Consider the following 122,552-nt stretch of genomic DNA (forward strand, 5'->3'; position numbering starts at 1 on the left):
GTTCTGACTAGTTATGTCTGCCTGAGAAAGTGCCTTTGCCCCGTAGAACTACTCAATCAAGAGTTGTAATGTCTATGGACATTACAAGGAACCAAAATGTTGGAGGGCTGGAGAAACACATTTGGCAAGATAAAGGAAAATATCTCAGTATGTAAGGAGTAGCTGACCCATAATTTTAATCATGTTCCATTATGTACAGATGGTATTATTTGTAGTGAATGTTAACCGTTAACATTTGCTTGAAAATGGATATTAATCTGCTATTAGTTTCTTGTTTCTGCTCTAGGTCTCCTTTGTAGAAAAGTTTTACTTAACTGTATTATGAAGGGAGAACAGGGTAATGGAGAGATAATAAGCTTTTCAGATTGGCAGATCTACCACTTAAAAAGTGGCCGTGGGCAGGACACTTAAACTCTTTGGAACTCAACTAGGTTCACTCACATTTAAAAATGAGAATAATAATATATACCTTGAAGTGTTTCAGAGAAAGATCTAACGTAATGCCTGGGTATAAACTTCAGTAAAGACTCTTTTATTTCATTTTTCTCCCTTTCTGAGTGAGCTCATCTTGGTCATAAAGATACTATGAGGAGCACTGAAAAGACCACTGGACCAGGAGTCAAGAGTTGTGTGCTGGTAACAGCTTTGCTATTAATCGTGTGATTTTAGGAAAGTCACTTTCTGGGCCTTAGTTTGCTTATCTGTTAAATATAAATGTTGAACTCCAATTCTGTTCTATGACTCTGTTATTCTAAATATATTTTAATGGACTAGAATCTCAATGTTGGAAATGGTTGTATAATAACTGTACTAAGACTAAATAAATCATTGTGAAAACAAATCGGTTGATTTCCAAATCCTAGAGTTAATAGTTACATCGTTCACTGTAGTGAGCTCATAGATAGATAGATAGATAGACAGATAGACAGATAAATAAATAATGCACATTTTGAGGACTGAAGTTCTCCTAACAAATCTTCTACCTGTTTATTAATTAAAATCTATGATCATGCAGAACACATACAACTTTCAAAAGAAACATTACAACAAGAGTCTAGGCTGCTACAAGTTTTAAAGTATGAGCTTAAGCCAACCTACTCAAAGAAATTCAGAGCGAAAATGGACTTTCGCCTTTAATCATCACTCTGTGAGGTGTTGTGTTTGATATAATTTTATAAGTAGGGACTTCAGAGTGAAGAATTATCTCATTTTCCATATTTGGAATACTTCCATATTTGTGTAGAAAGAAAAGTTTGCTCTCCACTCCAGTATCCCCAGTGTTAAACTGATGTGCACCTTGGATTTATTTTGTTTCCATTGTATAAACTCAATACTTGACTTCAAAGAAAAGTAAGATACAAAGTCCCTCTTTTCTAAGGGGCAGAAATCCTTTGTGTCAACTGGTTGACCCTTGCTCTGTCAGGTCCCATTGGAAGTCTTTTGTAACACAATGCAGGGGACTCTTCCATGTGTTGATGTTGTTGACATAGTCGGGTGGACCTGGCTAGATATAAAAATCACATAAACTCATGAAAGATTATGGTCCCGTTTCCTGACCACAAGGATGGTGATTGATATATCCAAGGAACCTCTGTTACTCAGAAAAATTGTTAAATGTTCTACCATGAGGGGCACTTTGAAACACTGAGGGAAAGAAAGAAAGAAGAAAGCCGAATCTAGACTTCTGTAGGTTTGTGGCAGGGGAAGAGGATCTGTTTGAATCCGACAAGGGATTTGCTTCGGGGAATTTCCTGTCCAGCCCATTATTACCGGGGTCTTTGTAGATTGCGCAATGACGTTGGGTTCCCCATTGGGCAGCTCCCGGGGAAAGCAGTGGGGAATTCTTAACACTCTCCCTCTAGGTCTCAGAAGGATCTCGTTTTCTCAGTGTCTCTTTCAGGTTGGCAGAAGCCAGGAGCCTGACACTTCCCTCAGATGGGACAGGCAGGCTCGCTGGCCGCGTAAACACGCTGTAACCAAGTTCTTTGCTGATTTTACAGAGTTTCATTTGCTCCCAAGAAGAACTGACGGTACTCAATTGTCTAGTGCTGGCCTGCCCCACAGGAGCCTGGGGGCTCCTTTCCCCCTAACCCAGAACTAGCAGCACGGGGGGCGGGGAAGCGGGGGTGGGGAGGGGTGGGAAGGCAGTGGTTTCCTTGCGCACAGCGCGATGTTACTTAGTGAGTCGCTGAATGGGGAGCGCTGCTGTCCCCAAGCCGATTGGTACTTCTTGTCAGGAAGAAACGCCGAGAGGTGGGAGTGCCTGGGGAGGGAGGCAGGCGGTCCCTACCGCAAGCGCGGGGAGCTGCCTTTCCGCTCCTTTGCCTGCTTTCCAAGCCTGGGCTGTTAGGAGTGGCTGCAGCTGCGGAGCGCTCGAGGAGCCTGTGAATGAACCCTCCTCCTCTTCCTCCTCCTCCTCCTCGCTGAGTCTCCTCCTCGGTGCTGACGGTACTGTGATATAATGATGATGGGTGTCACAACCCGCATTTGAACTTGCAGGCGAGCTGCCCCGAGCCTTTCTGGGGAGGAACTCCAGGCGGGCGGGCGCAACAGCCGCGAACATTAGGTGCTGTGGACAGGCGCTGGGACCGGGCTCTGCGGTCAGCCCCGCATCCTCCCGCATCCTCCAGCACCATCCCGCACCCTTCCCCAGGCCACCGCGCTTCCTATGTGACCCGCCCCGGCAACGCCGAGCCCATTCGCGCAGCGCTGAGGTCAATTTTTCCCCTCAACTGCAGTAAAGCCGCCTTTCAAGGTAATCACGTTTCTTTTGTTCCCCCTTAAAAAAAAGAAAAGAAAAGAAAAGAAAAAGAAAAACTTATAGGAAAAAAAAAAATCGAGTTTAGAAAAAAAAGAAGTACGTTGTAATTGGTAGAAGGCTTTAATTAAGGCTAAGAGAACTAGCTCTGAGAAATTAAGAAAATATGTGCACTGTAAAAAATGCAGGTAACTTTCAGAAGGATGTTTGGAGAGAAGAATACAGAGGGACCTTGGTGCTGAAAAAGATCCAGACAAAAGAAGCCCGGGGTGGGGTGGGAGTAGAAGGACAAATGGAATTGGGGGAAGGGAGGGAATGGAATGCAGAGAACCCCTAGAAACGTCGTGGGGTCTTGAGCTGGAGAGGAGGGACCCGGGGCACCTTGATCCTTTTTTTTTTTTTTTTTTTTTTTAACCTGCTCGAGGCAAAAGTTTGAATGGGGACCACCGAGACTTGCCCACATGCAAGTCCCCGAAGCCGCCCTGGTGCAGGCCACCTGGTTCCCGGCCCCTGATGTGTGGTCAGTGCCCGGCGTTCCTGGAAAGCTGCTCCCAAGCAGCTTCTGACAGGGCGATCCGGGACCTGCGCGGACGTGACCCCCTCAGCCCGCGGGCGCTCTGGGAGGAGGTCCGGTCGGGGAGGTGCGGGGTCCCCGGTCCGCGTCTCTTCGGCGACGCGGGGGCTGTCAAGGCTCTCTCCGGTGCCCCTGGGTTCTTTTGTCCTACGCGCGGTGCGCCGGAGCCGGCCGGGAGGGGGCAGGGGATGGGGGTGGGGTGCTTGGAGCGCCGCGGAGGTCTGCGAGGCGCCAGGGCGGGAAAAGCTTGCCCCGAACCAGTAGGGATGTGCAAGAATTTTATCTCGCCCTGCGGAGCGAAGTGGAGGCTTTTGCTCTCAACGAGCAAACCAGCGCTCAGATCGCTCTTCAGACAAAGGTGGCGCGGGGACCCGAATCTGGGGCCTCTAGGACCAGCCCTCTCGCCCGGACTACTGCAGTCCTCCTTTTCCTTCCATTTCCCCACCCCCTCCCAGCCCGCGGCCCTAGTTGAGCAACTTTACTGGCGGGTCGTGCGGCGGCGGAGAGCGAGTGGCGGCAGCTCCGGGGGACGCCCTCGGCTGGAGCGCCCCACTGCCCTGCGGAGGCGTGGGCGCCGCCGGTCTACATCCCTGGTGCGTGAGGGCTGGGGGGCATCAGGTTTGTCCAGGCTCACTGTCTGTGTCACTGGGCGTGGAGCAGTCAGTGGGTTAGGCAGCGGAGAGCGAGGTAGAAAACTAGTGTCATAGCTTAAACTATTTGCTCTCGGATCCAGCTGCGCCGTAGCAAGTCCTGCAAGTCCCCGGGAGATGCTACGGGAGGGAGGAGAAATCTACGCGGCGCCTGGAGAGCTGTCCCGCGGTGCGCACACCCACAGGCGGAAAGACAGTCTCGCTATCTGTGTCCCGTTTCTCATCTTTGTCTCTCCCTCTCTGTCTCCATCTTCTCTGCCTCTCTTCCCCTCTTCCAGCCTCTGCTCGGTCTCTTTCGCTCCTGCGTCCCCTCCCCCCACGGCTGACAAATGAATGGCTAGTGTGAAATCCCTGCCTCCCCTGTCCGCGGAGGCTGGCAAGGAGGGAGGAGCGAGGGAGGCGGTGCGCTCCTTCGGATCTACCCCCACTTGCAGTGCTTCGAGCTTGCAGAACCCAGATGTCTAGGAATAGGGAGTTTCTTGGTGGGTGTGGGCGCCCCCTGATGGAGAAATGCAGCACATGTGGAGGACAACGAGCCCCCCGCCACCCCAAACCAAATGAGCCGCTTTCACAGCCATGTATTCAAGGATGGAGCACCCTAGCTTCCCCTTTAGTTGTTAGTTTTCTACTTCGGAATCTGCGACGTAAATCTAGGGGTTTGGAGGGCCCAGGAAGGAGACTTGTCTTTAAGGGCCGAAGCGCCTTCTCCCCAGTCAGCTGAGACATGCGCGGCACTCCGGACCAAGCCTGCAGTTTGGTGGACTAACGCACGTGGCCAAGGGAGGATCCAGGTTTCGGGGGGCTTGGCGCTCAATCTTTCTTGGGCGTCACTTTAAGAAAGATCATACAGAATGCCGTACTTTTGGAAATTTTACTATGGCCCACGACCACTCGAACCCAAAGCTAGGGCCCCGCCCCAGACCATTGCCTAATAAGGGACCCTAATCCAACGTTTAAATTTTCTCAATTTCACAACACTCGCCGAACGTGGAAATTTGGGAGGAGGGCGCCGGGAGGAAAAAGGAGAGAAGGGAAGGAAAGGGACGGTGGGGAGAAAGGGAAGAAGAAAGGAACAGAGACGGGGCACATGCACGCAAACAGCCGGGAGCGGACCGGCCGGGTTCCTTTCAAGGTTTTGGACTAAATTTCGCGTCTCCTTTTAAGCCATTGTTTAAATCCCCAAAGCGATAACAAACCCTACTGAAGCGGCGTGCTGGGAGGGATGGCGGAGGAACTAGCCCCTTAGAGAGGCTGGGGCTGGGGGCATCTCTCCACTCCCCAGCCCGCGCTAAGGGAAGAACCGCACCGGGCGCTTCCCGCAGCGCCGGGGCTCACCAGCCGCCGCCACGTGGGCTGGGGCTTCAGCTCCCGGCCCGAGACGGGTGTGACTTCTTGGGCTCGCAGACAGCTGCACTGCGGGACCGGCAGTCGCTCAGCGCAGAGGCTGGCGGGGCGCCGCCTGGGTCCCCGCCCAGAGGCCAGTGGGGGCGCGGCCTTAGTCCTTCCGCGGGACAGGGGCGGGGCGGGGAGAGCTGAGCCGCTGGGCGGGGAGAGCGCAGCGGCGGCGCACCCAGCGCTTAGGCTCCGGGACGGTGCTGGAGCCGACCAGACTTCTATCCTGACGGCGCTAAACACTCTTATTAAATAAAAAACCATTTGAATTTTTTTTTGCCTTGCTTCTTGGGAGTGGTAGGAGGAGTTTTCCCCTTGCGACAGAAAAGAAGTAGATTTACTCCAAACAAACATTTTTGGCAGAAATATGAGACGAGTTTATTCTGTGATCCATACATTGACTTTAAAGATCACTTTTAGTCAATTACAGGATAATCACATTCCATACGTCCTAAAGAGTTCGTCTAGCATGGCAAACAATTGCCATTGACAGGACTGATAGATTCCATGAGCGCAAACCTTAGGGGCTGTGAGTGTAACCCTGGTCCCTTCCCATCAGGAGCTTTAGCCCGGCCCATAGTGGGAGCTCAGCTCATATTTATGAAATCACTGAGCGAGTGACTAGGGGGAATGCGGCTCAGAGTTGATGCTGCCACTTAGTGCTACATTTTAGACTCTCCTACTTCTTCGCTTTATCTTGGAAGAACAGAGCTTTAATGATCTATTCCATCTCCAATTCTGACATCTAATTGATCCCCTTTCCCTTCCTTTTTGACTCCTAAAAGCTGTGACCTAAATTCTTTTAAACACTGCTTGGCAATTGTGCCAACCCTAGAGTGAAAATATTCCTCTAAAGACCTAAAATGGGATGTTTTGAGTCTAATATAAAAATAGGAAGGCGTCAATGGAAGCAACAACTAGTTTTCTGAGATAAGATCTGTTCCAGTTTGGGGAATATGTAACTTGGGATGTGAGGGCATATCAAGCAGAAGGTCTCGGAGGCTGACTTCTGGTTCTGAGTTCTATGTAAAAAAAAGGAAGATTTTACAATTGTATGTGCCTGTCCCAACCAAACTGCAAAAGGCATGGATTCCAAAGTGGCTGAACAATTACTTGCTCCAGCAGGAAGTCCACGGTCCTTCGTCTTGTGGGTGGTGGGAAGAAGGAGGAGATTCAAGACAGTCGCTGAAGATTTGTGTAAGAATTCAAAGTTTCGCTTTGTTTTCCTTAGTAGATAAAAAAAAAAGAAATATAAAGTTAGCCCTAAATTGTATTTCCTGCTTTTAATTTAAAGTTTAAAAAGAATTTAAATTTAATTTTAACTTTAATTCAAATTTAAAGTTTGAAAAGAATCCCCCTAGATTTATATATGTTTACAGACATAGGTTTCTTCTTTTTCTCTGTGCCTACAAACTGGAAGGAAATACCTGTGCTGTCCTAAGATACCTATGTCTGCACCCTTGTGAATTGTTTGGAAAGGCCCTAAAAAGTTAATTTAAGGCTGAATATGATTAATGTTAAAGATATGGTCATTGTTCTTTCTTTCCTCACATTAGTACTCTTAAATACTTTGTGGTTAATGATTGGTCAGTAATTGAACATCAGAGCCTTTGAGAGCACAAAGATCAACCAACACTGTCACCCAACAGCCATATAAATAAGCTCTTTTTGCCTAGTGGGATTCAAACATTTTTGTTAACTTTATTCATGGACAAACATCACTAGATACTGTATTTAAAATGAGATATTGCCCTGTGACTGAACAGAACTTCTCCAGACCCATAGTTCTTTTGAGGAAGAGAATGAATGACTGTAGTAGGCTATTATTCCACCACCCACCTAGAGAAACCAGTTAGGACTCACAAATACTCATTGTTGGGGGTTACTGGCTCTGGTATGAGAAAACATGCTGATTGTTGCATAGGTCTGTACTTTACCAGAAAACACAAGGCCCGTACTCTCTCTGATTTGGAATCAGAACAAGGAGAAGTAGAGATAAATGTCTTGGCCAAGCTCCACTTCAGTTAGTGAACGTTTGCCAGTTTCCTCTGGTAGCCTAAATGTGGTTAATTACATATATATACATTTATATGTTTATATTATGTATATGTTCTCCAGGGTATTTGACTGCCGTGTTCTTATCACTGAATGTGCCAGGGGTGGCTCTATTTCAGTGGTCAGTGCAAAGCATCCTTATGTAATGTGTTTGTTTGTTGTGTTTCCCTGAAATGCCTCTGGATAGATCTATCATCTTTAAAAGGGTGTAAATGCAGATCTACATTTAAATTTACCTTTTTCTCTGTATACATCCTTCTTTTTTCTGTGTACGTCCTACTTCATTCTTCTTAAGAATTTTAAGAGGTGTTTATGTCTATAAACATGAGATTACATAGTTTATGATAAACACATATATAATATGTAAGTTATAATGTTTTTATTATTAAATTACTGAGTTGGTATTACCTGTGGTGTAGTGGAGGGAGCATTAGGCTTAGAATCAGAAAGCTTGAGCTGCATTTCCTAGTTGAGAAAACCAGGTTAGACACAACTTTTAGACATTTGGTGTCAAAAATCCATTAAATGGATATGCAGTTATAAACATCAAAAGGGTGAATACCTGTGAAAGGGCTTTGATAAATGAGAACTCCACAAATAAATGGTGTTAAGATATATCCCTGGGGCTCATATAGATCTAATTCTATGATCTTAATAATAACAGCATTGCCCAAATCATGTATTTCCTACTAAACCTACAAAATGTATTAGAGAGGTACATACTGTTTTAAGAATTGTCTAGTTTCACACTTGTATGTGGAATCTAAAAAAAAACAATACAAATGAACTTATTTACAAAACAGAAATAGACTCACAGACATAGAAAACAAATTTAGGGTCACCAGAGGGGAAAAGGGGAAAGGGATAAATTAAGAGTTTGGGATTAACAGATACACACAACAGTATATAAAATAGATGAACAACAAGGACCTACTGTATAGCACAGGGAACTATATTCAATATCTTGTAATACCTGTAATGGAAAAGAATCTGAAAGAAGAATATATATATGTGTATATCTATATCTATATATCTGAATCACTGCTGTGCACCTGAAACTAACACAACATTTTAAATCCACTATACTTCAATTTAAATAGAAAAAGAATTGTCTAGTTTCATTGAACAGAAGACAGAGTCCAGAAATAGGCTCAAACGAACACGGAAATTCAGTGGAAATGAAGAATTATTCAATAAATGGATTGGGCACAGTGGATTGGTTCACTCAAAATACAAGTCAATCTTTACCTCATTTCTTATCCCAAAATTAAGTTAAGTTGGATCTAATATGAAATGTAGGGAATGACATTTAAAAAAATAGCTAGAGGAAATTATAAGATTTTTAAAATAATAATCTAGGAGTAAGGAAACCCGGGCTAAGGAAAAGGTGAAACCCGTGCTAAGGAAAAGGTGAAACCCGTGCTAAGGAAAAGGTGAAACCCGTGCTAAGGAAAATGTAAAACCCAGAAGCCATACTAGAAAAGATTAATAAATCTGACTAATAACAATTAAGTTATTTACATGAAAACAAATAACATCTGGAAAATGTTAGCAAAATATGAGAGACAAAGAGCTAACAACTATTTTGATATGCCAGGACCTTTTACAAAGACTAAACCACAATCTATCCAAAAGAAAAATTGGCAAATGTTTTATGCAGGCTGCTGGCAGAAAGAGAAAAATAAATGTTTAAAAATCATCTGAAAAATTGCTCAGTTTCATTCATAGTTAAAGAAATAGTAATTAAAACAACAATGATATTCTGCACCATTTTTTCATCAATCAGAGCCGTAGAGATAAAAAAGGTTCAATGAAAGTTTGTGTTGGTCAAGTTGTGGGGAAACTGGATCTCTCATATATGTAAATAGGTTCATCTTTTTTAGAAAGTGATTTGGTAATAGCTATCAAAAATTTTTTTAAATGCATATACCTTTTGACCCAGCAATTCCTCTTCTAGATATTGTCATATAGACATTGGTATGAATGTCACCCAAAACAAATGGCCAAGGATGCCCTTTGCAGCATTATTTCATAGCAAAAATTTGGAAACACCTTAAAGGCTCATCACAGGAACTGGTAAAATAAAAGATGCTACATTTATCTAGGGGAAAACTATGCAGCTGTTAAAAATGACACAGACACACTGTATTAGCTGATTCAGAATATTCTCTGAGATAAACTGTGTTTTAAGTGAAGAAAGTAATGTACCAAATAGTGTAAAATATGCACCCAATTATGTACAAAATGGGCATATTCATTCATTCAACAAATATTTACTGCGTGTCCTAGGCATTGTGGATACAGCAGTGAACAAAACATCAAAGGCTACGTTCCTGGAGCTTATATTATGGAGGGTAGAGAAAAGCAATTCCCAAATATTCATATACAATGGGGAGATGTGCTATGATGTAAATAGAGCATGAGAATGGGAATGGAGAGTGCAGTGTGTTTTAGATCAAGGAGGAACAGGTTCACCAGGCAGAGAACAGAGCAATACTAAGGAGCAATGACATGAAAAAGCTTAGCCAAGTCCAGGTGCAGGAATCCAGTCACATGTTAGTGGTATATTCACGTGGTGCCATTATTCCTGTGAAGCAGATTCATGACACTTCATGTTTAAACCATGATATCTCTCTCTGCATTACAGCGTTTCCTCCTTTGAGAAAGCACTCCGTAGCAACATGATAGACAATGCTCTTTACATCTACTTTGTGGCTGAGGTATCCTGCACAATTGGTTGTCTAGGGTAACTAATTCAAAAACTAGAACACAAACCACTGTGTCTGCATCCTTAAGTCACCCTTTGCTCAGTGGAGCTTCCCCAAGATCAAGGGAGAATACTAAATATCTGTTTACTAGAACCTTGGATCTCTCTTTCTCTGAGGTAGCCCATCACCGGCCTGACCGTTATCCCCTCTGCAGACATCTCTTATGGATGGGAATCCTGTTGACCTTGTCTCTTGTGTCTCCCAGGCAATTAAACAGCTTCAGTCAGCTGTGACTTGATTGTTCAATGACTTTTTCCTCTTCTCATTGACTTCACTGGAATAGAAGACTAAATATAGGCACTGGCTGTCATATCTCCCAGGTCTTTCTGTGCAGACAGACTCGTTATCACTAACAAATAATGCTTACAAGACCCACACAGAAGAGCAGAAGAATAGAGATGGGGGTCGGAGTGGTGCTAAAAACAAAGAAGCTCCAGAAAGTTTCTCATTTAGTAAAATCAAAGAAGGCAAACGGTGTGCTTTAACAACCATGACCATGAACACAGTCTTATAAAAATTAGAGAAATGGAATGACATCCCTGGACTCTAAGGAAGAGGCAATGGAAATACAGTTCTGAGGTCAGAACTGTGGGCATTTGAGTTGCAAACTCTGGTGACTACAGGGAACAGGCATGGAGTGGAAATGGATGAGAGGCCAAGTGGGGCCAGTGATAAGCTTGGATGCACGGAGCCAAGGCCAGAGGCTGCTGCTTGCTTAGTGCTAATGATTGGCCAGCTAGAATATGGACCTTGAGCTGCTAGGTCTGATTTTCCAAAAGAAGGCAGAGATCTGGGACTTAGTGTGAACTCTCCAATTTTTAAATGTTGGCAACTTATTTAAACATAGTTTTGCAAATGTATTTAAAACATGACTGGGCTTCCCTGGTGACGCAGTGGTTGAGAATCTGCCTGCCAATGCAGGGGACACGGGTTCGAGCCCTGGTCTGGGAAGATCCCACATGCTGTGGAGCAACTGGGCCCGTGAGCCACAACTACTGAGCCTGTGTGTCTGGAGCCTGTGCTCCGCAACAAGAGAGGCCGCAACAGTGAGAGGCCCGCGCACCGCGATGAAGAGTGGCCCCCGCTCGCCGCAACTAGAGGAAGCTCTTGCACAGAAACGAAGACCCAACACAGCCAAAAAAATTTAAAAAAATTAAATTAAAAAAAAATAAAAGTGCAGTTCCATCACATTTAAAAAAAAAAAAAAAGAGTTAAAAACATGACTGATCTCTCCCTTGCACTTTTAATGCACTGGCTCCTTCCCTAGCCTTGTCTTAGTGACAGTCTTACTTGAGCAAATGATGAGTATACTTGTTATATAGATGAAGAACTGTTTCCTCCCCTCCCTCAAAAAAAAGCCACTTTTATAAGGATGAAGTATGGCACAAAGAGTTAGACTTTTGAGTATCTGCCTTGGACAGGAGATCAGGAGGCAGAAGACCCATTCCTGGTCAGGATTACATCTTCCCCTCTGGTTTTGTTATAAGGTCCAACACTCTAGATATTGACAAACATCAGATATTTTTGAGTCACAGTAAATATTAAATGTATTTCGGGTGTTAATTGGCCCACTCACCCATGTTTAAAGAGAGTGCTGACACTTCTCTTCAAAGTGTATTTCTGAATAGGAAATAGGGGCATTGGTCACACATTTGGTCAACAAACCTACCTCAAGGGTCTACTCTGAAGCTGGCACTGTGGGTGAAATATTGTGGGAATTAGTAAGCTGAATGTGATACCGGCTCTGCCTTCCAGAAGCCTACTGTTCTACATAGGAGATAAAACATGTTTCTAAATAATGATTCAGAACACATAGAAATAAGTTATAGGACAATTTACTGTGAGCATGAAGTTGTACACAGCTATAGTAGTAACCCAGGTTATAATTTTCAAATCTAAGAGCTTTAAATACTTTTCTTTTTACTACTAGTGATATGAAACCAGGAAGAGAACACTGGTAGAAAGCTTGAATTAGAAATTTTAATAATAAATATTGAGTACTGAATATGCTGTGTATCACTGAGCTATATTTTATATGCATTCTTTTATCAATTCTCATTGTACTGCTTTTCACTATTAAATAGCTACTGGAAATGAGAGAGTTAGTAACTTACCCAAAACCACAGAGTATAAGCAGAAGATTTGGAACTTGAATTCAGGGCTATTTGACAATGGAAATAGACTTTTAACATTAAGCTTATAAAAGTTTCCTGAAAAAAAAAAAAAGAAAAAAATTAAGAAAAATTTTTCTTGAAGGACAATAGGAGATTATTGTTTGTAAGCACAATTAAAGAAAAGTTTCTTATTTGGATTCAGTTAGTACTCATGGAATACACTGTCTTTAATAGCATTGTATGATACAATCTAAAATTTCATTTTGTTGAAAACTGAGGGTATGTGAAATTGATATCTTAATTTTTCCCTGAAATATTGTTATAGTATTGAGATACAGGTATATACTTCCTGCTTGCTGTGGTATCTTATTAAAAAAAAAGAAATGTAGAAACCTAATTTCCCAGTTAGTGTGTAACAACATCTATTAGCATATCTCAGTAATTATATGATAAATAAACTTAATTATCAAGGTTACTTTAGGATTATCAACTGTATACTCTTCATTGTAAGTTGTCAAATGGCCTATTGATGGAAAATATGAGACATATAATGTATTAGGTAAAAAAATGGTCTTCAGGACATATCTAGAATTTTATAATTTTTTTTAGAAAGGTTCTAACCCTTATTTCAATATATATAAAATAAAGCAATCAGGTAGAGAAGAATATCAAGAGTAAAGGTATAGCTGTCATAAATTATGAGATTGAATTTGAGCCCAAATTGGACTTGGATTCATTCTTACAGCACTTACTTCTTTTTAATCTAGGTTTTCTAAATCATACACAATTTAGATATTTTCTAAGGCAGTTATGCAGGGCACCAACTCAAATATGTGTCAGTTAGGATGCCTTCAGCAACAAGCAACAAAAATCCTTGATTTTATTGGTTTAAATAATAAAGGAATTTATTATCTACTATAAAGAAAGTTCAAGGTTATGGTTGGCTATAGGTCTAATGCCTGAGCACTTCAGCCCTGCCTCTCCTGATTCTTTCTCAGCTTCATCCGAGAGGGTATCTTATATACCCATGGGTGCAAGATAGATACAACAGTTTCACGAGGTATATCCTATCCTGATAATGTCCAGTGAAGAAAAGCAACCATCGCTTCCTTTTTTCTCTTCTTAAAATGAATATACCTTTCCCAGGAGCAACCCCTCCACGCAAGATCCTCTCACATCTCATTGGCCAAAATTGCATCATATACTCATTCCAAAACCAGTCATTGGCAAAAGAAATGGGACCAATGTAATTGACATAGAATAATCAGGATCATCCCCTTGGGCTGGGGTTTGACCCAGGTTCCACTAAAGTATATGGCTGTGTGAAGGAGGGTAGATACTAGAATGGAATTAGAGTTTTGTTAGAAAAGAGAAAGAGGAATGGCTACAGGATAGCCAACCAACAATGGCTGTTATAGAACAGTCCTAAATGTAACTGAGAAGGGAATAACTGTGGAGATCAAATAGCCTTCTGCAGTTCTTCTGAGCTTAGCTCTTTGATTTCTAGATGGTCCCCAACAATGGTACTTATCCTCCTCATAATGATAGCTTCATAGATACTTGAGCTGCAAGGGAACCATGCTGAGACCCAGATTTGTTAAATGTCTTCACACAATAAATTAATGGCAAAGCCAGGGCAGGGTTTCTTGACTCTCAGTACAGGGTGCTTTCTTTCATTCTTTACCCTTCAGACAGTTGGAACTGCTTTAAAACTCATGGCAAGCACTGGCTCTTTCTGTAATTAACAGCTTCTTATAATATATTTATTTTGTTTGTTCAGCCTCCTAGAAACTAAATTGAGTTTGTGCTTTAAAAAGCCTGCTGAGATCCTTGTTCTCTGTTCTGATACCATGTGCATGAACCACCAACGGGTTTCCTCCTATCTCACATTTGATGTGAATCCCTTTCTTTCAACATCTCTCTCAGTTGCTTCCCCATCTTCTCTTGCTCCATCTATGACCAACTTCCTGTTTCTAAATAGATTTTGTGGTCGCCCCTCCCTCCTTGTGCCAGCTCCTAGCCACTAGTTACTTGGGCTGTGGTCTATATTGTTCTTCCAACAGCCTACCCTGTTGTGGTTGCCCCACACATCCACATTGTTATGTGTCCCCAGTTTGGGTTCTGGGATTATTTTGGTAACTACCACATTGGGTGAGAGTCAAACTAATAATTTAAATGTTGGGACAACTTCTCCTATTGCAAGTCTCCTCCTGTTTTTACAATCCAAGAGGAGCTGCTTCTTGTACTCTTATTCCCTATAATGCACAAATAGAATGTGATGTATGGCCTCCCACAAACCTGAATGCTTATGATTTACTTTGTGTTTTTCTTCATTTCTAGGACAAGATGTTGATAAATATAAAGAGCATCTTATGGATGTGCTCTACCTTAATAGCAGCCCATGCACTACAGAAAGGTGAGTGTGGTAACAATTTTTTTAGGACTAATTGTAATAAAAATTGAAGTACTGGGGCATGGAATGGGATTATGGAATCATTAAAATAAAGGATGAATTTTTGATCTATTCATTGCTGAACACTTTTAGCTAAAATATTATTAGGTTGAAAACAGTGGTTTTAAATAAATCAATCATAACAAAATAGTGAACCAGGTGCTAAAGAAGCAAGTGGGCTTTCAGTAACTTCCCAGGTTACTTTCAGACTGTGCAAAAAGGCTCACATGTGGGCCTGGGCATATTTTTAAGTTCTGCTTTCTTCAACACTGCTCAAAAATTTTCTATATTAAAAAAAAAGACTATTAAACATTCAGAAGGATAGAGTTTGAAAAAAGTAAAGAAGATAGAGAGAGGGCTGATAGCCAAGTTTTTCCCCCACCTCCATTTCTTTTTTCCTTCCCTCCCTTCCCCTTCCCTTCCCTTCCCTTCCCTTCCCTTCCCTTCCCTTCCCTTCCCTTCCCTTCCCTTCCCTTCCCTTCCCTTCCCTTCCCTTCTCTTCTCCCCACCCCCTTTCTAGTAACTGGATAAGTACACATCCACTGTTTTTGTTAGCTGTAAATTATATATCCATCTAATGAGGGTTCTGTGATTCCAAATTTGTGGACTCTGGTCTATGAAAAAAGATACTGTGCTGAGTTTCAGTGATCTGCTCCCATCAAGGGTCTCTCCAGACTCAGCTTCCACTTCTTTCTCATACTCACTCTATGCTTCTGAGTCTCTGCAAGAATTTACAATTCCATTCATAGACCTTCTTATTCCCTTTTTTTTACATGCAGTTCCTTCTGCTTGACAGTCCCTTCTCTTGTTCTCTACAGTTCCACTTCAGTTCATTCTTAAGACTCAGAATTTAAGTATCGTTCCATCTATTCATCCATCCATCCTTCCACCTATCCGTTCATTTTTCCATCCATTGACAGCATTGTTTGAATACATTCTATGTGCTACATGTTAGTCTGGGTCTCCAGGGATATATCAGTGGATGAGTCATACATTGTCTTGGATTTCTTTAAACCTAATCTCCTTAGTTACATGAGGTAAGCGATAAACAAGTAAACAAACAATCCAAGTACTTCCGAATAGATGAATATAAAGCAGAATGACATCATAGGAAATGGCATAGGGTGGGGGGCAGGGGGGTGATAAAGGGTCTTTGAGAAAGTCATACTTAAACTGATGTGGGAATGATGAGGAAAAGCCAGCCAGCTAAGATCTGGCCCAAGTTAGGTAGTGTGTTTGAACAACAGAAAGTTCACTGTAGTTGGAGAGCAGTGATCAAGAAGAAAGTTGGAGATACAGACAGAGAGATAGTCAGAGGTCAGTTCATATAAGTAGTAACAATATCTAATACTTAGAAAAGAGCTTCCTATGAGCCAAGAACAGTTTTAATGCTTAACATTAACTTATTGAAACATTCATTATCTATAGAGGAAACTGAGAACCTAAGAGACTTGCTCAAAGCCACACAACCAGTAAGTAGCAGAACTGGGAGATAAACCAAGGCTGTCCCAGGAGTGTGTGAGCTTTACCTCTGTTACATTTCTCATCTATATAGGGCATTGTAGCTTTAGAAATGACTAGATTTTATTTCCAGGAAGCACTGAAGGAAGCGCTGAAGGGTTACAGCAAGTGAAAGACATGAGTTGATGAATGTTTTCAAAGTTCCATGTTTGCTATTCTATGTAGATTTGATTGTAGGAGAGCAAGAGTGGCAGCAGGGAGATCATTTAGGAGGTTATTGTGGTCACCTGTGTGTGAAATGGGGCGTGGCAGAAGAGCTGGAGAGAAGTGAATTTGATACATGGAGATGGAGGATTCAGACCAACAAATGGATTGGATGTGGTGTGGTGAGGGCAACAGAGGAATCAAGGATGAGCTGACTTCTGAGATGGTTCCCACCTCTCATTCCCCTTTCCAGCCAATTTAAAAGCCCTTTCTCTATGTTCCCATTGTCCCCTGTGCTGTGACATCTATTATAGCCCATAACAGATGGGCTATAATAGCTATGATAAGTTATTCTTCATTTTTCTTCCCAAGGGGTGTGTAGTTTCAAGAGAGCGGTTTTTTATTTTCTAGCAGAGTTCCTGACACACTGCTAGCACTTAATCAATTTATGTGTTGAGTGAATAAGTGAATGAATAAATAAACAATGTGTGAATACCACAGTGAATGACCTGGCTGGCCATCAGAGTCTAGGCTCCACCACTCCAAGAGCCCAGGAGCTGTCCTCTTCAGCATTTTCAGGAAGTAAACGTTGAAGGTCACAGAGAGGAAAGGACAACGGCATCCAGTGAAGAGGGAAGACAGAAAGGAGATAGAGAAAAGGAGTTGGTTTGGGTGGGAAGTAATAGGAGGGAATTATAGAGAAAGTAGTGGGAGAACCTTGAGGAACAGGGCAACTATCCCTCCCCTTAAAACAAAGAAAGAACTCATACAAACAGTAGGGAAACAAACAAACACTTATGGTATAGCTCCTTGATGGTATTTTAAAATAGTAATAATAGCTAACAGTACTGAGTGATTTCTACGTTAGGCCTCGTTCTAAGTATTTTACTTTGTTAACCTTTTTTAATCTTAGCTCTCCGATGAGACAGATGCTTTTATTCTCCCCATTTGGCAAATGAGGAAACTGCAATACCAAAAGATTTAGAGACATAGCTAATGTAGAAGATCATACATCAATTTAGTGATTGAGCCTGGAGGTGAACCCAGGCAATCTGGCCCCACAGTCCATGCTCTCAACCACTGTATTGTACTTTACCCCAAGCATCAAGTTCTTTGCAAATCTGTAATCACTGTTAAAAGATGTCATTAGTTTGGGGCTAATTTCAGAAGAATTTTTACTTTTTCATGTGAGGGGTAAAAATTGAAAATGTAAGATCCATATGAAACAGATTTGCCAAGTTCATAGTGAATCACAGAGCAGTAACTAGTTGAGTCAACACAAGTACTCTTATCTTAAGGTTTTCTCTGTTTATGTCTAGGCACGCAAAAGGTCAATAACTAATGAACACTCTGTCTATTGGTTTCTGGATTTATTTTAATGCATGAAGAGCTCTTTGCTTTAAAAATACCCTTTATATTGATTCTCTAGCATTGACCCAGTTATTTGGATATTCCTCTAATATTAATAAATGGAGCCATGCACAGTTATTAGTGAATGAACAAGAGAGTGACATTAATACGTGAGAGGGTGATAAATTCCACTATACTCACTCTGACATTTATTTGGCCAAGGTCTGTGTGTGTGTTTGATCAAATTGTGTAGATAGAATTTGCATCATCCTTGCTCTGCAGAATTTATTGGCAGAGAATGAAACATAACTGATCATTCATTGTTCAGAGATTTCTCCCTTACTGTATTCATTTAGACCACAAACTATCTGGTGGGAATAGTGAAATTTTTCTTTGAAAGCAATTATTATATTTTTTTTGAATTTTATTTTATTTATTTTTTTATACAGCAGGTTCTTATTAGTCATCAATTTTATACACATCAGTGTATACATGTCAATCCCAATCTCCCAATTAATCACACCACCACCCCCACCCACTGCTGCTTTCCCCCCTTGGTGTCCATACGTTTGTTCTCTACATCTGTGTCTCTATTTCTGCCCTGCAAACCGGTTTATCTGTACCATTTTTCTAGGTTCCACATATATGCGTTAATGTACGGTATTTGTTTTTCTCTTTCTGACTTACTTCACTCTGTATGACAGTCTCTAGATTCATCCATGTCTCTACAAATGACCCAATTTCGTTCCTTTTTATGGCTGAGTAATATTCCATTGCATATATGTACCACATTTTCTTTATCCATTCGTCCATCGATGGGCATTTAGGTTGCTTCCATGACCTGGCTATTGTACATAGAGCAGCAATGAACATTGGGGTGCATGTGTCTTTTTGAATTATGGTTTTCTCTGGGTATATGCCCAGTAGTGGGATTGCTGGGTCATATGGTAATTCTATTTTTAGTTTTTTAAGGAACCTTCATACTGTTCTCCATAGTGGCTCTATCAATTTACATTCCCACCAACGGTGCAACAGGGTTCCCTTTTCTCCACACCCTCTCCAGCATTTGTTGGTTGCAGATATTCTGATGATGCCCATTCTAACCGGCGTGAGGTGATACCTCAATGTAGTTTTGATTTGCATTTCTCTAATAATTAGTGATGTTGAGCAGCTTTTCGTGTGCCTCTTGGCCATCTGTATGTCCTATTTGGAGAAATGTCTATTTAGGTCTTCTGCCCATTTTTTGATTGGGTTGTTTGTCTTTTTAATATTGAGCTGCATGAGCTGTTTATATACTTTGGAGATTAATCCTTTGTCTGTTGATTCATTTGCAAATATTTTCTCCCATTCTGAGGGTTGTCTTTTTGTCTTGTTTGTAGTTTCCTTTGCTTTGCAAAAGCTTTGAAGTTTCATTAGGTCCCATTTGTTTATTTTTGTTTTTATTTCCATTACTCTAGGAGGTGGATCAAAAAAGATCTTGCTGAGATTTATGTCAAAGAGTGTTCTTCCTATGTTTTCCTCTAAGAGTTTTAAAGTGTCCGGTCTTACATTAAGGTCCTTAATCCATTTTGTGTTTATTTTTGTGTATGGTGTTAGGGAGTGTTCTAATTTCATTCTTTTACATGTTGCTGTCCAGTTTTCCCAGCACCACTTATTGAAGAGACTGTCTTTTCTCCATTGTATATCCCTGCCTCCTTTTTCATAGATTAGTTGACCATAGGTGCATGGGTTTCTCTCTGGGCTTTCTATCCTGTTCCATTGATCTATATTTCTGTTGTTGTGCCAGTACCATATTGTCTTGATTACTGTAGCTTTGTGGTATAGCCTGAAGTCAGGGAGCCTGATTCCTCCAGCTCCGTTTTTTTCCCTCAAGACTGCTTTGGCTATTTGGGGTCTTTTGTGTCTCCATACACATTTTAAGATTTTTTTGTTCTAGTTCTGTAAAAAATACCATTGGTAATTTGATAGGGATTGCATTGAATCTGTAGTTTGCTTTGGGTAGTATAGTCATTTTCACAATATTGATTCTTCCTATCCAAGAACATGGAATATCTCTCCATCTGTTGGTATCATCTTTAATTTCTTTCAACAGTGTCTTATAGTTTTCTGCATACAGGTCTTTTGTCTCCCTAGGTAGGTTTATTCCTAGGTATTTTATTCTTTTTGTTGCAGTGGTAAATGGGAGTGTTTCCTTAATTTCTCTTTCAGATTTTTCATCATTAGTGTATAGGAATGCAAGAGATTTCTGTGCATTAATTTTATATCCTGCAACTTTACCAAATTCATTGATTAGCTCTAGTAGTTTTCTGGTGGCATCCTTAGGATTCTCTATGTATAATATCATGTCATCTGCAAACAATGACAATTTTACTTCTTCTTTTCCAATTTGTATTCCATTTATTTCTATTTCTTCTCTGATTGCCGTGGCTAGGACTTCCAAAACTATGTTAAATAATAGTGGCGAGAGTGGACATACTTCTCTTGTTCCTGATCTTAGAGGAAATGCTTTCAGTTTTTCACCATTGAGAATGATGTTTGCTGTGGGTGTGTCATATATGGCCTCTATTATGTTGAGGTAGGTTCCCTCTATGCCCACTTTCTGGAGAGTTTTTGTCATAAATGGGTGTTGAATTTTGTCAGAAGCTTTTTCTGCCTGTATTGAGATGATCATATGGTTTTTCTTCTGCAATTTGTTAATATGGTGTATCACATTGATTGATTTGGTATACTGAAGAATCCTTGCATCCCTGGGATAAATCCCACTTGATCATGGTGTATGATCCTTTTAATGTGTTGTTGGATTCTGTTTGCTAGTATTTTGTTGAGGATTTTTGCATCTATATTCATCAGTGATATTGGTCTGTAATTTTCTTTTTTTCTGGTATCTTTGTCTGCTTTTGGTATCAGGGTGATGGTGGCCTCATAGAATGAGTTTGGGAGTGTTCCCCCCTCTGCAATTTTTTGGAAGAGTTTGAGAAGGATGGGTGTTAGCTCTTCTCTAAATGTTCGATAGTATTCACCTGTGAAGCCATCTGGTCCTGGACTTCGTTTGTTGAAAGATTTTTAATCACAGTTTCAATTTCATTACTTGTGATTGGTCTGTTCATATTTTCTATTTCTTCCTGGTTCAGTCTTGGAAGGTTATACCTTTCTAAGAATTTGTGCCTTTCTTCCAGGTTTTCTATTTTATTGGCATAGAGTTGCTTGTAGTAATCTCTTATAATCCTTTGTATTTCTGCAGTGTCAGTTGTGATTTCTCCTTTTTTATTTCTAATTTTATTGATTTGAGCCCTCTTCCTCTTTTTCTTGATGAGTCTGGCTAATGATTTATCAATGTTGTTTATCTTCTCAAAGAACCAGCTTTTAGTTTTATTGATCTTTGCTATTGTTTTCTTTGTTTCTATTATTTCTGGTACAATCTTTAAGATTTCTTTCCTTCTGCTAACTTTGGGTTTTTTTGTTCTTCTTTCTCTAGTTCCTTTAGGTGTAAGGTTAGATTGTTTATTTGAGATTTTTCTTGTTTCTTGAGGTAGGCTTGTATTGCTGTAAACTTCCCTCTTAGAACTGCTTTTGCTGCATCCCATAGGTTTTGGATCATCGTGTTTTCATTGTCATTTGTCTCTAGGTATTTTTTGATTTCCTCTTTGATTTCTTCAGTGATCTCTTGGTTATTTAGTAACGTATTGTTTAGCCTCAATGTGTTTGTGTTTTTTACGGTTTTTTTCCCCCTGTAATTGATTTCTAATCTCATAGTGTTGTTGTCAGAAAAGATGCTTGATATGATTTCAATTTTCTTAAATTTACTGAGGCTTGATTTGTTACCCCAGATGTGATCTATCCTGGAGAATGTTCCATGCGCACTGGAGAAGAAAGTGTAAACTGCTGTTTTTGGATAGAATGTCCTATAAATATCAGTTAAATCTATCTGGCCTATTGTGCCATTTAAAGCTTGTGTTTCCTGATTAATTTTCTGCTTGGATGATATGTCCATTGGTGTAAGTGAGGTGTTAAAGTCCCCCACTATTATTGTGTTACTGTCGATTTCCTCTTTCTTTTTCTTTTTCTTTTTTTTTAACATCTTTATTGGAGTATAATTGCTTTACAATGGTGTGTTAGTTTCTGCTTTATAACAAAGTGAATGTTATACATATACATATGTTCCCATATCTCTTCCCTCTCACATCTCCCTCCCTCCCACCCTCCCTATCCCACCCCTCTAGGTGGTCACAAAGCACTGAGCTGATCTCCCTGTGCTATGCAGTTGCTTCCCACTAGCTATCTATTTTACATTTGGTAGTGTATATATGTCCATGCCACTCTCTCACTTTGTCACAGCTTACCCTTCCCCCTCCCCATATCCTCAAGTCCATTCTCTAGTGGGTCTCTGTCTTTATTCCCATCTTACCACTAGGTTCTTCATGACCTTTTTTTTTTTTTTCCCCTTAGATTCCATATATATGTGTTAGCATACTGTTTTTGTTTTCCTCTTTCTGACTTACTTCACTCTGTATGACAGACTCTAACTCCATCCACCTCACTATAATAACTCAATTTCATTTCTTTTTATGGCTGAGTAATATTCCATTGTATATATGTGCCACATCTTCTTTATCCATTCATCGGATGATGGACACTTAGATTGCTTCCATGTCTTGGCTATTGTAAATAGAGCTGCAATGAACATTTTGGTACATGACTCTTTTTGAATTCTGGTTTTCTCAGGGTATATGCCCAGTAGTGGGATTGCTGGGTCATATGGTAGTTCTATTTTTAGTTTTTTAAGGAACCTCCATACTGTTCTCCATAGTGGCTGTATCAATTTACATTCCCACCAACAGTGCAAGAGGGTTCCCTTTTCTCCACACCCTCTCCAGCATTTATTGTTTCTAGCTTTTTTGATGATGGCCATTCTGACCTGTGTGAGATGATATCTCATTGTAGTTTTATTTGCCTTTCTCTAATGATTAATGATGTTGAGCATTCTTTCATGTGTCTGTTGGCAATCTGTATATCTTCTTTGGAGAAATGTCTATTTAGGTCTTCTGCCCATTTTTGGATTGGGTTGTTTGTTTTTTTGTTATTGAGCTGCATGAGCTGCTTGTAAATCTTGGAGATTAATCCTTTGTCAGTTGCTTCATTTGTAAATATTTTCTCCCATTCTTAGTGTTGTCTTTTTGTCTTGTTTATGGTTTCCTTTGCTGTGCAAAAGCTTTTAAGTTTCATTAGGTCCCACTTGTTTATTTTTGTTTTTATTTCCATTTCTCTAGGAGCTGGGTCAAAAAGGATCTTGCTGTGTGATTTATGTCATAGAGTGTTCTGCCTATGTTTTCTTCTAAGAGTTTGATAGTGTCTGCCCTTACATTAAGGTCCTTAATCCATTTTGAGTTTATTTTTGTGTATGGTGTTAGGGAGTGTTCTAATTTCATACTTTTACATGTACCTGTCCAGTTTTCCCAGCACCACTTATTGAAGAGGCTGTCTTTTCTCCACTGTATATGCTTGCCTCCTTTATCAAAGATAAGGTGACCATATGTGTGTGGGTTTATCTCTGGGCTTTCTATCCTGTTCCATTGATCTATATTTCTGTTGTTGTGCCAGTACCATACTGTCTTGATTACTGTAGCTTTGTAGTATAGTCTGAAGCCAGGGATCCTGATTCCTCCAGCTCCATTTTTCTTTCTCAAGGTTGCTTTGGCTATTCAGGGTCTTTTGTGTTTCCAGGCAAATTGTGAAATTTTTTGTTCTAGTTCTGTGAAAAATGCCAGTGGTAGTTTGATAGGGATTGCATTGAATCTGTAGATTGCTTTGGGTAGTAGAGTCATTTTCACAATGTTGATTCTTCCAATCCAAGAACATGGTATATCTCTCCATCTGTTTGTATCATCTTTAATTTCTTTCATCAGTGTCTTATAATTTTCTTCATATAGATCTTTTGTCTCCTTAGGTAGGTTTATTCCTAGATATTTTATTCTTTTTGTTGCAATGGTAAATGGGAGTGTTTTCTTAATTTCTCTTTCAGATTTTTCATCATTCGTGTATAGGAATGCAAGAGATTTCTGTGCATTAATTTTGTATCCTGCTACTTTACCAGATTCATTGATTAGCTCTAGTAGTTTTCTGGTAGCATCTTTAGGATTCTCTATGTATAGTATCATGTCATCTGCAAACAGTGACAGCTTTACTTCTTCTTTTCCGATTTGGATTCCTTTTATTTCTATTTCTTCTCTGATTGCTGTGGCTAAAACTTCCAAAACTATGTTGAATAATAGTGGTGAGAATAGGCAACCTTGTCTTCTTCCTGATCTTAGTGGAAATGGTTTCAGTTTTCACCATTGAGGACGATGTTGGCTGTAGGTTTGTCATATATGGCCTTTATTATGTTGAGGAAAGTTTCCTCTATGCCTACTTTCTGCAGGGCTTTTATCATAAATGGGTGTTGAATTTTGTCGAAAGCTTTCTCTGCATCTATTGAGATGATCATATGGTTTTTCTCCTTCAATTTGTTAATATGGTGTATAACGTTGATTGATTTGCGTATATTGAAGAATCCTTGCATTCCTGGAATAAACCCCACTTGATCATGGTGTATGATCCTTTTAATGTGCTGTTGGATTCTGTTTGCTATTATTTTGTTGAGGATTTTTGCATCTATGTTCATCAGTGATATTGGCCTGTAGTTTTCTTTCTTTGTGACGTCTTTGTCTGGTTTTGGTATCAGGGTGATGGTGGCCTCATAGAATGAGTTGTGGAGTGTTCCTCCCTCTGCAATATTTTGGAAGAGTTTGAGAAGGGTAGGTGTTAGCTCTTCTCTAAATGTTTGATAGAATTCGCCTGTGAAGGCATCTGGTCCTGGGCTTTTGTTTGTTGGAAGATTTTTAATCCCAGTTTCAATTTCAGTGCTTGTGATTGGTCTGTTCATATTTTCTATTTCTTCCTGGTTCAGTCTCGGCAGGTTGTGCATTTCTAAGAATTTGTCCATTTCTTCCAAGTTGTCCATTTTATTGGCATAGAGTTGCTTGTAGTAATCTCTCATGATCCTTTATATTTCTGCAGTGTCAGTTGTTACTTCTCCTTTTTCATTTCTAATTCTATTGATTTGAATCTTCTCCCTTTTTTTCTTGATGAGTCTGGCTAATGGTTTGTCAATTTTTTTGTCTTCTCAAAGAATCAGCTTTTAGTTTTATTGATCTTTGCTATTGTTTCCTTCATTTCTTTTTCATTTATTTCTAATCTGATCTTTATGATTTCTTTCCTTCTGCTAACTTTGGGGTTTTTTTGTTCTTCTTTCTCTAAGATTTCCTCTTTTAGAGTTGTTAGCAGTTGCCGTATGTATTGAGGTGCTCCTATGTTGTGTGCATGTATATTTATAATTGTTATAGCTTTTCTTGGCTTGGTCCCTTGGTCATTATGTAGTGTCCTTCCTTGTCTCTTGTAACATTCTTTATTTTAAAGTCTATTTTATCTGATATGAGTATTGCTACTCCAGCTTTCTTTGGATTTCCATTTGCATGGAATATCTTTTTCCATTCCCTCACTTTCAGTCTGAATGTGTCCCTAGGTCTGTAGTGGGTCTCTCATAGACAGCATATATATGGGTCTTGTTTTTGTATCCATTCGGCAAGCCTGTGTCTTTTGGTTGGAGCATTTAATCCATTCATGTTTAAGGTAATTATCGATATGTATGTTCTTATTACCATTTTCTTAATTGTTTTGGGTTTGTTTTTGTAGGTCCTTTTCTTCTCTTGTGTTTCCCACTTAGAGAAGTTCCTTTAGCATTTGTTGTAGAGCTGGTTTGGTAGTGCTGAATTCTCTTAGCTTTTGCTTGTCTGTAAAACTTTTGATTTCTCCATTGAATCTGAATGAGATCCTTGCTGGGTAGAGTAATCTTGGTTGTAGGTGCTTCTCTTTCATTACTTTAAGTATATCATGCCACTCCCTCCTGGCTTGTAGAGTTTCTGCTGAGAAATCGACTGTTAACCTTATGGGAGTTCCCTTGTATGTTGTCATTTTTCCCTTGCTGCTTTCAATAATTTTTCTTTGTCTTTAATTTTTGCCACTTTGATTACTATGTGTCTTGCCGTGTTTCTCCTTGGGTTTATCCTGTATGGGACTCTGCACTTCCTGGACTTGGGTGGCTATTTCCTTTTCCATGTTAGGGAAGTTTTTGACTATAATCTCTTCAGATATTTTCTCAGGTCATTTCTCTCTTCTCCTTCTGGGACCCCTATAATGAGAATGTTGTTGCGTTTAATGTTGTCCCAGAGGTCTCTTAGGCTGTCTTCATTTCTTTTCATTCTTTATTCTTTAATCTGTTCTGCAGCAGTGAATTCCACCATTCTGTCTTCCAGGTCACTTATCCGTTCTGCCTCAGTTATTCTGCTATTGATTCCTTGTAGTGTATTTTTCATTTCAGTTGTGTTGTTCATCTCTGTTCATTTCTTCTTTAATTCTTCAGATCTTTGTTAAACATTTCTTGCATCTTCTCGATCTTTGCCTCCATTCTTTTTCCGAGGTCCTGGATCATCCTCACTATCATTATTCTGAATTCCTTTTCTGGAAGGTTGCCTATCTCCACTTCATTTAGTTGTTTTTCTTGAGTTTTATCTTTTTCCTTCATCCGGTACATAGCCCTCTGCCTTTGCATCTTGTCTATCTTTCTGTGAATGTGGTTTTTGTTCCACAGGCTGCAGGATTGTAGTTCTTCTTGCTTCTGCTGTCTGCCCTCTGGTGGATGAAGCTATTTAAGAGGCTTGTGCAAGTTTCCTGATGGGAGGGACTGGTGGTGGGTAGAGCTGGCTGTTGCTTTGGTGGGCAGAGCTCAGTAAAACTTTAATCCACTCGTCTGCTGATGGGTAGGGCTGGGTTCCCTGCCTGTTGGTTGTTTGGCCTACGGCAACCCAACACTGTATCCTTCCCAGGCTCTTTGGTGGGGCTAATGGCAGACTCTGGGAGGGCTCACGCCAAGGAGTATTTCCCAGAACTTCTGCTGCCAGTGTCCTTGTCCTCATGGTAAGACACAGCCACCCCCCGCCTCTGCAGAAGACCCTCCAACACTAGCAGGTAGGTCTGGTTCAGTCTCCTATGGGGTCACTGCTCCTTCCCCTGGGTCCCAATGAGCACACTACTTTGTGTGTGCCCTCCAAGAGTGGAGTCTCTGTTTCCCCCAGTCCTGTCAAAGTCCTGCAATCAAATCCCACTAGCTTTCAAAGTCAGATTCTCTAGGAATTCCTCCTCCTGTTGCTGGATCCCCAGATTGGGAAGCCTGACGTGGGGCTCAGAACCTTCACTCCAGTGGGTGGACTTCTGTGGTATAAGTATTCTCCAGTTTGTGAGTCACCCACCCAGCAGTTATGGCATTTGATTTTATCGTGATTGCTCCCCTCCTACCATCTCATTGTGTCTTCTCCTTTGTCTTTGGAGTGGGGTATATTTTTTGGTGAGTTCCAGTGTCTTCCTGTTGATGATTGTTCAGCAGTTAGTTGTGATTCTGGTGTTCTTGTAAGAGGGAGTGAGAGCACGTCCTTCTACTCCGCCATCTTGAACCAGTCTCTCCGGGAATAGTGAATTTTTGTTAGCATTCATTTTTATTTCTTGCATTGTCAGAGTTTCAGACAAGTTCTTGCAGGTAGCAGTTTTTTTTGTTTTTTTTGTTTTTTTTAGCTTGCATAGTTGGTAAACATTATCCTGTGAACTAAATTTCTAAATTTCTACTAAATTTCTCTCTTAAAATATTTAGATTTGGTAAACTTAGTTCTTGTTACCCAGTGCATTATGACCCAAGATTTCATACACAAAAGTCTTGGCCACACAGCTTTTTGTTAATCCTGTTGTTAAGATGGGATTCTACATGAACATTTATTTACATCCAACTGAAGCTTTTAATTTTCTTGTTTAATTTTCTTGTATCTGTAAACATCCAGAACAATAAATAACCCTTGGGAAATTGCCTGCTGATGTAAGTTTGTTCTAATATATTTTTTCCTTACAGCACAGTTATTGAGTAATGCTCTAAGTGTCAGAAACCTCCCAATCAGATAGATAGAGGTGGATCTCATATCTGCCCCTATACCTCTAAAATTGTGAAAAGAACTGTAATTTAGTAATAAATATTAAGGAATTGAAAGTCACTTATCTTAAACTCATTTTAAAAGAAATCATAAAGGGTCTCATAATTTATATCATAATTGATGTTGATGGTAAAGATGTTTATTCTCCATTTAAAAAGCAATCTTTTATTTGTGAAGTTAATATTCTATAATTCTTCAGGAAGGAAGATGGGATTTCCTAGAACATATGATGAATATAAATTAGGAGATTTTTAGTTCATAAAATTTTCACCCCTTCATTTCTCAGGACCCCTTTTCTTGGCAAAAAAGTACAAAATATCTTTTTGTTGTCTTCATCTCCCTAATGGGATCTAATCTTTTTGAAGTTAAACTTCATTCCTTAGCATCTGTATCATTTCTAATGCATGTCCATTTTGAGATGTGTGTTACTAATGCCTTTAAGCACTAATACACCAAGTGTTAGATACATATCATTTTGTTGATTAACATTATTTCACTCCACCTAGAGGCTACTATTACTATTCATCATATTTGCATGAACTGGGAGTTCCTTGTGCACTAATGATAATTTCTATTCTTATTACCAACACATTGTCTACCCAACTAGTAGAGACTGGAAGATGGGGGAAAAAGGGAGAGGAGAGGTATAGATTCCTATAAGAGTGAAAGAATGTGGGTTTTTTGCATGTAATGGTATTAAATTGTAGTCAATGTGTTCCTTCTCATTAAAAGTTTAAGGGCTTAAACAGAAAGGCATTCTGTAGATGGATACTTTAGAAGGTTAGGTGAACAGACACTAACTTCCCCCCCACCCCACCCCACCTAGGCCAGGATATAATCTAGAGGTAATGTTTCACTGCAAAGTGATTGCAGCTGGATTTCTCATTACAATGAAAGTCTTTGGTTCAAACACTGAACCAAAGAGCGTTCTTCAAGTGCTGGACTTCCCCCTGTTTTACTGAAGTATGTTTTAAAATTTTAAAGTCTACTGAAGTATGTTTTAAAATTTTCACTTCCCCTTTGAGTTGTTTTCATTTCCTCTAAGGTAATGTGGCAGTTAACTTAATCATTTTTCTTCTTCTGACCTGTAGACTTGAATTTGTTTTTTAACTGTTCTTCCTAACATTGGTCCAGTCTTTTAAATCTGCATTGCTTAAGTCTGGTCTTCTCTTGCCCTTGATTCCTTGTCTTCCTACACTTGCCTTATTTTATCACTTATTTTGTTCATGTTAAACAATAAGTTACAAATACTTTAAAATGAATACCATATTTTTAGCACATAAAAAAATAAGCATTATTAATCCCTGTCTTTGTTATAAAACATTACTGAAATTGTGTACTATTCTCTGTATATAAAATCATTCTAATTATTTCACATATTGAGGATGTAACCAACCCCCTGTAATGGTTCTTATCCATTCACATATTTAACAGACTCAGTTTGTTAATTTAGTATTTTCTCTTTCCTCTAGTCAAAGTGGAAAAAAGCCCACCTGTTAAGGGCTCCCTCTCTGGAAAAGTCAACCTACCTTGTCATTTTTCAACCATGCCTACCTTACCACCCAGTTACAACACCACCAGCGAATTTCTCCGAATCAAATGGTCTAAGATTGAATTGGACAAGAGTGGAAAAGATTTAAAGGAGACTACTGTTCTAGTGGCCCAAAATGGGAATATCAAGATTGGTCAGGGCTACAAAGGGAGAGTGTCGGTGCCTACACATCCCGAGGACGTGGGCGATGCCTCACTCACCATGGTCAAACTGCTGGCCAGTGATGCAGGCCTCTACCGCTGCGACGTCATGTATGGGATTGAAGACACACAGGACACGGTGTCATTGGCTGTGGAGGGTAAGGCTTTGGGAATCTAGAAGAAGGTAGTATAACATGATACCTGGTTCAGAAGTGTGGTGAAACAATATTCAAAAGTAGCCATTGCTCAGGGTTTGGACAAGGGGAAAAACATCAATCAACCCAAAAGTCCATGTCTTTCACCAAAAATGAACTGTTATTTGTTCAGGAATCAAGGAAGGTGACTTTATACTAGATATAATGAATACCTCAAGACATGGTTTATAGCTCAAGAATCATTACTTCATTATTGAGACCTATCAGTGGTTATTTTTTAAGACTGTAAAGACTGTTCTACATTTTGTTTTAATTTTTACATATGTGTATATGTGCATATACATGCATACACATACACATACACACATACAGATATATACATACACACACACAGGAAAAAACCCCTTTCCTCCTTTTTCTCACTCTCCTAGGATGATTAGTAAAATCTTTGAATTTGCTTTTAAGAAATATAAATAATATCTTAACTTACATTGAAGAAATAAGGCACCTAATAAGTACCATGGTCTATATCATAGTGCTTTGAAAAGGCTAGGACTCAATAAACAGTTGAATTGGATCAAAACAAGAACTCAGTGAATTTTTTTTAAGGTCAATGCACTGGTTGTTATCCACTGTCTTGCAATGAGACATTTTAGTTTTAGCCCATGTTCAGTGGTGGTTTGTATGTCATTTGAATTTAAGTTAGGAGACAAAGCAAAGAAAAATTGCTTTAATTGGGTACACACATAATGCCATAGCTCTTGGAAGAAAAATATTTTGGCAAGTTATTAAGCAAAATTCTAATACCCAGACATGATGGAACAGATTTTTCTTCCAACCCTCCACTTCCCTATAAAATATTTACCTTTCAGAAATATATACAAAGGGTTTTATTAAAACTCTTTCTTGTGTAGCCAAAAGGAAATATTTTGAATTTCAGATGTGACAGATTAATTTTCTGAACATCCTTTTCCATTCAGATTCTATCGCTCCCTTCTATAAATCTATTTTTATGTTTTCCAGGCATCCACTAAACACCCTGGGCTCTTTGCTCTTTTAACCTTTTTATCATTTACTTTGGTTTGTCTAGTATTGTTTTTTCTACTGATCTCTCTCTTCCTCTTTTTGTATAATGTAACATACCATATATATATATATATATATATATATGGTGTTAGATACACATTGCATATAAATTTATATATACATATATGTTTTTAAAATCCAACAAGAAGTTTACAACTTCTTACAATTTTCATCATTAAAGAATTAGCAGTGGATTTGCCCCTTGCCCCCTTTGAAACAATGAAAATCCTCCACTTAATCTCCTTAGCCCCATGAGGTCTTCAAATTATCCCAGCAATTGCAGATACTTATACAGCCTGGTATTCCCTGCCTTGGTCATGGAGGCCCCTTTGTGCCCCCTTACTGCCAATCTTCAGTGCACATGGAAGATTTTTAATTACCAAGAAGGCTATTTGAAGCTTTGATCAACATAAGACTAATTTAAAACCATTCAAAGTCTGGCTTAAACCTTAGAGATCATTATAAACTATCTTTCATACTTACTAGATAGTACCATATATACTTCCTGGCAATTTTAGAGTCATTCTACAAAGCTACAGATTTTATGAAAGGCATTTGATCAGTTTTTTCTTAGCAATATCAGAAATGGGAAAATGAATGTTAGTTGTCAGTGCATCTACTTGGTGCCTCTGCAGGTCTTTCTGTATTGACACTGATCAAAGGTGCTTATCTATGACATGGCTAGTCTGTTCCCCGTAGATACTTTATTGGCACATACCTGTTTTGGAAGAGAGAGACAATCTAAGGATAGGCATGTGGGAGACAGTCTTATAGCTAGAAGTCAGGCTGTAAGAGAGAGAGAAAGAGAGAGAGGGAGAAAGAGACTTGTTGTCTACTCCAGGAAATTACTAGGAATAAAAGGAGAGTGGAAGATACCTTGGAAACCAAAATTAATTCCGCCTAACAAAAAAGTGGTCTTAAATGATATGACTTAATAAAATCTCATCCATAAGACCCAGTTACCCCAATTTCTATTTTACAGTGACTTCCTAGGCACATTAGCTTGACTCACTTTGCTCTTTTATGAAAATGAGTCACCATATTTACTCCAGTTAAAAATGGAGATGCTCTTGCTAAAGTAGGAGAAGAGGACCAGAGCTCCACCCCTTCAGCTGCTCTTTCCTCAGGGCTTTGACAATTCTTTGAGCCCTGAAACACAGTTCAAGAACCACTAGTTTATGTAACTCCTAAAATACAACAAAGTGGAATTTGAGGCACATATCTGGATGCCTGGCTTCTGCCCATGGGAGTCTGGAGAATTTTATTTCAGGCCTCCTTTGGGATAAAAATCATACATCTTACCTGTCAAAGTGGAGACCCTAAATTATAAATATGATAAACATTTATCACAGCAGCCTATCTGACATTTTAAAATTCTTTATCTAATTTGACCTTCCTATCAATCAAATAACCTAAGCAATATTAGTTATACTTTATGAAGGGGAAAATTAAGACTTATATATGATTAAGGAGCAAATTAGGGATTGGAACAGGCCTTCTCACTCATACCTAGTCCAGCGTCTTTTCCATTTTAGTATATTGTCTCTGGAAGTAAATATTACAATGTTTCATGTTTGTAGGAAGTGGTGCTGGTGAAGGCTCCATGTGCTTCTATTGAGTTGGCCCTGAGTAAAAACATGAAGTAGGAGAAGTTGATCTTGTGGCCCCCTTAACTCTGTATCTCTTGCAGCACCTACTCCATTTAATTGTCCAAGGTTCCCATAATAGCCTGAATACTACCTGCAATTAGGACAACTAGTCACCATTTGGGATTTAGTGGCTTAAATCTTTTTTTTTTTTAGATTGTTTACATGGGAACAGAAAATTCTTGAAACTCTAATGGAGCAGAGTAGGACACCTAAGGGAACAACATTTCTGGGGCTCCTCAGATCACCATAATTTTGCATAATGCTACATAAAATAAAGTAAAAATAAAGAAGTATCATGAGGTTATTACCGAGTTAGCAAGTAATTTGACGTATTACTCCAACGAGAAACTGCACAGTATGGTGAGAGACTTGAACTTGCCCATAATTGTTTGCTGCTATCTTTGCAGGGGTTGTGTTTCACTACAGGGCAGCGACCAGCAGGTACAGTCTGAATTTTGAGATGGCACGGAAGGCTTGTTTGGATGTTGGGGCTGTCATAGCAACCCCAGAGCAGCTGTATGCCGCCTATGAAGATGGATTTGAGCAATGTGACGCAGGCTGGCTGTCTGATCAGAGTGTTAGGTGAGCGGTCTGGGGGCCACCAGCTTTAATTCATCTATTTGGAGCGAGAATAAAGTGCTACCTACTAGTCCTTTATTTCCCCAGGTATCCCATCCGGACTCCCCGAGAAGGCTGTTATGGAGATATGATGGGGAAGGAAGGAGTCAGGACCTACGGACTCCGTGCTACTCATGAAACTTATGATGTGTATTGTTACGTGGACCATCTGGATGGTAAGATGTTCAAATTTCTATAGCTTCATTTGACCTAAGAAAATTGAGGAAAGACTGGGAGCACGTGGGGATAGAGCAAGTCTTCATGCTTGTTTGGATTCCAAACAGCAACATTTAGTTTAAATAACCGTATGATTCTGTGGTGAAATAAGCTTAAATTAAAGTGGAAAGAGAACGAGGGCTGTGTAAATGGTTATGTAGGTTTGAAATGTCTTTAGTTAATGGCAGGTTTGCTTTCAGTCATGCTGCCATTGGCCTGTTTCCAATACACTTTTAGAGCATTAAGAATAGAAACCTGTAAGGGTGGTACCTATTCTTGTAAGAACTTCAGGTAAAATCCTGTGATGACAAACCACTGTGAATCCAAGTGCTGATAAACACCCCGAAGTGCGGCTGAGTAAGGCAAACTAGCCCAGGAAGGATTTTCATGGTTTGCTTCTCCTTGTGTTCACTTTGCTACACTAATATTTAGAGCAATCATTCATTCATTCAACCAATGAACACATTAAAAGAAAACACCTACTGTGTGATAGTTACTCTGCTCGTGGTTAGGACTATGAAGCCAAGTAAGATATAAGCCTCGCTTTAGAGATGCTTAGAGTTTGATTGATTCTGGCACTACCATTTCTCACTTAGCATGAGTTAGATTCTTAGAGACAAGTTTGAGTTCTCTTGTGGCGATGTTATCTAAGGACACAGTGCAGTTTTATTATAAGAATAGAAATTTCTGTGACTTTTGAAATGGAATTTCATTTGTAGCAACAGGTATCTTAGAAGCCTAAATATATAAATAGAAGTATTGCATTGAGTTATACTTTTAATTTTGGCTGGCTCCACAAGAAAAGAATGATCTCAATTTTCTTATGTGTAAGATAAGGAAGTAGGACTAGATAATTTCCATAGTCCCTTCCAACATTAAAATTCTATTATTCTATGAATTGAAAAAACAACCTCAGAGCCTGAAAGCTAGAAAATAAGCAGCTTATATTTGCCTAATGCCCTAAATTTGAATAGGACGGCCTGCTTCCAAGAAAGCTGCTAAGTGTGGTTCTCTAGCATCTTAACATTCTTATTATAACTATTATTTAAGACTGATAAATGTGTTTTCTAAACCATAACTTTGATTCTAACAGTTTCCATTTTTTACAAGGACAAAGGGAAAAGATATGTAAAATCCATGCTATGAGATATAGATAGATATAGCTTAGCTCCTTCCTTTAAATTTAATTTTATTTTAAATTTAGTTAACTTTTTTCATAGAATAGGAGCTGCTCGGTAGGGGAATCTGGTTCTAGGAAATAAATTTGGTTATTTGGTTATTCCATCTCAGTAAGATGGAAATTTGTATTCAAATTCACTAAGATGGAATATGTTTTATCACTGTGGTTCTCCTTTGGAATAATATCTATTAGAGTGATAGTTATAAAAATTTCTGGAACACTGGTAATGCTGGAACTAAACCAGAGATAGTTTTTGAAAAAGTATACATAACTTCTAATTACCTAAAAGATCTTTACCAAATATAATTGAAATGTGGTTTTCAAGTATAAATCCGTGGCCAATTTGATCCCAGTATGAATAAGCATCACAAGCCAGACTCCTTGATGGAAAGACAGGCTTAAGTATTTACAATGCTACTGGAAGCAGCACCTAGGGGCCCCTCTGCATGTCTCTTCTTCAGTCTTATCCTGATGGAGCTACTGAAACCCCAGTCTCTAAGGCTGCAGAATCCTTAACTTCTTTGAAGGCCAGAGGACTTTCTGCTTCTGCAGAAGTTCCAGAAATTCCACGCCCTGTACAAATTCTGTGTGAGATACTTTTGACAGGTCTTGGTGGTAAAAGCCCTACCAAGGATTCCTAGCCACATTGTACCCATTGAGAGCTGGCTTCCCAAAATCTCTTCAGAGGATCATAACTAGTGTTCAGGGAAAATTGAACTCTGTCAGAAGAGTCATTCTGAGGATGTATGCGTACACCACAATGAGAAGGATTTATTAGTCATACAGGAATTCTTCTCCACCTCCATAAACATCGCCGCTTCTAGGGCAACTGGTATTGTTCAAACCAGTCTCTCCTCCAGTGTAACCCAACTGTATTTCATACAGTTGTATATTTACTTGGGATAAATGTTCCACACATTTGATAACTGAAAACTTGTAATGTGTAATATAGCATAACTTTAGTTGGATTATTTATACCAAAACAACAGAATTTGAACTTTTTTGTCTTATCACATAACAGCTGGAAGAAAAAGATAAAAGAATAAGTATAAATAGGAATTCAAGCACTGGCTGAAATTTGTGTCAGCAGAGTAACAAGACGCCCTGACATGGGCAACCTTGGTAACCTATTGCCTCTCCTTCTCTGGCCTATATTTTCCATGTTAGCCCTACCCTTTGGCTTTTCTTTCACCTGGAACAACTACCACCCTACTATTCCAATTCCCTGACCTTCACACAAGCTTCCCAGCACTTGGATGTGTCTGTACTATGGGCTCTCACACTGATCCCATATCCCCTTCCTAAGTCCTTGTTGGTCTCTCTCACCTTTACCATCTCCAATCTTTGAATGTGTGACTATAATCACCCTCCTGCAAATGTTTGCTTATTCCTCCATCTCTCCTACTAGACCATGGATTCTGGGAGGGAAGGAATCATGTGTATCCCCACTATGTCCTTGGCACATAGTAGGTGCTCCATAGATTGAGTTGAATAAAATGAGTGAATTAATAAATTAACCTCCAAACTAAGTGCCCACTCTACTCACATCGCTTTACACTTGCCCTTTGGATAACTTCACACAACTCCGGGCTTCATCACAATTCTACTTCCCAGTTTTTCATTGCTCCAATGCCCTTACTGGTTCATTTAATTTCACTTTTGCTCTTTTGTATGTAAATAAGTCAAATGCCTTGTGGGATGAACAGGGCACAAAGAGACACCAAGCAAACAAAAAAATTGAAAAATGATAATTTTTAGTTTTGCATGTCTAGCCCTGAACTCTCTTCTGAATTCCATACCCACAGTTCTAGTTTGTGAATCATTTTTTTTTAATAAATTTATTTATTTATTATTATTATTTTTTTTGGCTGCACTGGGTCTTCGTTGCTGCACAAGGGCTTTTCTCTAGTTGGGGCAAGCGGGGCTACTCTTCATTGCGGTGCGCGGGCTTCTCATCGCAGTGGCCTCACTTGTTGCGGAGCACGGGCTCTAGGCGCACGGGCTTCAGTAGTTGTGGCACGCGGGCTCAGTGGTTGTGGCTCTGGGGCTCTAGAGCACAGGCTCAGTAGTTGTGGCGCAAGGGCTTAGTTGCTCCGCGGCATGTGGGATCTTCCCAGACCAGGGCTCGAACCTGTGTCCCCTGCATTGGCATGCAGATTCTTAACCACTGCGCCACCAGGGACGTCCCTGTGAATCATTTGTGTGTCTCATCTCTGGTTTTCTGTTTTATCTCGCAAATAATCCCCAAGCCTTTAACAGTTCTTCAGGGGACCTGTTTTATGACCATCAAAGCACGTAAACACCATGGCCATATCATTCCCCTACTCAGCGTTGTGTAGTGTGAATTTCCTGTTGCCTTCCTCCTCAGACAAACTCTGCCTGACCTGCAAAGCCCCTCCGTCCTTGGCTTGGGAGTAACCTATTCAACTGTGTTTCCCTCTCTTCAATATGATGCTACATATGCGCATCAGTCATCCACAGACCCTCTGCTGCCTCCTGCCAGCAGTTCTGCTTTGATCCTCTCTGAAAACACAAGCCTCTCACCTTTCCAGCATTTTACTCTTCCCTCTGCCTATGAACAGACTGCCTCCAAGAGCCCATCTTTACCTCTTCCAGCTCACACTGACATTTCCTGATTCTGAACTCCCACTTTTCTTAGAGTTAGTTCCACATATCTGGTGCTTAATTCTTCTCTGGTTGCTTTATATTCATCAGACACAAACTATTACTTGTTATTTTTGTTTCGAAAAACTTCTGTAAGCTCCTGATAGAGATAAGGCCATAGTCATCTTCTGTAACTCTCCCAACCACAATGAAGAACCTATTCCAGTAATAGACACATAATAGTTACTCAAGAACTACTTGGTGGTAATTGCAGTATTTCTCCAGACTTTGTCTCTTTCAGAGGCTGTCTCCACCATGCTACCATTTCTACAGTACTTGAAAAAAATGCCAAGCTTTGTCCACCAAACTTACTAAAGATTTTTTTTTTTAATTGGATCACCATGATACTAGTTTTTTTTTCTCTTTGAATTTCTCCTCTCACTCTTTTCTGTGGTGTCTCTTAGAAATAATTCCTTCCTAGAGACACTCTTTTCTCCTTTCCAGCCTCTCACAGTCATTGCCTTTTCTTGCCTTCCCTGCCAATTGTCCTCTCTGGCACTGGTTCCTTTGTCCCTATTCACAAATTACAGGTTTATTTTTCTACTGCTTCCTCATGTCAAAATCCATGATAGCTCTATCACCTCTATGACTTGTCTAATGCCTCCATGTCATGCTTGTGTCTGACCTAGAACCAAAAACAACCTTTCCTTTTTCTCTTAATGAGCCCCTTTAGATATGAAAAGCTAAAAATTTAGGTAAAAGCCTGAATGCCATTAAACATGTCCTAGAGCAAGGCTTAGTTCCAGCTTCTTTAGAGTCTTTGATAGGATCAAAATCAGATATATCAAATCTGGAAACTGTGTGATTTCCTGCCTGTGGATGCTCAGATTGACTTAATTTTAATGGAATTTACAGCATGTAATCTACAGAGTGCTTCACCAATGGGAGTTATTTAAGAATTAGTGATAACTGGGTTTATTCAGTTAAAAAGCCCCATGTCAGCTAGAATAGCTTCCTGTACACTCTGGTTCAGCACACGGGTTCAAATATTGATTTTGGATTATAGAACCTCTCCACATTGGTTGAGGTTGGTGCTAGAAGATGCTGAAACTTTTTAGTTATTATTCTCTGTAGAACTCACAGAATCATAGATCCCAGTTATGGCTGTGGGTTCCCAAATAGACTTTAGATATTAACGCACCTTGCTAAGGGTTTGAAACTGAACTTGGAGTTGTTTTTGTTTAAGTGTTTGAATGGTCTAGCTAAGAGCCACTGAGGAAGGTGACCAGGCATGGCACCCTGCAGCACCTGTGGAAAATGCGTCCTCATTCAGTATGGTGACTTGAATAGATTTACTGTGAGGTAGCTCCATAGGTAGGGTAAGGAAAGAAACTATTTATTGTATGGTTGCCTTGCCATTTAACTTAATTCTCACAAAAACCTTGACAGGCATTTATTTAAAACCTTTATTTTTACACATAAGGAAACTAAGGCACAGAGGTTAAGTGACTGGATATACCCTTTTTCCTGTTCTACTGTAGTAACTTTTCAGGACCACCAAAGATTCCCCAGTAGAGCAACAGGCAGTCTTACAAACCAAGAGGATGTAAAGTGCTCTTAAAGCTCCCCCAAATCTCTGATTTCTCACATAAAAATATCCTAATTCTTATTTGAGTAATGATTGCATTCCTGTTTGGATTGCAGTGATTGGAATTGCTGGGTTAAATGATAACTCTATTTTTCACTTTTTGAGGAACTGTTTTAAAATTCTTACCAGCAGTACATTAGGGTCCTGATTCTTTCATTCTTGCCAACATTTGTTTTCACCTGACTTTTTGATTATAACCATCCTAATGTGTGTACAATGCTATCTCATTCTGGTTTTGATTTGTTTTTCCCTGATAGCTAATTATGTTGAGCAACTTTTCCTTTATGACTATTGGCCGTTTACATATTTTCTTGGAGAAATACCTATTCAGAACCTTTGCCCATTTTAAACTGGGTATTTGTCTTTGTGTTATTGGGTTGTGAGAGTTCTTTGTATACTCTAGATTCAAGAGAGTCTATTCAGATACATGATTTGTAAATATTTTCTCCCATTCACCGATCTGCATTTTTACTTTTTCAATGGGATCCTTTGACACACAAAGTTTTTAATTTTGATGAAGTCCAATATCTACTTTTTCTTTGATAGTTTGTGCCTTTGGTGCCATATCTAAGAACATATTACCAAATCCCGAGTCATGAAGACTTACTTCTGTGTTTGCTTCTAAGAATTGTAGAAGTTTTAAGTTTTACTTTTATTTTTATCTATTTTGAGTTATTTTTTGTATATGGCATAAGGTAAGAGTCCAAATCCATTCTTTGGTATGTGGATATTCAGTTATTCCAGAACTATTTGCTAAAAAGACTATTCTTTCCTCATTTAAGGGCCTTGGCACCCTGTTTAAAATCAGTTGATCATAGATATATGGTTTAATTTCTGGACTCTCATTGATCTATATGTCTATACTTATGTCAGTGCCACATTGTGTGGAATACTATTGCTTTGTAGTAAATTTTGAAATTGGAAAATATGAGACCTCCAACTGTGTTCTTCTTTTTCAAAATTGTTTTACCTCTTCTGGGCCCCTTGAGTTCCCATATGATTTTTAAGATCAGCTTGTCAATGTCTACAAAGAAGCCAGGTGAGAGTGAACTGAATCTCCAGATCAATTTGAGGTGTATTGTCATCTTAACAATATTAAGTCTTCTGATCCATAAACACGTGATTTTTTTCCCATCTTTTTTTTAGATTCTCTTTACTTTCAACAATGTTTTATAGATTTTATAGCTTTCAGGTATAAGTTTTGCTGTACTTTTGTTAAATTTAATCCTAAATATTTTATTCTTTTTGATGCAAATGCAAATGGAATTTTCTTTATTTCTTTTTCTGATTGTTCATTGGAAGTGTATAGAAATACAATTGATTTTTGTATATTGGTCTTATGTATTGTATCCTACAACCTTGCTGAAATTGCTTATTAGTTCTAATAGTTTTTTTAATGGAATCCTTAGGATTTTCTATATACAGTCCCTTTTATTTTATAATGTTACCTTAAATAAGCAGAAAGTAGAAATGTCTTGACATAAAACCCTTGAAACATGTGACAGTCATTTGCTTTAAGGTTTGGATATCAATTTCTGGAATTCTAAGTTGGAAGAGCTTCTTTGGAAATACAGTGGTCATTTAACTCTCAGCTGTGAAAAGTAAAAAAAAACTAGGCTGATTCTCCTGTGTTGACCTGCAGCCATACTGAGCCTGTCAAACCAAATAACACATTCAATCTCATATATTTTGAAGACTCAGACATCCAGAAATGTTTTAGAACCTCCTTCTCACTCTAATTAAAATCTTACTGCTCTGTCATTGGGAAAGAATGAGATCCGACATCCTGCAAACCATAAAAATATGTTTAAATTTTAGTGGGATTTCCTGTGTCTTTAAACCTTTCAAATGACATATATAAGATCTGGTGTAATAACACATTGACAAATATGTGGATTCCCTTTCCCATGAATATGATCTGATTTAGAGAATGTTAACTGACTATCACAGCTGACTGATGACAATTCTCTAAAATTAATTAGAGGTTAAAATTTTCAAAACCCAGTGTCTATGCTTTAAGCCACATTATGCGTCTACTTCAGCCTAAAACAAGTGAGAAATCTGAAATGTGCTGACCTGGCTTTCCAGTCTCATTACCCCTCAAATGAGAAACATTGCCAGCCTAACACTAGAATTGGATGAAGTTACCTTGGCAACCCCAGAAGTTTTCTTGTCACTGTTAACAGAAGGTTTGTTTCTGTACAGGTTAAAGGATCAGATCTTAGAGGGAATTGACATGCTGTTGAATTACCTACAAATATTGGCTGTCAAGAGATTATATAGTAGTGTAGGTTAGCTGTTAACCAGCCATGTACAGCTGATGGATTTCGTGATCCAGGATAATGAGTATTAGTCTTTATTGCTTTGATCTTGTATATATAGACATGGGCAAAAAAGAGAGAGAAAGACAGAGAGAAAAGAGAAAAAGAAGCCTCCTTTGAAAAAAAATAAAAGTCCAAAACTTTAAACCTAGTAATAATTATGTTGAATTGTCTTTATCACCATAATACTTGCCATATACTCTAAGTGGTTTTATCCTATGGGCATTTCATGTGACTGTTTCCAGTTCACACACCATATCTAATTTTGCATACATTTATTACTCATATACCATTTTGACCCAAATAGCAACGAAAGGTAGTAACAATCACAAATCTTGAACTTCCTTACAGTGAACAAAAAATCAGGAAGTTCTGTTCTCAAATGGGCAAAGGGACTCATGATTAGTTTATAAGAATTGATTTTCAGACCAGACAGTTCAGGATAGAAAGATTATGAGCACAAATAAACAGAATAAATATAAACATTGATCACACTACCCAGAAAATAGACGCATCTAGATAACTGTGGTGATATATCAGCTTTGACTACCACAGACAGCGGCCCATCAGCTGCAGTCCAGGAAAGAATTGAATAATTATCTGTGATCTGCTGATGCCAATTCCCCGTTTCACCTTGGTGATCTCAGGGAATTTTCAGTGGAAGAAAAATATCCTATCTTATCTTTGCTCTGGACCCAGGCTCTTTCATAATTTTTCTGAGATACTCCTGAGTGTAAAGTCTAGCTTTTGAACAGTGTAGGTCATCTTAATGTTTTGATTTGTTTTCATCATTGCTTGCCATTTTAGTATGTGTTATTTTAAAGTCTGCTAAGAAATAGCTTTTCCATTTAGCAATCAGAAGTGTGGAAAAATAACATGCATGGTCCACTTTCCAGGGAGTCTTTTAGCAGTTACTTGTCAAATTTAAGTATTTTTTTCTTAATATTTCTGATGATGTTAATTCCTATGATTAAGACGAATTTAGTTTGTAGAATGTCACCACATATTAAAGTCTCACCAGCAATGTCTTCCAGTTTCTTCTAGGAGATCCCTGGAAAGTTGGAATAACAGGAATAATTCAAAGCCAGATCATTTAACTTGAAATTTTGGAAAATTAGAGGTTATATATGTTTTCCACATGAACGTGCAAATTATCCTGTGTGTGAAATCCTCTGTTCTGCATTATAGTTTATGTGTGTACTAATGCAAATATATATGTATACATGTCAGTAAATTCTGACTTACAACAACTTAAGTTAACTTGGCATTTTACCTTAAGTCATGCATCGTTTTGTGTATAAGGATATTTTGTGTATTTCTTTCCTGACATTTTATTTGCTCTCCTTAATCAGAGAAAAATTGATAGATAATTTTTATTATTTAATTATATTATATCATAGATAATTATTTATTATCTATAATAATCTATGAGAGATACAATTATCTCATAGATAGATAACATTTAGAAACATGTTTCAAATCTGTATTCTTGTTACAAATTTGATAATAAATGTCCTATAGATGTACCTGCTTTGATGAGGCAACTTCTGGAACTGAATAGTAGACTCCTTGTTAACTTACAGAAGTGATGCTTGTCTTCCAGGAAGGCATATATCCAGTAAAGCTAAAATACATTCAATTGTTCCATTACAGTATTCAAGAGTAGAGCTAGAACACAGCCTTGTCCGACGCTAATAACAGGCGTTTTCTCCCTCAAGGAAGGCTTTGCTCTCTCCTCTCACTCTTAAGGTGATACTGTGATAAAATTCAGAAGGAACTTTTATTACTTACATCAGAGGTGCCAAAAGGTGCCTTTAAGATACCCTCAGGGTAGGAACTTATACAACCTGACCAGTGAAGTCCTGTTGGAGAGAGAGAGAAGCTAAGCAAATGCACTGAGTTGCTTTGCTTGATTTCCCATGTTTGCTTTCTCTTTCTCTGTTCCTTTGGTTCCTGGTTTGGCTTTGCCTCTGGACTTTAGATTTTATCTCTAATCTTTTGCCTCTTATCTCTTGGTATATCCTCATATGGTCATTCATTTTTGGACCAAGCCTAGGTTTACATTCCTGTTACTAGCCCGAACTTAATTTCTGTCTAATGTCATTAATGCTATGAATGACCGATGTTAGAGTTTTGAACATATAATTTGACCTATAAATAATTCCTGACTATAGATTTTAAAACTGAGAGTAGATCAATAAAATCTTTGAAAATCTTAACATCTTGACTGCTTTTCTCAGTGTAAAAGTAGACAGTGTTTAGCCTAAAGCCTGCATTTTTCTATGGGATATGGGATTGAAAGACTTGCGCCTACAGTTAGTGACTAAGAAGAAAGACTGCTACTTTTGTCTGCTCTACCTTGCTTGACTTTTTGCAAAAGCTTCTTTTTAAGAAATGAGACACTTCTGTGTTCAGCTTAAATATGGTCTTGGACACTTTATCAGGGTCCCTGCTCTGCGCCAGATTCCTTTGCTCCCTTGCAGTCTCTGATACACCCCTGGGAGGCAATGGACTTCATATGCCCTTTGCTTTGTTTTTTGGCTCCTGCTTTGATTCTGTCTGATTACCTGGTCTACGCAGTCTGCTTCTATCTCGAGCAGGTTAACTCATAGGCTACCAGAAACTTAATACTAAGTTGTCTTTGTTATGGCTCAATTGAGATTCCTTTTCCTGATTGAAACATACATGTCTCTAGAGCAGTGTTTTCCAAACTATCTCATGAAACAGATCCATGGACTGTTAATTAGTCTTCGATGAGAAAAGGAGATTACTCTGGTCAAATGGCTTAAAAATCCTAACTTCTTTGTGGGGACTCCCAAATAAATACTATAATATTAACTACTCTGAGAAGTCTTACAGAAACGAAGACCTGTCAGATGACTTGTATTTGTTTCCTGAATGCCAATGTCCACGAAACCTCTTTTCTTCGGAATACCTACTCATGTCTCAGGGATCACCAGTTTTCTGTAGAAGACATTTTTGGAAATTATATTCTTAAGACTTGGACCATAAGTTAATAACCTTCCCAATCCACATCTTCAACAGTAAGCTTTTAACAGGTTAATTCTGATTTAAACAGCAGATCTCCTTACATTTGTATTATGTTAGATAAAAAATATATAATGTCAAAGGATTATCTATTTAAAACCAGGCAACTAATGAATCAAAAAGTACTTGACAGGTGGTTATTTTAGTTTTGTCAATAAAATGTAAAAATAGATGTCTTAGAAATCAAGGCCACAGTAATATGAATTAGTTCAGTTATTGCTATCTGTGTATTACCTATTAATTCACTTTTTATTTTTTCTTTCTGGTTTTGGTTTTAGTATGAAACTGATGCCAGGATATTCTGGCATATTTGAGAAAAGTAGGAGATGTCTGGCCTTAATAATTTGAGGTTGAAACATAGGAAGGGCAAAGTTTAGACATTCAACGTATTGCTTTTGGTAGAGATTGAGTGTCAATTCTAAAAGCTTTAAGACTCAGTAAGAGAATTCCATAGTATGGATGCTTCACTATATCATTAGATTTTTGAAGTGGACAAGGTAATGTTTATGTTAAACAGTTATGATTTAGGAGGGCTTAGACTTTTTTGGGGGGGAACAGAGTTAAAGTAAATGTTTTTCTTTTCCTTTTCTCATTATTTTGAAATGAAACAACAATTATGACATATATGATGACAGGCCACACATTATCTTTAGAGATGAATTGGTTTGATTCTCACCTTAGGGTAAACTCAATTAATGCCAGTTAAATCTTCCTTTTTTCATCTGAGTTACATGAAACCCAATGGTGATAACTCTTTCAATAAGCTTTTAAAATTTTATTTGCAATGTTTGATAAAATTTTACATATAAGTGAAAAGGAAAATAGGTGGCCTTGGGGATGACAGAATTTAGTTAAACAAGTAAAATCATTATTTTTTGGTGATTGGATAGATGGAAATTGTATCCTCCAAACAAGTGAATTAAATCACTGTTTTGATATAAAGTCAGATTTAACAAGAGTTTTTATATGAAAAGTTCTATAAGTAGTTCTTTATTGATTTAATAATAATAAGGGTGCTCTCTTTTTAACCTGCCAGCACCTACTGAAGCCTTTCTTTCCTTTAATACCCCAAACATGTTTGCTATTTAAAACAGGGAAACCAGTTACCCGGAAAATCATGCCGTCATTTTTCTTCGTTAGCCCTTTGGTATGGCTGTGTTTGGAGAAGTTGATTTCTTCCATCATATGGACTAAAATTGCTGTTCGGAGAAGCAGAGTTTTACTCAGTTAATTATATTTATTTCTCTGCCCTGCTCTGGTTGGCTGGTCACTCTTGTTACTGAAAAGGAACAGTACTCTTGCCTCATTGTAGAAGTACCTCACAATGCAGAAAACGAAGGCAACAAAACTGATATTGCAGCTGTAATAACAAATCCAAGTGTTCCACCTTGGAAGGAAGCGTGCTGGTCTGCTGCCTTCTTTCACACTTACATTCCTTTCAGGCCAAATGCAAGTGTAATGTTGAGGTGAACGGGGCTGCTGAGGCTGCTTGGGGTGACGCAGTCTCTCTGTCTGCCTTTCCCCAGGTTGCTTTGAGCCAAATCCATAGGTGAGTGAATCGCCTGTCTCAGACAGCAGCTACCCAAAGCTCTGCAGCAGAGTTAGTCCTCTTTAATGTGCTGCTTGGGAAGGATGGAAGAAAAAGGGCCTCTTGTTTCTGAACAAGAACTTGAAATGCCATTCATTTAACAAATTATTAAGTACATACTATGCAACTGGTCCTGTGACCCTTAAGCTTTTAAAACTTAGCGGGAAGGGAGACATTCGAGGAATGGGGAGGGGGAATCTTTGTTCTTATAGTATATTTTTGGATTTGAGATTACTGTCCTTTGCCAGCCTAGATAATTAAGGACAAAAACCCATTCTCACCTCTACCTTGCTTTTTTCAGTCAGGTGAAAGTCATTTTTCTTTCTCTTCTTCAAATAGCTCTTATTGGGATTTGGCCTAGTTTCGTTGGTAGCATTTTTAGATTTGCAGTGAGAAGAGCTGATATGGGTGGTTTGGCCTTTTTCCCCTGACTGATTTTTCTTGTGTTATAAAGCTAGGACACACGCACAGAGAGTAATGGCTCTACTCATTTTAAACAATCCCTTGTTACATATGGATTTAGTTAGGTGAAGATACAAATCATGAGAGCTCTGCATCCCAGCTGTCTAATGTCTCATAGAATCAGACAGTGGCCTCAGTGAGATAGAAACAGGACCCACAGCTGCTGTAATAATGGGCTATCAATATTTTAGCTTCATCTCTACCTCATTTTATACTCCTCCTCCTGCCTGCTATATTTGCTTAGGTATTCTCTAATTCTGTCTCCTTTAGCCACTTATGTGCTCATGTGTAAAAAGCATCGTTTAATTCACATTGCATTTATTTCAGCAAGTTGTTATGTTAGTTACCCAAGTAAAATTCCAATTTAACAAACTCTCTGGCATTTCCAGAATACTTTATTGTGACATGTTAAGTGATCATGAACATACTAATTGGGTCTAATTGAGCCTGGCGATGAACAAAGTAAATGTTCTGACTTTCTTTGTTCATCAGTAAGCAAATGTAAGAGTCTCTCCAACCTAGTTAGAGCCCCTGCTAGCACATACAGTAACTTTGTGAGAACCGCAAAGGGCGCCCCTTCTGGGCAGACAGATTGCAAAAGGTATCCACCCTGGGCAGAGCAAGCAGAAAAAGGGTACCCCTTCCTCCAGGGAGGCTTTGGTACCTTTGGCTGGTTGAATGGGATACTGGCCCCCATACACTCTCAGCCCTGCCCAAGTGCAGGCCATGACCTGCATAACTATCAAGGCAGCCCTGTGCCTAGAACAGGAAGGCAGGAAACATTCCTGCCTCTTTCCCTTCCCCCCTCTTCAAACCCTGGAGGTCTTCTTGTTTTGTTGTTTGCTTTGATGGGAGTTAATCCATTTTGATGGTAGAGATAGATGAGAGAGTCAGATAATTACTATTTGATTTTAGGGTAGACGAAGAAAAATAACCTCAGTGACATTTCAATGCAACTTTCTCTTTCCAGCATGCAATGTTAATAAGTATATCACAGCCTTTTTCATTCAAGAGAAAACCCGTTTCCTGGCTGGTAAACCAAAGAAACAGTTGGAAAAGTTTGTTCATTTTTAAGAATTGATTGTAACTTTATTATCAAATGACTGCTTCTACGGCCTATGGGTATATATTTACATAAAATGAAACTTTCCTGGAGTGTGTTCTCTTTTTTTATTGTGTTATTTCTTATCATACACTAATAATAACAAAATGAGGTAACACTGAGTTTTCTGCTTTAAAGTATAGAAGCTGCTACCTTGCCATGAAAAAAAGAATTACGTGCTTTTCCCCATCTCCCATAAACAGAAAGGGACTGAATAGTAAAATTTAGACCCTTTTTCCTCTTCTTATTGCAGGTGATGTGTTCCACATCACTGCTCCCAATAAATTCACCTTTGAGGAAGCTGGAGAAGAGTGTGAAAACCGAGATGCCCGCCTGGCGACAGTGGGGGAGATCCAAGCGGCGTGGAGGAGCGGCTTCGACCAGTGTGATTACGGGTGGCTGTCGGACGCCAGCGTTCGCCACCCTGTGACTGTGGCCAGGGCGCAGTGTGGAGGTGGTTTGCTTGGGGTGAGAACCCTGTATCGTTTTGAGAACCAGACAGGCTTCCCTCTCCCTGATAGCAGATTTGATGCCTACTGCTTTAAACGTAAGTGTTTGGTACCTTTTTAAACATTACAGATTTTTAAAAAAATACTTCGAAGCCATGCAATTGATGTTCAACGAGCCATTGGAATGATTCCATGTCTTGCAGTGTGTGCACGGAATGCAAACAGTTCAGTGACTTTCAAAAACAAGGAAATGCAACAGCAGTGTTACGGTTAAAACAAGAAGTTTGACAAATGGTGTTTTTAGAGAGGATGAGGAAATGTCAGGTGAAGGCCTTAACCGTGATGCATTGCACTTAGAACCATAGAACATGTTTCTGCGTACTTATTTTACATTAATTGCAGTCCTTCAGTGCAATTAGATTGTTGACGCTATAATGCTGGGACCAGCTGTGGCCGAGTTGAATCCTTGAATTCTGTTTATTTCGTCTTTGTTTGCTGTCACCCTTTCTTTTAAATGGCGGAGGATTTAAATTTCAGTAATTGCAGGTGAGTACTTGGAGCTGACGTGGGTAATACCTAAAAATGAACCATGCTATAAATAAAAATCGTATTTTATCTCATTTTATTTCAAATAATGGAAATATGTGCCTTCTAATGCTTAATTCTCTAGTATCACTTTGAAGTACAGTATATGTTTTTTGCAAGCTCTAACATAAATAGGCTATCTTCAGTCAGGTTTACTACTTAAAATGGATTTTAAGTAACATTTCTCAACATTCATGATATAATTATTTTAATTCTTCAGATGTCCTTAAATTATTTTAGCACTAGTAGTCACATGCTATAGTGCTTGTAGAATGCTTAATTAAACAAGCAAGTAATCCAGAGTCTCACTGTGATATTTAGTAGGATCTATATTGTGCCAGCAAAACAAATATCTCCTAGAATTTTTGGTGACCTTGAGTATGTTCAAGATAGAGCCACGTTATATTGAAATACAGTGAGAACTTTTTACTAAGTTTCCAATATATATTTTAATAGCGATACATACAGTCATCCCTTGGTATCCATGGGAGATTGGTTCCAGGACCTTGGGAATACCAAAATCCGCAGATGCTCAAGTCCCTTATATACAGTAATAATTGCATATAACCTACACACACCCTCCTGTATACTTTAAATCATCTCTAGATTACTTATAATACCTATACTATGTAATAGTATATAATACCAACTATGCTGGCACATAACAATTTCATGTCTTGCTTTTTGGAACTTTCTGGAGTTTTTGGAACTTTTTATTTTTTTTAATCAGAAGTTGGTTGAATCCTCGGATGTGGAACCCATGGATATGGAGGGTCAACTGTAACTGAAATGAGTAGAAAATACACTAACTTATTTTGTAATTGGTTTCTGAAGTGAAATATACAGACATTCTTCATCAACCAAAAAGACACAGAACTGGGATGTCTGAGTAGTCAGGAGAATAGATGTTTGTGCAACAGAAAGGTATGATTTCACATACTGCTATTTCCCAGCTAAGATACTTCTGTTTGGATCTCTTCCTGTAAACTCAACTTTCTGAGTGTTAAAGCCATGTGTCGTGTATCAGTGTGATACAAGCTGGTCATGAAAAGCCATTGAAAATATTAGTTTTTGTTCCTAGGCCCTGAAACTACAGAAAAAGTCTTAATCATTTTTAGGAAAACAAACAAACATCAACAATAATAACAAAACCTTATCCCTAGAAGTAGAAAGAAGTAGAAAGATATCATTCCTTTAAGCCATATACCCATAATGGGTTATAGGTATATTTTCAAGTAGTTCAAGCTTTAAAATCAATTTTACACTAAGTGACTGATGTGATTAAGGAAGAAAATCAAATCTGTGTGTGTGTGTTGGAGAGGGGATGGGGACACGTGGGTTAGAGAGGTTAAATTAAGGAAGGAGTTGAATTATCCAGCATGACTACCTTGTTTGATTTTATTTTCTTGTGCTTTACAAACCTGGCACTAGAAAACTTTTAAACATTTTTGTTCTCCTTGAGAACAAATTTAAACCAAAGCCTGTCTGTAGCCGCAAAGAATTCATCCTGATGGGTTTTAAATGATTTATTTAAATAAGGAATTCACATGAATGTACAAAACAACAATGTAGTTAGATTCAAATAAAATAACCACCTACTAAAAATCTATACAAAATATGAATAAAATTTGAAAGTTTAGGTCCATTTTTTTCCTCCCTAATTCATTTGAATCTATATAACTTAGAAATGCATAACTGGCAAATATAATGGATTCAAATTTTCATTTTTCTCCCCACCTAAGCTAAAGGCTAGATTCTTATTTAGTTCTTCTGTAAGACTCTACCATACTCAAAATTTATTCAGCATATAAAAGTTTAAGAAAGTTTAGTCATACATAAAAGCCTTCCTTAAACCACACACAATGCCAACAGCCTCCCCAAATTTACAATTCACTTTTCAAAGATTCTTTTAAAATATACATTTTTTTACTTTGAAAAATATTCTCAAAATGACTTGCCTGCTGTCCAGTTTCCCACATAGTTGAGTAGTGACTAAATTTATGGAGTTTAAGTTGGTAAGAGTTATGGCCTTAAGGACAATTCCAAAAGTGATTTCAGAGATGTACCGCTGGCTGGTTAAGTAGAAGAATTTAGAAATATAACCATATTTTTCTTGTTTGCTTTTACCAAATGTAGAAAGTGTTTTTAAGGCCACTTCATGGTGAATAAACAGTACCAAATCTCACTTTGCTATATAATTCCCTTTTCCTTCTAAAATCACTGAATAGAACATTAACAATGGCTGATGATAAATATAATTAGAATCTGTTCTTGTCAAATAGATTTGAAAAACAAGTAAATTAATGTCCTTGTGAAATAAAGTTTTCCTGTACCTTTCCCTTTGATGATTAAATGGTGCACTTTTCATTTTTCTTTGACCTCAGAGTTAAGCAAGTTCTATGAAATAGAGTTATGCAGGGCTTTGAAGGATCATCCATACTTCCCAAATTTAAGTGAATCAAAAAGACTCATAATAACCTCTCATTTAATATTATTAAAGATCTCCAGGAGAGGGAGATAGGGAATGTTTCCTAGAAAAGCCATTCCAATATCCTATTACTATCACTTTCAGTTTTTCCAATTATCTAAATCCTTCGCATTAGAATTTGAGTCCATCTTTCCTTCTTAAGTTGGAGACCAAAATCTAAATAACAGCGTTTCTACTATTGAAAACAACTGTTCGGTTGTCCCTCAGTGCCTCTCTCAGTTGAAACAATTTCCTTGTTCTGAAATTTTAATTTCGAGGCCTCTATTCACCTATGCCATCTTGCTTTGAACCCTCACTGTTTTTCACATCCCTCTGTTGGATTAAACTTGGAGCTAGAGATAGTGGTATAGAGAAGGCTAAATAAGTACCCACCACTTCCTATGCTATCTTTCTTATATATCTGTTCATTTTTACAATTCACCTGCCCTTCTAACCTATGGTCAATATGTTATATTTTTTGTGCCCTAGATCATAATCTGACCATAGGTGTCAAAACTTATCCTTCCCAAATTGGTATTTTTTAAATGTCTCTGTTTATTGAATTTGAATTGGTTAGCATTCAATCACTCGTAAAACTTTAAAAATTAATTTGAATTCTAATCTCAGTGTTCCAAACTTTACTCTTTCCGCAACCATGAACCTGGAATCAACTTATTGAATATCCAGTGATTTCCCTATAATGTAGGCAGTATGGGTATAAGTTAAATCGACCATCATGCTGCTAATAGGGTTTTTATCTTTTATTAGGAAAATCTGCCTCATGTCTCACAACAGAAGCACTGGAGAAGATAGTCCATAGGATATAAAATACCATAAAGTACAGTGATGTGAAACATCTGTGTGGCAGACAGCTGCAAATGTTGGAAGGGAGCTTTTGTGGGAAAAGAATCCTGCTGCTTTCTGTTGGCTTCCTCGATAATGAAGTTGAAGGGACACTGGTAGTTTTCCAGGGCAAAAATTTCTCCATGTGAATCCTCCTTCTGGAGAGACACTTTTAGAATAATCTGGAGTTGTGCTTTCACCTTTGTAATAGTCATCATTAATACACTGGCATTTATTCTTAAGATATTTCTTTGTAGATATTTGTGTTTTTTAAAGTTAGTTCCTTTGTTTTGGAACGGTTGAAGCAAATGGCGCAGATGCTCAGATATACTGAGTTGTGATGGAAATCAGCTGTTAAGTTGATGAAAAAGCAACCCAACCCCAAAAGGAAGTCTGAGGTTTTCCATTCCAAATAGTAGAATTAATCAGCTTAATTATAAGCAGGCTTTTAAACAGGGCTCTCAAATTATTGAAAACCCTTGTTTTTGAAAACAAAGTCACATAGATCCTAGCTTTGTAAAGGAGATTCTCTGAGACATACTACTGTCATATTACTGTGTTCCAGGCCTAGAGGAAGGCAACACCAAACAGTTCAGTAATAATTGATAATGACAGACAGTTACGTAGTTTTTGAAATCTGAGTCCTTCATCTTTAAAACGCTATAAAAGTATTTTCATAGCACTGTGGAAAGTTGCTAACGTAGAACTTGGGTTGGAGCATAGGAAGACCTGATTCACAGGCCCTCTTTTGGCCCTATTGCAGTTATCACCTCCTTTTAAGTGAATTTCATCAGCTATGGAACTACTCAGAGGGAAAAAGCAAAATTAGCTTTTTTGTTGCTGCTAATAATAATATGATTAAATTTTCTCTAATGTGCAGTGTGCTAAGTGTTTATATTATGTTTCCATGGGAACTTTCTCTGTATGTACATTTTACTGTTTCCCCAAAGAATGCAGTTATAAAACAAACATGATATTTGGCAGTTAAATGAGGTAACAGTTATGGAATTTCGGAGGATAGAGAATTGAATGAAAAGAAAAATAGTCAACCTCACTTAGGTTCCTTAAGTTGTTCATGTCAATCAAAATAACAAAAGCTTCTTCCAGGAAATGAATGCAGAAAAAGCTTTCTTAAAAAAAAGTTATTTAACATGTTTTTGAAGAGTCCGATTCTTTTTTGTTCTGTTGTTTAGTTTTGTTTTAATACAGAGGGATAAAAAGTGGCAGACTAAAGAATTTTTAACTACATCATAATGAAATGGCCACCAAGTTTTTGTTATAAAATTGATGAATCTGGGCTTTAAAATGGTCTGGGGAATGACCACAGCTAATAACAGCTCATACCAGACAAAAAATAGGAATCTGTTACAGCTCAAGTCTGATCTACAGCAAAATCACATCATTTTATCATTAAATTTTTAAAATAGACTTTATTTATTAGAGCAGTTTTAGGTTCACAGTAAAATTGAGGAGAAGATGCAGAGATTTCCCATATATTCCCTGCCCCCATTCACGCGCAGCCGCCCCCATTATCAACATCCCGCATCAGAGTGGTACGTTTGTTACAACTGAGGAACCCACGTGGACACAACATAATCACTCGAAGTCCATAGTTCACACTAGGGTTCACTCTTCGTGTTGTACATTCTGAGTTCGGACAAATATATAATGACATGTATTTGCCATTCTAGTATCATACAGAGCAGTTTCAGTGCCCTAATATCATTAAGTTTTGATGGAGTAGCTGGAGCTCAAAAGTATCCAGTTTTGTTTTCCAACGACTCTGGTTTGGGGATTATTAAGAGTAAGCCACAAGATATTACAGATACTACAGATATTACAACTTTTATCAGGGGAACAGGCATTACCCATACAACTAGTTTTAAATCATATAGGATGTAGCAAAACAATGACTACAGATTTCCTCAGATCAGTTCCTTCTGAGTCTAGTGGCAATCAGTTTTTGATTTTTGAAAATCTGAACTTTAAAAAAAGAACAACAAAATCTTTATGTGCTAAGCTGCTGCATTTTCTTTATGTTGAGATGGAATCTTATCTACAACACTGTCACTTTTATACACAACTTAAATTTCTTTAAACAGGCCAGGCCATTCTCTGTAAATCTGGAGGCATTATAATGTAGCATTTTATGATGACATGTTACTTTTTATTGCCTGAGCCCATTCTTTCTGATGCTCAGGGTTGTTTCCAGTGATTTGTAATTACAGAGCTAAAATACATCATGTGGGTACTTTACTTCCTGTTCTATGTTTGCATTTCCTGCTAAAAGTAAGGCTGGTACCAAGACCCTTAAGAGTTACAAACATAATAGGTAGAACATAGAACAAGAGGTAGAACTACAACAAATGCCAAGCAGCCTCGGCCAGAGGCATTTTATTATTTATTATAAACAAGGCTACTCTGCAGACTTGAAAGGAATATGAAGACAAATGTCCAACACCTGGGATCAAGTGAATAGTGGTGTTAATATCCTGTTTTTATGAAAGCCTCCACATTATGGACAATGTAATCATTGATATGTAACTCGGGTACATTTGATGTGGCTTTTTTGTTGTTTTGCAATCTGAGGCACTCCCTCTCCCCAGAGACATTATGTAGCTAGAGACAGAAGCCTCCAGAATAGTAGCACTAAGTCCTCCTACTAGACTTCAAGTTGCTGCGGTAGTTTCTGATAAATAACATACCTACTGTTTCCAAACTCTGCATTTATTTATTTATTTATGTTTAACTTCTCCTTATCTTAAAACTACATAGTATTCACTTCCCTTAGCCAAGAACAGTCATTCATACCTATGGGTAAAGCCCTTTCAGTATAAAACAAGTGATCAATTTGTGATGATTAAATGTTCAATTGTCTGTCTTCGGATTAATTTAAGTATAGTTTTTAGACTCCTCTCCATCAGAAAACACTTTGGGGTCACCCCAAAGTACACAGCAGCACTTAACAAACACACTGGACGTACAACTTTTTATTAGTGACTTGTCTAATCAACTCTTTGAAATTATTTTTCTAGCTAAACAGAATATATCAGAGGCTACAACCATCGAACTGAATATGCTTGCAGAAACTGCCTCACTCACTTTATCGGAAGAACTACAAACGGGACCCGACAGAACTACACCAATCGTCCCTTTAATCACCGAATTACCTGTCATTACAACAAAGTTCCCTCCTGTGGGAAATATAGCCAATTTTGAACAGAAAGCCACAGTTCAACCTCTAACTATCACACACAGAATAGCCACGGAATCACCCGCGCCTGATGGGAGTACTAAGAAGCCTTGGGATATGGACTATTACTCACCTTCTGCTTCAGGACCTCTTGGAAAGCCAGACATATCTGAAATTAAGGAGGAAATGCCACAAAGTACAACTGTCATCTTCCATCATGCTACTGATTCATGGGATGGTGTCAAGGAAGATATACAAATAAGAGAGTCAGTTACACAAATTGAACAAATAGAAGTGGGTCCCTTGGTAACATCAATGGAAATCTCAAAGCACATTCCTTCCAAGAAATTCACTGTACCTGAAACGCCATTTGTATCTACAACAATGACCCCGGAATCCAAAACTAAAAAGAGAGCAGTAAGCACAGTCTCTGAATCAGTGACCACAAGCCACTATGGGTTCACCTTGGGAGAAGATGATGATGAAGACAGAATATCTACAGTTAGATCTGGTCAGAGTACCTCGGTCTTTAGCCAAATACCTGAGGTCATTACAGTGTCAAAGACTTCAGAAGACACCACCCGCACTCAACTAGAGGAGGTGGAGTCAGTCTCAGCATCGACGATTTTTTCACCTGTAACTATGCCCGACCGTGATGGGTCATCCATGGACCACTGGGAAGAGAAACAAACTAATGGTAGGATAACTGAAGATTTTCTTGACCAGTATATGTCCACCACACCTTTCCCATCACAGCATCATACTGAAGTAGAATTGTTTCCTTATTCTGGTGATAAAAGATTAGTTGAGGGAACATCCACAGTTATTTATCCCTCTCCACAAACAGGAAGAGAAAGAACAGAAACATTAAGACCAGAGATGAGAACAGTTTCTTATACAGATGATGAAATACAGGAAAAGATCACCGAGGATTCATTTATAGGAAAAATAGAGGAAGAAGGCTTCTCTGGAATGAAGTTCCCTACAGCTTCTTCAGAGCAAATTCATCATACAGAGTATTCAGTGGGAATGACCAAATCTTTTGATTCCCCAGCCCTGACAACAACAAAGCTAAGTGTCGCACCGGCAGAGGCAACAGATGTGGAGAAAGACTTTACGACAACTCCAAATGGATTAGAAACAGATGGCTATCAAGATACCACAAAGTATGATGAGGGTATTACAAGAGTGCATTTGACCCAAAGCACTTTAAATGTGGAGGTGGTTACTGTATCAAAATGGTCATTGGATGAAGATAATATAGCATCAAAGCCTTTAGGGTCCACAGAACATGCAGGCTCTCCAAAATTGCCCCCTGCCTTACTCACCACTACGGGAGTGAGTGGAAAGGGTAAAGAAATCCCAGGTTTTACTGAAGATGGAAGAGATGAATTCGCTCGTATCCCAGATAGTACTCAAAAGCCATTAGAGGAGTTTACTGAGGAAGACACAACAGACCATAAAAAATTCACAGTTAGATTTCGGCCAACTACATCAATTGGCATCACAGAAAAGTCAACTTTGAGAGATTCTACGACTGAAGAAAGCGTTTCTCCTATCACAAGCACGGAAGGCCGAGTTGTTCATGCAACCATAGAGGGAAGTGCTTTGGATGAAGTAGAAGATATGGATGTCTCTAAGCCTGTATTTACTGTCCCTCAATTTACACACACTTCAGATGTGGAAGGATCGGCATTTTTTAATTATAGTAGCACCCAGGAGCCTACTACTTATGTAGACACTTCCCATACCATTCCTCTTTCTGTAATTCCCAAGGCAGAATGGGGAGTGTTGGTACCTTCCATTCCATCAGAAGGTGAAGTTCTAGGTGAACCCTCTCAAGACATACATGTCATTGATCAGACTCACTTTGAGGCTACTATTTATCCTGAAACTATAAGAACAACAACAGAAATTACACAGGAAACAACTCAGGAAGTGTTTCCATGGAAAGAAGAGACTCCAGAGAAACCAGTTCCTCCTCCCAGTTCTACAGCCTACACAGCCAAGGAGACAACAACGCCCTTGGATGAACAAGAGAGCGATGGGTCAGCATACACAGTCTTTGAAGACAGATTTGTGATAGGTTCTGAGAGAGTCCCAGTTTTAGAAACAACTCCAACTGGAAAAATTGAGCAGAGTATGTCTTATCCACCTGGTGCTGTCACTGAGCCCAAAGCAAAAACAGATGGAGTGGTAACACTAATACCAAGCATGGGGCCAAAAGTATCTTTAAGCCCAGGGCCTGAACAAAAATATGAAACAGAAGGTACCAGTCCAAGGGGATTTGTATCACCTTTTAGCACCGGTGTTACCCAACTTATAGAAGAAACCACTACTGAGAAAAGAGAGAAAACATCCCTAGATTATATTGATTTAGGCTCAGGATTATTCGAAAAACCCAAGGCCACAGAACTCCCAGAATTTTCAACAATTAAAGCCACGGTTCCAAGTGATATCACTACTGCTTTCAGTTCAGTAGACAGACTTCACACATCTTCAGCATCTACTGAGAAGCCGCCTCTCATTGACAGAGAACCTGATGAAGAAACAACCAGTGACATGGTAATCATTGGAGAATCAACATCTCGTGTTCCTCCCACTACCCTTGAGGATATTGTAGCCAAGGAAACAGAAACAGATATTGATAGAGAATATTTCACAACTTCAAGTACTCCTTCTGCCACACAGCCAACAAGACCACCCACTGTGGAAGGCAAAGAAGCCTTCAGACCACAGGCACTTTCCACTCCAGAACCCTCAGCAGGGACAAAATTCCACCCTGACATAAATGTTTATATTATAGAGGTCAGAGAAAACAAGACAGGTAAGTCTTTGCTTTCTAGACATACCAGTCAAGGCAACCAGCATTGTATCTTGAAAATTACTTTTGGAAAAAAAATATCAACATGCCAAATGCTGCCATTAGAAGATAACTGGAGTGTGAAAAAATTCTGTTTTAGCTTCATGTATTTGTACAAGATTTGGAAGAATATGTTAAACAATTTGGAAGAATGTTAGATATTATTTTATTTAAAAAGTCATAAGAAGCCCTGCTTTGTCATCTAATATAACCAAATCATCACTGTTACATCACTTCAGAACATGCAGAACAAAATGTTTTAATTTCAGTGTCTTTCCATGTGTTACTACTCAAGTGTAGTACTAGACTGTGTTAACATTCCATTGGTCTTTAACTATTAACCTTCAGTACTTACACTGTGGACAGCTAAAACCGTATTGCATATCCCTAGGGCTGATAAAAAGACATCTAAAGGTTTGTTTTGGGTTTTCTCTTCCATGATTTGCAGGTTTATTATACAACTTTTAGGGTGGGTGATGTGGGTCTGTAGTTTAAATGTTATTTTAAAGAAAGTTCAACATATTTTCAAGCTGTTGTCCTTGGGTATTTTAATGAGGCTTTACATATTTAGAACAAATACAGTCTAGCTCAGTTCTAGGAAATGCTGTCATCTATTGTGTCAAATATAATTTCAGAAAGTGGATATGTCAGCATTACCTCTGTTCCCTAAAAACCAGGCTGTAATTTTATTTATTTTATGATTTAGTTATTTTATCCCTAGGAATATTCACAGTGCCTTCTATTCTGTTCAAATATTTTATATATCTCTCTGGCAAAATTCTTAAAAGCTGTTTCTTTACGTTGACTAATACTTGCAATTTTTATCGTCAAACATAACTTATTCCTTCCTAAAGGTCAGTCCCCTGTATCTTCTAAATTCGGTAAGCTGAATTGCGAATACATAGTGTATGCAATTCAATAGATCTATTCAGCTTTGTTTGTCTTTTTTTAATTTAGAAGTTAAGATCATTGATTTTAGTTAAGTTGCTGTGTTTTAGTTTTAATATGTGGATTAAAGGAATAAATACTCATTTTTTCCTTGACCTGGCTCTGAGAAATCAGGCTAGAAGAATGATCTTGAGCAGGTTTTCTCTCTTAATGTTGGGCTATACCCCTCAAGGTGTCGTTTTTCTTACGAGGGATGCCACCCTCATTAGCCCGCTCAGGGGTGCACCTGTTGGGAACACAGGTGGCTCTAATGTCAAGTCAGCTGGCTTCCAGTGCTGTTAGATGGTAACTTGGCTTCTATCACCCAGAACTTTCTCAGTGTAAAAGTTCGTGTGGGGCAGTGAACGGTAGAGAAGAGAATACACTCCCAGAATATTGACGTTAATCTCCACTTCCCAATACCGTTGAACGAGACCAGGATTGGAGCATTATTTTCCTGCTAATAATGCTGTTTCTTGGAAACCATAACATATTTCTTCTCTCTTACATTCCTCTTCCGCCTCTTGGAGCTGGAGTTGGAGAGAGAAGGCGAGCTGCCAAGTAGTGGGAATGAGGATTCCTGTTAGTAGGGTTGGAAAAGTGACAAGAAGATATTACTGTGAAAAAGAAAGAATTGAAGAGAAGCATAGGGATTACTATGAACGCTTAATTTGAGAATTAAAAAGAAATACTTGAATGACTATACAGAAGTTTTTCCCAATTTAGATTACTCTCTTGTTAGTGTAGATACTACATTGAATCAAATGATATAGAAAACAGTAAAAAAAATGTTCTGCATTTAAAAATTCTTCTAAATGGGAAACTGTGCGTTCAGGTGAGGATGATCAAATTACAAAGTGGAAAAAGTGAAAGTCAATCTCCGTGGAAGAATTGGCAGTCATCAGGGAAAAACAAAATCTAAGTTTATAAATGGTTACTTGAAATGGAGGGTCTGAGTAACCTAACTCAGAAACCATTTATACAAAGCGTGTATTTTTATCTGAATTGTCAACTTAATTCAGCTGGGTCTGGGAAACACAACTGGGTGTTTCCTCCTCTTTCTTCCACTTTTAAAACATGTGACCATGATTTCCCTTCAAACTAATTTTTGTTCAGCATTTATAACAATGGGTCAGAAAACTCTGTGGAAAGGGAATACTTGGTTATCTCCTTCGGCACCGGGTTCCAGTGAGTGGGGCGGGGTCTCGGGTGAGGATAGGACATGTCTCTATCTAGTTCCCTCCCTCCATCTCTCTCTCTTTCCCACCACCCCGGCCCCCTCATCTATCTGGCTTTTTTGTGTGCTTTATATATGCCATTCTCCTTAAGAATAAAAACACTGTTTATTGTCTTGATAAGACAATGAGGTTGACTCAGATCCAACTGCTTTACTTATACTCATTTGTTTCCTATGAGAAACTTAATTTTTCAAGGATTTTTCATTTTGACAAGGGCAAACCCTTAAGCAGATGTTAAATTAATGAGTTTTAGGACAGGTGTACATTAATACGGAAAAATACATATATGCCTGGAAAACCAACCTTTTTATGTATTAAGGCACATTTTTCCAAACTGGAAAATCCTTGGTACATGTACAAATTTATATAAATCTATTCATAAACATAAAATTGAACTCTACACATACTGTATATTCAAGTAAGCAAAAATACCACGCATGCTACACTAAACCAAGGCATTCATAATTTTTTTGCTGCACTCAGCAAGTCATATAAATCTTGATTTTTTAGAAAAAAGTTTTACTATTATGAAATAAAACATGCTATGCAGGACATGTTTATGTTATATTTGTTCCAATGGATCTTAATAGCAACTTAGGGTGCTATTGCTAGAGGGCAACTGTAGTTAGCAGTTAAACAAAATCTGAAGGAACTTTTCAGCTCATAAAACTTTTATGAGCTGAAAAATGCTATAGGGTGGGTTTAACAGTGGTTCAGGGGATACTGAAAATATGACTCCTGTCTATTTCAGGAGTAATTTGCACACCTGCGTTTGAAAAATTATTGAAAGGTTTTCTTTGTGAACATGTATGAAGTCTATAGAGTTTAAAGGCATAGGAAGAGTTTTATCAATTCTGGACTTTTTTTCCTTTTTTTTAAAGAATGTTCCTCAAAATCATCTGAAATGTCACAAGTTAGTGTAACAGGATTCTGAATGTTTTTAAAAACTGATATACTGTACCTTTAACTCAGAGAATAATGTGGAAGTGTACAGATGTTAAATTTAACATTATTATGCAAATGTTCAGGGTTATAACCTTAAAATAGGTGGCTAATTAGTTTTTTTAAACAAGTTCGTGTATACTACATACTATTTGTCAGGCCTGCTTGTTATTATTTTCTTGCCAGGTGTTCCTTTTTGCTAGTTTTATAATTTATATCTATCCAAATCTAAGTGTAAGACAGGTATTAAGCCAATATTAAACTAAAATGATATATATATATTACATATTGATAAAATTATTAATGAAATGGCATTAAAGATTAATGAGGTTTTGAGAAGAATAATTTTGGCCTCTAAATTAGAGTTCATTTGGCTCTGTTTCCTTATTGAGAATTATGGTACTTTATTGCTGACATCATTCAGAAATAATTCCCATATGAGTAATCCCATCTGCATTTTTGTTTTATACATTCGAGAAATGTATATGGAGATAAAGATTTCTTTTCTGAATATGATGCCGTTGAGGAGAGGGGAAAGAATAAGGGACGTTAGTTCTGAGAACAGGATGTCTGGGTAAACAGCAATATTTATACCATTGATTGCACAGTCATCATTTTTTGAAAGGTAATATTAGCCCAAGATAGCCTCATATAATTTTTTAAAATCACATTTTTCATTTTTATAGAATTTGTTATGTAGGAAAATTATTTTCAGAGTTTTAATTCTAGGATCAGATTCCTTTCTTCAAATAAAATGTTATTCAGGGCCTCTATATTTTGAGTAGATAAAAAGGGTGGCTGCTCTGGTTAGTGTTTGAGGGGGGTATCAGGAGGCCCGCTTTCTTGGGACCTCTCCCTCACCCCCAGTGACAGTTTCTAAAGTAACATGTACCTCAGAACACAGCTAGAAAGAGAATGATAACATGTAGGTAATTCAAAATAAGCAGCAACATTTAATTCCTGAATGAATTGATTTTTTTAAGTAAAAACACTTTCTAAATTGGCCTAATTATCTATCTATCACTATAATGATACACATTTATTAACTTTGACCTTTGAATAACTCTGTATGATCCCGAATAAAACAAATTAAGCAAATCTAGCTTCAGTCTTATTGATACCTATGTGTAATCAAAGTCATAGATAATTACATTTCAGAGTATGTGCAGAGCAAAGTCATCAAGCACACACTTAGAGTCTGATACTTTCAGACCACTTTTTACATATTTTATCATGTTTAAACCTCAGAGATAATTTGTGAGGCAAGTAGGGAAAGTATCGCAGATGGGCGAACGGAGGCACACTGGGTCTGACACTTTGGCACTGGTCTATGTCTTGGCGCTCCTTGGAGCATTTTTGCAGTGAGGCAATTCTCTCCCCTGATGAACTCACAGGAATAATGACTCTCTATTGGCTCAGGTGCCCCCCTGTCCATCAATTTCTGAAAGAACATAGACTCTGGAAAGACTGGCTTCTCGTTGGCATTCTATTGGTTTAAAAGCAGATGGCTTATATTTAGTTTGCTGCTAATATGGGACACTGTGTATGCTATTCAGATACCTGCTATGGCAAGAGAACAGCATGCTGAAATCAGTAGCTCTGATTCTGGGCTGTTTCTCTCCTGCAGAATTTTGGAGCACTTCCCTGAAAGTGGATGGGGCGGGTGCCTGCACATTTGAGTGGTTCCCTTTGCTGGGCTCCAGCTGCGGCTCCCTTCCAGAGAAGCACATTTTTTTCTGCAGGGAATTAGGATGGCTTCCCCCATTTCTTCTTGGCTGTCTAGAAAAGGATTGAGTTCTTCTATTAGTCAAATAGTGAAAAAAGAAGAGACTGTCTATCTTCCTTTCGCTTCTATAGTAGGAAAAACAGAATTGACCTTAATGTTTCTAAATTATTAATGAGCTTAACACTGCACTACAGACCAAAAGTTACCTTTTTACAAAGTCCTCCTAAGTGAAATATTTTGTATGTATAACACATACGGTCCCATAGAGACACACATACAAACATACATAGAGTCTCAATTTTTTAAAGCTTTTTTTTTTTCTAATTTATTTTATTTAATTTATTTTTGGCTGTGTTGGGTCTTTGTTGCTGCACCCGGGCTTTTCTCTAGTTGCCGTGAGCAGGGGCTACTCTTTGTTGCAGTGCGCAGGCTTCTCATTGTGGTGGCTTCTCTTGTTGCGGAGCACGGGCTCTAGGTGTGCAAGCTTCAGTAGTTATGGCACGTGGGCTCAGTAGTTGTGGCTCTCGAGCTCTAGAGTGCAGGCTCAGTAGTTGTGGTGCACGGGCTTAGTTGCTCCGCAGCATGTGGGATCTTCCCAGACCAGGGCTCGAACCCGTGTCCTCTGCATTGGCAGGAGGATTCTTAACCACTGAACCACCAGGGAAGCCCTACTCTCAAATTTTTAAATGCTCTATAAATATTTTATTAACCCACTAATCTCAAGGAAAAATTTAAGAAATTGAAATTGTATTTCTCACAGGTTGAGTTTTACTAATAAAAGAGATGTTCCGTAGATAGCTAAAAGGAACTTGTTGTCTTCTTCCTAACGTGAACCAATGCCTATTCTTTCTGAAAATGGCATTTGCAATTACAAGTTGCTATTATCAAAACTACTACTGAGGTGGTGCGTTAACCAAAGGCAGATGCCACTGAGTTCTTATTGGCAGTGACATCTAGAGAAAGGCATACACTGTCTTCCAACAGAGTACAGTCAATCAAGGGTTCTCTTCAGGTAAAGCTACAACATGCCTTGTTCTTTAACAGAATTAAAAGGGGCAAAAAATAAACATAAACCATAGGCCCTGCTCCCAAGGATTTGAAATGTATTTTGGGGAGCCAATATTAACACAATCAAATATAATTGCAGTACAGAAACACATAATTACACACTTGGTATGAGGTACTAATTGTGAATGACAGATGAGGTCAGCAAAGAAGGGATCAATGAATGCAGGGGATTCAGAGAATAGTTCATGAGGAGGAAGATATATAAGTTAGTCCTTGTTGGAGGGGTAGATCAAAAAGAAATTACCAGAAACTAGTTATTAGCCAATTGCTTCCCAACAGAGGCTCACCAGTGGGGCTAAGGAGCCCCAAGTACAATCAGGCATTTTTCCAGATAGGGCTGGGATGACAGAGCGGGCATCCCTCCTTCAGAAGATGAATGCCTTCTTAGGATTCACCTAGAAACCTATACAGATTCATGGATACCAGAGATATTCAGGCAACTTCCTCAGGAGGGATTGTTCTCACATTTTTCTGTTTTTTAATGACTGATACTTTTTGATAAAGATAGTATCTTCTGTAAGTTAAATACGTTGAACTTTTCAAAATACATCCCTATGAAGTATCATGGTTCAGAGTTACACACTTGAAAAGTTAAATGACAGAAAACTACTTTTTAAAGAGTGGGCTGCATGTTCTAAATGGTGATCTACAGGTTTAGGACATCTTAATTCAAGTGAAATTTGAATCACTAATATTACAGAAGCAAGTGCTGGGGAATCTAGAGTCAGTCTCTCCTTTGATTCTCGGCAATGTGGGCCCAGGAATTTCTTAAATTTTCTGTCAGAATTTTTTGCCAGTAAAATGGATGTAGTGGTGATTATTGTATAAAAAGAATAATATTTCCTAAATTCTGACCCATATTCTTTTTTCCAAACCACAGGGATTATGAAATAAAAAGATGATTATATATATATAAACACATATATGTATCCAAACATATATATAATATACACGTATTCAACAAATAGTCAAATAATTGCCATGCACTAAGTACTACACTAGAACTGGATTTTTGAAGCACACACTGTCTGATATTCTGAACGACCATGGATAAATAGTTGGTTTGCTCCATGGGATACATGGAAGAGGCAGTTGATGTAGTGGAAAGAACCTTTGGAAACAGACCTGGGTTCATGGTCAACATTGTTATTTGTGATCTGTTTGGTCTTGAGTAAATTGCTTGATCTCCATAGACCTCAGTTGTTATACCATTAAAAATACATGCTAATACTACAAACTCACCAGATTGCTTAAAGGAGAACGGATCTCTTCCAGGGCTTGCCAGTCATGGTGGCAGACACATCGCACATTTAACACTCCTTAAGTGACTAGAAAGCACCAAGCACAGTGCCTGGCACATGGCAGTGACTTAGTACAAATTCATTCCCTCTCAGCTTTAGCACTTATTTCATTCTGAACTTCTAAATGTAGGAAGATTTAGACTGTTTTTTATTAAATAGGTTAAAAATGGAATTATCTTAAAATTCGAGATGATTTATACCAGGGAGCCAAATATAATTATACTATAGTATCTGCTTAACTGCAAGAGCTTGTTAAAATTTTAGTCTTCTATGGATCGTGTTTGTCTAGGGTGATGCCATTTTGGGTGCAAATCAGAAGCAGCTGCAGCCCTTATTTAAAATTTAAATATAGTTATAGTATTGATTCTATAGTATCTACATGTAGAATTCATTAGCTTTCTGCTCTTTTTCATGTGTGAAAATTGGGCTTGTGATTTTTGATAACTACCAATTTAATTTTGTTTCAAAGAAAAGATCTTTTTACGAATTCTTTATAAATTTTTCCAGGTGCTGGGCCAGGCCTCTTCTTGCATATTCATAGAAAACATGGGCATTCCCTGCTGTCTTTTTGTTGTTGTCAAGGAAACCCCCCAGTTCTCTACACAGGGATTACATTCTTCTTTCTTAATAGCTCTTAGATCATTCATTTGTGCAATGAATAAAAAATGTATTCACGGGCCCAGACAGTGTTCAGAACTTTTGGGGGGGGAGGGGGAGGGGCGCAGCCAAGGGGAGAGACGTGTAGTGAGAGGAGCAATAGGGATAAAAGAAATGGAAAAAGAAATGCTTTGTAAGGTTCCATTTTAATGAGGTAAAGTGAACATTTTATTTTGAAAAAGGCATTACCTATTTTTGTCAGTTTACAAAATTTATAACATTGCACCTCATGAGGCCAGTTTGTCACGTACAAATAGAAAAGCTGGTTAATAAGTGGCTTTATTGATAGAAGGATTCCAAGAATGGGGCCCTGGTTGAGGGCGTGGGGATGTGTTTTAGTGAAAACTGTTGTATATTTTTTTTCATTTGTATGGAAGTACTGTGATTTTTTTTTTTAATAACACAATTGAGGCAATAGAAAAGGTAGAATATTCTTTCAACCTAGGGCATCATGTGGACAATTGAGAACCTATTTTATTGCATTAGAAACTGTGCTCCTTAGAGAGATATGCCAGTGTTTAGACTTTGAGTATGGATCAGGAAGGAAACATTGATCTATTGGCATGAAGGCTACAATTATTCTTAAAAAGAGTGGTTTGATTTGGGGGAGGAACATAAATTATGGTGAACCTTCTAAATACTTGCTAGAATTATTGTGATAATATATAAAGCATTTTTCCATAAATAATTTGAAGTCTAAGTAGGAGATCTGAAACTGGAAAGAAAGAATCTGTGGAGTGAGAGGAAAAGTTTAGTTGTATATCAGCATCCGTGTCTATGAAAATTTGACGTATTGTGTCACAGTACTATACCCGGACTTGCTTGCACCCAGTATATAATCAGCACACACTACCTTGACTGGCTTCTAGTGACTTTATCTTTTCATTTTAATACCACAGTATTCCTGGCGTCTCACAGGGTGAGTTCGTTTCTTTGGCCGTATGCTGCGCATAGTAGGTTTTGGTTTTTCTAAGTTGAGAAAGGGAAAAGAAAATATACTAATGTATGCTTTTGTAGAGTACAATGGAATCTACTAAAATTATCATTTTTTATTGTGTTGCAATCTTATCTTGCTCTGCTCTGCTCTATAGGGGAACCATTTTACTCTCTGCAGATAAAACATTCTCTGCCCATCTCTTCACACTCACCTGCAGGAAATATTTTAAAGGCTTGTTGAAATAAAGTCATTCAATCAAGCTACTCTGCGGCTGGGGGAAAGAAAATAATGTCATCCATAGCTTAGTTGGGAAGGCAACTTGAAATAATTAGTAAGCAACAAGAGTATGCAATAAAGGCTAGTTGGTTGCTTTAATAAAAGGAAAAATAGAGGTAATATGAAGTAAGTTAATATAAGCGGCACCTTTTAGCAGGCAAAGTCTCAGAATTGAGCTCACAGGGAACTCTGGGCGTTTATCCCCTCACTGAGCAGCTGTCCAGTTTACTCAGGAGGACCCAGAGTAGCACCGACCACGTGTCAGCCAGCTGACCAACAATGATGCCATTCTGTACAGGGGCTTGAGGAGCACCAAGAAATCCCCCAGGGCATAAATACTGCTCACACTGCTTCTCAACCTTGGCTCTATATCAGAATCACCAGGGAGCCTCCAGATAAAAATATCCACTACCCCATCCTCCACCAGATAATTTGAATCTGAATTTCTAGTGATAAGGCTCAGGCCTTTGTACTTTTTTTGTTTGTTTGTTTCTTTTCTTAAATTTTCTTTATTTAATTTTTTTTAATATTAGGTGTCTGTATTGTTAAATGCATGTGATTTTGATGCCTAGAGAATGTTGAACTCTACTAGTAAAGTAAAGGCTTTCTGACCTCAGACAGAGGCTGAACTATAGACATTCCTGGGGAAGGGGCTGCTTTAAGCCTCTGCAAGTTTAAGTTGTATTTTACCATTTTTAAGGAGGAAAAATAATATGCTTAATTTAGTCTCCCCTGAGTGAAACTGTGGCCTTTGATCATGTTTTGGGAAGTGTAGCTTTTCTCACAAATGTTAAATGAACCTTGGCATCTGTAAGTAAGGAAGAAAGTAGAATTAACTATCATTGAAATATATGTTTTTTAAAGTCTCAGAACAATTGTAATTGAATCAAAAGTGATAGTGAAGAGTGGAGAATACATCTGGAATTACCCGGAACTGCATACCTCACTTTGCTGTACCCATATTACCTTCTCTCTATCAACATGGAAATTAAAAGGAAATAAATATGCTTATAGCTTAAGGACTCTTTTGGCTATACTGCCAAAGTGAATTTGTTCATTATATATTTACATTTGAGAAAAACAGTGTGATAAGCCTATACAGCTTCTAGATTTGAAAAGAAAAAGAATGATAAAAAGAATATTGAGACTGTGCCTGCATATTTACATTATCTGATTTTTATAACCATAGAAGTCTTTAGTATTTGAGTTATCTGTATGCTCTTTTAGTTGTATCTCAGAATTTGAGCTATTATTGCAGCCAAAAAACAACAATTTTCAGTCCAAAAAAAAAGGCAAGTCTTTCAAAGGAAGTATCAAAGTAGTAAATGTAAACTTTTCCATTCTTTTTTTTAAATTAATTTATTTATTTTTGGCTGCGTTGGGTCTTCGTTGCTGCACACGAGCTTTCTCTAGCTGCAGCGAGCGGGGCCCACTCTTTCTTGTGGTGCACAGGCTTCTCATTGCAGAGCACGGGCTCTAGGCATGCAGGCTTCAGCAGTTGTGGCGCATAGGCTTCAGTAGTTGTGGTGCGCAGGCTTCAGTAGTTGTGGCGCGAGGGCTTCAGTAGTTGTGGCTCATGGGCTCTAGAGTGCAGGCTCAGTAGTTGTGGCGCATGGGCTTAGTTGCTCTGCAGCATGTGGGATCTTCCCGGCCCAGGGCTCGAACCTGTGTCCCCTGCATTGGCAGGCGGATTCTTAACCACTGCACCACCAGGGAAGCCCCAACTCTTCCATTCTTGATGATAAGTAAATGTGTAGGCATTCATCCAACTAAATTCCCTAAAGAAGGGCTAAGTGGCTAGTGTAAGGAGAGCATTACATGTTTAAAGGATCCCTTCACTTTAATTATGGAATATAGAAGTTAGTAAGGAAGGTGAAACAAGTATATAATAACAACTAGGGAAGTTATAAATAAGAATAATATGACATAAGTCCTATGGCATACAAATTAAAGATACAGCCAATTTGGGCTGATGAGTTTTAGTGAAGAGGTATCTAGGGGCTTCAGCTGGATCATTCATAAATGCAGGGATAAAGTTCAAAGGAGGGTTTATGAAGATTCCAAGTTGGGGGCAGGAGTGTTCTTGTTGAACAGAAGCGTGAGTTGGGAATGAGGAGGACCTTGAGATGGGGGCTTGGATTCTCTGCATCCAACTTAGAGATGCAGAGAATGAGAACAGAGAATAAAAGGCAGAGGATAAATGTGGGTACAGTGATGGAGCTGTTTGAACACCCTACTGAAGAGGTCAGGTAGCAAAGATGACTTTTGAAGAAGGGGTGGTGTAATTAAAATAAAATGGTGTTTGGTAAGTTTAGTTTAGTAACTATAATTTGGAGGCTTAGAAGGAAGTATATATATATATATATATATATATATACACACACACACATATATATATGTATATATGTATGTATGTATGTATTTATGAGAGGCATTTGTTTTACTTTAGTCAAAGCTTTTTTACTCAAATTTTAAATCCTTGATTTTGACCAAAGTACTTTTCTGGTGTTAGGACATCTGGTAATTATTTGTCTATTATCTATCTCTCTAGCATCTATTTATCTATGAAAAGCTTTGACAATCTTAGAGAACTAACATGAAAAAGATGAGAAAAGTACTGCGGTATGGTTGGTTTTTGTTTATTTGTTCTGCTTTCAAAGAAACACTTAGAAACCAAAATAACCTGGATTTTCTTTCATATAGCTCTTTATCTTATTGTTCAAAAATGCTTGAAGGGCCCAAAATTCCTTGATTAAGCTCTCCAGGAAAGCCCTTACTCTTTAAAAATTGGAAGTTAGGAAGTCCCTTGAGCCTCTTCTATAAGCAAGAAAAGCCCACACTCAGTGATAACTCCTTAAGCACACTTAGACCAGATGACTGTATCTAAACACATTCTTTCCACTTGAAAGAACAGCATTATTAGAGGATTATCTGAATTTGGGAAAAGAGATGATTCCCATTTATCATCCCCATATCATGTCTGCCTCAAAAGTGAGGCCATCAGAAACACTTATCTTGTTTATTACCCTTTCTGGGTGTAAAATTCATGAATTGAAAAATATGGAGCTCCTTGCTCAGCAAGAGGGAGCTGTCAGTAAGATAGCATGCTTGGGTGGTCCACCAAATGAACCTCAGCTAGCAGAGCTAATAGGGAGATGCAGGTCACAGAATCCAATCTTGATCTCCCAGCCTCTAGCGTAATCTCTCACCTCTGGAGGAATTGGGTATTGATATAAATATCACGTGATTTTCAATTATTAATGTAATTAAGTACGCAAAAACAACTGACAAGATTTGGGGAGGATGTTTATATCTTGATCACTAATGTCAATTCTTTTTTCAACATCCTGAGTTGGCACCATTTTTAGTGCCTCAAATTTTGAAAATGATGGGGAATTTTAGGATGTCTGAGACAATCTAGTTGAAATGCACATTAGGTGGTTTTCTTTGCTTTATAAGGTGCCAGTTAGCATTTTACTTTAATTAAGAACATATCAAAGGTGAATGAAATTGAAGCATTTGCTTATGTCTGGTTATTAGATTCATAGGTATGTGTCAGAAAGCTTAAACATCTTAGAGAACTTCAAGTTTTCTCTATTTTAGTTCTATAAGTGTTTCTTAAGTACTTCAGTATGGCTGTCTATTGTACTTTTTAAATAAAGAACCAAAATCTTTTTTGATGCACGTTAAGATGAAATCTATTTTAATAAAGAAATGTGATCCTAATATCTCTCTGCTGAGTAGATTTGTATATAATTACATTTAATTAAAAGCTCTTAAATTGTAAAATTCCCTATAGAGAACATGAACTTTAGCCAGCTGCCTCTGCATCTTAGCAACTATGTTTTGTGTCTGCTAACAGTTAAGACTGGAAGACTTGTGCTATGTCTACAAAACTCTGCCATGAAGTACTTAAAAATACTTGGTGAATAATTTGAGGTCAGCTAGCAGTAAAGTTTTGTGTGAATTGCCATTAAAAAAAAATCTATTAACCGTGGTACCAGTATATTCAAGTCAAGCTGTTAAAATACATTCATGTAAACATAGAAAGATTATACATACACCTTGTGGAGTTTTGTGGTTTGACTCTTGCAATCCAAATAAAAGTTATATCACCCTTAGAATAAAATTCTAAAATAGAGCCGTCTTTTATAAGGACTTGTTCATCTAAGAGCTGGGAATATTAATTACTCCCTGAGGTTGCACTGTTGGCACAAAGTAGAGCAGATCACAACTTTGTAATGAAATACCTGCTTTCACAATAGCACAGGTGTCCCCCTGCCACACCCTACAAAGAAACTTTTCTGGTTTGCAATAATTATAGCTCTTGCAGCTCTCTCATAGCATGCGTGGTGGGTGATGTTGGTGACAAGAAAGGGGGATGAAGAAGTAATTTCAGAAACTAAATAAACAAAGAGGAGCAAATAGGAATATGGGTGAGATGTAGGTGGCAGCGGTAGGAAAGAATTCACCTATCTATACTAGGTAGGTTTCATGAAATTTTTAAAATATGGAAACAAACTAGCCACGCTGAGAATGAAATGTAGATTTATCTGTAGAGAATCTGTTGGCAGAAAAAAATTATCTTCAAAGCCCTGGGCAATGAATATTTTTGTTACCCTCAAACCAATACTAAGGAAACGGAAGAAACCATTTGGAACACAACTTATTTTAATAATAAATACCAGTAACTTAATTGTGAGAAGATTCCTTGGGAATCTTCCTTCAGAAAAAGGAAACAAAATAATTCCAACTCACACTTCATATCTTCATTTTATTTAAGAATTCTCATTTAGTGAAATATTTTTACAGTACATATCCAGTGAGCACTTTTTTTTTTTTTTTTTTCCAATGAGCACTTTTAAAATCACTGTTTATTACGATGTGCTGATAGTTCTTTGGTCAGTGCCAGCTTCAAGGTACCATGAGAAGCATAAGATGAAACAGCTTAAAGTATTTCTGTGTTTTCTACCATTCTGAGGCAAGTCAGATCAGATGCTTGTAAGGCAAGTGGAAAAAGGAATCCTAATTTAAATTTAATGATTGGTACATTCGCAATATGTACACTGAAAAAGTGTCCTTTTTTTAAAAAAAAATAGGGAGAAAAGAGTTATAGTAAGGTCATTTCTCTAACCTATTGGCAAGAGCATTTGTTTCAGAGAGAGAGAGATTTGGAAGATGCCCTTGGAGGTCTTAGGTCTCTGTAAAGTTGGTAAACATGTGTCTGCCATATAGTCTCATAGATAATAGGTACTCAGTAAATTTTGTGCAATCAGTTGGTCCTGGGGAGATAACACGTTTGGGTGCCATGCATGTTTGTGGTGGTACGTTTAATTTTGCGTGCAAAAACCAGTATGATGCCGAGCTGTGTTGTGAAGTATATGCAAAGACCACTCTCCACTGTGTTTGTATGGCTGTGATTGAAATATTGTGATATTTATTTAAGTTAGAAAATATATTCCATCTAATATTTGAGTCTTTTGGTGAAATTTTCTAATACAATGGTCTAAAATACTAAGAAGTCCTCATAGATTTATGAGCAATAAGAAATGTCAGAGTTCCTTACCCAAGTGGAAAATGGACTAAAAGAATATTATCCTTTGTTCATTGAACTAAAACTAGAGAATATAAAGTGAATGTCAGGGACACTAATTAATTGAATTAAGTAGACAATAAGAGTTGATAGTCAATGAAATTACTATATAAATTGTTGATTTACAATGACTTCTTTGTTTTCTTTGCTAGAAAAACATTTTATTTTAAATTATTCATTCCTTTGTGAAACATGTAAGTGAGCATCAGGGTGTCAGTTCCTTTGACATGCTGACATTTGACACACTGACATGCCTCTGTGTCTTTTCTCTTTCTGCTTTATTCCACCCCACTTATTTTTAGAGCTACCAACATGATACTTAATGAAACCTCTATCTATAATTATTCACTAAGAAGATCGTGGGATATGTTTATATCAGTTTTGTTTTCTAAAAAAGTAAGGAATTTATTTAGAAATCCATACAAATCTATAATAACATTGAGTATTTTTACCCTATTCCTAGCCTAGGAGTTTATAAATAAAGAATACCAAGCAGTTATTTCCTTATTTATCCTTGTGTTTGGCTGGAGAAGCTTGGCTGAATGGTTAGTTTAATCTCAACTACTTGTAAAAAGGTACAAAATGTGGTGGGGATTTTTTATATGCTTGACACAGACCCATGCTTCTTATTGAAATTCTTTCTGTATTTAAATATAAGATGCTGTGGGAATTTAGCAACTGTATGTGTGATAATTCTTAATAGTGAATTCTCATTTACACCTAGTGAAACCTAAAGAAAAGGGTTGTATGTAAAACGACACTATAAGCAATATAAGATAGGCGTATTTTTGAAGTTCCTGTTAAACCCTACAGAGTTGAACAGAATAGTTTAACTGAGTGTGGCTTAATTCTACTATGTTCAAATAGTATTAACAATGAGAGACTACTAGATTTGGTGATTAAATAAGATTCTCAATGTGACATTTCAAGAGATTCATTTGTACAGAAGGCATTTAAAGATGTATTCTCTCATATACCTATGTATGCACGTGCATGTATAGTCTCTCACATTCTTTTTTCTTAGTGAAAGGTAGCCTTCAACACAAGCCATATTGAAAGGTGTTTATCATCTGAAGATGTTTTCTTTTAAAATATATACACCATGAGGCAATATAAGATCACAGTATCAACTTCAGTGATCTAATATTGAACGAACTTATTCTTTTTGGGAAAAAAAGGTAAGGCATTTAGCCATTTCCTTAAGTTTGGCAGTTAGGAGTAGTTGTAACATCTGTGGCAGAAATCATCTGTATTAATTTTATATTTTTATAATATACTGGAGTTATGTATTGACCTCATTTCTCTTTATGGTAGAAATATTTTTCATTCATTTGAATACCTATACTCCTTTGTTTACATAGTTGAAAGGCTGAACGTATGGGGTGGAGATATAAGGAATGATTTGTAGTGTGTGAAAGTTAAATAGGATGGACATATATATGTATATATATATATATATATTTAGGGAAGAGTATCCCACTCCAACACAAATAGTGTTTTATGGAGACAATACAGTGAAAATGGGATACAGAAAAAAGAAGTTTTCTTTTTTGTTTTTATTAGAGTGAAAGGGATAAATGTAAATATGGTATATGTTCCAGTTACATAAAAGTCTTATGGTCTTTGGGGGTTTTTTTAGCAAACCATAGTTAAAAACAGAAGGAGCTCCGTAAAGTTTCTGTTTTTTTTTTTTTTTTTTTTAGTTACCTTTTTTTTTGGCTGTGTTGCGTCTTCGTTGATGCGTGCGGGCTTTCTCTAGTTGTGGTGAGCGGGGGCTACTCTTCCTTGCGGTGCGTGGGCTTCTTATTGCAGTGGCTTCTCTTGTTGTGGAGCACGGGTTCTAGGCACGTGGGCTCAGTAGTTGTGGCACACGGGCTCTAGATCTCAGGATCAGTAGCTGTGGTGCACAGGCTTAGTTGCTCCGTGGCATGTGGGATCTTCCCGGACCAGGGATCGAACCTGTGTCCCCTGCATTGGCAGGCGGATTTTTAACCACTGCGCCACCAGGGAAGCCCCGTAAAGTTTTTATTGGTAGTTCATATACTTCTTATGTATTTATGTTGACATAAAGAATATAAACAATATTGCTACCTTCTCAATAGAGTATTTTTCTTTTTTGACATCGGTAAATGCTAGATACTGATCCTTTCATGCGTGGAAGGGTGTGGCTTTTTAATTAATTAATTAATTTGTCTGCCCCCAGTCTTTGTTGCGGCGGCATGCCCCATCTTTCGTCGTGGCATGTGGGCTCTAGTTCCCTGACCAGGGATGGAACCCAGGCCCCTGCCTTGGGAGCGCCGAGTCTTGACTTCCGGCCCACCAGGAGCATCCTGGGAGCAGCTACTTACAACAGGAGCCATCTCCCTACCGATGGGGGGCAGGGGTGACTCCGTCGTAATTATTCCCCCTCTAAGTTCTCAGGTTCAGCCTAAGTGTGTGTGGCGTGGATCAGGGCTAGGCTGAAAGTTAACTCTGCGACAGTGTTCCTGGGGCCAGAGGAGGAGACACGGGGCCATCCCCCGTGCTTCTCTTTGTCTTCTTCCTGGGTTAGCACACCCGCAGGTACCTCTTTGCGCTGCCGTGACACTGAGACTAGGACAGCTGCAGTGACAGGACCCTCTCCTAGGGTGACTGAACTCCTCTCTGATGAAAAGTGAGGGTGCAGAATGGCCTCCCTCCTGGCATTTGGACAAGGAGCTTTGCTGGTGGATATCTGGAGACAGAAAAGGCAGTTGGGCTTAGTGGTTGGTACCCTGTGGCAATCTACAATCTAGGAAATGTTCTGAGGATAAGTGTTATTTAAAGTATGCTAGTTCTAATGTTTGGCTGTGACTCCTGAACTTCCTTTGGAGAAAAGGTTAATAAAAAGAAGGATAACTGACTGAATCCAGGTCACCTCTCATGAAGGATAAAGGTGTAAAGGTGTGGAGGGCTCTTCTTTCCTGGTGCTTTCAGTGAGCCATCCCTGCATGGAGAACCCCCTCTCCCTCCAGGGCTTCCTGCCCTCGTGTATGGGATGTGCCTGCAGCCTACGCAGCTAAGTCTTGTCTCACTGTTGCATTGGGGTGGGGTTGTCATCACACTGTGAAAGGGCTATAAAGAAATCTCTCTTTTGCTTTTCTAAAAACAGTCTTCTCTAGGACAAATTATGACAAAAGGCCAGAAGGACTCGCTTCTCATTTCCTTATTGAATACAGGGCGTCTAAGCGTCCTCCTACATTAAGGACAGCAATCAGTTACTTTTTCTGTATGATCTGGTGAAGTGGTCTTAACTTTTAACTTTTTTTCAGGTCACACAAAGATCAATTCCTATATTTCATGATTACAATGTGTGTATGTGATTCCTTGTTCCATTTTAAGGACGTTGCTGTGTTAAACATGTTGAAGACTTTTCATAGCCCGTTGCTACAATCTTAAATTGGATTTATTTTTCCCATTGTTAATATCAAAGAGCAAATTCGAAGACTGAGAACCATATATAGAAGGGTGATTGCTCTTAATGTGAAAAGATTTGAATCCTTCTTTGTGTGTGAGAGTGTGATCAGCCAGCCTTGCTATCGATTTCTTCTGTCGTACACTGCCAAATCTTCTATTTAAGTATTGTGAAAACTCTTTGTTTTTTTCAGGTCGAATGAGTGATTTGAGTGTAATTGGTCATCCAATAGATTCAGAATCTAAAGAAGATGAGCCTTGTAGTGAAGAAACAGATCCAGAGCATGATCTAATTGCTGAAATATTACCTGAGCTAATTGAAATTGATCTATACCACAGTGAAGAGGATGAAGGGGAAGACGAGGAGTGTGCCAATGCCACTGACGTCACGACCACCCCATCTGTGCAGTACATAAATGGAAAGCATCTGGTTACCACTGTGCCCAAGGACCCAGAAGCGGCAGAAGCTAGGCGTGGCCAGTTCGAAAGTGTTGCACCTTCTCAAAATTTTTCAGACAGCAGTGAAAGTGATAGTCATCAGTTTGTAATCACCAAAACTGGAATGCCTACTGCCATGCGACCTAATGAGTCTAAAGAAACAACTGAATCCCTTGAAATTACATGGAGACCTGAGATTTACCCTGAAGCACCAGAGCATTTTTCAAGTGGCGAGCCTGATATTTTCACCGCAGCCCCAGGCCGTGAGGGAGAAGCCACAGAGGGGCCAGAATCAATCACAGAGAAAAGTCCTGACCTTGATAATCTGGTATATGAACGTACTGAATCGGTACCTCTGTTTCCTGAAGAGTCTTCAGGAGATGCTGCCATTGACCAAGAATCTCAAAAAATGGTCTTTTCAAGGGCTACAGAAGGAACATTTGGTGAAGAGGCAGAAAAAAGTACTTCTACCACATATACTCCAAGTATAGTTGCAAGTTCTGTATCAGCGCATGTTTCAGAGGATGTATCATTTACCTTAACAGGGACTCCACGGCCTGATGAGCCATTGTCCACAGTAGAAAGCTGGGTGGAAGTAACCCCTAGACAAATTGTAGAGTTCTCAGGAAGTCCTTCAATTCCGATTCCAGAAGGCTCTGGGGAAGCAGAAGAAGATAAAGATCAAATGTTTGCCATGGTAACTGATTTATCACAGAAAAATACTACAGATTCTCTCGTTACTTTAGACACTAGCAAGATAATGATCACAGAGAGCCTTTTGGATGTTCCTGCAACCACCGTATATTCGGTTTCTGAACAATCTTCTGCAGTAGTGCCTACCAAATTTGCAAGGGAGACAGACACTTCTGAGTGGCCTTTCAGTACATCTCTTGAGGGAAAGACAAGGAAAGATGAGGAGAAGGGAACTACAGGTACGGCTTCTACAGCTGAGGTACATGCGCCCACACAGAGATCAGATCAATTAACTTTACCCTCTGAATTAGAAAGCTCAAATGAAGCTACATCTAGTGATTCAGTATCTGCTACCAGGAAGAGTTTTATGTCCTGGATGACACCCACAGAGTCTGAAACGGAAACAGCAAATTCTACTCTTGTCTTTACAGAAACTAATGTTTTAGACCATCTGGGGGCACAGACTGCTGAGCCCAGCCTTAGCAGTCAACCTGGGGTTCGGGAAGTGCCGCCCACTGTCCCAGGTAGCCCCGTCTCTGTCTTTATGGAGCAGGGTTCTGGAGAAGCTGCTGCTGACCCAGAAACCACCACTGTTTCTTCATTTGCATTAAATTTAGAGCCTGAAATTCAAGCCAGAAAGGAAGCATCTGGCACTTTGTCTCCACACGTGGAAATTGTATTCCCTTTTGAGCCAACTGGACTAGTTTTGAGTACTGTAATGGACAGAGAGGTTGCTGAAATTAAAAGCCAAACATTCAAGGAAAACATGATTTCAGAGATCTCAGGAGAGCCAACTCCTGGGGCAGAAATAAAAGGCTTTTCTACAGATTTTCCTTTGGAGGAAGATTTCAGTGGTGACTTCAGAGAATACTCAACAGTATCTCATCCCATAACAAAAGAAGAAACAGTAATGACGGAAGGCTCTGGGGATGCAGCATTTAAGGATACCCAGATGTCACCATCTGTAATACCTACTTCAGACCACAGTAATCACACAGCTGACTCAGAAGAGCCTGGTAGCACCTTGGTCAGCACTTCAGCCTTCCCTTGGGAAGAGTTCACAGCCTCAGCTGAGGGCTCAGGTGAGCAATTGGTCTCAGTAAGCAGCTCTGTTGACCAAGTGTTTCCCAGGGCTGAGGGAAAAGTCTCTGGGACAGATTCCCCATTTATTGACCAAAGATTGGGTGAAGAAGGTGCTATCAATGAAACTGATAAAAGATCCACCATCGTGCCAACAGCAGAAGCTGAAAGTACTAAAGCTTCAAAGGAAAAGGAGGAAGTGAAGGTCAATGGCACAGTTTCAATGGACTTTCCTCCAACTATGGAGCCGGACAAATTATGGCCCAGGAAAGAAGTCAACCCTGTAAGGCAAGGAATTGAAAGTGAAATAGTGTCAGAGGAAAAGATTCAAGAACAAAAATCTTCTGAACCCCCTCAAAGCTCTATTGCACCAGAACAAACAACTTTCGATTCCCAAACATTTCCTGAAACTGGACTCCGAACCACAGATTATTCTACACTAACAACAAAGAAAACTTACAGTAACAATAAGAACATGGAGGGGGAAGGCATTTCCTCAGTTGACGTGTCTACTCCAAACCTAGATTCAGAGAGCTTAGAGTCGTATACTACTCTCCCTGAAGTTACCGAAAGATCCCATATTTTCTTAGCTACTGCCTCAGTGACCGAATCAATACCAGCTGAAAGTGTAATTACAGGTTCAACAATCAAAGAGAAAGAAAGTATAAAACCCTTTCCCAAACTTATGAGACCAACAATTGAAGAGTCAGATACGGATCTTTTATTCTCTGGACTGGGATCAGGAGAAGTTCCGCCCACTACAGGATCCGTGAACTTTACTGAAATAGAACAAGTCATTAGCACATTATATCCCCAGACTTCTCAAGTGCAAAGTTTAGCAACCAGCATCTTAAATGACACAACTGGAGACGATGAGGGAATGGGAAATGTGGCAAATGAAATCAGACCACTCATTTCCAAAATAGACAGCATCTTCGAAGCCAGTGAGACAGCACCCAGCACAGCCTTACTAGAAATTTTAAGTGACACCACAACAGAAGGACCCTTCACGGCAACTCTCACTTTCTCTACAGACACAGAACATCCTCAAAATCAGACACACAGTTGGGCAGAAGAAATCCAGACTAGGAGACCACAGACTATGACTGATCAAGTCTCTAACGAGAACACTTCAACAGCAGAAACTAAAGAAACAGCAACCCCTTCCACTGATTTTCTGACTAGAACTTATGGTCCTGAAACGGCCAAAGGATTTGTTACATCAACACCAAAACCATCTGACTGGTTTTATGAACATTCTGGAGAAGGATCTGGGGAATTGGATGTGGTTGATTTAGTCCACACTTCTGGAACTACTCAGGCAACTAGGCAAGGCAGCACCACATTTGTTCCTGATAGATCCCTGGAAAAACATCCTGAGGCTCCAAGTGCTGAAGCTGTTACTCTTGATGGATTCCCAACAGTTTCAGTGGCGCTGCCTCTAGATTCAGAGCAGAATGAAAGCTCCCCTCGTCCAACTAGCACACTGTCAAGTACAGTGTCATATGAAACGTCCACAGAAGGTGCTGCAGACAGTTTCCAAGACCACTTTGGGGGATTCGAGGATTCCACATTAAAACCTGACAGAAGAAAAGCCACTGAAAATATTATTATAGATCTGGATAAAGAGGACAAGGATTTAATATTGACAATCACAGAGAGTACCATCCTTGAAATTCTACCTGAGCTGACATCAGATAAAAATACTATCATAGATATTGATCACACTAAACCTATATATGAAGACATCCTTGGAATGCAAACGGACTTAGATACAGAGGTACCCTCAGGACCACCTGGCAGTAATGAAGACAGCACTCAAGTTCTAGAGAAGTATGAGGCAGCTGTTAACCTCTCTTCAACCGAGGAAAACTTTGAGGCCTCTGGTGATACTCTTCTGGCTAATTATACTCAGGCAACACATAACGAATCGATGCCTCCTGAAAACAGAAGTCAGTTAGATCACACGGGCTTTATCTTCACACCTGGGATACCCATCCCTAGCCCAGAAACAGAATTAGATGTTTTGCTTCCCACAGCAACATCCCTGCCCATTCCTAGTAAGTCTGCCACAGTTAATCCAGAGATTGAAGAACCAAAAATTGAAGCAAAAACCCTGGATGACATCTTTGAATCAAGCACCTTGTCTGACAGTCAAGCTATTGCAGACCAAAGTGAAATAATATCAACATTGGGCCATTTGGAAAGGACACAGAATGAGGATGAAGAAAAGAAACATGTAGGTCCCTCTCTTCAACCAGAATTCTCTTCCGGGGCTGAGGAGGCACTGATAGATCCTACCCCCTACGTAAGTATTGGTACTACCTACCTTACGGCTCAGAGTTTAACAGAGGCACCTGATGTGATGGAAGGATCCAATCCCCCAGCTTCCACGGATACATCAACAGTTTTAGCTGTTGCAAAGCTGTTGTCTCAGACACCATCATCTCCTCCACTCAGTGTCCACTTAGGCAGCGGGGCCTCTGAGCACTCAGAGGACCCCCAGCCAAGAGCTCTGCCAAGTACAGATGCCAGCACGTCCCCAATACCCCCAGGAAAACTTGCAAATATTGAAGTGACTTTCAAACCCTCAAGTGAAGAGGACTTTCACATAACTGAGCCTCCATCCATATCTCCTGACACAGAGCCTTCAGAAGATGGAAGTAAACCTAAATTATTAGAACAAATGGAGGCTTCTGCCACAGAACTAATTGCTCAAGAAGAAACTGAGATTTTCCAGGACTCTCAAAACAAAACCAGTGTTCAACTTTCTGGAGACACAGTCAAGATATTTCCCAGTATTGAAACACCTGAGGCTGGGACTGTTGTCACAGCTGCAAGTGAAATGAAGTTAGAAGGTGCTACACTGTGGCCACATTCTACTTCTGCTTCTGTGATTTATGGGGTCGAGGCAGGTGTGGTGCCTCAGGCCAGCCCACAGACTTCTGAGAGGCCCACCGTCCCTTCTCCTCTGGAAATAAACCCTGAAACACAAGCAGCTTTGATCAGAGGGGAGGATGCCACAGTAGCAGCACCAGAACAGCAAGTATCGGTGAGGATTCTTGATTCTAATAATCAGGCAACACTAAGCACCGCAGAGTTAAACACTGAGCTTGCAACACCATCATTTTCCCTTCTGGAAACTTCTAATGAAACCAGTTTCCTGATTGGCATTAATGAAGAGTCAGTGGAAGGCACAGCAATCTATTTACCAGGTAAGGGCACAACACTGATAAATCTGTTTCCAAGCTTGGAAACAGTCCCTTGGTCCTAACATAGATGTGTATATAATTTTTGTTGTGATGTTAAAATCAGTGAAGGTTTTTGTATTGTTCATATAACAGCAGGACAGGCCATAGTATTGATTCCATAATGAGATACAAAGAAAGTAAGTATAGACTATTTGGGGGCTTTAAAGATATGCTTTGTATTTTTCTGGGTGTAAGAAACAACACACAATTGCAACATGGAAAAATTGAAATTGTTAATGGTATAAAAATTCAATTTGGTTTTACCCACAACTAAAGTATTGCTTTGTCTTATGTCCCATAGTTATACATCTTAGTTTTAAAAACAGGAAAAACATCTTATTTTTAAAATATCTCTCATGAATGGGTGCAATTATGGCAATATCAAGATCTGTCAGGTCTTTAAAAATGAGAATAGTAAATAACTTTAATAAACACTTCACATAGTTCATGCAATATTGGTTATCAGTTCATACTTTTGTGTAATTCCCTTACTCCAGATAGTCTACATAATGCTTTTAACACAATGCCTAGCCATAAGGAGAATTCATCCAGTATATATTCAAGCTCTGCCTGTTGAGAGAAGATTTCTGTTTTTTTACTGAATGGACAGAAAGCACGAATTTGATGCTGGTTCATATAGACTGTGTCATTTAAGCTTCACAAAAAGGCTACAATGCACACGTTATTATCCCCATTTAGAAGGGTAGGACGTGGAGGTTCAGAGAAGTTCTGTAATTTGCCCGGGGTTGTAACCACACACATCGTGGCAAAAGTGGGATTTGAACCCAAATCAGCCCCACTCCAAAGGAGGTGGTTTTTTCTACTAGTCTTTGGTGGTTTCCTACTAATAGAGTATAAAAATGAATAATTGATATTTAATGATATGTAAGTCAGAAATCTTGGACTGTTTACTGCGTAGAATTTACTTTCCTTTTAATCTAGCTTGATAATGTTGAAAAGTTCACTTTAATGGTGTTTTCCAAGAACAATGGAAATAACAATGTCAGTGGAAACCACAAGTAGCTATCACCACCTAGTTGCTACCTAGAAAAAGAAAAAGAAATCAGTACTTCTAGGACTGTGTTGGTTGAAAATATGATATTTTGATATCATATTTATATGATATCAAATATATGAAAATATTTTCATGAATATGTTTTACAGCATGGCTGTACTTAGAATTATTCTTCTGATCGTCTCAAACTTATCTTTTGCGCTACCAATGCTTCAGTTTGTTGTGCTTCAGATAGAGTGAAATAGTCATAAAGTGTAACTTTCATAAATGACTTGAAGTATTTCGTGAATAAAATTGATCAAAGGTGGCTGATGGATTTTTTTGTTGTCACTCTTTACTTAATCTGTAAATGATAACCTAGTAATCTGGCCAATATTTATTCTTTTGTAATTTAGTTGAAATATACTTCAGGTTAGAGAAAATATGATATAGAAATCACTGGTAATAACTATATATAGAGAGAGAGTTGGATTTGACAAATGAATGAGAAATGTGTACCAATTATCCAGTCCACAATGTTTACCTAGAATCAGAGCTTGCATCTTCATTGCAAAACACATTGTCACTTTAGGCTAATTCAGTAAACAGTAGCTCCTGTTGGATTGCCTGGTCTATCTGTTGCAGTTTCAGCTTTCAGAGATGACTACAAAGTGTTTAGGGGAGAATAAAATGCACAAAAACAGAACTATTCTAATCTAAACTACTTTAAGTTCACAGCCCCCTTCCTTGTCAAGTCCTTGTCCCATACTCTCGCATGGTTTCTCGTGTCTGTGGTGGGAATAATGCTGTACTTCACATTTGTGTGGCACGTCGCACTTTACCAAGCCCTTTCACTTAAATGTCATTTTGATTTTGCACTAAGAGCAGCATGTAGATGTGCTGTTGACCATAGCCTTGTCATCTAGGCAGTGTGCTTTCAAAAGCAGAAGGCTAAAATGGCTAGGGTGATTTTAAATATCTTTAGAACGATAGGAGAGTCTTAGCAAAATTGGGGTCGCTTTTGAAGAAATAGTTGCAACCATCTGAGTTAACCTAATTATCATGTTGAACCCACACACGCGAATGTGTATCTATCAAGTCTTTCTAGTAGTCCAGAATTTTCTTAACACTCAGAAAGTGTGAGTTTGACTTTCCTGGGTGGGAAAGGCTCAGTTATCTTCTATAGCAGTACCTGTTTATCCAAATATTCATGTTTCATAAGTAGACATCTTTTCTTCGCGTACATTATTTCAGACTTTCAGGACTTCAATTTTTGACAATATGGTTTTTATTCCATATATGACCTATTTATTTCAATTCTTTTGTAAAACATTTAACTCTCATTTGGATTCTTAAACATTTGAAACAAGCAATTCTGGAAAAGTATTCAAATAATATATATAAGCTATTAATGTAAATAAAGTTATCCATGCAATATTACAGAATAATATAATATATATATTACAGAATAACATATGTAATAATATATATATTACAGAATAATAATAATATATTACAGAATAATACATAGTGTAAAAGTACTTGCATTTAGAAAATACGTATTAAACTGCTTTCTCCTCATAAATTTGTATCTCTGGCCTTTATATTGATCCGCTAGGAGTGTCAATTTTGTGTTTTAATAAGAAAATTGTAATAAACATTTGGGGTTTCATTTAAGGTGAGGTTTTTGTATTTGGGTTTGTTTTTATACAGTAGAGTTTAATCCATGTGTTGCTTTTCTTCAAGTATAGTTTAAAGGAGTACATTTGGAACGTGTTTTTGGAAAAAGCATATTAATGTAGCAGAAGAGACTTCAGTGCACACTTTCGAAGAAAAAGTTTCTGAGCATTAAGTGGTAAAAGGCAATAATAATTCAAATGATGGTAACAAGCCAATGCTAAAAAGAATGCATGTTCTGTGTATCCAGCCATTTCACATGAACTAACCTCGTTTAAAAGAATACATTTTCCATTCACTGTGCACATACGTGTAATCATTTTGACTAAAATCAATTGCCATTATCATGCCAACTAAATCTGCAGTAGAATGTATTAGTTGCCAGATACCATACAAAATATTGTTTAAAATAATGATGATTGAATCCCAGAAATGAATAGATGCAATTTGTAATAATTAGTTATAATGCCAAGAAACACTCCAGAGAGAAAAGTTAATGTTAATTTTTAATGTGTAGTATCTCTAAATTGCTATGGTAAAGCTTATGTTATGGTAGCAAGAAGTGGCATTTTATGCTAAAATATGTTGAAACTTAGAGATGAGCCTAATTGCTTTTCTTTCTTTCCTGAACATGGTAGGACCTGATCGTTGCAAAACAAACCCGTGCCTTAACGGGGGCACCTGTTATCCTACTGAAACTTCCTATGTGTGCACCTGTGTGCCAGGATACAGTGGAGACCAGTGTGAACTTGGTAAGATGTTCTCACGTGAAAGACTGTAGTGCTTTTCCAGAAGATGTACTGGGGGAGAATTTATATTGCTTGAATCAATCAGAGGATTTTGGAGAAACCTATGTGTAGATGAATTACATGTTAAGTGAAATTAAAATCATAGAGTAAGTTAAGTAGGGTGTGGGAAAGAGGGATAGATATTTACTGAATTTTGTTGATATACCCAAGACTCAGTGAAGCTTACTGGGATCAGCTGTGTCTTTGTGTGTTTTTTACACAGAGGCTTTACAAATGTAAAGTTGCGTTAAGTATTGACAAAAAATTTTAATCTGTCCCCACATCTGCACATCAATAAATTATCAATTTCAATACAAATTTTTTAAGAAAGCTCTTTTAAAAAATAGGGAGTTTTTATGTTTTGAGATAACTTGTTGCTCTGATGTGGAATGGGAAAGCTCCTTCTCTGGCTGTCCCTAGAGACCAGCCTCAAGGGCTTGTGACATTGGTGTCTTCCTCCTCTCTTTTGGGTTCCAAAGAATATCACTGTCTCTTTACTAAATCAGTTCCTTTTACTCCCATTCTTATTTAAGTTTCCTTTTCCTTAAAAAAATTTTTAAAAAGGACCCCAGTTTTGATTTGGCTGAATATAGATGTTGACTCTAGGAGAGAAATGATGGGATCTACTGACTAGGTGCTCCTTTTAGCAGCACCATAATGGTTTACTCATAATGATGGAGTAAGGAAGGCCCATGGATTACACTTTAGATTACCCAGCAATATTGAGATAAAACCCCCAGCATTCATGTTAAAAGAATACTTATCTTTAAAAAAAAACAAAAGTCAACAGAGCTAGTAAGCTCTATTTGTGTGCTAATCAGTGAGGATATAGAGATCGCAATAGATAACATTTAAGAAGTAATTATATTTTAAATATCAAATTTACATATATATGTATAAAAACATTTCTGTGGCCCCCATTCTTTTTCACATTACAATCAGTTAAAAATAATGAGTTATTATATGTGAAGCTGTTAGATCAGTGGCGGGCACTTAGCGAACACTATAAAAGTATTTGCCATCATTATTATATAATATTTTCCCTAAGGCCATTTCTTTAGGGAAGAATACAGTATATACCTCTTAGAAATTTAATTTACTTTGTATATTCATTTTTAATACTTCATATAAACATGAATTAAATTTTTAGTGGAATTACAAAATGCTATGGAATAAAGGCATTCATTTCATCACAAGAGATCATAGAGGTCTATGTTAGAAAGGTTGCATTTGATATAGATAAAAGTTGGGGAAGATTTTGATAAGTGGGAGAGGGAGACTCAACACAGCAAACAAAAGCACAGAGACCACAAACTGCAGAATGCATCCGAGGGGCTACGAGTATTCAGGATGCCTACTTAGGGGTTTGTGAGAGAGAAACATTGGGAAAGAATATTGGAAAGCTGGTTGGATCTAGATAGGTCTAAGAAGGTCCTGGATCCAATGTACTGAAGAGGTTTACTTCATACTCTAGTCGAGTGATTCTGAGACTTTAGCATGCGTGAGAATCCCTTATAGGGCTTGGTAAACTACAGTTTGTTGTTCCCATCCTCCACAATATCGGATTCAGTAGGTCTGGGGTGGGCCTGGGAACATGCATTTCTAATCTCAGGTGATGCCAATACTGCTGGTCCAGGGGCCACACTTTGAGGACCACTGCCCTGGATAATTGGGGCCCTTGGAATGTTTAGAAGCCAATGAGTAAAATTATCTTGATTGTGTCTAAAGAAGATGACAATCAGCAGAGTGAAGGATATATTGGAGAGGGAAGAGCCCAGAGGCTATGCTCAGTTAAGTATTTTCAGTGTTTCACATGTGAGGTCATCAGAGTGTGAGCTGGGATAGGGGGTGGGAAGGCTAGGGGGATTCTTTTTTGGTTTTAGGACTCATGTGACTCATCTAAAAGCAGTGGAGATAATGACCCTACTCTGAATATATTTGAAATTTTCTTTGGGTTGCCACATTTAGCAAATAAAAATATTAGAAGATCAGTTAAATTTGCATTTCGGATAAAAAAAGATAATTTTTTTTAGTATAAGTATGCCCTAAATATAGCATGTGACATACTAAAGTTTCTCCTTTTTTTAATCTGAAATTAAAATTTAACTGGCTATCCTGTATTTCACCTGGCAATCTTACACTAAATAAGATCCTTTGACCTGTTTTGAAAGTACTTTTGTGGCCTTTTACGATTTTATTTCAGATTTTGATGAATGTCACTCTAATCCTTGTCGCAATGGAGCCACGTGTGTCGATGGGTTTAATACCTTCAGGTGTCTCTGCCTTCCAAGCTATGTTGGTGCACTTTGCGAGCAAGGTAAGAGCTCTTGCAACATTTGTATGATGAACAGGTTGATACTTCAACTGTTAGTTCTAGACAGCCCCCTTTTTTTTTTTGAGCAATTTTGGCCATGCTGCAAATTCTTTTTTGCAGAGGAAATTCAGAGGTTGCCTAAATACATTAGGTTTCCTGATGTGTTCGTAGCTCACAACATATGAACAACAGTGTTGATTTGATCATTGTTGTTTTACTGATAGAATGGAATTGCAGACAGGCACACTGAGCTGAATTTAAGGACATCTGTCCACCTAAAGGAATGTTGTTGTATGTATTCTTCCTGGGGACAAACTAGGCATTGATCTTAATCCATGTGTGTGGCTTGTACCAAGGAGTATTGAATTCAGTGTTAGTTGCCTTTATTTTCTCCCCCTAAGCACGTGAGACTCAATGGACTTATTGTTCATAGTCAATCATCTCTGGAGAATGAGTTAATACAGTTGTGCGAATACGTTCGCCTTGGCTTGGCAAATACTACAGAAAAGATATTGTGAACCAGGTTTCTTTCCTGCTGAAGAAACATCTACTTTTTCTGAATGAAAGAAAGGCTTAAATTCATGATGGCTTGAATCGCGTGATCCCTGTCATTTGCATTTTATGGCCAACATGAGAGTGTATTTTGGGTGGTTAATGGTAACATTTCTGAACCCATCAATCAGAAACAGATTGCATACTCAGCACACTCAGTTTTGGACCATCGATTTCCTCTACTTAAAGTCATACGGTGGTTTGGCTTTGACAAAAGCTCTTAATGCCAAACTTCCATTCCACCAGACAAAATGAAAATGAGTGTCTGATAACTCAGGCACATTGGGTCTGGCCTCACATTCAGCTTTTCAGAATTAATCTGGATGGCACCACAATTAAAGCAAAACTAAAAGGAGCATGCATTGAATTGCCAGTGGAAGGGGATGGGTGATGCTTGGGTTTTTTAGGGTTTTTTTTTTCTTTTTCTTTATTGCATAGGATGGGTCTGTTTCAGAATTTTAAAAGGTAAATATGATAACTGACCAGCCAAGATCCTCTTCTTTAAGAAAAACAGTAAGAAAGATGCTATTTGTTGAAGAAAACAAAAGGGTGAGATACTTGAGACATTCATATATCTTACTGATAAAAACGATTCTGGCTTCGCTTAGTTCCAAGTACAAGGAGTGATTCAAAAAATCATTTGTTCAACAAGTGTTTATTGAGAACCTACTGTCTTCCAGGCACTGTTCTGGACACTGGAGATAGAGCTCTGAATAAAACAATGTCTCTGATCTTCCTAACCCAGCATAATTCTTGGCAGGGAATAAAAAGAGATAGTATTTGTTGGATACTTTTTAATTTACCATATGCCTCCAGGGTACACCATTTCCTTTGGTTGACAGCAGTATTTCTGTGGGTTAAGTGGGCCAGAAATTGAGGCTCAGGAAGGAAAAGTGATGTGTTCAAGGTCACAGAGCTAGTAAATTAGACAGTGGGCAAAATGAACCTAAGTGGCCTTGGAAAGCCCAGGTTTTTCTCAGTATCTTCACTCTTCTAAAGTAACTTTTAAATATAAGCATTTTATTTATATGTGAATCTGATAGATTCAGCAGTAACATCCTTGGAAGGGAGTTTGGGACCAATTACCTTTTTCTTCTCTTTAAAAGAATATTAAAAAGGAAAAGTTTTAATTTTTTTCCCATTTCTGGTACCACCTGTCAGGTATATTCTATTTTATCTTAAAGCAAGTTTAACTTTCATCCACATTATTTGCTGAGAAACAGCTATCCCAGCCTGTTTACCAGATGCAGCTGTGCTCTTGTGATTTCTTGCCAGGACACTGAAAGGTTTTTTTTTCCTCTTTTCAGGTTGCCTAAGAACAAATGTTTTCTTCATTCACAGCAGCATTGTTGTCTAAACAGTTTTCTATCCAAATTTCAGAGATGACCGTGTGGTTGTTTCTTCAGCTGACCTATTCTGTTCTCTACTTTAGAAACTTCACAACTCCCAATACCTCTGAAATAGGGGACACATTTGGTGGAATGATAACAGATCTTAAAATCTAGAAGAAGGTCTTAGAACATTGGCGAGACAGTTCTGTACACACAGTTTGCCCCCAAAGTCAAGATACAGCTTGCCAGCCAGAAGTGCTGAAATGTTGACAGTTTCTTAAGGCTTGAGGGCTATATGTCAGAAGTGTTGAAAACATTACCTATATAGCATAAAGAGAAGAGATTTTTAGTGAGATTGTTTAAGAGTGACAGTTTCAGCTTCTGTGGTCATGAACAAGCGTTGTCGTACCCTTCCCGCCTCCCCCGAAACACACAGGCAAAACTAAATCTGGGACTTTGTAATGTAACCTATGCACTATGGGAGTTTTAAAGTATAAGAAATATTTCCCAGTGTAGGATAACGCTTAAGAAAACATCAATCCAAAAGAGTTGCCTTTTAATAGATGATATGTATGTCACATTATTTTTAGGTAAGATTGAAAAAAACAGACTGCTTCTGAAATTCTCCTTTCAGAATAGCCTCCTAGAAGATGCTGCTTTACACATAGTCCTTAATTACATATGTGATGAATTCATGAGTAGTAAAAATTAGGTGAATCAGTGTGGATATTTGGCTTTTTAAAAAATAAAAACTCGTCTGTTAAGTGTGAATTGCACATTATTTACAATCATTGGGAAGTTATGAGAGTACAGATAAATAATCTGTCCCTATTTGCTTTTAGCAGAACCACTGCCTCTATGTTTTGGACCCATGTCCTGATAGGAATATACACACCTGCTAATTGAGGAAGGCATTATAACAATGTCATTGTCATGCATCTAAATTTTAGGATCCTTTGGGTTTTTTTGTGTGTAAGAGGAAAAATACTTAATTTATCTTAGTGATCAAAGACAAAGAAAGAAAACCAGACTAAAACCATTTGGGTTAATAGAGGATAAGAGTGTATAGAATAATTTTTTTTCTGATATATTATTCAGTAAGTTATGGCTCCTCTAGAATTTTAAACTGCGTGTCTTCAAACAAATGATAATTTCCAAGGTTAAGGGAAACTATGCTATTACAATATTATATCATTGACTTAGTAAGGGTAGTCTAAAAAATTTTCCAACTCTCCTCCCCTATAAACTAACCACTTCATATGTGAAGATCTGTTTCCTCCCCACCCTTCCTACCTCACTTCTGAAATCTTCCATGTGAACTTCCCCCCCAAAAAATCACTACATCCAAGTAGCCAAAATATGCTTCACTCTTGGGTGCCAAGTGCTACTGTTATACCAAACCACCTAACTGTGTCTTGAGTCCTTTCCTGTGAAATTTGGTGGTGTCCAAACAACTCTGTAATATAACTCAAAACTTCCGGTGCACATTGTTTAAATCAATTAGTCAGCTGGCTCTAACTAAGCAACAGGCCTGATAGACTAAACTGAAATAAAGACTGCTCTCAGAGATAAGCTGCATCTGTTGTATGATTATGGTCTAAATCACTGAAGCCAGGAAAAAATTAACTCTGTCACCATGCAAGCTTTCCCAGAATTACAGGACGAGGAGGAAATGCAGTGAGAATCAGGAGACAATCTGACTTTCAACTTGACCACCAAGTCAGACATATAAAACGAGCATTCATTTCATCTAGTAGAGTTTTATCTTCATCAATCAGTAAAATTAGGGGAGGGGAGGATGATCATTAGATAATCTGGAGTTTTCACAGTGTCTCCAATTTCATAAACTTTGCAGTTTTGTTAGTTTTTACACGTAACTAGTTCAGTATCTTTGTGAGATGTTTTGTGAAAGTTAAAATTATTTCTATTGATTGATCAATACATACAGTTTAATCTCACCTGTGAGTGGGCAAGTCTGAGGGAAGATTGCCAATGAGAATGCAGTTCTAGGGACTTCCCTGGCGGTCCAGTGGTTAAGACTCCACGCTTCAGGGAACTAAGATACTGCATGCCGTGTGGCACGGCAAAAAAAAAAAAAAAAAAAAAAAAGAGAGAGAATGCAGTTTTATGAGCAAGACTGCTTTCCTATGAAATACTTAAAAACTGGCAATCTAGAAAGTATAGCTGAAGCTTACTGCCAGTGTAAAATTTAGACATATTTGCAAAGTGTTTTCATCTCACCAGGATACTGGTTACAGTGTGCTTGTTGCAAAAGAGAAAAAAAATATGCATATACACATACACATATGCATATGTGTATATGGCGTGATGGAATGAGGGGTACTAAATTAAAGTCATTCTTGATAAACTTCAAATCCCGATGCTTTGGCACTGGGAGTTACCTATATTCCCTCTCATTTTGGGAAAAAGTCTCACAGTCCATAGCTATAGCCCAGAAGCTGCCGACTGATGAAGAATTTTTTTCTCTTAGTAAATCTTACAAGAGCCTGTGGCCATCCAGCTCTCTCTTCGGGAAGTGGGAAAGGGCTATTTCCAGAGCCTTTGAAGTCCTTAAGCAAACAGAGCATTCATAATCCTTTAAACCAGAATTCTTATCTTATCACTTGAATGATGCTCTTTAGAAAAGTTGTGTTGGTAAGGAATTAGCCCCAATTGCTTCACAAGTGAGTCAGTAGACACTGCAGTCTAAGGAGGTTTTGAATGGCCCCTTTTCCAGTTTTTCTCCTGCTGAAACTGACTTTCATCAAGGAAAGAGCAGTTCGATAGTGCCTTTCCAGTCCTAAGATGTATTGCCACCCACTTGGCAGGAATCATTAGGAGGGCTCTCTTTATCATAATTTTTTTGTCATCATGACCAAAATTTGTGAATCCCTTGCTTCGAGGACATTGCGTTGATATTGGCTTGGGTCTTGTATGAACTTTTGGATGGGAGAACCAAGTCTGAATGACATAGATGAGTTTAATAAGCCCCTGCCTTGTTTCTTCCCAGACACAGAGACATGTGACTATGGCTGGCACAAATTTCAAGGGCAGTGCTACAAGTACTTTGCCCATCGACGTACGTGGGATGCAGCTGAACGGGAATGCCGTCTGCAGGGCGCCCATCTCACAAGCATTCTGTCTCATGAAGAACAAATGTTTGTGAATCGTATGTACCAAATATACATGGGTTTTCTGAAGCTTCATTCATTCTTACCGCCTTCTTAGTTTTTCCTGTATCTAACTGAAAACAAATAGCTTTCTCAGTTGTGACTCAACTTATTAAATCCTTCATCTGTGAACTAAAATCATCTCTACTACATGAGCCCCCTACTTTGAAAAACATTCAACTGTAACATAGGAAGGCATTCCATGGTTTGCCAGCAGTAATAGTTGAAACAGCATGCTATAGGTCAAATCATATGAAATTACTATTTGATCATATTTTGACTTACAGAAATGACCACCTCTTATGTTTCCAATCTAATTCTTCCCAGGCTTTTGGTCTCTATTTTGAATATGTACATATGCTGTCTAAAGTAAAAGAGAAAATTGCTTTCAGTTATTGTTATCCCACTAATTAAAATTGAATTATAAATAGCACCCTAATCTTATCCTCTGTGCATAATTGGTTCTCATCCAAGTTTCTAATTATTTTAGACGATAGAAAGTGGACGTCATATTAAGAACATGAATTGACGGAGACTGAAAGCTAATGAAACTTATTACCAGAGCTGTTTAATAACTCCTTAGACTACAGCAAAGAGGAAGACAGCTAGCTTTTATGTAGAAAATATGTAGAAATTTTTTGCTCATGAAGCATTTTTTGATGCTCTATTAAACATGTTCTCGTGATTCCTGCTATCTCTTAGAAGTTTGTTAATTTGCAATCTGAGTAGAGGTTCATTTAACTTTTTTTCATGGTGTCTTTGCCTGTGACTCATTTCATGGTGAAAGTAATTATTTTTGAGGAAGTTTTGCAGATCTGTCCAGTCTAGGTGTTCACTATTAAAAATGCTTTGAGAAGAAACATGTGGCTTCCAAAATGAGGCTAGCATGGGTGAGATCTGTCACATTTTATTGGTTCACTGAATTTTTGCCAATTGCACAGTTTAATAAAAAAGTAAGTGGAAAGTTTGTATCATGAGTAAAGATGGAAAAAAATACTTAATTGTAGTGCACTGCTAGGGAAATAATTGTCCATGTCTGATATTTTAATGTTTCACGATATTCGCAAACTAGCTTTTTGGTTTAAAACACATTGGGCAGAAGAACAAAAGATAGTTAGACCATGAAAGATTTTTATGAGCAACTAAACAGAAATCCAGCCAGAAAAGAAGATGCATGATTCATGCCAAAGATAGTTTGCTTTGATATATTTCGTCCATATGTGGGAAAGATAATAAAATGTCTGTGTTGTTCCCCTTCTCAGGTGTGGGCCATGATTATCAGTGGATAGGCCTCAATGACAAGATGTTTGAACATGACTTCCGTTGGACCGATGGCAGCACACTGGTAAGTTACTGATGAAAATGATACTGATTCTAGAACTTGGTACTGTGGGTTGATTGCAGAGGCACATTAGACTGGAGACCAGTTAAACATCTTGCTCAGGGTCACTTGGTGAACTAGACGGGGGTTAAAAATAAGAGGTAGTTCCCTGAGAAATGATCCATCTACCAGTACTCCAATCAAGGTGGCTCTCTTAAAAGAAGAGTGTATCCGATTTCCATTGAACCCGTAAACCGCAGGCTCAGCAGAATTGCCTCAGGTCTGTATTTCAGATGGTTATCTTTGTTTTTTATAGCTTCAAAGCAAAAAGGAAAATAATACACATAAGAGAAAAGGTCCTTTAAAAAATATCTTTTCTTCTTACATAATTGCACTGGAAATCTGCTATAAGGCATGGCTCATTTTTATCCAAGCAAACATGCTCATTTTTTACATCTTAAAAAAGATGGTTGAATTATGATCTTGTAAATTTCTTTCCATTCACTCTGCTGACTAATTATATGTTTTTTTAGCTTTTTCTACTTCTTGAAGAAAGGAGTGATTTGATACCCACATCCTTGAGTAAGCTGCAATAAGGTTCTTAAGTCAGGATGGGTGAAGCTGTTTTGAGTCACTACTAGTAAATACACAAGTCTAATTCTTTATAACTAGTTCAAGTGTGGTTACCTATAGTGGTGGTTCTGGGCTCTGGCTGTTCATTAGAATCACCTGGGGAGCATAATTAAAAAACTGGTGTCTAGGTCTCAGCTCAAATTCATTAAAGCAAAACCTCTGGCAGCTATATTTTCTAAGTGTTCCCTGGGTGACTCTAAAATGCAGACAGAGTTGGGATCCACTGGGCTAGACAGTTAAGTGTAAATTCAATTCTAACTTAGATAAACAAGAGGAAGACTTGAAAATTAAGCACACACAAAAAGAGTTTAAAAATTAAGTTTCATTCATTACTGCCATTCATCTGGATTTAATGAGTTTGGCAAAACGTAAAGTTCATTCTAGAACAGAGGCCAAACGAATAATTGTTTTCAGAAGTTCTGCTCTGCCTGTTCAGGAAAGCTTCTCTGTGCTCTCCTGGACATGCCCCTCAGTTTATGTCTGTGTCACTCATTGTACTCAGTGCTTTGCACTCATTTATTCTCCACAGTAACCTATAAGAGAGGCATTAAGTGTTTTATAGGTAAGGCAAGGGACGGTCAGTTAGGCTAAGCTATTTGCCCACAGTCACAATGCTATTAAGTGGTGAAGCCATAGGCTTTCTCCTAGCTGGCACCTCCTTGACTTTAAAAAGGGTATCCCTTATCACATGTTGCCTTTAGGAACCCTAAAATAAAGCCTGGCTTGCCATCTCTCTGTCATCACTCCTTATGTTTAATCAGCACTGTTTGTCACTTGTGTGCATAAGTAGATTCTTTGGCAAGATGCAGAAAAAGTAGGGAAAGTAGATTGTTCATAAAATATGTTCCCCGTAAGGTATAGGATTACATCTTCTACATCAATAGTCTCATTTTCTTCTAATTGTCCTAGGTGGATGGTATATCTGCAATTGTTGTATCTGTATGTTTTCATTTTGCTGAAATGAATAATAATTTCAGGGAGATAATTTTGGTCAGGTTAATAGTGGTTGGTATAGCATGACTTCTTATGTATTCATTTTCATTGAAGATAGACTATTTTGTTTTTACTAATTTAATTTATAAGTGAACATAAAAATTAGAAGGATTTTTTCCTTTATATTACAGATAGTTAAGACTTTTTTATAATTTTGTTAATGTATATTATAAAGTATAGGCATTTAGTAAGTTTTCCCTTGTTGAACGTAGGCTTCATTCCTGTGGGAGAAATTAGGTCTAGGATACCCACTATTAAGTCTTCCTCCCAAAGACTTTCCCTTATAAGTGGTCCAGTAAAAGTACAGGTTCTTGTGAGCTGTAGTGCAGAAGCTAGAATGCCAAGGACTCAGGTGGCCAGTTGCGGTTGCTACTTCCTTGTGCCTTGCAGACCTGGACCACGACTTATCTCAAAGTGTAACTGTTGGCTGGGTGCCTGTATGGTCCTGCCCTGAGCCTAAAATAGTTGCATTTGCCGCAGTGAAGTGAATGTAAAGTCTGTCATTTGCAACATACTGACCTGATAGGCCAAGTCCCTGACTGTTTCCAGTCTGTCGTTGGTTATATAGAATTGATTTGTATATTTTCATTCTCAGCATTTTTCTGTTTTACTAGATGTTTATTCTGGTCTCTCCATTAGCAATTCAGCTCTTTAAAGAAGTGGTTCTCTTGCCTGCTTTTTATTTCTGAAGGTGTGTAGGATAAGGCCCTATGCTCCCTGTGAGCTTGGTTAATGGGACTGAATATTGGCTTATAGCTGGCAGATGAGTGAGGTCTGTAAATTATCTTAGGGAATTTATCTTGCCTGGCAGGTGCCATCCAGGTGTGCTTGATTTAATCAGATGTCATTATTCCACTATGCTGAAGCAAGCCAACTCAACTCATTTTTTTGTCTGTGTCCATTAATTTTTAATGGACCGTGCTGTGAAATATACTGTGAAAAAAATAACTTAATTACAATTTCCATAGTCTAGACTGGTCCTAAATTTGGTAAACAAGTGGGCATTGCACTTTGTCGAAGGAGAAATATTGATCTTCCTATGAAATTTTCAGAGGAAGATAACATAACCTAAGATAGATAACTATACAACATAAACAAGAAACTTACCCTTAATTAATTCACATTTTCTAATTGGAACCTAAGGGTTATGGAGAGAGCACCAAGGAAGGGCCTCAATTTGAAGAGGGTAGCAAATGAATTACATACACAAGGCGAAGTTTATCAAAGAAAGGACACAAGTAAATCCAGGAAAAACTCTGACAGACCCTTGGTTTCTTCTTAATTCACTCTTTGTGTAAAATAAAAGTGTGCTAAGGAGTGTCCTTAACTTTGAATATTTTGGAACAGAAGAGACCATCTGCCCAACAGCCTGTCTCCCTCCCATTTGACTGATCTCTGGCCCACTGTCTGCTTTTCTAACCACCCTTGCCTCCATCCCTTCCTTTCAGAGGCAGCCTAGGTGTCTCTTAAACTTGTTTGTAGTTCTCTCTACAGCCACCATCCCCTTAACAGGTTCCATATGTGCTCAGGCCTTTGAATAAAATAGTTCTCCTTTGTTTCGCTGTTTACTCCAAGTGTCTTGCTTTTGAAAATATCCCTAATAGTAAACTCTTCATCGGGAAAAGCAGTATCTGCTTACAGTTGGGAATGGTGTTAACTTGACTGTGTGCAATTTCAAGAACTTTGTTTATGTTTTAGAGTGATTTCTCCCCTCTCCCCTCCACCCCCAGTTTTTGTTTGAAAGGTTTATTAGAGCTTATCCTTCTTGGGAGGTAGAGCAGTATTAATACAAAAAGAACCTTTGATATTTACCGTATATTATCTTTTGTTATTCAGTCTTAGAGTAAAAACAAATAAGTTTATATTAGCTCTCAATTTCAATCATTTCTTTTCTTGAAATAATTAAACTTTGCTTCCAATAAACTTGTAGTGTATCGTATTTAATATGATTATCCTTTATAGCTAGACTAATTCAATTTATATGCTTTTACTAAATTAATAATTTTATTTGGCCAAGTTATCTACTTTGCCCTTATTCTTCAGATTCTGATGGATTCATCCCACATTATTGGTTTCTATAATAGGATGTTGATATCACTAATAAAATGCCAAATTCTTGATTTTATTGGATCTTTAAAATCTTTTTTATTATTTATTTGGGGTGTTTACCCAGTAAATTTCACAAAAGTGTACTCATGAACAAAATTGGTTCTAGCCTTACCCTTGTGATTTCTATTAAGGTTATTTTCTCTTAACACATTTCAGTTTTCACTTTGTCACTTGGTTTCCTACTAAGCAGTCACATTTCAGTTTGTCCTTTGGTTTTCTACTCACCGGTCATTCTTTAACTTGACTATAGATTTCTAACAGCAAAATGCCCCAAGTGCTTATTAGAAACCCTGACAAATAACTTCAATAATGAATTACTTTACTTGTCACCCAAGTAATGTCTTCAAAGACACTAAGTTAAACCATCCAAGTTAAATACACATTAAAGCTGGCGAACTTAAACAAACATTTCTTATCTAGCTTCTGTACTATTAGCTGACTTTTAAGTTCTTTCTTTAACCTATTGTTAAATGAATGACTAGTCTGAAGTGTTTTCCCCTAGATCTGTTTTCCAGTGCCTGTGACCTTCCTCTCCCCTTGCTCTGAACTCTTGTTACTCCCTTTTTAATTCTGCAAATGTCTTCCTCTTGACTTCAGTAGAAAATTCTGTAATTATTATCAAGGCATACCAAGCCCACTTATTCCATCTGCTACTTCCTAAGCTGTCTCATCTCAAAATACCCACAGTTCCAGGAATAAGCCATGACATCTCACTTCTGCTGGTCTTTGCGTCCACTTGCCCTCGTGCTTAGAATGTCCTCACCTCTTGCCCTAATTTCATTTGATAAATGTTTGAATACATTGCTTAGCCAAGAGTCACCTTCTTCCAGGAAGCCTTTCTAGCTGGGTGTGACTAAGAGCTCCTCCTCTGTGTTCTAGAAGCCCTTTGTACCCTCTTCCCATCCTGCCACTGGCCTCTGTGGTGTTAATTTCCTGACACTGAGCTTTCTGAGGCAGGGATTAATTGTCATCTCTATTTTTTCTGCACCTAGCAGAGTGGTTGACAAAAATAGATATTTGAATGATAATCAATATCCATACATTGCTCAACCAATTCACTTTGTTATCTTTTCAATCCTGAAAGGACCAATTAAGTCTTTTGGCTGAATCTCTATATGACAATTCTTGTTTATCTAAATTAAATATTTTATTTAAAGTCGTATCAGTATGAAAAACATTAAAACATAATAGGTGGTACTTCAGATATGACGAAAAGAAAACAAATGTTTCTCAGAAACAGAAGTATGTAGCTGAGCATAATGAATCTTACAAAAGTTATTAACCCAAAGGAAAACAGATGTTCCTACTGGAAATGATGACGATTTTGTCCATGGTTGTCCCAAGAATACATAAGCTTTGGGAAGAGAAGATGGAAAGCAAACTTTTCGAAGGATTAAGTTATATCAGGGCAGATTTTCCATGAAGTTTTAGGAAACTGACAATTACTCAAAACTTTGACTTTAAAAAACCTTATTATCCAAATCCAAAATGTAGTGAAACAAGCAAAAGGAAATCTCACTCCTAAGTGTTATCAGCTCATTTCATTTTTTATAGGTTGCTTGACCAAGGATGACTTGGTTGCCTAAGGTTGGACGGGGCTTCCTTTATTTATCCACTATCTGAGTCTGTTCTTTCAAGCACAGAGGGAACCAGACATCAGGGAACACCATGGAATCATTTATGTTTCTCCACCTATATACATCCTGGCAAAATCATTTTTACAACTTGCTTTTCAACTACAGACTGTAGTGTGTCCATGGACAGCACAGTTAGGGAGATACTGGAAACCGGTAGGTGCCTTAATCACACTACTTTTTATAACATGACTCCCTAGCCAATGGTTTAAAATCAAACTGTGGACCTCAGAGATTTAAAGCTCTTACCGTCTTGCCCCCTCCTCTCTCCCTGAGCCCCAGGAATAAGATTCTCGCAGGGGCAATTCTCCCGAGGTCTGTATTGCTCCCTTCTGTCTTCTCTTTAGCGAGCTCCTGCAGCACCCCAAAGCTCAGCCCTCACCACTGGGGATCGGATGCTTCAGTGGATCAGATGCAGTTACTTCAAAGGAAAATGTCACCTTAGGTTGTGTTGTCCAGAGGTTGAGGACTGAGTAGAACTGACAATCCAGTTCTCTTTTAAAAATGTTGAGGAGCTTTAGGAAAGTTTGATTTGTAAGGAAAAAAAAACAACCAAAAAAACCTCTGACTTTATCCTTATACATTAAGAAGAACATTTTCTACATCTCTTTTACATTTTCCATCTGTCAGCTCTATTTTGTCAGCACTCAGTGTCAACCCATGCAAGGCTGCTGGCTTGTCAGCTTCCTGGGAAGTAGTCACGGCCTCCTTCTCACTCTCCAGTGTCCTGTTTGGAGAAAACAGAGACCTCCTTTCCTCTGCACTTTCTGGATCTAGTCAGAAAGTTCTCAAACAAGTTACTAACTCACAGATCCATAAATGTCTTATTTTCTAGCTCTAACCAACTTATCTTGCCCCTTGTTAGTTATGATATAGATTCCAAAAGGCTAATTGATAGCCTTTTGTGCTTAAAAAATGTTACTTGAAAAAAATATTTCTGGAAGATAACTGAATTTGGCTTTTTTTTTTTTTTCATTTTGATAAACATGGTCCAGCATTGGCAAACTGGCACACCTAGAATTTGGGACACCCACTTGCCCTCCTGGTTATGCTGCAGAGTTAGTGAAGGAAAATAGCCAAATTGGATGTGAAATTGACTTTAAATCCAGAGACCCCTTTTCTTCTTTCATAAATAATCATGTCAGTCTGTCAAGCAAAGTATGGTGAGAAAAGAAACAGCTTTTAAAAAGGTAGAAACAATAAAGAAATAGCCCTTAACCCAGGAAGAGACACCTAAAAAGGAGTAACTCGCAGGCCATAAACCATTATTCTTTTTTCTGCAGGAATGTATTATTATTACCCTTTTATAGACACAAAGGTTCATATCCTCCTCCCTCGCCCAGATGTCTTGGACATTGAAAAGAGAATCAAGAGTATTAACTAATTCCTTGTGTTTTCTAAGCTGGTTTGTAGGTTTGAAGGATTGCGAATGATTTGGCAGAAAACAATGATGCAAAACAAAACCCCCAAACCAAAACCTTAAGTTTTACTTTTTCTACCTGAAAATCTTAGAAGACTTCCTGTAAAATGTTTGCAGATGGGTGTGTGTTGGCTGTGCTGTGGTTTTAGCTCCAAGTCAAATGCCACTTCTCTGTGAGCAAGTCACACCGCATATCAACATTAATTTAATTATGTTAAATCTCACAGGCTTCATTAGATTAATCTAAAAGCCAAGGAAAACATATGCTGTTTCTTCATCCTTTCACACATTACTCACCAGTAGAAGAATTTTCAGTTTCTTTTCTGAAAGACCATTGAGCTCTTAGTGAAAATTTTTACTTGTGTTGCAGTTCAGTTTGATTTGAAACCAAGAACTGGTTCTTCTGATTCTTCACATAAAATACATCGAGCCATAGAGCAGTTCTAGAACACAAAACCCTCATCTCTGCCTTTCCCTTCCTTGAGTGCAGATGGCTCTTGACGGGCAAACAGCTGGAAGAACAATATTTACCCAGCACTGGAAAATCATTTCATATTTGACAAGATTCTCCTTGAAAAAAAGAAGAATTTATCAACATGGTAGTTCCTTTTCGCAGATGCTTTTCCAACAGTGTTCTGTGAAACCTTAAAAATCACACACGGTTATTTAAATTTAATTGCTAATTAGTTTAAGGCAACGCATAACCATGGAAAAGGCCAAGAAAATGTTGAATGGGTTTGGCAGTTTCAAGTTGCATTTGGATCGTGAGCACTTCCTGACTGAAGACCTGTACAAACAAACTTGGGGCGAAGGAACCCGCTGGACCATTCACGGTGGAGATTAAATGCAAGTGGCTTAGTGGGGCTGTGCCTGGGACCCCGTCTCGAGGGGTCTCACAGTGGGAGAAACTCACATCCTTTGGAAACTGCTGTGGATAATTACTACTTTGTAGGGCAGTGAGCTCACGCTATTACACAAGATTAGTGCTGTGCTCCAGAGCTGGCAGATTGTCTCTCCCGCACAGAGATTTGCCAGCTAGGAAAATAGTGGGCATATTGCCACTTTAACGACTATCAGGAGACCCCGAGTTAGTTTTTTTCCCTTCGACATATTCATGTTTGTAGGATCCCACTCCAGGCTGCCAGCCTTGGGCAGTGACACCAAAACAAACGTCTCTTTCTCCTTTAAAACAAAGCTGCTCTTTTCCTTTCGGTTGTTCAACTAAAAGACAACAGCCAAACCATAACCTCCTTTAAAACATAAATAAACAAGGACCCAGACCAGAGTAACCTGCAGCAAGTACGCGGAGCAGAGGAGGGTCTATTTCTACCTTGCAGTGAGGTCATTTGCCCCAACAATTTAAAGAAAAAAAATTAAATATAATCCCTCACAGACTGCAAACAAATGCCTCTGTGACCACAGCCATCTAGGGAAAAAAGACATTTTAAAGTTAACACATGTTTTGATTTCTCTAATAAGCAGTCCTTCTAAGCTCCTGGCAGATAACTGTTTGATCTGTGTTCTGAAAGGTGAGGGCCAGGGGATAAACCCAGAGTGGTTATTCTGAGTTCTTTATTTAGTGCAAAGGTGGTTTCTTATCAGCATATGTTTCAAAAGGGTAAGCCGTCCTCTAGGGGCTGTGTTTTCTATTTGGAGTTTGCTTTTATCCTTTGGTGGTTATCTGCTTACCCCTGGCATCGACTGCATTTGGATGTTATTTGTGGCCATGTGAGTACAGCAGTGGCGCTACCGGTTCCAGGTGATAAAAGGAGTTTGAACACAGAGAAGTCAGCTTTTAGTACAGGTGTCATGTTTTTATAGCTAATCTACATAAGGTTTTACCTAAAAACAGACTAAATCACATGCAGACATTAATTGTGTGCATTGGTGTTTATTTATGATCTGCCCTGTCCTAAGGATTTTAGGTGTCTATTATAGATTTGGCTTTGCTTCTGATGCAGCTTCACTGTTGATGTAAATCATCTGATAATTTTAAAAGGACAAATAGAAAAAAATAAATATTGTAGTTGAACGTTTTAGTCAACTAGAAAATTCAGATTATAGCTACATTGGCCTGTAGCTAAATGGAATGGGATTGGTAAATACTGTTTAGCTGAGGTCTATCTTTTAGCAAAGTGTTCTCTTCTTACTTTTCCTCACAAAACTGAGGGGACGTATCACAGATAATCCTTTAATCTTTTTTTCCATATGGAGGAAATAATCATGGTTTGGGGCGGGGCGGGGGTGGGGGGACGTCTACATTGCTTTGTTAACAGTGACTTCGTTGGTAATTCAAAATCCAATGATGGATGGATATCACCACCTAGTGGCCATATAGTATTTTGCATTTCAAAACTTCACATTCCCAGAACTCCACTTAGGTCTCTGCAGGAATAATATTCTCTGTGAATTAAGTCCCTATAGCTTTGGGTTTTAAAATTCTAGTATGAATTGCATTATATCATGAACCAGAAAGTTAAATGTGAAATGAGATGATTTTTCAAATGCAGCGTAAAGCTAATACATGGAGTCACATGCTTAGTAAAATCCTAGCAACTGAGGCAAGCATTAGGACCAATCGTTCCCGTATCTTCACTTTATACACAGTAATAGCAGTGGAAAGTTTTCCTTGGCTGGTTCCCTTGGCATGTGAACCTAGAGGACATTTTTGGTTTTCTTATGAAAAATTTTTTACAGTGAATTAAATCAGCAGTGTTTGGGGGAATAGAGAGTAGGTAGAAAGCAGAGACTGGACTGTTCATGGAAAAAAACTCCAAATTATAGCTTGAAGCCTTAAATTCTCCCAACAATTACCATAATATATTATGTCAGAGCATGGCTTTACTGGACAAATGTCAAGAGCGGTTTTTATCAATGGAATGTGTGTGGCTAATTGTTTAAACATACTTGGCAAAACTCATAATAGTTCTAAAACATAAAGCCTTTAATTGGCCGTTTAAGATAATCTAAATTACAGTGAATTTTAAAGAATAAAAGGTGACTCAATCTAAGCTGAAAAACTATAGGTAAATATGTGGGTAGGTACAAGGTCGATGATAGAGTAGGCCCTTGGCAGATGCAGATTCAAGATTTGTAGTTTCAAATATACATGAGAGACCCTGAAGATCCACAATATGAAATAATTCGTACTTTTTGCTCAGGCACAAATTTGAACTGTACACAATGGCTGGCTAGTAAGTAAAAATCGTTCAATTAGCTAGCAAGTTTGTCCAATGGACAGCTCAGTTTTCCCATCTCTAGGGGTCTGTTGATGTTTATTCTACTAACTATTTAACCATTTTGGACCTTCTCTATTGTGTTTATGGTGGGGACCTCTCTGCTACACAGGTCTGTGTGAACAGGGGCATTCCCAAAGGTCTATCCTAGATATATCCTTCCCTGCTGCCAAGAAATACTGTATTTGCAGGGGTGTGTGTATGTGTGTGTGATGGTAGTAAATCTCAGATTTGTGTCCCACAAAAAGATGAACTTTAATTTTATCTAGTGTGTGAAAATTCCGTTTTCTTGTTATTAGAGAGGAAAAGAAACCAAGAGATTCTAAACAGGGTGTCTAACTGTTTAGGAGAACTAGTTAGTGCCCATCGATTATCCTTTATAGCTATCTGACCAAATTAAATCGTAAAATCTCAATGAAAAGAATTTGAAATGGGTCAAATATTATGGAGAAGGGCTAGTTATCAACTAAGTTTTGATAAGCCCAGTTGCTTTGAAAACTTCTTAATTTTAAATTCTGATAAAAGGGATTTAAAAACAAAACTCTTTCATGTTCCGGGAATTCTTTCTCTACTAGAGGTTGAAGCATGACCTTATTATCTTCAGGGTTTTGAATTTTGAATTGACATTATCTTTTAAAGGCAAAAAAAATCTTGATGGGGAAAAACAAATACTATTTTGGAATGTTGCATGAAGGGTAAGTCATTCTACGGTTCAAGAGCCTTCCCTGATCCAGCCCTTTCTTTTCACCATCCAGCTGCTTGCATATTTCCTCATAAATCGATTTGCTTATATATGTATCATATAAAGGACCAGCTGGGACGTGACTGTCACAGCAGTTAACTGACTAATACTGGATGGTCTTGTTTCCTTTCTTGAACTGAAAGCAGTGCTCAAAGCTGAACCAAGCAAACTCCTTTTGTAAAGCAAAGCAAAGCACCTGATTTATTTTTAAATCTTGTGTATTTCTGAAACAATGCTTTTTTAAAAACTGAAGTATAGTTGATTTACAGTGTTGTGTTACTTTCAAGTGTACAGCAAAGTAACTCAGTTGTATGTGTGTGTGTGTGTGTGTGTGTGTATGTGTGTGTATTCTTTTTCAGATTCTTTTCCATTATAGGTTATTACAAGATAGTGAACATAGTACCCTGTGCTGTACAGTAGGTCCTTGCTGTTTATTTTATATACAGTAGTGTATATCTCTTAATCCCAAACTCCTAATTTATCCCTCCCCGCCCTTTCCCCTTCGGTAACCATAAGTTTCTTTTGTATGTCTGTGAGTCTATGAAATAACACTTTTTTAACCTTAGAAAAAGAGACAGTGATCCATCTCTAGTTCAATTACATTACAGTTTTATCTTCCATTTATTTTGTACATGCTTGTGATACTAGTTATCTGCTGAGATTTCAGGGCCATTGATCATGGTGGTGTGTATTTTAAAGATAAAAGATCATCTGGTATCTCTGAATGAGAGTTGGGACTCCTAGATACTATATAATCAGAGAGTCACCTTGAAAGGATATAAACCCTGTCTGACTTTAGTAGACTGCTGGTAACTCAAAAGCAGAGACCCTACCCCCATCCCCAAACACAACACACACCTTTTCCCTCCCCGCATGTTGACTGAATTAAGTTGGAGACTTTGCAAAGAGCTGGGAAGGAGAGAATAACTCTTCAGCCATTCTGCTTGAGAAACCTAAGTCAAGTTTGTCTTAGATCTGTGGAATTGAGGTCACTCTCTGAGAGTGGAGAATATTGGCAGGCAGGGGAGTCCCATATGCTCCAGAAGACCTACAGGATAATTCTCCACTTTTACGTTAATATAAGACAGAAGTAAATTTTTGACAATAAAATACAGATTATTTGGAATAAAATAATCTAAGCGTTTGTAAAGTTTGATAGATTGTAATGAATAACTTCAGTCTGCTCTGACTTTGTCCTCTCAATATTAGGATTGGTTCAAAATGAATTCTCTGGTTTGTGGAGACAATTGTCATTCAGGAGAATGGTACTTAGCTGTTAGATTTTGGCCAGGATTTTTAGAATCATTTTATGCCTTTGGCAGCTAACTTGCTTGAATCTGATTGGGGGGAAAGGAAAGAGAAAACAATAATTGAAAAGTTAATAAATCCAGTTTAGTTGAAATGGTTGTCTTTTGGGGCACTTTTTTTTTTTTTTTTTGGTTCTACACATACAGAGAGGTAATCATTTAATTGGAACACTACAAGTAACTTTTTTCATATAGTATACAGCATTAAGCAGTTCATACTAGGTATAAAAAATTAGCTCTTAATAAAATGCATGTTTGTTATAGAACATGTAGAAAAGTTTACATCTGAGCTGGCTTTCCTTTACATCAACTATGTGACTTTTATGTCATAATTTTCTCTGCCATCAGAAGAGAACAAAAATGCACAGTAATTTAGGGGTTTCTTTTCAGACATGGGATTGAGCTAATTCTGGTCTCTGGGGGAAACAACGAGAGTTCAAGGTTTGGAATGGAGAACATGAGTCTCTAAGACAAAAACAGGCTGAGGTCTGATCAGCATTTATTTTTGTCAACAGTGTTAAAATGAATTCTCCCCAAGCCATGCTGGCTTTTTGGAATAATTTTAGTTTGCCCATCCAGCCCTAGAAGAGGGTCGACCTGGGCTAGATCACCCAGGATGTTTGCTTATAATCCCAGCGAGGAGAAAAAAATCCAGATGGGAGCAGAGAATTTTTCTCTGCTCATTCCAAGAGTCTACATTTCTGTATGTATGAGACACCGTCTATGTGAGAGAGGCTCGATTACATTCTTATAGCTCAGAATTGATTTCCTGAGGAGAGATCTCTTCCTAACATTTAGCTTTAGTGAAAAAAATACATTATTGAACCTAAAATCAATGATTTATTTTTTCTACTCTTTTTCTCTGCAAGTGATATTAAATAAGGCTATAAGAATTCAGGAGGAAACAAAGAAAGTTGTTCAGAAAACTGGAGTTTCCTTTGCTAAGTCAGTTTGGCAGTAACATGGAGCAAAATCAAAGCATCCTAGCCAAAATAAATCTGCACAATGGAGCAATCAGATATGAGGTAATAGTGTGACATGCCTGTGGGTATCAAACATTCTTGTAAAAACCACAGACTTAAAATTTGGTCCTGCACCATTAAGCCACAGTTCTGCCAAGCAACAACACAGAACACGGGTTTTAAATCACTGCGGCGAGCCAAATGCAATTCCCACCCAAAACAATTAAATCTTTTACCAGAGGTCTGAGCCTGGGAAGCTTAAGGCCTGAGAATTACTTTGGTGGCATGGAATCAGAATCTCATTTCAGTGTGAAAATGAGATGGTTATTGTTCAGATCAGGAGGAAATGTCAGCTGCAAAATACATGGCAGTCGAGGGACTTGGATGGCTTGAAGTGATGTTTGTTGAGGTTAGATTAAAAAAGGTTAGCTAAGAAATCGGTAAGTTCTTTCTGATCACTGCATAGCTCATGTTATAATGTTCATTTTTACTGATTAGAAAAATAATTCATGCTCATTCAAGGGAAGTTGGAAAATCTGTAAGAATATATAGAATAAAATATTACCTTAGTCTCATATCACTAGATATAAACTTTATAACATTTTACTGCATTTTCTTTTGGTCTTTTGCATACACACACACACACACACACACACAGCTGCATCTTGAGAGTATGCGTAAAATTTGGATTATTGTACATTTTTAGGACTTTACTTTTTATTTAACTTAACACTTCCTTTAGTATCTTCCATCTCCTTGTATAGTGCTCAAAGACAAGATATTTGATGGTTATATACTGTCCCATTTGTCTGGCTATACCATGATTTATTGAATATGTATTTGCTCTATAGATTTTTCCCACTTACTGCTAGTATAATATTTTAGATAAAATGTTGTTCACACCTCTGATTATTTTTTAGGATAGCATTTTAGAAGTAGAATTATGAGGTCCAAGGGTAGGAACTTTTTAAGGCTCTTGGTATGTATTGCCAACTGTTTTCCAGACCGGTTATTTACTTCTGCTGACTTTGCGATTGTCTTGCTTGCTGTTTGCCAGCAGCAAACAACATCTTCGATCAGGGGCAGGTATGGGTAGGGAGGAACGCAGCACACTCTGTGGTTCATTATTTCTAAATATGAAATTATTTATTAAACAACACCAGTATGTGCCAGGCATAGCTCCTGGCACTGAGGATACAGGAGTAAACAAAAGAAGCCAAAATCCCTGTCCTCAATGAGCTTACACTCTACTAAGGAGAAAAAATATAATAAGTAAGTAAAATGCATAGGATATTAGAAGGTAATAAGTGTTATGAAGAAAAATAAAGCAAAGAAGGGAGATGAATAGTGCGGTAAGGACAAGGAAAGGGGAGCACTGCACAGTTTACACGTGGTATTGGGATGCTGGAAAATTTTCCACCTTTGAGGACATTCACTGGTTTCCTGAAAGAGGTTAGTTAGAAAGTAAACTAGAAAGTATTGAGCTCCAGAATCCAAATTAAGTATATGAGGAACTCTGGGATCTTTCACCATAAAAAGTATTAAATGTAGATCTTTGTTAGTTTTAAGGAATTCTTATTCTTTTATTAACTTAATTTTTAATTTTATCCTGCTTTAATTCATCTGTTAAAGACAGCTTAGTTATACAGCAGCAGCAGGCTGAATGTGACGTTTATATCTGCATTGTTACTCCATTTCCTTTTCTGTTATCTATTAAAGGAGGGTAGCCGGAAAGAAAAAAAAAAAGGCAAAAAATAAGGCTTGGTGGGTGGAGGGTAAGAGATGATAAGAAAAGGGAAATAGGCAAAGAAAAGGAAAATAAAGAAATAATTAGAAACCCAGGTCAGATCAAATGTCAGTTCCCGGTCGCAGGAAGACCTGCCAGACAGAGTGCTTTGGTGAGTATGGTCCTCTCAGCATCTTTCCCAGGGCCACCTAGGGGGTAACTCAGTGGTACCATTCAGGCTACTAGAGTTGAATCTAAATCCATATAATTTCTGGATTTCCACCAGAGAAATAAAAACACCCTTAATTCTGTGTTTTGGAAAAAAAGTCTTTATTAATCTTCCCTTGGTTCTTTGAAGTTTTATCACTTTTCAGAGACTCTTCTTTACATAGCAGAGGTCTCTTGTCTCCTCTCTTAATTTTGGCATGATTGAGGTGTATTTCAAAGCAAAGCTAAGCAAAGAGATTGAAGGAAAAGTAGAAGGTCTCTTAATCCTGAGGTTTTCAAACTTTAGGTCTTCTTCTCACAAATTATTTTATCAAAGATCTAGGTTTTTACCATATTTTAAAGCTTTAAAAACCGCATTATTTTCTGAGAAGAAAGAAAAATTAGAGCCATTCTGTAGTATATTTATTATACCTTTTTAAAAGACATAAAGATAGCCATGGTGCTTTTGGGTGTAACTAGGAGGACCGTTTTTTGGCATGCTCTGAATTGGAAACAATTACCTTATCTCATATACAGTTCTTTCTTCTCTGACTTTTTTTTCAAATAAAATCTCTTAACTCACTGTTTCAGCCACAGACTTATTTTTTTTTCCCCCTTGGTTTTTTTTTTTTTTAATTTTTATTGGAGTATAGTTGATTTACAATGTTGTGTTAGTTTCAGGTGAACAGCAAAGTGAATCAGTTATACATCCACATATATCCACTCTTTTAGATTCTTTTCCCATATAGGTCATTACAGAGTATTGAGTAGGGTTCCCTGTGCTATACAGTAGGTCCTTATTAGTTATCTATTTTATATATAGTAGTGTGTATATGTCCATCCCAACCTCCCAATTTATCCCTCCTCCCCCTTTCCCCCTTGGTAACCATAAGTTTGTTTTCTACACACAGACTTATTTTAAATTTAATTCAAGGAAAGACTAATAGATCTGTAGGCCCAGAAGAAACAGTCACATTTGCCATTGTCACATAAATCTGAATACGTATTTCTTTCATATGAAGGAAATTTGTCTCCACCAGTCTGGTCAGCATTAGATGTGATTTAAATGTGACAGTAGGCAAAGCATATTGGGAAAGCGATACCCAAGTTGAGCCAGAGAGACAGTGAACAAACATGTCCCATATCACATTCTAGTTAAGAGACCGGAGGCTAGAAAGCTTCTCTCTTATTTATGGTCCAATATTATTTTCATCTCACTAAAGTTTGTTATTTTTGAATAGGCATAAGGACTGTATTTTTCATGTAATTATTGGTTGATACGGAGGTCACATTTTAAGGTAACAAAAAATTGAATGTAAACCTAAAAGTCCTGGGTGTTTAACATTGCTAAGTTTCAAGTTGTTCCCAGTCTTGCTGGATTACTGTAAGAGATAATGCATACCAAGTACCAGAAGAGGGCTTCATTCATTACTGGTGCTGAATAAAAGACATGTATTACTGTGATGGAAAGCAAAAGATATTTCTGGTTATATGTCATTGCCCAAACTAGGGAATCAAAAGGTATCATCTAAAGATGTAGATATAAAGGTAACCAGCAGAAAAACATCAGGTCAATAAAATTCCTTTTAATTATCTGAACACACATTAAAGAAAAGCAAACATATATTTATAGTAAGACATTTTTTAAAGCATTATCTTGTATATTAATATGCATAAATGTGATAAATGTTCCTATTAAAACAACTTCCAGATTAGATCATAAAACAAAACACAACTGGATGGTGCACATAAGAATCATATCTAAAACAGAATTACTCAGAAAGGTTGAATATAAAATGATGGGCATAGGTATATCGGGTAAACAAAAAAATAAATATAGCAACTATATCAATTTATATGTATATCGACATAGCAAAGAATTTGGATGAAAACAATTACATTCAATAAGACGAAGGTACTTTATAGTGGTAAAAATATAAAAGAAGGAATGACCATTTTATTGCACTATAATCATCTCTACATAAAATTATATGTGCACATAGGGTTTGGAAGAAAACATGACAGATTAGAGTGACGAGATTATGAATTTTTTTCTCTAGTTGTTCCATTTCCATTAATGCTGTTACAATTAATAATAATGACATGGTTAAAATCCTTAAACTGAGCATTGATTCCTTAGATATATCTCATCGCCAAAGGAAAAAATATATATATTTGTTGAAGAGAGACTTTGAGATATATACATTTTCCACTCAGAGTGTAAAAATCTTTTTCTGTACCACCAGAATTATTTCAGCTAGATGGTTCAACAGAAATTGTTGAGTCCATTCTAATTTAATCGTGCAGTAATGGCACTGTCGCTTTTATAATATGTTTCTCTTTGACTGTCAATAGTTACCTTCTCCCTCCATTTTTACAGCAATATGAGAACTGGAGGCCCAATCAGCCAGATAGTTTCTTTTCTGCTGGAGAAGATTGTGTTGTAATTATATGGCATGAGAATGGCCAGTGGAATGATGTTCCCTGCAATTACCATCTCACCTATACCTGCAAGAAAGGAACAGGTAATGATTACCCCATTAATAATGTATACTTAATCTGCATTTCAATTATTAAGTAAATTCAGGAAGAATAAATGTCATTCTTTAAGACACAAGCTGGATGTCATATATGGCATCTCTTATTGCTCTGGAATGGTTTACTTTTTCAATATAATTGAAAAGTTTGTTTTCAGTAATGTGTTCACCTTAGATTTCAAGTGCTTAAGATAACAATGTAGCATTTATGTAGAAAAACTACCTGGCAGTATTTTTAAGAAAAACAGTTGCCAGCCCAAGGGCCTATAAACCTGTTTATTTTGATGAGGAGAGCATTAAAAAAAAAAAAAAAAATTAGTTGTAGAATAAATAAATAAATAAATAAAATTTTAAAGAAACAAAAAAATTTTTAATTAGTTGTCAACAATAAAAAACTGGTATGTATCATAAAATAACGTGAAGTTTTTATTTAAAAAAAAAAGAACACCTGGTGCCATCTGGCCCATGTTCAAATTTATCAGTGGTTTAAATACTGCAGCTGAAAACTACCACCCTCCCTTGGTGGGACTGTGGTCTCCAATTCATTGCAGTCCTCATTCAGACCTTTCCTCCTTTTTGGTTAAGTTCCTGGTCTTTATAGACACTTGAGTTTTTCACTCATTCCCTTAGAAGCTCCATCTGTACACATCAACCATAGCACAAAAATGCCATCCTTATATCTATTGTTGAATACCTTCAAAATATGATACAATAAAAACATTTATAATATGTTTATAAGTTAATAATATAATGAGAATTGCTTAGTTGATATTAACCACTTAAAATTAAGAAAACTGATTTTTGAAAGTGTTTATCATTGACCAATATGTTTGAATTCTAAGGCACACTGTATAGACTTCTTCCTTTAAAAAATAGGAATTCCATAAAAATTTATAAACCTATTTGCAATTGATAATGGTGTTAGAACATGAGTATTTAATCTCTATACCCAGATTTTACCCACCTCAATTAAACATACAAAGTACAAATGCAAAATACAAAATCCATTTGACTTATTTTTGAATATAAAAATAATAAAACTAATAATACACTCTATAGATATTTTAGGAAAGACAAACACCACTAGAGAAATTCTATCAAAAGAAAGAGAACAGTAAGATACACAAAGCTGAGATGAAACTCAGCTGTTATCCATGACTACTATACTCTGCCATTCTCTTGTCTAAAGCAGAATTTATACTGAATATCTTTTATGTGTGAGCAGCTTTCCTGACTATGTACGTTACTTCCGCACTTATGCGATGGAACTTGTGAAAACAGCAAATCAAGTTATTTGCTCTTTTCCCTGTTTCTAGTGTAAGAAGTCTTTAAAGAACTGTTTGTCTTTATCCAAATGCCATGTTTGCCCTCTTAGATCTCCAAATGTTCCCTGGAGTCATGCTTTTCATTTTGTGATCCAAACATTCTTTTATTTCCGGTGTTATTTTTTCCTATGCCAGGGTTTATTAGCAGCAGCACTATTAACATTTTGGGCCAGACAGTTCTTACTTGTGGGAGCTGCCCTGTGCGTTGCAGAATGTTTAGCGTCATCTCTGCCCTCTATGCACTGAATGCCAGTAACATTCTCCTCCACTCCACATCCTCCTTTGCTTTGTGACAACCATCCATGTCTCTAGCCATCGCCAACTATCCCTGGGAAAGGAGGGAGAGGAGGAAAACTGCCCCAGGTTGAGAACCACTGCCTTATCTAAAAAGGATTCACAAAAGTAACATCATGGTAGACATTTCCCAATGGGGAAAGATTTACAAAACATTAGGTCTACCTCATTAAAGGAGAAAAATAAAACAAAACAAAATGATTCATATATTTTATCTCCCTACTGTCTGATTTTTATTTGTGTAGACTTAATTCTTTGTTAATCAGTACTCTGGGGAATGTTACGAATTTTATAAATGTCTGTAAACTTTTATAAATGACACTTATTTTTCCTTTCAGATATTTTAGACATCTTTAAACATACAGACCTAGGTCGTTTTAATTAAATACTTGCAAAGAAGGATTATATTATATATAAAAGACTTTTTTTTAAAAAAAAAAACACCACCTCGTTGCATACTATCTACACATCTTTGGGGCATCCTGCAGGTTCCTTCCAATCCCATCCATTTACTTCCCAAATCCAGCCATAGATAATGACTTAATACCCTTTCTTTTCTCGTTAGAATGATCACATATGCTTGTATCTGTAAACAAATTGTTTAGTTTTGCACATTTTTGAACTTTAAGTAGAATCATACTGTTTGTATTTTGTGCATTGCTTTTTTTGTTCAGCATTATGTTTGTGAGATTTATCCATGTTGATGCATGTAGCTGTATTTCTTCATTTTGGCTGCTGTGTAGTATTACAGTATATGACTATATAACATCTTATTTATCAGTTCTCCTGCCAGTGGACATTTGGGTTACATTCAGTGTTTTCACTATTATAAACAATGTTTCTACGAATATTCTTGAACTTGTTTGTGGTAGATCTCTGCAAGTTTCCATAGGGTGTTTTTCCAGGAGTGAAGTGCAGAGTCATAGGATAAATGCACCATCAAATTCACTAGAAAATGCCAAATTATTTTCCAAAGTGGTTGTACCAATTGTCACTCCCACCAGCAATGTGTGAAAGGTCCCGTTACTCCACATCTTCTCCAACATTTGATATTAATGGACTTTGAAATTTTTGCCAATCTGGTGGGTATAAAATGTTATCTCTTGTGATTTAATTTGCGTTGTCTTGGATACTTCTCCCTGGATATCTTTTCACATACTTTTATTTATAGCTCTTCTTTTTGTAAGGTTTCTGTTCATGTCTATTGTGTATTTTTAAAAATTGATTGCTTCTCTTTTATATATTGATTTGTGAGAGTTTTTTAAAATGTCCTGTTTATTAATCCCTTGAAAATTATATGTTGCAAATATCTACTCCCAGTTTGTAGCTCGTCTTTCCCCATGGCATTTTTTAATGAACAGAGTTCTTCATTTTGTTGAATTTTCCTTTATGGTTTAAACCTTTTTGTGTCTTAAGAAATCTTTACCTATCCTAAAGTCAGAAAGCTATCCTATGTTGTTTTTAAATGTTTTATAGTTTGTCTTTTACATTTATATATTTAAACCATCTAGAATTGATCTGCCATGGATTCTCTGAGGTAGGGAACCAAATACATATTTTTTTCCATATGAATACCCAATTGTCCAAGTGAAAAAACTACCTTTTCCCCACTGCTCTGCCATGTTGCTTCTGTCAAATATCAAGCATATATATGTGGATCTATTTCTGGTCTGTTTGCCTGTCCTTGCCAGTACCACACTCCCTGAATTATTTTAACTTTATAATAAGTCTTCATTTATAGTTTTGGAAGAAATCTGTATATTGCTTTCCTCTCAAATTTAAAGACAACTTTTAATTTGTCAGAATCAAGTATAATGAGTTATCTAATTGATAATTTTTAACCTTCCGTATCACTTCCATCTCATTCTATCTGATACTTGATAGTATCTGGACCCTAGTATAGACTTTCCATATTACAATAAAAGAAGTGTAGATATCCAGATGGGGGTTTTCATTGAACTATATACATAGTGTAGATTATTAAGTGAAAATGACATATTATTATAGAAATCTCAGTTTATCTTCTAGGAATTTGTAAAAATCAAATACATACACAAATGTTTCTAATTTCTTAGTTATAGATAGTAGGACTTTATAATCTATTTTTAGGTTATGTCTATCTGAGTGACAATTTCTTATGTGAACGAAAATATATGCTTGGATTGTGTTTCATTAAAGACAGTTTTGTTTGCTATGGGTCAGTACATTCTAAGCTGTTTTGTCAGGCAGAAGTAAATTAAAGGAACTAAATATTTAAGTTAAACCTACATTTGTCATTGCAAAAGAATATGGTTATAAACAGCCTTTTGAATATATAAATAAATTTAATATTCGTGAACTTTTGACATCCAAACATCTTGGTACCAAGGTTTCTGGTAATCATCCTCCCATTGAAGATTTGCATTATTTCATGAGAGAATATGACATGCTTATCAGGTGGGCCTCATGATGGCATTCTTAAAGTAAACTATTGATAGGAAATGTCATTTAGGGAAATTATATTGAAGTTAAGTTATATTTTTATTAGAGATATATAGCAAAACACAATCACTTAATAAAAGTTAATTTTTAAAATATATCATTTAAAACAAGTACACTAATATTGAATAAAATTACAAATTAATACAAATTCAGTTGAACCAATTTTCCCAGCTTCTTGAATTTCAAAATTGTGAAGTTTCTTTTACTACTATTTCCTTTTTACTATTTCTACCATCACTAAGTTTGTTGATATACAGAATTTTTTATTGTGGGTTAAAAATGATGGTTATATATTCCAAGATTTACCTTTACTTACCCTGCTTAAGAGTTGAAATTTATATTTATAAGGTAATTACAAAATTGAAGCATGAATACTATGTCCTGACTTGCTCCCTGTCTCTGTACAGAAGACAGAAAAGAGCAAATAAGCATAATTGAACCTGGAGATATTTTATTTATACTGAAGAGTCCGTATTTGATCCATATTTTGGACATATTTTGTCCGCATTTTGAAGCTATGATGTTATTATAGATTGTAAGTTTTTTTCAGGGAAGTGACAATAATTGTTAATTATTACAAATCTATTATTATTTGAAGTGAAGGTGGGTAATAAATAAAAACATTGGGCTGGTGATGAAGATAACATCAACAGGCCACATGGTGGCATGAGACAGGAAATTCCAAATTCCTTTTAATTTGGAATTTTTTTCAGAAAAGTAGCACCTCCAAACGGACAGATGAATGTATGACCATATGCCCTATGGTTCTTTAAAAAAAAAGAAAAAAAAAAGCACAATTCAAGATGACAGAATCTGAGATTCAAACTAGGCCCAGAGCCTTACTATTTAGTTTTGTCTTGAAAATTTTCAATTTCTTAATCTAAATGACTGCTGAAGGTGCTTGATTGGGTATAATAAAGAAGGAAAGAGAGAAAAAAAAAAGAGAAACTCATGCCAATAGAAATATTTAGATTATTTGGAAATAACCCAATTTACTTTTCTTTAGTTGCTTGCGGCCAGCCCCCTGTTGTAGAAAATGCCAAGACCTTTGGAAAGATGAAACCTCGTTATGAAATCAACTCCCTGATTAGATATCACTGCAAAGATGGTTTCATTCAACGCCACCTTCCAACCATCCGTTGCCTAGGAAATGGAAGATGGGCTATGCCTAAAATTACCTGCCTGAACCGTAAGTGGTCCTTTAGAAAGAATGGACAACCATGCTATAACAACTACTAGACACCCTCATTTTACGGCTACGGTATTGGTAGTTTAGGGTATGGAGCAAGTAATATTGTTGTGTTTTCTTTTCTTTCTTTCTTTCCTTCCATGTAGCATCTGCATACCAAAGGACTTATTCTAAGAAATACTTTAAAAATTCCTCATCTGCAAAGGACAATTCAATAAATACATCAAAACATGATCACCGTTGGAGCAGGAGGTGGCAAGAAACAAGGCGCTGATCCCTAAAATGGCGAACATGTGTTTCCATCATTTCAGCCAAAGTCCTAACTTCCTGTGCCTTTCCTATCACCTCGAGAAGTATTATCAGTTGGTTTGGATTTTTGGACCACCATCCAGTCATTTTGGGTTGCTGTGCTCGAAAACATTTTAAATGAAAGTATTGGCATTCAAAAAGAAAGCAAACAAAAGGAAAGAAAATAAGGGCAGAATGTAACCATTTCCAGACTATCTAATTTCTTTAGTTTTCTATTTGCCTCCAGTGCAGACCATTTTATAATGTATACCAGCCTACTGTACTATTTAAAAAGCTCCATTTCAGCACCAATGGCAATGTAAATAAGATGATTTAATGTTGATTTTAATCCTGTATATAAAATAAAAAGTCACACTGAGTTCGGGCATATTTAATGATGATTATGGAGCCTTACAGGTCTTTAATCATTTGTTGGGCTGCTTTTGGTAGTTTGTTTAGGCTGGAAATGGTTTCCCTTGCCCTTTGTCAGCAAGATGGAGGATGGCTTTTCCTGGACAATTAACAAACACAAAGTTTTGTAGGTCACCGCACCATTTCCGCCCTAGGTACAGCCGGCTTCCATGTGTTGCTGAAGCCTGGCTGGCTAATGGGATCCCAACGGAACTAGAGACTGCAACGTGGAACTCTTTTTTTGCTGCATTCCTTTTTCTTCACTTACAAGAAAGGCCTGAATGGAGGACTTTTCTATGACTAGGAGCATTTTTTAGGGGTCAAAGTGCTAATTATTAACTCAACTGGGTCTCCTTTTTAATGGCTTTTATAACACTAACTTGCAAGATTACAGATCAACAACATTTCAAATGGATATAGACCTAGGGTTCTGGAGGGAGGGGGGTTTGTTAAAACAACACACATTCAAAGAAAGAAATTTTGTATATATAACCATTTTAATCTTTTATAAAGTTTTGAATGTTCATGTATGAATGCTGCAGCTGTGAAGCATACATAAATAAATGAAGTAAGCCATACTGATTTAATTTATTGGATGTTATTTTACCCCAAACCTGAACATTGACATAGTATGCTAGTTATTTTTCAGTGTTAGCCTTTATACTTCCCTCACACAGTTTGGAACAATATAATCTAGGTACTCTGTCCCTGATTAAATAATGTGACGGATAGAATGCATCAAGTGTTTATTATAAAAAGAGTGGAAAAGTGTATAGCTTTCAGCAAATGATGTTTGCCCATTCTAAGCAAGGAGCATATATATAGAAATAGTGTGGGCGTTGCTTCCTATTAGGTGGAGTGTATGTGTTAAAATTTCTCCCTATCTCTTCCCACTCTGTTTTCTCCCCTTAATTTGAATAAAATGACTGCTGAAGATGACTCTGAATCATTATCCACTTAATTTAATGTTTAAAGAAAACCCTGTAATGGAAAGAAAGCATTTAGGAGTCTTTCCCTAATTTTAGTTAGAATGATCTTGAGAAGACAACAAATAAAATGCAAATAGAAGAAGAGCAGACGCAACATGGATTCTTTTTCACAGAACCTCTTTTGACTTAGAAGGAACCACAGTAGGCACAATCATACACACTGTCTTTAGGCAAGTTCTCTTGGTTGCTGCATTAAATGTGATCCACCTTTGGGTGTTCTAGAGCACAGAACAGTTCTGTGTCTACCTATTAGGTTTTAATTTTTCCTCTTTCATTACAATGCACATAATACGTTCCTGTATTTATATTATAACGTGTATAGTGTAAAATGTGAATGACTGTTTTTTTTTTTTTTTTGTGAATGAAAATCTAAAAATCTTTGTAACTTTTTATACCTGCTTTTGTTTCACCAAAGAAACCTAAAATCCTTCTTTTACTATACTGTGACTGGTCTGGTTATTTACAACTTTAAACCCTAATGTGCACCAACATTTTTACATTCTAGATCTATCATGAAGTACAAGCTGCTGGCTTGGATGAAATGATTTTATGGCTAGCAGAGAGGTGATTATAAATGTCCCTGCAAAAACTGAGATAGTAATTCTGATAATGTTTACATATACATTCTTAGGCATTAATCTCAAATATGAAGGAAACATGCAATAGGAAAAGTGATAGGTCACACTTACAGAATTCTTCCTATTAACCAGGCCATGTGTTTTATGTGCATCATCTTTCAACAAGCCTAAGAGAGAGGCTGTTAATGTCTGATTGACGAGGGATCAAGCATAGAGAATTCAAGTCATTTGTCCCAAGTTACATAGTTTGTTTGTAGTGGATGCAGGTAATCTCCAGAACCTGCATAATACTCTCAATAAAAACATAAAATATTATGTTCTCAATTGTTATATGTTTAGGAGGTTAATTTGCTGGCTAGAAGATCATATCTGAAAAAAAGATCAGAAGATGTCAAAAACACCAAGTTCCTATCCATCCAGATACTCATCCATCCCTTTATTTTCATTCATTCACTATTACTAAGTACTTACTATGTATTAGGCCCTGTACTAGGCCCTGGATATTCAGCAGTAAATGAGCTAGACAGGTCTGTGCCAATGTAAGATTTTTATACTGGATGCATCCCATGGGAGTTATTTTACAGCCCATTCTATTCAATATCTTTATTGATAATTTGGAAGAACAAATCCATTATATATTCTGCAGTGGTATAGAAGATATCATAAAGGACAAAGGTGAGTGGAAAATTATTCTGAGGTTTCTTTCTTGGAATGTCAAAAATATATGGGAAGTTAGGCATGAATAGATACAGAAGAGATTCTTTTCCTTGCTTAGTTTGTCCTTTTAATGTGCAACCTGTCATATCTTTATACAGAATTTTAAATAGAAATTACCTAAGGGAGTATATAAGAATTTGTATTACTTGTGCATATACACCCTTATTAGATGTTTATAAATCCATCAGATAAATTTTTATTGATCTAGGTGCAAATAATAGAGTCTATGGGATGTTCCATTACCCACAATGCTGGAACAGAGTGAGAAGTTTAAGGAGACTCAACACTAAAAGTCAGCCAGAGGTGGTTTTCTATTCATCTCTAAAAGCTAGGTTGCGTATCAGGGGAAGAAGAGGTGGTCTTCTGCGGTAGCTGAAATGGAAAAGAGGTATGAGAGATTATATCGGGAGGAATACATCATTTTAATGTGATAGCAAGTAGAACTTTTCTGATCTTAAGTGAATTTTCAATTACAGTACAGGAAGTAGGAACTGGATTAGCCTTGAGCTAATTGTGCAGGAGTCATATATCATGCAAAATAAAGTTGTGGAGTTTGAAAATGGACAGAAAAAATATAATAGGTTTCAAAAAAGTTCAGAGTTGATTTTGTGCATGCCTGTGCAAGACTGTCTCCCAAGAAAAGAATCTCCAAGAGAAAATATATCTTAGATAAAAGCAAAAGATGTTATTATCAAGAAGCTAAAGACTCAGTGATGACTTCAACATTTTTTAATGTGTTTCTTTTTATGTTTCCCAGTATTACAAATTCAGTGAAGTGGTTTTTGAAGGAAAAGGCCTGCAGTGATGGTTTTGTACCATTTGTGCATCCTTTCTTTTTTTCTTTTAACTGTGCTGCAATTCCCATTTGCTAAACAAACCAGAATTCACCCAAATGATTCTTTTCTAAAACAAGTCTATATACAAAGTTTATAAAGGTCTTTGAATGAGTCATTCAAGAGTGTATAATCTTTTCCCATTATTACTCATTTCTGAGTGTTTGGATCCCATCTGGACAAGAAAGAGAAAATGCCAAACAAGAACAAGAATGGTTTTTGTTGAGATGTTTACAGAATAGGCGAAGCCTGGGTTTTCATTGGAATTTAAATTCACGGTTCTGAGTCCATCAAATGATCCCTGCTGAAGATTAAAAGTTGATTGCCTTAAGGCAGTAAGTCGTGATTTTTTGATAGTGTGTACTCTAAAATAAAATTTTAAACTATGTATCCATCACATTTTAAGTTGTCAACCAAAATGTTTTTCATCATAAAGCAAAACAATTGTAAAGGATTTTAGTTTTGGCATATTCTAAATATTGCCGTTCTAAAATAAACATGTAACATCACTCTCTTAAATATATTCAGTGGATTCTAAATACCATAATAGTTTGATTCCCACTATCATCCATCTAAAAAATACTTGAAGAAAAATACTCTTTTGATAGTCAGACATTTTATGTTTTTATTTTTGGACTTGCTTTTTTATTTCAGTTCCCCCATGGAATTGTATCTAAATATTATACATTTATGTGCTTGAAAGTCTTCTATTGATTAAGCTATCAACATATATACATCAAAATTTGTACTTTCAAGTGGAAAATTAATTTTGTCTTATGAACATAAACATAAAGGTATAAAAGTTAAAAATCCTCTCCTGGATTAAGTTATCATTGTAATTTACAGATATACAATTGATCCAAACAATATTACACTCTTACAAAATTTGAAAGCTAATTACACAAATTGTAACATTTTATTAGAAATGTATCTCAATGAGATGATTAGGGCTGTTTTTCCCAATTCACATTTCCACGAGTAAATATTACCTAAAACTGGAATGTGTCATGGCTTAGCATCAATTCTATTCCTATTTTATTCTTACAGATTTAAACATTGAGAAAACTTTCTCACTTAAATAAGTAAATGGAAATGATAGTTTTATTATGCAGAGCTACTCAATATTTTTAAACTTCTTTCTGAATTATATGCCAAAAATCATATAGTGGTCTGTCAAAAATTACTTTCAATTACCTTTCAGTTGACATCTCAGTGAAGTCCTTCTTAAATTTTTTTGGTAAACACCTGACTTAAAAAAGGTTTTGATTTGTACACTGTCACCAGAGTCATTCATTTTGATTCGTCCTTTTCTCTGTTGATAATTTTTGCATCCCGTGTCAATGCATCCTAAGACTTAGGATGGATGAAAGGTGTGTTCGATGTGGTGGTTGTTTTTTATGAAGTCGGAGTCTAAAGCCTTTGGTTTTCAAAGTTTGTTTCCTGAAACAACAACATTAACATCACCTAGGAACTTGTAAGAAATGCAAATCCTCAGGCCCTGCCGTACTGAAATAGAAATTTTGGGGAATGAGGAAAGCAACCTGGGTTTTCACAAGCACTCGGGATGAGTCTGATGAATTCTAAAGTTTATGAGAACTGGTATAAAGAAGATGATATCAAAAAAGTTGAAGTTCTGGAAATTTCTTCCTTTTGTGTGCCCATGTATGCCACCCGCTCCCCCCCCCCCCCAGTCTTTATTTTGCATGATACATGACTTCTGGACAATTATCTCAAGGCTAATCCGGTTCCTACTTCCTGTCCTGTATTAAAAATTCACTTAAGATCAGCAAAGTTCTGATCAAGCAACCCTGATTTGGAGACCACTGCTTTAAGATACACAGTCCTTAAAGTATTTTTAGATTTTTAGTACATTATCTATCTGTACTTGTGAGCATGTTTGGTGATTGCTTTCCAAATATTGAATAGGGCCTCTGCATATGCAAGAAAAAAGCGAGAAAAGCTTTCTCTACAGGGAAAGCTGAATAAAGAGGCATGGTTAAAAATAATCATTTCTTAAAAGACAGACCTGAAACAAAGCTTGAAATGAAAGAATTAAGACAAATTTAAAAACTGAGAAATAGAAGCAAAAAAGGTAAGACTTCCTAACAATAGCTAGCCAAGAAAAGGAACTTCAAATTCAGTGGGGAGCCCTAAAAGAGGTCTAGATGGGAGAATCCTTCAGAGTGAATTGATCTATAAATAACTCCAGTTCCTAAATCAGATGACCCTCTCCAATGCCCATTAGCCAGATTGAACTCATCATTCATTCAATAATGTATATTGAGACTTACCATGTGCCAAGCACTCTGCTAGATATCGGGGATACTGTTATAAACAAGATAGGCCAAGTCCCTGTCCTCACTGGAATTTACTGTCTGTTGGGAAAGATTATCAATGGCACTAAAGCAGGAAGAGATCTGAATTCTCAAAATGTTGTTGCTAAAGTCTCCATTCTTGGCCATCTCTTTGCTCTGCTCTCCATCTTCACCTGATTCCAACCATAACCATAGGCCTTAACTCACTCCTACATTATAACTTCCATATCTCTTTCTTCTGTGGGAAAGGTATGTATCCAGCTGGTTGGGTTTCAGAGGTACATTAAGTTCTATATGTCCCAAATT

The 122,552-nt window shown here is 37.7% G+C and overlaps 1 protein-coding gene across 2 annotated transcripts; it reads left to right on the forward strand.

Moving 5' to 3' along the window:
• The first annotated feature begins 2,206 nt into the window (after positions 1-2,206).
• VCAN (versican) lies at positions 2,207-117,760 on the forward strand. Of its 2 annotated transcripts, XM_082374667.1 has the most exons (15): positions 2,207-2,755; positions 14,652-14,727; positions 29,318-29,695; positions 32,835-33,009; positions 33,094-33,221; positions 47,468-47,761; positions 54,594-57,578; positions 75,906-81,137; positions 84,483-84,596; positions 86,836-86,949; positions 91,840-91,998; positions 93,262-93,344; positions 110,670-110,814; positions 115,933-116,115; positions 116,262-117,760. In XM_082374667.1, the coding sequence occupies exons 2-15, from the start codon at positions 14,658-14,660 to the stop codon at positions 116,387-116,389; spliced, it is 10,188 nt and encodes a 3,395-aa protein (XP_082230793.1). In that variant the 5' UTR covers positions 2,207-2,755; positions 14,652-14,657; the 3' UTR covers positions 116,390-117,760. The 2 variants fall into 2 exon arrangements, with proteins under 2 accessions (XP_082230793.1, XP_082230794.1); XM_082374668.1 differs by lacking the exon at positions 54,594-57,578 and having other exon boundaries at positions 2,217-2,755.
• The last annotated feature ends 4,792 nt before the right edge of the window (positions 117,761-122,552 follow it).

Source organism: Balaenoptera borealis (assembly GCF_965194805.1).
Source record: "Balaenoptera borealis genome assembly, chromosome: 2".
Classification (NCBI taxonomy): domain Eukaryota; kingdom Metazoa; phylum Chordata; class Mammalia; order Artiodactyla; family Balaenopteridae; genus Balaenoptera; species Balaenoptera borealis.

Excerpts from the sequence above, each read along its gene's own strand:
- VCAN (XM_082374667.1), top strand. The coding sequence starts at position 14,658 with ATGTTGATAAATATAAAGAGCATCTTATGGATGTGCTCTACCTTAATA. Across the intron at positions 33,222-47,467 it reads TTACGTGGACCATCTGGATG|GTGATGTGTTCCACATCACT; the intron begins GTAAGATGTTCA and ends TTCTTATTGCAG. Across the intron at positions 81,138-84,482 it reads CACAGCAATCTATTTACCAG|GACCTGATCGTTGCAAAACA; the intron begins GTAAGGGCACAA and ends TGAACATGGTAG.